Source organism: Lissotriton helveticus, chromosome 9 (assembly GCF_964261635.1).
Source record: "Lissotriton helveticus chromosome 9, aLisHel1.1, whole genome shotgun sequence".
Classification (NCBI taxonomy): domain Eukaryota; kingdom Metazoa; phylum Chordata; class Amphibia; order Caudata; family Salamandridae; genus Lissotriton; species Lissotriton helveticus.
This window is the reverse complement of record NC_136070.1, coordinates 246,126,052-246,270,230: the sequence shown is the minus strand read 5'-3', so window position 1 is coordinate 246,270,230 and position 144,179 is coordinate 246,126,052. Positions and strand designations below refer to the sequence as shown.

General features: G+C 45.2%; 1 protein-coding gene and 1 pseudogene across 1 annotated transcript; both read right to left on the bottom strand.

Annotated features, from left to right (window-relative positions):
- Positions 1 to 23,643: 23,643 nt before the first annotated feature.
- MAPK1IP1L (mitogen-activated protein kinase 1 interacting protein 1 like) lies at positions 23,644 to 141,707 on the bottom strand. The gene is made up of 5 exons (XM_078659838.1): positions 141,596 to 141,707; positions 125,639 to 125,666; positions 66,037 to 66,999; positions 58,859 to 58,979; positions 23,644 to 24,109 (listed from the first exon to the last, which is right to left on the bottom strand). The coding sequence occupies exons 2-4, from the start codon at positions 125,660 to 125,662 to the stop codon at positions 58,968 to 58,970; spliced, it is 999 nt and encodes a 332-aa protein (XP_078515964.1). The 5' UTR covers positions 125,663 to 125,666; positions 141,596 to 141,707; the 3' UTR covers positions 23,644 to 24,109; positions 58,859 to 58,967.
- LOC144782543 (uncharacterized) lies at positions 107,370 to 108,465 on the bottom strand (annotated as a pseudogene).
- Positions 141,708 to 144,179: the final 2,472 nt, after the last annotated feature.

The following is a 144,179-nucleotide window of genomic DNA, read 5'->3' as shown; positions in this document are numbered from 1 at the left end:
GTGGTTCGCCGCGCTTTTACAACACTGTCTTGCTGTGTGTGGACTGTTGCAGGTCAGCATGTGCTATGTGTGTCAATGTTCCCTCGCACTATATTGCCGGGTGGGATTCGAACCTGCGGTCAGCTGGCGATGTGTGTGCAGGCGCAGATACGCCGAGCTTGGCACTTCATGGAAGCTTGCCTGGCAGTTTAAGAAGTTTGGTGATATTTCTTGGGGTGAGTGGGCTGCGCACCACACCCCCCGCTCATGCTTATCGTGGGATAGGGTAAGGCGCTTGCAGGATGTGGGTGAAGTGCAGGCAGGCCGGTTAGTGTCAGCCACACTCGCTGAGAGGGACGGCGGCCCCTCCACAGCTCAGAGGCTGTCACTGGTAAGAGGTGTCAGTCACAGCACACGTGCCCTAAAAGGACACACTCTGCCAGCCGCGGATGGGCACGCCGAGTAGGGGGAGCCAGGGTACTGCAGCTCCACGGGGGTGTGTTTATCCATACATAGGGGATTGTGCATGAGCGTTAGAGAAAAGCCATGTCTGAAGAGAGCATTGCATGTATGCTGGAAGAAGTGTATGTACATGCTAGTGTGTGTGTACCCGTTTAGGTATATAACAATGTGTGCGTGCTTCCGTTTATTCGAGAATTGTGTGACATGCGAGCGTGTGTGTGTGTTTAAAACACTGTGCGTTGTTATGATCAGCTAAATGGGAGATTATTAGGGTTACTGAATTTCTATTAAGGTAGGCAGATTGTGTTATTTCAAAACGTTTTCCAAAGTATTGGGACATACTGAAATTCTTTGTTTTCTCTTCCTTTGCATTGAAACTTTGGGCAATTGAATCAGCATCTGTATGATGATCACAGAAATCGACTTTGCGTGTAGGGAACAACTTACTGATTCAGTTACTTTCAGGCCATGGATAAAGGTAAAGCAGAATCATGTTTTCTTTTCAGAAATATGGGTTCTCACAAATGCATTTTGGGTGCCCTAAATAGCACTGTGTGGATGTACAAAGCATCAAGGAAGAATTGTCCAAGTTGATGTTTCGGAATACCACTCAAATAGTGTATTTTATTTTTGTTTTAGTTTGGTCCACAGAGAGGCATAATTCATAAGTGCGTTTTCTTTTTTGATTTAATTGTTGTTCACATTGTACAGAATTCGAGTGAATGTAAATCATATTTGACCTTTTGGTGGTCGTCTTATCCTGTTTCTTATTTCAAATATGTCTGGTTAACAATAGTCCTAGTGTGTAAATAAGTATTACTAGCAGGACATATGGAGACTTCCCATGCTTTAGTCATTTTTAGGTTTCGCCTGGCGTTTACTGCGCAAGCAGTATCGCGCAGGCGAAAACTTTTGTAAACAAGTATGGAGCTTTCTCCCGCCTCTGTCTTCCATTGGATAGCTCCATAAATGGAGGCTAGCCATTGGAAGACAGATCTGCCCGTCATTGCCGGAGCTCCTGGGTGTGTGTGTGTGTGTGTGACTGTTCCAGGGTGTGTATGTGACTGCTCCAGAGTGTGTGTGTGTGTATGTGACTGCTCAAGTGTGTGTGTGACTGCTCCAGTGTGTGTGTGTGTGTGTGACTACTCCAGTGGGTGTGTGTATGTGACTGCTCTGGTTGTGTGTGTGTGTGGGGCTCTGGGTGTGTGTGTGTGGCTCTGGGTGTGGCTGGCACTGGGTGTGTGTGGCTGGCTCTGGGTGTGTGGGGCTGGCTATGGGTGTGTGTGTGGCTCTGGGTGTGTGTGGTAGTAATTGCTGTCTGCTGAGCTCGTCCGTAGGGCACAATAGTTCTCACCTTTGCGAGATATTAAGCTATTGGCAATGTAAATGACAATGCCATTTATTTATCTGTTTTCAAAACCAACACATAAGTACACATTTTGTCATTTACAATGCCAATAGCTCTAACTTCTCCAAAGGCGAAACCGTTGCATTGTAAATGCTTGTTTAGGTTTTGCCTGGCGAAAAGATGCGCTCTGCGCATCTTTTTCGCGCAGGCGAAAACCTGATGAGAACTGTAGTGTGGCTTTGGGTCGGCCCTCGTCATTCATTGGCTGGCTCCATAAATGGAGCCTAGCCATTGGACGAGGGGCCTGTCCGTCAATGCCGGACCAGATTCGGGGGCGTTCCCGAGATTCTTTGGCTTTTGCCGACGTCACGCGACGTCAGCCGAAAGCCGGGAACTCCCCCGAATCTGGTCCGGCATCGACGGCAAATTCCTGTGAACAACGACACATTAGAACTACAGGAGCAGACGCTGTGACGTCACTCTGTAGTCCTCAGTCATCTCACGAGAGCAGGCATTTCAATGGGTAAAGCGCCTCTATTTTGGAAATTCTAACATTGATCCCTGGTCGCTCTACTAAGCGTGGGCATAGGCGACGGCACCCGCCCTCATTGCAGCCGCCGTCATTTCGGAAGTGGTTGGCCGGCCGGCCGGCCAATCCTGGCGCGGCCGGCCGGAAGTCCCGCCCCCGCCCGGAGACGCATGGAGCCCCGGAGGAGAAGTGCTGGATGGTGCGGGGCTCCCGTGTGCTGAGGGAGCCCCGGGGGAAGAGACGGCAGGAGCGGAGCTGTGTTCCTTCAGCTGACGGATCCGGTGAGTTTGCAGAGAGGGGAAAGCCGAGCGGAATCCTGGCCCGCCCCCTCTCTGCAGATATGCTCTGACTCCCCGCCGCCTCAGGTACAATAAGCGCAGTGGCAGGACACGGAGGCGGCGCTGCTGCTTGGGCAGCTGAGGATCGGTAGCCCCTGCGCCTACCTCCAGTCCCGAGCACGTTTACTTGGCACAGGAGCGGAAGACGCAAAATACCCCCCCCCCCCCCAACAAACCTACCGAGCGGAATCCTGGCCCGCCCCCTCCGCCTCCTCTCTGCAGATATGCTCTGACTCCCCGCCGCCTCAGGTACAATAAGCGCAGTGGCAGGACACGGAGGCGGCGCTGCTGCTTGGGCAGCTGAGGATCGGTAGCCCCTGCGCCTACCTCCAGTCCCGAGCACGTTTACTTGGCACAGGAGCGGAAGACGCAAAATACCCCCCCCCCCACCCCCCCCAACAAACCTACCTACAGTTTCTATGGTGCACCCGCCTATCTGCTCGGGCCGTGAGGAGCCCGCAGCCGCCGCCCCTGTCTTCGGCGAGGCCCCGGAGAGGAGGAGTTTGAAGGTTGGTAGGGGGGCGGGGGCATGGATGTCTAACATTAGCGGCATTAAATACAGCTACTGAATTCAGGTTTTACTTGTTCAATTCCAGAGACCAGCACTGCCCCTTATCCCCGTTTCAGCTCAGCCTCTCATCTTGCCCATGTCGTTCACAAGAGTACCACCGAGCCCGGTGATAAAAAGCCCCGGTAGGATTGTAGGGCAGTGTGCTAATAGCAAGCTGTTACTACCAGGGCACCTGCCGGGAGGCTGGCATGTGCCCTCGTTTGTGCACACTTCCTGGCTTGCCTGTGACTCCCATTTCACAAGTGCTCACACGTCGATGCCCCGGCTGAGGACCGGAGGGCACTGGTTCCCGGTGTGTAATAAGGAGGAAGGGACTCACCTGTGCCAGGCCCGCTGCAGACCTCACCCCACGGCCGCTCCTTTCACCCTAATTATCCGGAGGTGAAATCAGGTGTCTGAGACCTCGCCGTGCACGCCCAGAAGAGACGGGCACCTCCGTCGTCAGAGAGACGAAGCAGGAAGTCCATGGGGCAGTAAGCGAGTGTGGAGCAATAACTGCTGCCCTGGACCGCTGCACACCCGTGCCAGCCGGGCCTGTTTACTCAGCGGCGCGCTGCATTCTGGGGCTTGTATTTTGCGTTTACCTTCCGAAGGATGAGCGTTACATCTCAGCACACAAAGTTAGGTGTTCTAAAGTGCTTAATGAACTTGAGTTAAGTGCAGAGTGAAAATCAGCCATTTACACGGGGCTTTCAGTGGGAGCGAAAAAAGGTGTGTGTGTGTGTGTGTGGAGAGGGTGGTCTCTAGAAGGTGCTGAACTCAGTGCTTCGCATTATGTGGCTATCTCAGCTGCTGGCATTGCCACGGTCCCCCATAAAGGCTTTTTAACCAGCTAAAACTTCTGGAGAGCGATGTGGACCACTCCAGTGTCGCACTGTATTTGAGAATGTGAAAACGTCTGTCTTTGGCTACTACATCCTGCCTTGGCTTTCTAGCAGGGTATGTGTATAAATGCCCAGTATTGACATTTGAAAGTATACTTCAGGGGTGCGTGTATGCATGTGCAGCAGGGTATGTGTGTGCTTTGAAATCTGGGTATCTTTGTCTTCAAGGTGAGTGTGTGTGTGTGTGTGTCAGCCTACTGGGAGTATGTACTTCTGTCTAAAGGGGATCTGTGTCTGTACTTGCGAACGTCTGTGCATGATAGAGTTTCTGCATTAGTGTGTCTGCACTGTGGTGTGCCTCTGTGGGGAGGGCTGTGTGGTACTGTGCAGGGGTGGGTGCATCTGTGTAGTGTGGTTGCCTCTGTGTAATTGGGTTGTCTGTATTTCCAGTGGTTAAGCAATAGGCGAAGACAAAATGTAAATACCCATTGGTAAAGAATTAGGAAGACAGCATGGAGAATTTCCAGGTTTGAGCTAATAAGACAGAATCAACAATATTTTGGCGTATAGACTGAGTAACAACTGGTGAAAGAGGTAATGAATGTCAGTGCTGGAAGCGAAATTAGTGCACACCCATAAGGCCTAGTACCACATTCAAAATAAAAGCCGTTTTTTTTATGGACTCTGCTTGTGCCTCCGTGTGCCCCTGTTGCGCCTCTGTGTGCCCCTGTTGCCTGCTTGTGCCTCTGTGTGCCCCTGTTGCCTGCTTGTGCCTCTGTGTGCCCCTGTTGCCTGCTTGTGCCTCTGTGTGCCCCTGTTGCCTGCTTGTGCCTCTGTGTGCCCCTGTTGCCTGCTTGTGCCTCCGTGTGCCCCTGTTGCCTGCTTGTGCCTCCGTGTGCCCCTGTTGCCTGCTTGTGCTGTGTGGGTGTGTGTGGAGGGCTCCGTGTGGCTGTGTGTGTGGGAAGCTTTGTGTGGCTGTGTGTGTAGGAAGCTTTGTGTGGCTTTGTGTGGCTGTGTGTGTGGGGGGCTCTGTGTGGCTATGTGTGTGGGGGGCTCTGTGTGGGTGTGTGTGTGGGGGGGGCTCTGTGTGTGTCATTTGCGGGAGATAAAGCTAGTGGCATTGTAAATGACAATGCCATTTATTTATGTTAAAAAAAACATTAATAAAAATAATGTCAAGAGCAATGCCAATAGCTCTAACTTTAACAAAGGCAAAACCATTGCATTGTAAATGCTTGTTAGGTTTTGCCTGGCGAAAAGATGCGCTCTGCGCATCTTTTTCGCGCAGGCGAAAACCTGATGAGAACTGTAGTGTGGCTTTGGGTCGGCCCTCGTCATTCATTGGCTGGCTCCATAAATGGAGCCTAGCCATTGGACGAGGGGCCTGTCCGTCAATGCCGGACCAGATTCGGGGGCGTTCCCGAGATTCTTTGGCTTTTGCCGACGTCACGCGACGTCAGCCGAAAGCCGGGAACGCCCCCGAATCTGGTCCGGCATTAGAAACACCGGAAGAAGATGTCCGGCCCGCCGCCTGGTTGTGGGCGGGACCGGGAGGACGTGGTTTCGCTTCCCCCTTCCTTGGGGAAGCCATTTCCTGCCTTGCCGGTCTCCCGTGTTGTGAGGGAGACCGGAGATGCTGCCCGAAGCGAGATCCGGCCCGAAGGAAGCAGCCGTGTGCCTCGCATTAGAAACACCGGAAGAAGATGTCCGGCCCGCCGCCTGGTTGTGGGCGGGGCCGGGAGGACGTGGTTTCGCTTCCCCCTTCCTTGGGGAAGCCATTTCCTGCCTTGCCGGTCTCCCGTGTTGTGAGGGAGACCGGAGATGCTGCCCGCAGCGAGATCCGGCCCGAAGGAAGCAGCCGTGTGCCTCCAGCCAGGGCCGCGCTGGGATTGGCCCAGCCGGCCGAGCCTCCGCTAGCTGGGTGTCCCTTTAACTGTTTGAGGTACCGTAAAGTTTCTGGTTGGGGGGTTGCCTTTATCGGTGTCAGTTGACCCTGGCAGAGGCATAACTCATTTGTAATAAACTATTCACCGGCACGCTTGTTTTTCAGTTTAGGAAAGACAAAAGGCTATGCGGACCTAGTGGCAGCAGGTGCTTTAACCCACGGAGCTATCTCCTGGCCTTAATCTCATCGAGGCCTAACCCTGAGACGAGCACGGGTCTCGGTACTGCGCCGCATCGCTATCAGAGGTGTCACCTGGGCAGGGCGCAGTGTGAGGCTGACACCTCGCACCACAGGCCTCTATCAGCCCAATAAGGACCTGAAAGGGATCAAAGGCAGACCCGCTTATCCCACACAGCTCCTTATCTGGCCGTCAGGGGCCGTGGTATCTAGGCGCAGATGAGCATTTTAAAACCGCATAATTTGTTGAATGATTTGATAAAGCGCTTAGCCTAGGTATACACAAACCCTGTCTGGCCAGTTGGCATACTCGGGCGTTGTCGCTTTTACACCATGGTCCACCATTTGGCTGCTTTCAGCGGAGTAACCCAAATCCAGACAGGCTGGTGTTTCTCAACAGCTGGGATGGCTGGGAAAGAGTCAGTCACACGCCATCTGCTCATCAGGCGCCCCCTAGCAGTCTGCTAGAAGCAACCCGACCTAGTCACAGCCCTGCCAGGCGTTTTCAAGGATGCGACCCTGATATGTGACTAACGAGTTCCCAGCCCCACTGGCCTTTTAGTGGCCGCCGGCGATCATGGCATGTAAAGGGCGGCTCTGGCCCAGCTCTACTCTCTCTCCGAAGCAGAGTGGATCAGTGTTTACAGCGCATCAATCGAATGAACACTAAGTAAGGCATCCTCAGACACCACAACATACAGCAGCATGGAAACATATGGCGCCTACAATTTCCCCTTCTTTCCCGTTTTTCTGTAGTGCTGCACACCTACGTTTCTTACTACTATTAGCTCTGGTGAATGTTGGCTCCGGGCTCTGTAGATTGCTTCGTGGTGACAGTTGTTAAATGCCAACGTGTGCCATTAAATGACAAATACCATACGTTTTAAATTGGCATTTTTTCATTATAATTGTGGGTATAGAGATGCCTAGATTTGGTTTATAGTGTGTGTGTGGGCGCGCGCGCTCGTGTGAGAGAGCAGGGTTCCGAGGGAATGGGGAAGTGTGAAAGGCTATATATTACATAATATAGTATATATTACATAAAAAGATGTGAAAGGGTATATATTACATACAAAGATGCGCTCAGGTGGAAGGGTGTGTGAGTGAGCTTGAATAAAATGAAAAAAAAGTGAGTTTGTGAGAAAGTGTGTAAGCGGGACAGAGGAAAGCGTGACAGTGAATGTAAAGGATGAAATGTGCGCGAGAGGAAGAAAGATTAAACCATGAGAGAAAACGCCCTGACAGCAAGAGAATCGGCAGCATCAGCGTGTATATGTGTGGGTCACCCTGGAGAAGAATAACATGCTAACCTAACTCTGAAGATGTTTTATATTATGTTCCGAAAATGTAATTTTTCTTTCTAATTCTGCCATTGGTTGAAATCGCAAATGCATTAAAATGAGGCTACCCCTGAAGATGATGCCAATAATTTTAATTGAGGACACTATTTATGCGGATTAAGAGGTTGGAAACCATTGCTTGTACGATAATAAAACAGTGTAATTCACATATAAATATATTTTACATGGTTGTCTGGCTGTAGAACAGAGTTCGAGTCTCGGCAGGGACGCTCAACAGCCTGTGATTCTGAGCAAATCACTTAATCTGCCTGTGCATAACAAAATTAGTGTGTACGTGTGTAAAGCAACTGGTGATTATTTTTTTATTTATTTATGCAATTTTATATAGCGCGGACTTTCGTAGGCAATGTTCTTCACTTAAGCTATAGTTCGTGTCACGCTTGCTACGTGACTGGGAACCTGGGCGGACAAACTGGGTTCTGGAGGAGTGGGTAGGAGGGTGGTCAGAGGGGCTGGTCACGTGAGAGTGGGTGGGAGGGTGGGCTGAGGGCTTGCCACAATCCGAAGGGCCAGGGACAACAAACATGTAGGCAAGGGAGTGGCATTGAGGAACATCTGGCAGCGCGGAGGGTTGAGGCCCAGCGACTCCCAAAACAGATAAGGTTCTTGCGGGTACGATCCGGTGAGGTAGGAAGAGGAAGAGCAGGAGGAGGCGAGGCGGAGGGGCTGGCACGGTGTCATGTCAGCAGTCGTCTCAGTCTCCTAACCTTGGAATTCCCTGGAAATGGCACGACTTTCTTGCCCGAAGAAGTGTGTGTGGGGGGGGGGGGCGGGGGGGGAGGTTCTTGTTTCTAAATAGAGGCCAAGGATTGAATGGTCTGGATATACTCATATTTGCCCCTCGTGCTCATAACTTGGAGGCAACTAGGGCAAACCCAGCGCGCAGGAAGAGTGCGTGTACCAAGACTGAATAAAAAAAAAAGGGTGGGGGTGTTCGTCTCTTTCCCCATCCCATAAACACCTCCAAAGCAGGATCCGCAGGACACTGGAAATGTCCGCCCCCATAGACCGTAAAGACTACGAACGTCTGTCGGGGACCTATGGGTGGTTCTTCTCGAGGCCCTGTGACTGTCTGCAAGAAGCCCCCTGTCTAATACTATTGTTAAATGATGTCCAGACGAGTTGTCAAACTTCAATGCTACTGGTGACACCGCCGGTTTGTGTGCGCCTACACGTCTGTGTGAGCTCCTGCCCGGTGACTGCTCGTGTATGACCATGTCCATGTGTGTTTGTTGTGACTGCTCTGACTATCTTCGTTGATGGGAACAGGAAGCGTAAGGGATTTATCCCCTCCCCCCCTAGATTTTGGAGTGGAGGGGACACGCGGTAGAAGTTTAGGTCGACAGAAAAACTGCGCACTTCCACTGTTGACATCCGCATGGGATGACTACCCTGCTGCTTTCGACCTGCTGACCGGCCTAAGGCTTCAGACAGGGTCGGATTTATTCTCTGGGGCCCGAGGACAAATTCCCGAGGTCAGATGTAGGTGTTGTTTGTCAGGTCTGGGGCAGGGTCCCCATTTAGCACATTGTCATTCTCCATAGAATGCGTCTCCTTCTATCCTGGGCCAAGGGCCCAGCATGGAGGACTCTGCCCTGCTTCTGTGTAGGAGTTCACATCCTCCTGGCAAAGGGAGGTGCTGGGGGCTATTGGAGTTCCTCTTTCATAAGGTGATGCATCTTTTTCATGCAACTCACCTCAAATACAGACATACATGGGAAAGCAAACCTGCTCCATACCTGTTTGACACTTAATGGAACTGCTTTGCTTTGTCAACAAATGCCCCGAGCAACGTGTTTGTGACAGTGAGTGCAGAGTGACAGTGAGTGCAAGAGTGACAGTGAGTGCGAGAGTGACAGTGAGTGCGAGAGTGACAGTGAGTGCGAGAGTGACAGTGAGTGCGAGAGTGACAGTGAGTGCGAGAGTGACAGTGAGTGCGAGAGTGACAGTGAGTGCGAGAGTGACAGTGAGTGCGAGAGTGACAGTGAGTGCGAGAGTGACAGTGAGTGCGAGAGTGACAGTGAGTGCGAGAGTGACAGTGAGTGCGAGAGTGACAGTGAGTGCGAGAGTGACAGTGAGTGCGAGAGCGACAGTGAGTGCGAGAGCGACAGTGAGTGCGAGAGCGACAGTGAGTGCGAGAGCGACAGTGTGTGCAGAGTGCGTGCAAGAGTGACAGTGTGTGCAAGAGTGAGTGAGTGCAATGACAGTGCAGAGTGAGTGCAGAGTGAGTGCAGAGTGAGTGTGAGTGCCTGTGAGTGCGAGAGCGACAGTGAGTGCAGAGTGAGTGCGAGAGCGACAGTGAGTGCAGAGTGAGTGCGAGAGCGACAGTGAGTGCAGAGTGAGTGCGAGAGCGACAGTGAGTGCAGAGTGAGTGCGAGAGCGACAGTGAGTGCAGAGTGAGTGCGAGAGCGACAGTGAGTGCAGAGTGAGTGCGAGAGTGAGAGTGCAGAGTGACAGTGAGTGCAGAGTGACAGTGAGTGCAGAGTGACAGTGAGTGCAGAGTGACAGTGAGTGCAGAGTGACAGTGAGTGCAGAGTGACTGCAGAGTGACAGTGAGTGCAGACTGACTGCAGAGTGACAGTGAGTGCAGACTGACTGCAGAGTGACAGTGACTGCAGAGTGACTGCAGAGTGACAGTGACTGCAGAGTGACAGTGACTGCAGTGTGTGAGTGTGCAGGGTGCACATTGTGTGAGTTTGCAGGGTGAGCAGTGTGTGAATGTGTAGGGGAAGTGTGTGAGTGTGCAGGAAACAAACACTCAAACTAAGTCCACCACACACTACTGCATATACTAGTGAATACAGTCATCTCTTTATACAGAAAAAATGAGTTATATTTAGAGGGGTCGGAGTGGGACACAGTGGGTGGATGGATGCATGATGGATGGATGTATGGGTGGATGCATGGATGGGTTGTTGGTTGGATGGGTTGGTGGATTGCATAAATTGTTGAGGGATTGGCTGTATATATGCATCTATCCATCCACCCATCCATCTATCCATACACCCATCCATACACCCATCCATGCATGCACCCATCCATGCATCCACCAACTCATCCATGCAAGCATTACAACAACAGCCCGCACCTCTCCGTCTCTCCTCGCCCCCCCTTCCCTGAGCCCGCAGCTCTCCTTCGTCTCTCCTCTCCCCCCTTCCCTGAGCCCGCAGCTCTCCTTCGTCTCTCCTCGCCCCCCCTTCCCTGAGCCCGCAGCTCTCCTTCGTCTCTCCTCGCCCCCCCTTCCCTGAGCCCGCAGCTCTCCTTCGTCTCTCCTCGCCCCCCCTTCCCTGAGCCCGCAGCTCTCCTTCGTCTCTCCTCGCCCCCCCTTCCCTGAGCCCGCAGCTCTCCTTCGTCTCTCCTCTCCCCCCTTCCCTGAGCCCGCAGCTCTCCTTCGTCTCTCCTCTCCTCTCCCCCCTTCCCTGAGCCCGCAGCTCTCCTTCGTCTCTCCTCGCCCCCCCTTCCCTGAGCCCGCAGCTCTCCTTCGTCTCTCCTCTCTCCCCTTCCCTGAGCCCACAGCTCTCCTTCGTCTCTCCTTGCCCCCCCCTTCCCTGAGCCCGCAGCTCTCCTTCGTCTCTCCTCTCCCCCCTTCCCTGTGCCCTGCCCTGCTATTGTAAATGACAATGCCATTTATTTATGTTAAAAAAAACATAAATAAAAAAAATGTCAAGAGCAATGCCAATAGCTCTAACTTTAACAAAGGCAAAACCATTGCATTGTAAATGCTTGTTCACTTACTGTCTCGACTCCAACTATTGGTTTCATTTCCAATAGAGATCACGCTTGCCACCCATACACTCGGTCTCGGATTTTGGCATAACTATAAACAAGGAAATGTATTCTTTTAAAAGATCTACATCTTCTGTTACAGGAGTGCTTGCCGTCTCTAGTACTGGGAGCTAGTATGGAAGAAAGTGGCTAAAGCAGGAGCATGAAGGTCAGTCTTGTGAAGGGACTTTCAGAACCAAGGATTTGCTTATCCTTGGAATAGTATACATTGTTGCCAACCTGCTAGACAATGACCATTAAGAAGGCTAATTTAATAGTTGGTACCAGACTTAAAAGCACTGTCCAGTGGAAAATCAGTTTTCTTTACTCAGTCGTGCATCGCTTACAGTCACCACCAACAAGCTTTCTAGAATTGTTGATGTCAGCTGGGGTTTTGAGATCTGCTCTGACATGATTCACTGGATTTCTCCTCTAGGAAACAGAGTGCCCTCCAATAAGAACTATAAAGCACAAAAAAAGAACAGGAAAGAAAAACTCTTGAGTGTCGAATCAAGGCTAAGGAATAATATTCAACCAGCTATCAGGGATGCTTCTTTTCTTTCTATACAGAGCACACGTGAATAACAATAAGGCTGTTTAAGCTCATTCCTTGTCCAAGTAGAAGAGGATTCCACCCTCTTTAGTGAACCTGAATTATCTCCCTCATTCCACCCCTGGTTGCCATACTGGGTTTGCTAAATAAATCCAACTGCATATGAACAGTGGCCCGTCACTTGGAAAGCATTACTCTTGTTTCACTTACACTCAGGGCCAGTTTTTGGGGGACAATGAAAATTCTTTGTTTCATGAGACACTTGCACCTCTTCCCTGTAAGATATCTTCCACTCCAATACATTCCCAATGAAGCATGCGATTACCATTATTCAATCAATTTTTATTCCCTATCCTAAGAAATACACCACCTTACTCAAGATTTCCTTGCATTGCATTTTGCTCCTGGCACCTGACATGGAACTCCCTTCTCCGACCTCCAATAGGGGTGTCCCACCTCCTGGGCTTCTTCAACACCTCGCTGACACACCACACCCTCAACTCAACACTGTGTCAACCACCCCATAATCTATGTCGAGTGCATAAAGATCACGTTAGGATGGCTCCCCATGCCCTCATGCATAATATCTGTGAAACAAATTGTCTTGTAAATTGCCATTTGCCACCTTCTCTTCCGGTAAAATATTTATTATCTGTTCAGCACAGAGTTTCTGTACTCTGCTGTACACAATACTATCCTAATATTAGCACACAGAGGGTTCCAATAAATACTTCTCTTACTGGAAGTTCATATCAGATGCACCACCTACCACCAGATGGAAACATTTCTTTCAGAAGTGTGAATCCACAGTGGCGCTCACAAAACCAATTGAGAACACCATCAAACCTAGTGGTCACAGCCATGGATCATGTCTAACGTTAACATATTTGCATTAGTTACTTAAATTTTGAAGACCGAAACAAGGATCCCCTACTACTTAGCTCGGCACACTCTTCCGTACCGAGCAAAGGGGAAGCTTCATAAGAAAATGAAATCAGGAATTAACACGGAAAAATGGAACAGCTCTAAGAATTTAAGGGGGTCGGGCAATACCTAAAATAACTCGGTTATGGGCAGCTTCTCGGACGAAGACATTTGTGATCAACACAACTTAAAGGTCGAGGCTTGAGAAGAACTTTATGGCAGACTGCTACATACATGGCTCGGTTAGACAAGGTGCGCACTGCCATATAGTACACAGATTAATTTTGTCTTCAGAGAATACAAGCAGCAGATAGTTCCAAGGCTTCAGTGTAAATATGTAACAGACCAACTCGGGTGAGGGCAGGCAGCACATAAGCTCCAACGTCAAATTATGGGTCAAGAACACACAATCTCAGAGAGGGATGGTGTAGCACACAGATTCTGGAGTCTCGAAATAATTAACAGACTCAATCGAGAAATCAATACCAGAGCACCCTTATAGGCATTATTCAGACAATAAAATAAGGTCAATTAAACAAACGAGCAAGGAGAATCTTCTAAATGTCTTTTGGGAGAGTAAAAAAAAACAAGCATTTGCAATGCATAAGGTCTCGCATTAGGAAAGTTTGAGCTATTGGTATTGTAAATGACACATTTTTTATATATGTGTTGGTTTTGAAAATAGCAAAAATAATAGCTTTGTCATTTACAATGCCAATAGTTCTAACTTGTGACACCTATAGCATTTGTAATGCAATATGTGTTGTATTCACGTGACTTAGATGTATTGATATTACAAATAACAATGGATTTTAATTTTTTTAATAATTAATACTTAAATAAAAGTTATTGTAATTTATAATGGCAATAGCTTAAACTTTTGTAAATAACTTTTGTGAAGAATATGTTCAGTGTATTTTATTGTGACGAAAATCCAAGAACAGAAGTGAAATACTAACCTCTTTTTGTGACATTTGTAATAAAGCTTGAAACATTGAGAGATCATATTTGACCCAGTTGTTGGTAAATGGTTGCACAGATTGATGCTGTGGTGGGGCTGAGAGATGTTGTGGTGGCGACTAGTGATGCTGTGGCATTCAATGATCCTGTGGTAGCGCATAGTGATGTTGTTGTGCCCCTTAGTGATGCTGTGGTGGTGCTGAGTGATGCTGTGGTGATGCGATAGATAGAGTGAGTGGGATAGATAGAGTGAGGGCGATAGATAGATAGAGGGAGGGCGATAGATAGAGGGCGATAGAGAGATTGAGTGAGCGAGATAGATAGATAGATAGATAGAGATAGGAGTGAGGGCGATAGATAGCTAGACAGATAGATAGAGTGATGGCGATCAGTATCTAAATAAATAGATAGAATGAGGGCGATAGAAAGATAGATAGAGTGAGGGCGATAGATAGCGTGAGGGCGATAGATAGATAGATAGAGTGAGGGCGATAGATAGAGTGAGGGTGATAGATAGAGTGAGGGCGATAGATAGAGTGAGGGCGATAGATAGAGTGAGGGCGATAGATAGAGTGAGGGCGATAGATAGATAGAGGGAGGGCGATAGATAGAGGGCGATAGAGAGATTGAGTGAGCGAGATAGATAGATAGATAGATAGATAGATAGATAGATAGGAGTGAGGGCGATAGATAGCTAGACAGATAGATAGAGTGATGGCGATCAGTATCTAAATAAATAGATAGAATGAGGGCGATAGATCGATAGAAAGATAGATAGAGTGAGGGCGATAGATAGATAGAGTGAGGGCGATAGATAGATAGAGTGAGGGCGATAGAGTGAGGGCGATAGATGGATAGATAGCGTGAGGGCGATAGATAGATAGATAGAGTGTTAGATAGATAGATTGATAGATAGATAGAGTGAGGGCGATAGATAGAGTGAGGGCGATAGATAGAGTGAGGGCGATAGATAGAGTGAGGGCGATAGATAGAGTGAGGGCGATAGATAGAGTGAGGGCGATAGATAGAGTGAGGGCGATAGATAGAGTGAGGGCGATAGATAGAGTGAGGGCGATAGATAGAGGGAGGGCGATAGATAGAGGGAGGGCGATAGATAGATAGAGGGAGGGCGATAGATAGAGGGCGATAGAGAGATTGAGTGAGCGAGATAGATAGATAGATAGAGATAGGAGTGAGGGCGATAGATAGCTAGACAGATAGATAGAGTGATGGCGATCAGTATCTAAATAAATAGATAGAATGAGGGCGATAGAAAGATAGATAGAGTGAGGGCGATAGATAGATAGCGTGAGGGCGATAGATAGATAGATAGAGTGATAGATAGATAGAGTGAGGGCGATAGATAGAGTGAGGGCGATAGATAGAGTGAGGGCGATAGATAGAGTGAGGGCGATAGATAGAGTGAGGGCGATAGATAGAGTGAGGGCGATAGATAGATAGAGGGAGGGCGATAGATAGAGGACGATAGAGAGATTGAGTGAGCGAGATAGATAGATAGATAGATAGATAGATAGATAGATAGATAGATAGGAGTGAGGGCGATAGATAGCTAGACAGATAGATAGAGTGATGGCGATCAGTATCTAAATAAATAGATAGAATGAGGGCGATAGATCGATAGAAAGATAGAGTGAGGGCGATAGATAGATAGAGTGAGGGCGATAGATAGATAGAGTGAGGGCGATAGATAGAGTGAGGGCGATAGATAGAGTGAGGGCGATAGATAGAGTGAGGGCGATAAGATAGAGTGAGGGCGATAGATAGATAGATAGAGTGAGGGCGATAGATAGAGTGAGGCCGATAGATAGAGTGAGGCCGATAGATAGATAGAGTGAGGGCGATAGATAGACAGATAGAGTGAGGGCGATAGATAGACAGATAGAGTGAGGGCGATCAGATAGATAGACTGAGGCCGATAGATAGAGTGAGGGCGATAGATAGAGTGAGGGCGATAGATAGAGTGAGGGCGATAGATAGAGTGAGGGCGATAGATAGAGTGAGGGCGATAGATCGATAGACAGATAGAGTGAGGGCGATAGATAGTTGTGTGTGTGGTTGTGTGTGGTTGTGGTTGTGTGTGTGGTTGTGGTTATGTGTGCGTGGTTGTGTGTGTGTGGTTGTGTGTGTGTGGTTGTGTGTGTAATGCATTGTTTTTCTATGTTATGTTATGCTATGTTTTGTTGTGTTTGGTATGTTATGTTTTGCTAGGCTATGATATGTTTTGTTTTGTTATGCTATGCTATGTTTTGTTATGTTATGCTATGTTTTGTTATGCTATGCAATGTATTGTTTTGCTATTCTATGCTTTGTTTTGTTATGCTATGCTATGCTTTTTTGCTATCCTATGCTTTGTTTTGTTATGCTATGCAATGCTTTGTTGTGTTTGTTATGCTATGCTTTGTTATGCTATGCTATGTTGTGTTGTGTTTTGCTATGCTTTGTTTTGCTATGCTATGTTTTGTTATGCTATGTTTTGTTATGCTATGTTTTGTTATGCTATGTTTTGTTATGCTATGCTTTGTTATGCTATGCTTTGTTTTGCTATGCTGTTTTGTTGTGTTTGATATGCTATGTTTTGCTATGCTATGTTTTGCTATGCTATGTTTTGCTATGCCATGTTTTGTTATGCCATGTTTTGTTATGCCATGTTTTGTTATGCCATGTTTTGTTATGCCATGTTTTGTTAGGCTATGTTTTGTTTTGCTATCCTATGCTTTGTTTTGTTATGCTATGCTCTGTTTAGTTTTGCTATCCTATGCTATGTTGTGTTTTGTTATGCTATGCTATGTTTTGTTATGCTATGTTTTGTTATGCTATACTATGTTTTGTTATGCTATGCTTTGTTATGCTATGCTATGTTTTGTTATGCTATGTTTTGTTATGCTATACTATGTTTTGTTATGCTATGCTTTCTTATGCTATGCTATGTTTTGCTATGCTATGTTTTGTTTTGCTATGCTATGTTTTGTTATGCTATGTTTTGTTATGCTATGCTTTGTTATGCTATGCTATGTTTTGCTATGCTATGTTTTGTTTTGCTATGCTATGTTTTGTTGTGTTTGATATGCTATGTTTTGCTATGCTATTATATGTTTTGCTATGCTATTATATGTTTTGCTATGCTATTATATGTTTTGCTATGCCATGTTTTGTTATGCCATGTTTTGTTATGCCATGTTTTGTTATGCCATGTTTTGTTATGCCATGTTTTGTTATGCCATGTTTTGTTATGCCATGTTTTGTTATGCCATGTTTTGTTATGCCATGTTTTGTTTTGCTATGTTTTGTGTTGCTATCCTATGCTTTGTTATGCTCTGTTTAGTTTTGCTATCCTATGCTATGTTGTGTTTTGTTATGCTATGCTATGTTGTGTTTTGTTATGCTATGCTATGTTGTGTTTTGTTATGCTATGCTATGTTGTGTTTTGTTATGCTATGCTATGTTGTGTTTTGTTATGCTATGCTATGTTTTGCTATGCTATGTTTTGTTGTGTTTTGTTATGCTATTTTTTGTTATGCTATTTTTTGTTATGCTATGTTTTGTTGTGCTTGGTTATGCTGTGCTTGGTTATGCTGTGCGCTTGGTTATGCTGTGCTTGGTTATGCTGTGCTTGGTTGTGCTGTGCTTGTGCTGTGCTTGGTTGTGCTGTGCTTGGTTGTGCTTGGCTGTGCTGTGCTTGGTTGTGCTGTGCTGTGTTTTGCTGTGCTGTGCTTTGCTGTGCTGTGTTTTGCTGTGCTGTGTTTTGCTGTGCTGTGTTTTGCTGTGTTTTGCTGTGCTGTGTTTTGCTGTGCTGTGTTTTGCTGTGCTGTGCTTTGCTGTGCTTTGCGGTGCTGTGTTTTGCTGTGCTTTGCTGTGTTTTGCGGTGCTGTGCTGTGTTTTGCTGTGCTGTTTTGCGGTGCTGTGCTGTGTTTTGCTGTGCTGTGCTGTGTTTTGCTGTGCTGTGTTTTGCTGTGCTGTGCTGTGTTTTGCTGTGCTGTGTTGTGCTGTGTTTTGCTGTGCTGTGTTTTGCTGTGCTGTGCTGTGTTTTGCTGTGCTGTGTTTTGCTGTGCTGTGTTTTGCTGTGCTGTGTTTTGCTGTGCTGTGTTTTGCTGTGCTGTGCTGTGTTTTGCTGTGCTGTGTTTTGCTGTGTTTTGCTGTGCTGTGTTTTGCTGTGCTGTGTTTTGCTGTGCTGTGCTTTGCGGTGCTGTGTTTTGCTGTGCTTTGCTGTGTTTTGCGGTGCTGTGCTGTGTTTTGCTGTGCTGTGTTTTGCGGTGCTGTGCTGTGTTTTGCTGTGCTGTGTTTTGCTGTGCTGTGCTGTGTTTTGCTGTGCTGTGTTTTGCTGTGCTGTGCTGTGTTTTGCTGTGCTGTGCTGTGTTTTGCTGTGCTGTGTTTTGCTGTGCTGTGTTTTGCTGTGCTGTGTTTTGCTGTGCTGTGCTTTGCTGTGCTGTGTTGTGTTGTGCTGTGCTGTGTTTTGCTGTGCTGTGTTTTGCTGTGCTGTGTTTTGCTGTGCTGTGCTTTGTTGTGCTGTGCTGTGTTTTGCTGTGCTGTGTTTTGCTGTGCTGTGCTGTGTTTTGCTGTGCTGTGCTGTGTTTTGCTGTGCTGTGCTGTGCTGTGTTTTGCTGTGCTGTGCTTTGCTGTGCTGTCCTGTGTTGTGCTGTGTTGTGTTTTGCTGTGCTGTGCTGTGTTTTGCTGTGCTGTGCTGTGTTTTGCTGTGTTGTGCTGTGCTGTGTTTTGCTGTGCTGTGTTTTGCTGTGCTGTGTTTTGCTGTGCTGTGTTTTGCTGTGTTTTGCTGTGCTGTGCTGTCCTGTGCTGTGTTTTGCTGTGTTGTGCTGTGCTGTGTTGTGCTGTGTTTTGCTATGCTATTATATGTTTTGCTATGCTATGTTTTGTTATGCCATGTTTTGTTATGCCATGTTTTGTTATGCCATGTTTTGTTATGCCATGTTTTGTTATGCCATGTTTTGTTATGCCATGTTTTGTTATGCCATGTTTTGTTATGCCATGTTTTGTTATGCCATGTTTTGTTATGCCATGTTTTGTTATGCCATGTTTTGTTATGCCATGTTTTGTTTTGCTATGTTTTGTGTTGCTATCCTATGCTTTGTTTTGTTATGCTATGCTCTGTTTAGTTTTGCTATCCTATGCTATGTTGTGTTTTGTTATGCTATGTTGTGTTTTGTTATGCTATGCTATGTTGTGTTTTGTTATGCTATGTTGTGTTTTGTTATGCTATGCTATGTTTTGTTATGCTATGCTATGCTATGTTTTGTTATGCTATGCTATGCTATGTTTTGTTGTGTTTTGTTATGCTATTTTTTGTTGTGCTTGGTTATGCTGTGCTTGGTTATGCTGTGCTTGGTTATGCTGTGCTTGGTTATGCTGTGCTTGGTTATGCTGTACTTGGTTGTGCTGTGCTTGTGCTGTGCTTGGTTGTGCTGTGCTTGGTTGTGCTGTGCTTGGCTGTGCTGTGCTTGGTTGTGCTGTGCTGTGTTTTGCTGTGCTGTGCTTTGCTGTGCTGTGTTTTGCTGTGCTGTGCTGTGTTTTGCTGTGCTGTGTTTTGCTGTGCTGTGCTGTGTTTTGCTGTGCTGTGTTTTGCTGTGCTGTGTTTTGCTGTGCTGTGTTTTGCTGTGCTGTGCTTTGCGGTGCTGTGTTTTGCTGTGTTTTGCGGTGCTGTGTTTTGCTGTGCTGTGTTTTGCTGTGCTGTGCTGTGCTGTGCTGTGCTGTGCTGTGTTTTGCTGTGCTGTGTTTTGCTGTGCTGTGTTTTGCTGTGCTGTGTTGTGCTGTGTTTTGTTGTGCTGTGCTGTGTTTTGCTGTGCTGTGCTGTGTTTTGCTGTGTTTTGCTGTACTGTGTTTTGCTGTGCTATGCTGTGTTTTGCTGTGTTGTGCTGTTTTGCTGTGTTGTGCTGTGCTGTGTTGTGCTGTGTTTTGCTGTGCTGTGCTTTGCTGTGTTTTGCTGTGCTGTCCTGTGTTGTGTTGTGCTGTGTTGTGTTGTGCTGTGCTGTGTTTTGCTGTGCTGTGCTGTGTTGTGTTGTGTTTTGCTGTGCTGTGTTGTGTTTTGCTGTGCTGTGTTGTGCTGTGCTGTGTTTTGCTGTGCTGTGTTTTGCTGTGCTGTGTTTTGCTGTGTTGTGTTTTGCTGTGCTGTGCTTTGCTGTGTTTTGCTGTGCTGTGCTGTCCTGTGCTTTGCTGTGCTGTGTTGTGTTTTGCTGTGTTGTGCTGTGCTGTTTTGCTGTGCTGTGTTGTGCTGTGTTGTGCTGTGCTGAGCTGTGTTTTGCTGTGCTGTGTTTTGCTGTGCTGTGTTGTGCTGTGTTTTGCTGTGCTGTGCTGTGTTTTGCTGTGCTGTGCTGTGTTTTGCTGTGTTTTGCTGTGCTGTGTTGTGCTGTGCTGTTTTGCTGTACTGTGCTGTGTTTTGCTGTGCTGTGTTGTGCTGTGTTTTGCTGTGTTTTGCTGTGCTGTGTTTTGCTGTGCTGTGTTTTGCTGTGCTGTGTTTTGCTGTGCTGTGTTGTGTTTTGCTGTGCTGTGTTTTGCTGTGTTTTGCTGTGCTGTGCTGTCCTGTGCTGTGTTGTGTTTTGCTGTGTTGTGCTGTTTTGCTGTGTTGTGCTGTGCTGTGTTGTGCTGTGTTTTGCTGTGCTGTGCTGCGTTTTGCTGTGCTGTGTTGTGCTGTGTTTTGCTGTGCTGTGTTGTGTTTTGCTGTGCTGGTAAGGGTATGTGAGGGTGTGTGTGAGGGGGTGTGAAGGTGAGGAGGTGTGTGAGGGTGAGGAGGTGTGTGAGGGGTGATGGGGTGAGGGCGAGTGTCTCCAATGAATGTCACTGCTTGGCCTTCTTTGAAAATGTTCAGTGCTGCAAATAGAGCATGCCGCCCTAATTATCACAGCATGAGGCCCCAAAGATATAATTATCACAGCATGCAGAGAGCCGCCCCACGCTGCTGGAGCACTCAACTGCACATTAATTATAGTTGAGTGCTCCAGCAGCCTGGGGCGCCTGTTGACATGCTGTGATAAGTGGGTCTCATGCTGTGATAATTGTTGCGGTGCCTGAGGAAGTGGAGACTCCTGCTGGGATAATTGGTCTTGTGGGCCTCAGGAAGTAGAGTTTCATGCTGGGATAATTGGTCTGGCGGGCTTGCAGCGCCTGACGTCCAACAAACGTGCACAAGCTGCTCAACCTTGAAGCGCGTTCACAGACCTGGGTCGGCTCGTGCCCAGGTCTGTATCGGGCTCGTTCACAGCTGTTACTCCCTTGACAGGGAGGAAGGTGACTATAGTCTCGCTGGCGGGAGCGCTTCGCGCTCCAACGCCAGCTCGACCTAAAAAAGTAGAACAAAGGCTTAGTAGCAATAGAGCCTGAGAGATATGGGTTAAAGGGAAACACGAAACAACCAAAAACCAAGAACAATGGCTTAGAGATCAAAATTCAGGATTTGTAGAGTACGTGCATGCTCTTCAGTCTTCTTGGGTGAGCCTTTCAAGTAGCATGGCACCGGCATGCAAGAAAGGCGGTGGGGGATAAGCAGAAGGGAAACCTCTGTACACAGACTCCTCTGCCTTGCAGAAGGCCTCGGACTCGCTCCACTAGGCATTTTCCACCACTGTTAAAGTTTAAGAAAAAAACCACAGCTGGTTAGATTTGGTGCTTCTGACTTGGAGTGTTGATCCCCAGTCCATACTATGTAGACCCCCCCCCCATAGGCCCAGAGCACCCGAAGGATTTTCCAACCTGCTCTAAAACAAATTGTTTCAATTCGTATTACATCTTCAATTTTACTGGTATACCCAGAGCTCCGAAAGTCCCTACATTTGATTGTATTGTAATTGCGTAGCGCTTACTACCCCATACGAGGCGTCAAATCGCTTTTCGGCGAGCGGCACGCTACGCCGGGACCCATAGAGGATTAGTGTTGAATTAGTATAGTGATACATGCAAGTACATTTCAAGTGGTGGATATGTTAGTTATTTGCAAGGATAGCAGAAGGACAGAAGAGGAAAAAAGGTTTGTATTTATATAGCGTTTCGTACCCCTGATGGGGTGTTGAAGCGCTTTTTTTTGGCGAGTAGCACGCTACTCCGGAAACCCATAAAGGATAAGTGGTGAATTAGTATGGTGAAATATAAAAATGATTTGAGTGGCGACACTTCACTTTAGGAAATCTCTTCCTCTTGAGTAAGATATCTGGGCTGAGACCAGGGATAATCAACTGTCCTCGAGTTGTACTATTTTCAGTTTAAGTGCTGCATGTAGAATACAGTTCCACTCCAGAATCACCATCACACTACTACACATATTTGATTCTGTGCTGCGGCTTCTAGCAAGGAGCTTATATATTAACCTGACCAGATGCTGCAAGTCTTCCACTTGTGGCTGTGAGCACTTTGCTCATCTCCCCTACTATGAACTCGATCTGTAGGTCCAATGGGATTCTGAGTGCTGGAAGGTAGACATCCTGCAGACAGTCAAAATCCTCCAACTTTTCCTTCAATTTCGAGACACTATCACAAGACCCCTAAAGGTGGACAACACTTGTGCTGTGACGGAATGGCTCCCCAAAACATGTACTCTCCTTTCTACTCCCTCTTGTATCCGTTCAACAAGCAAACTCTGCTGGTCAGCCCCTGTAGAGTGTCCTCACAACTGTCAGAATTTCCAATCATTTTTTCAGAGCATGTTCTTTCCAGGCTCACGAGGTACAGTTCCTCGGAGGCATCCTGCAGACTCCTAGTGACCACTTTTATGAGACTCTATATCCGTATGGTTTCAAAAGCACCCAGGAAGAAACTCAGGTGAAAGCGATCAGGATGCAATAACTTCGATTAAACTCCACTGCAAATGTTGGGGAGTACCCTGAAGAGGCCCCACGAAAGGGACCATGATCTGCAAGTGAGAAGCCCGCTGCTACTGACGACATCCCCAGTCACAGCTGTTCTCCACTACCACTATAGACTCGGTTATACCACTTCGAATTATGAGGCTCATCTCTCCTTTCTTTGTGCATAAAGTCTGCCAATGTAAACATAAAGAGGTACGCTGTTCCCCAAGGTGAAAGAAGGTGAATGAGCCGGATAATGAACGGAGGGCCCCAACAAGGGAAGAAAGGGAGGGGAATCCTCCCTTTCGGGACTAAAACCCTTACACACCCAGCAAGCTAGGTGTCATACTTCATCATCTGGGTTTTGTTCCTCGTCAAACTGGCGATGCAATGTCGCTCTACTTATTGGTCAACATGTTTCATGCTATGTGATCGTATAGATTCAGTGCAATTCATCAGAATCTAAACATTGGTCTCTGGGCATGTGCACTGGACCCCGTAAAATATAGCCCTGCTTGTCCCTCTATCGCTGCCACCACCACCACCCAAGTAGGAGCATAGCTCTGTACAACTGCTGCAGTGTAGAAGACCACTATTCTCGATTGCTCAAGAGTGACTCAACAGACACATGCACACATTTCAGTAGGGACCACACAACTTCTGTAGCATGTGTTACACTCAAGTGGTCTTTAGCTGTCCCTTAGGCCAATGATCGGGCCCTTTTCTGAAGGTCCGATCTGTCATAACCATAGTGGGCAGAAAGTGGTCACATCCTCCTTGAATTTAGTATGATTCACTAAATTATCACTTAGTCTAAGTTAGTGTGGCAGAGATCAGTCTTTAGAAAGCATGGTAATCACAATTTTTGACAGAATCTTTTGTAGTGGTAGGGAGCTGCATACTAAGAAGGCACCACTGAAGGTAGCTTGTATTCATTCAGCAACATAGTCTAGACTCAAACTAGGTATCTCTGATGGGTAAATTTGCTTGGAAGGAGATCCAATATCAGTGTGCTTATGGATGGGTGATCACATGATGGCAAAGGTATGACAGAGGACGGTTACAAAACAAAATATTTAAAAACATCCATAGGAGTCAAAAGCTTTCATGAAAATATTTAATTTCATTTTTTATTATACAAACGTCAACCTCAAAGTTTTTCAAATGTTAATATACTTTGTATTTAGAGCCTGCCACTACAGATGATTAAGTACAGCAAATAATACATTTATTGGTTTTAGTAATAAAAATAGTGTCAACAAGTCATAAAATTATATTTTATAACACGCGACTTTCTACACAATATATTACAAATGCATTATGCCAATCTCAAAGCAAGACCAACCATAATAGCTATTTTGGCAATTTGTGATGCAGTAGAAATACACGTCAGATGTCAAATGAAGCACTTTAGGGTCTAAAATTAGCAGAATGCTGCAGTGATAACTTGAAAAATATTCACATTTGGCATACTCCAATTGGTGGAAAACGTTTAGGGTATACAAAGAGCACCAAAAATGACTGCTACTGCTACAGTGAAGCGAATTCCAATTTCACAAAAAAGCAAATCTGAAAGAGAAAACAAATCTTTTAGTATTTAAGTTAAACAGAGCTGTGAAAAGATCAACCTAATTTCAATAATGTTTCTCTGTATTCATTTGGTAATGCGTCACTCAGAACAACATGTGGTATATGAACTCATACATGTAGTAATGTATAATAAAAAAACTGCCTCAAATTTGGACTCTGGGCGCTGAAATATGCACACTACCAAATCCGTAAGTTTTATTTTTTGGGTCATAATTTGTATTGAATTTGTTAGCAAAGAAAACAGGACAACTTTTGGCAGGCATGTCTCCTAAGGTAACTCCATCACATCGAGCTGCCAGATTTAAGTAATTTTTTAAAAGAATGCAAATTCTCCAATTATTATGCAGAGAGAATCTTGATTTCATTGAAGACAAACGGAGGCTACCATTATGCATGTACTTTAATTTGCTGCCCAAAGATGCAGCCCTTTAAAGAACATTAATACATCATAAACATATAGAAGGTTCTTGAACAAGTATAACGATCCAATGCCCAGGTCTGCCTTCCTCCTTAAACTGTGAACAAACAAGGATAAAGGGAATCCATCTCTGGTGCCAAGTAAATGAAGTTTTGAAAAACCATGTTATTGCATTTCCCAATCCTAGGTGGAATTATCGGTAATAAGAGAAAGATTATATAATAGGGCGAAAGGCAGTGCGTGATAAGCAGGTTATAAACTTACAGATCTAGCAAGCTTTACAAACTCAAAGAAACCGTTTTACCCCTTTTATCCTCATATTTTCGGTGAGGAGGGTGGGATAAGGTTAGCCTCCATTTGTCTTTAATTAAATTAAGAGGCTACCATTATGCAGGTTCAAAGCTGCTGAGAGCTACATTGCCAACATGCTCAATTGGTCTTAAGTAAAATTTGGCAAATGTGTTTACGTTAGACCAATCAGCTGTTCTAAGAATCTCTAAAAGAGATCCACCTGACCAGAAAACCTTACCAGACATTTCCCCTCTAAATGAGTGGCCCCAAATCTAGATAGATCTATACCAGCTAAACTCATTATGGTATGTATCCATCGAGCTAAAGTCGTTGAAAAAGGGATAGAAAACAGAGTCAAACAGTCTTGGTTCTCTTCCAAATGTCGAAATGTATGCTCTCAGAAAAAATCTGATAGATCGCTCAAAAACCTTTATATCTGAAACTCGTTTGAAAGAAACTAGGCAAAGTAAAGTTGCCAATTTTAACGAAATGTGTTTAAGACATAAGAATGTATTATCTTGCCAAGACATATAAACAAAAAGAGAGAAAGGGAAGTCGTTGCTTCCACTCTTATTCCCCAGGGAAATAACAAATAAACAATGAAAGAGTGAAGCTAGAAAAGCAGAAGAGCTTTTAAATGGAATCATTCATGTTTGTTAAAAGAGCCCTCACTCACCAACCTAGTTGGTAACATGTTTCATCTTTGGGCCCCACCAGAGAGGCAGAGTGCCATTCAAAGACTGAAACATGTAGACCTGACCTTCTAAACCTTGGATGCACTTGAGCAATTTACTCAATCACAGCATCCACCACCACTTTTTAACCTGGCCTTACTCTCCACCTAATTAACATTTTCTTGGGAAGCAGTAAGCCCATTTTAATCTCACCTTATGCACCAGCACTTGTCACACAAAAAACCCGCTCAGCTGTAATAAGGCGTCGTAGCACACCGGAGAGGCACTCCGCCACTCTGGTGGGGGCCCAATGATGAAGCATGTCACCAACTAGGTTGGTGAGTGAGGGCTCTTTTAACAAACATGAGTGATTCCATTTAAAAGCTCTTCTGCTTTTCTAGCTTCACTTTTACATTGTTTATTTGTTATCTTGCCAAGAAACAAAAACTATGAAAATTAGACTAACATCCCACAAGGAATCATAACGCGCTTTAGGGGGTCTTTTAAGTCTTTCATTACTCATATTATAAGAGAAATACCTATTGCTAAATTATTCACTAAAGCATGCCCGGATGAAATAGCGGATCTTTAACAATTAATGGTCCTATAAGAGAGACCAGAGTTAAAAAGGGTTGCTAAATAGTTTAGTATCTGTTGAACAGGGACCTCCCCGGCATACAAACTCCTCTCCAAACACAAACTAAACCATTTTTTCCACACACCATTATATCTTTACCTGGAGCCCAGGATTCATCAATAAATTCTTAGCTTCTGATGAAACATCTGAACATCTATTAGGTCCCCTGAAATACTCCAGATAAGAAGGTTCATTTTCCCCTCTAAAACCAAAGGGTGTTCTTCTCCCTCTGGGTCTTGAAGCAGGCCCAGGGATGCTGGAACTAGATGAGGGATGTCTACAGCCAGTTCCATCACTCCGGGGAACCACACCTGGGATTTCCCGAAGGGAGTCACAAGAATGATACTGCCAGACTCTACTCTCACCTTCCAGAGGACTCTCCGGATTAAGCAAAAGGGGGAAATGCATAGGCTATTTTCTTGCTCCCAAGGTTGAAGAAAAGTGTCTATTGCTGTAGCCCGGGAATCTGGCTTCCAGCTGAAATAGATTGGAACCTGAAAATGTAATCTGCTTGCAAAGAGATCTATCTGAATTGGGCCCCATAGGTCCTGAATCAGAGCAAATACTTCTGGATGTAACTTCCAATCGCTGTAATCCTTCAGAAATCTCGAGTTCCGGTGTGCTCTTACATTTTGAGTTCCTGGAATAAATTCCACTCTTGGGATATCCTTGTGTTTCCAGCAAAAATACCAAATGATACTGCTGTGAAGTTCTCTAGGTGGATTAGAGTGTTTGAGTTCTTTAGAAGGTTCTTAAAGCTCAAAAAGGATCATTTATATGAAGAGATTGTTCCTCCAGAGACCATCTTCCCCCTGTCTCTAATTCTCCAAGACGGGCTCCCCAGCCTGTGTTGCTTGCATCTGACTATTATAAAGTCTGGCACATTCCCTAAAATGGCCCTGCTGTTCCATGCACTGAGGTTATTTAGCCACCATGTCAGATCCTACCGTGCACCTGGTGAAATGGAAATAGAGTCTTTGTCCCATAGACCTTTCCTTAGACCCAAGGTCTTCAGTCTCTGTAAACCTCAGTAGTGTAGGGGACCGGGAGATTTGGCCTGGATGGCGGACAAAAGGAGTCCCAAAACCCTTGCAAGGTCCCCGATTAGTATTGAGTCCTTGGATAAGACTGACTTCATGTCTTTTGATATTTTTACCACTTTCTTGAGAGGTAAAATCAGGTGGGATATGACCAAGTCTACCTGAAAACCTAGGAAATCTATCTTTTGAGTGGGAGTCAGAACTGACTTCTCCATATTTATAAGGAAACCCAGGCTGTCCAGGAGATTCGTAGTTATAAGTAAATGATTATATACCTCTAGCTTGTCCTGTGACATGATGAGTAGGTCGTCTAGGTAAATGATTAACCTCACTCCCCTCTCTGAGAGATGAGTGACCACTGGACGAAGTACTTTCGTGAAACAGGGGGCCGAGGACAGCCCGAAAGGGAGGCAAAGGAATTGGTAAAGTATGCCCCTTCATCTGAAACGGAGATATTTTTGGCTGTCCTTGTTTATGGGAATCGTGAAGTAGGTGTCTGAGGTCTAGTTTTACTAGCCAATCTGCTGACTGTAGGATGTCTCTCAACAGGTGAATACCTTCCATTTTGAAATGCCTGCAAGTTAAAAATCTGTTCCGGTATTTCAGATTTAGGACTGTACGCCAACCCATGTCCTATTTCTGTACTAGAAATATTGTACATACAAAACCCTGTGTTGTGTCCTGTTTGCCTACTATTGCTAGAGCACCCTCAACATTTGAGTTACCTCTACGTCTATAAGAGACATCTTCTCTTCTTCTAAATGTCATTCCATCGGTTCCCTGACTTGATGGGGTGTTTAGCAAAAATCTATTTTGAAGCCGGTAACGGTTTCTAAAACCCCAGGTTTGAGAGTTATCAATTTCAAATTCTGGGTAAAGAGTTTTAGTCTGCCTCCCCCTCATCCCCACCACTTTTAGTAACGGTGAATAAGGGGTGTTCGCCTTGATAACCATGAGTGGAGGTTCTTGCTCTTCCTCCGGGGTTCCTTGGGGTCCTGCCCCATTGAGGATAAAAGTTGGAATTTTTTTGGAAGCCTCTCCCACAGTACTGTGGGTTTCTATATTCTTACTGATAGAATTGGGACCTGAAGGATCCACTGCTGGCAGGTGGTCCCCTTCTGTCAGCCCTTCCAAAAAGTGGATGTAAGGAAAAGACTACGCATGTTGTATTGTGCTTTGTTGAAGGCCGTTAAAGGTTGAAACGTATCTGCTCAAGGTTTTTTTTTATAAAGTTTACACCAAAAAGGAGGCCATTGGTATGATTAGTGTCTTCCTTGGAACCAAGACCTGCTAACTTGGGGTTAATTCTTATCAGGACAGCCTTCCGTCTCTCCATTATGAGGTTTGCATTGCCTAACATGCATAAGGCCCTTTGCGCCCCGCCTCTTAAGCCCTTCCATGCTCATGACGAGCCCAGCTCGTCATGAGTCACAGTGGAGCTGTGCTCATGACGAGCTGGGCTCATCATAACGGCTGCGGCCCGCCCACGGGCGATTGATTCACCGCCTGTGCGGGAGAATTAATCAGTGGGTGGGGTTGTGACGAGCCCAGCTCGTCATGAGCACAGCTCCACTGTGACTCATGACGAGCTGTGCTCGTCACAAGCACCGCGGCGCCGTGCTTCCCCCTGCCACCCCCGCACCATGGGGGAATTACCCCCGCAGCAAAGGGGTTAATAAGTCCATGTTTACAGGGATATTTTTAGCCCTGGCATCTTCGGTCATGTTCAGGATGCGTTTTAGGGGACCTAGGATATCCAGGAGCTTATCCTGAGACTGTTTGTCACCTCCCTACGCCTTTCCTAGGGTCTTTGCCATATTTAAAAAGGAAACTTAGGATCTAGAGATCCAAATTAGGTATAAAACACTCTTTGTGCTCTGTAGAGGGTCTTGGACACTCACTCCTAAGGAGGTTACGTGTGTCCTTGTCAAGGGGTTTTTGACCAATAGACTTAAAAAGTGGGAGACGTGCTAGCTGCCACCAGTCTGTGCTGTGTGGGTGCTGAGTAGTTGTGGGGTTAAACATCTCTTCCCCAAAGGGATCCTTCATTCCTGGGGAGGTAGAGGGTTTGTCAAAATCTTCATCCAGGTCTCATAGGAGATCGAATTTATCTTGTGGGTCAAAGATAAATTAGTCTACATCGTTATAGTTATCAGCTGATGAGGTAGTGTTTCAACATCTATTGTGCCATTAAGGTCACTCATTCTTTTTGTGCTGCCTTTCTCTGTGCCCCGTTAAGGTGGCCATTCTTTCTTGTGCTGCAGCTAGCACCTGAATCAATTGTAGCGCGAGGTCTACCAGTAATATAAGCTGGTTCAAAAGCTTTAGATAGGTGTTTGATTTTATGAGCAACTTTTCCCCCCTTTTTTTTTCCTTAGAAAGAGAGGTAGAGGGTAAATCCTCATCAGATAGTGAAAAATAATTGTCCTCAGAGGGAGATCCTCTCTTTTAGACAAAGTGGCATCTACTGCCTCTTTGAGGGAGGCTTGGAGTTCCTCCTGTAAATACTTTCTAATATTGTCCCCTAAAATGCCCGATTCTCCCTGGTTCTGAGAGTTATTTATCTCTTTAGGCTAATAAATAGTTTAGTAAAATTAAAATGGGGGCCAATAGGCCAGTAGATAGCTTTAAATATATGTTGTGGTAAAGAATCCTTGAACTGAAGCCTTGTCTAAAAACAGTTTATCTTTGGTAAATTGTTAAAAAGCGTACCGGAAACAGGCACTAGGGGGTCCCAGAGTGACAAAAATGCTTAAATCAACCTAAATATGGATCCGATCGTCTCCCTAGCAGTCCTTCTCCTGTGCAGCCGTTACAGTCTGTTTGGAGCTGTACCCATGGCTGTGCTTGAGGAGAAGGATACCAGCAGAGAGGAAGGACTTCCTCGTGGGAGGTCACAGCACTCTGCCTTGTGAGTCCCATTAGCTTGCTTGATCGCGCATTGCCATGGGGATCACGCGTTAACTTGTAAGTTGTTTTTTGATTAAAATTGGTAAATAGGAAATGAGGTGAGGCGTCTGAAGGTCGCGCCTCACCTCGGGAGTGTTTATTGTGATTTTATGTCAAACACCAATTCCGACACTATTGTTTTGAACATTATGAAGGCAATGATCCTTTGTGAAAATGCTTAAAAGGCAAAAGGAGGGTCAATAAGCCGACCGTACATTGGAAGGCTATGAAAAAAGGATATAAAAACAAACCTGTAATCCAAAGCGGTCGCATTAAGAGATACCAAAGCGTGAAGACATGATAACATTCTCAAAAAAGGCAATTTACATTAGAATCAATAAAGATTATTATAAAACCTAAAAATTAGTCACATTTTACACATTTATACTTATTATTATTATTATTATTATTATTGGGACATTTATAGAGCGCTGCGATTACGCACACCGGCGTGTCCACGCGCTGAAAGTGGGAGAGGCAAATAGCAGGGGACACAGAAAAATGAGCGGGCCGTTATTTAGTATAGAGAAATGTTTTTAGTTTCGCTCGGAACTTAGCCTCCTCTGGTTCCAGGCGCAAGTCCGCCGGCAGTTTATTCCAGTTAGTTGCCGCTAGGCATCTGAAGGACCTGCCCCCCATGCGGGCCTTCTTAATTCTTGGAATCCTTAGTAGGCCGCCCCCTGTGGATCTAAGCGCACGTGTTGGTTTGTACACTTCGATCAATTTAGTCAGAGGGTCGGGTGCCCTGCCATTCAAAATGCGATGACAGGTGCAGAGGGCTTTGTATTCCACTCTTCTCCTCACAGGGAGCCAGTGTAGCTGCTGGAGGGCCGCCTTAGAAGGCGCCCTTTTAGGCAGTCTAAGAATCAGACGCGCTGCCGCATTCTGCAGCACTTGCAGGCGAGCCATGCTTTTTTCTGGAGCCCCCAGGTACAGCAGGTTCCCATAGTCTGACCTAGCTGTCACCAGGGCATGGACCAGGGTTTGACGGGCTTCAATCGGGAGTAAGTCCAGGACTTTTCTCAGCTTCTTCAGAATCCCGAAACAGACTCCCACCACCCGATTAATCTGGGGGCCAAAAGTGAGACCAGCGTCAAACCACACCCCCAAATTGCGTGCCTCTTGGCAGGGGGTTGGGGTGGGTCCAAGACAGGAAGGCCACCATGCCGACGACCAGGCAGACTGGGCTCTCCCCACCACCAGCACCTCTGTCTTGTTGCCGTTCAGCTTCAAACAATTGATGGCCATCCATTCGGCAAGATCTTTCATGCACGAACGGAAGCCATCGGCAGCAAGACAGGGCGCATGCGATAGGGAGATCACCAGCTGCGTGTCGTCGGCGTAAGAGACCAGTTGGAGGCCATGGCTCTCCACTATCGAGGCAACAGGCGCGACATACATATTAAAGAGGGTTGGGCTCAATGACGAGCCCTGCGGCACGCCTTGGCCCAGAGGCACCAACCTTGAATAGCAGTCTCCCTGCCTGACTCGGAAACTTCTCCCATTGAGAAAGTCTTGGATCCATCTCAGCGCGGTGCCAGAGATGCCACCTCTGTTCAGACACTGTAGCAAGATGTTATGTGCTACAGTGTCGAACGCCGCGCTGAGGTCCAACAGGATCAGAGCCATAGTTTGGCCTGCATCCACGCCCTCTCTCAGATGTTCCGTAGCCATGAGAAGGGCGGACTCGGTTGAATGTCGTGGCCTAAAGCCAAACTGCGTCGCATGAAGCAGTCCCCTTTCTTCCACGTGCTTCATGATTTGGGTATTAACCACCTTTTCCGCCACTTTTGACAGAAAAGGCAGGAGGGAGATGGGCCTCAGATTTTCTAATACCTCGAAGCCTAAGTTGGGTTTCTTCCGGAGCGGGAGCACCACCGCCTGTTTCCACCCCTCCGACAGCTTTCCCGATCCGAAAGAGACGTCGAGGATATGCCTTATATAAGGCTCCAGGACTTCCAGGCTGTCTACCAAGCGTTTTGGCGACACCGGATCCCACGGGGACCCTGATGTAACAGAGCGGCACACCACTATTAATTCCTCAAGAGGAGGGGTGCAGAAGTATGTAATATGCCCTGCCGTCTCTGTGTCCCCCATTGCTATCTCCAGGTCAGACCCTGTCGACGGCTTAGGGAAAGTTGAGTAGATCTTCTCTACTTTAGCGGAGAAATATTCGGCAATCCGGTCACATGACTCTGTAGAGCAGCTCTCCGGCTCTGTAGGAGCATTTACCGAAGTCAGGGATTTATAGATGCCGAAAAGTTCCTTGGCGGAGTTTTCCGCCCCCTGAATTTGTCCAGCATAATAAGCTGCTTTAGATTTTTTTTATCAACCTATGGTGAAGGCGCCTTTTTTCCAGAAACAGATCCCTGGCCTTGTTGTCATAGGACACCCTCCAGACTTTTTCTGCCCGCCTACAGTCCGCCTTTGTTAATCTCAGCTCAGCACTGAACCATGGGGCGGAGCGATCTTTCCGAGCACATGTGGAAGTACGGCAGAGTGGGGCTGTCTGGTCAAGCGCCTCAGTGATACGCTGATTCAGGTTGGAGACCGCTGTTTCTATGTCCTCACCCCCAGGCTTACCATCCCTAGTTAAGGCTTGATTAAAATCCTCCACCGAGAATTTAGCCCACTTCCTCCTAAGATAGTTAGGGGGTACCTGACTGGCTTTGTTGGATTTTATGCTCTGTATGGAGAATGCCACCAGGAAGTGGTCGGTCCAGGGAATGGGCTCAACCCCTGACACCTTAAGAGCTATAAACGAAATAATACAATATCAGTTGTAGTCAAAACCACTAAGGAAGTAACAGAGTGGTATACATATCTTGTGAGCAGCTAACAAAAGAGGAATGCAACCCTGTGCATTGGATAGTTATACTTGTTCACAAACATTCTATATGTTTAGGATGTATTAATGTTCTTTAAAGGGCTGCATGTTTGGGCAACAAATAAAAGTAAATGTATAATGGTAGCCTCTGGTCTTGTAATGGAATTAAGTTTTCTCTTCAAGCGTAGGAATGAAGATTTGGAAGAGAACCTATAGATATTCATGTATACCCAGCCCTTAATGTTGCTCAGGATTCTAGATCACTAGATTAACTTTAAATGTCTCCTGAAAGCTTCCAACAGCATCATATTCCATCAGTAAACTTTTACTATGGCTAAGATAGCTACAAATATCGACCATGGCTTTTTATTGTGCTAGCATTATATTGTTACCTCAGACATTTTCATCTATTACCTCTGTGCACTTCCCTTCCAAAATAAAAACACAACCCTTTCTTGAGTTCAAACAAAGCTGTGTCAAGGTTTTTTTTCAACAGCTTACACCTAATGCTGCTTTTTGTTGTTGTATATTACGGTTTCCCTTTTTAAAAGCAATGATAAACAGTGTATAAAGGTGGTCTGAACAAAAACTATACAGTACAAATACTAAATCAATACTCATACTAACCAACTTTGTTAAAAACTCACATCTGCCCGTATGCATTCACTTACAAGAGAAAATTAAGTCACTCCCAACTAGCACTCTTGAACTCCAGTAGCCGCCTAGCCCCCATTTAGAACTGGAGAAAAGGATCACTTTTTCACAGAACAAAATACAATAAATATGTGGTAGCCAACATGAGCGTGCAGCCATGTCCAGACACTGCTTCCTTGGTTTAGTTTCAGGGCTTTTTATCAGTCTACATCAAAGGTGCAAGTAACATTTTACTTTGTACAATGGGCCAAATGTCACTGGCAGTTGTACAGAAAACATGGTAAGAAAATAAAAATGACATACCCCTTATCCTAATTTTACATAATGTCCCAGGTTGAAAAACTACTTTAAATGATGGAACGCTGGCATGCAAATTGTGATACCCACTACATCTTATACCAGGCTAACTTTCTGAATGTTTAAACACAAATGGTGGCTATGCTCACATGGATTGCACATCCAATTCTCAGCACTTTTGTTAGGGATGCCAGTCATACATAATGTATCTGCATGTAAGATCATGGTGTTACCATGGTACTTGAAGATACCCTGCCACCTAGGGTGTTTGTCTGCCTGGGAAAATGTCCTTCGCAAAATTTATACATGACAATATAGGTACCAGGGCACACTTGAAAAGTCCATTCAATAGAGAAAAGTAGTACTAGTATAAAGTTCATTCAAATCCTTGTCCTTTTTCTGAAGTTATTTATGCCATTCCCACAATGTTTGGTCTGTACAAGCAGGAACAGCCAATATCTGGTATACACAAGCAAAAGCAGCCAACACGCGTTTCATCCTTAGGACATTTTCAAGGCTTAGCGTCCAGTAGTAAGGATAGTATCCAAAGTAATCTGAAGACTGCGAAGGAGAGATCGTTAAAATCTTAGGAACCAGGAAAGAGTTGTTCCTGTAGGAGGAATGCTCCGAGGACTGTCAGGAGCGTAGTACGTCTCCAATACTACTTTTCTCTACTGGATGGATTTTTCAAGTGTGTCTGGTAACTATGTGAATGTTATAGAGTGTCTGTTTTTTCAAATAAATGACAAAGACTGTAGTATAAAGCTTAATTTTGTTGTCTGTGGAAAAGAACAGGGAATGAAGGAAAATGCGACCAGATAAGGCAGTCAACCTGAAAACATACATTGCTCATATAAAAGGGCTAGCAGCTGCCCTATACCATTACGTCTTAAACTTCACAGCATCAGTTCGTTTTTTTCCAAGTAGTGAAGAAAGAATCCCAGGAAACCTCCCTTACCCCAAAAAATAATAAAATCAGTTTTACACACATTACACATGGTTCTGGAAACCCCCTTTAGAGATAGGTCTATGCGTTTTTACTTCAGGTTTTCCAGCGTCCTCATGTGGATGTGACAAAATGACAGAAAGAGGAGCAGTTTCAACAAGGACTTTCCACCAAAACTTTATAAATAAATACAGGTTTTTTTCCTCTCCTGAGTGTTGGAGGATGTTTTATTTTTCCAAAATGATGCACCCTGAAAGAAACGAGTCAAGCAACGGATCTGTAATGCATAAACCTTTTCCATACTCAGTCTGCTTTGTCCCAGTTAAGTGGCCAACACAGCACATGGATCGCTGAAAGGACTGCCCATAGCTATGTAATCAATCCATTCATCTGCTCTAGCCACAGATACACCCCATAGGTCCCTCAGAGGCAACCCACTAAAATGTAAGGGCCTGATTACAAGTCCGGCAGCCCAATGGACCGCTGAACCCGTGGCGGTGGTCCGTCCCAGGACTGTCAGACTGGTCGTCCACCTGTCGTATTACCACTACGGCGGTGGGACAGAACCGTTGCTACCGCCGGGATCCTTGATCCGGTGGCGCAGCAGTCAGAGACCACAATATGCTGGCGGTGCTGCTGCTGCACAACCAAGCATATGAGTTTACTAACAGCCACAATTTTCATGGCGGTGAGCCTGCCATGAAAAAGGTGGCAGTGAGGAAACCGCTCTTGCCTCAAGCCCTAGGGATGAATGCGGGCAAGCCGGCGGGCGGGGGAGAATGGTGTTCCCTCTTGTGTGTATGCACCCCCGGTTTCCACACGGCATGGGCTTCACAGTCCATGCTTGCAGGAACAGGCTTTGGCAGTCCCTTGGCGCTGCATTTCTAAGTCTCACTTTATAAGCCTAAGGATGGCAGCGCCGCCAAAGCATCGCTTCGCAGGCGGTCTGGGAGCGGACGGTGGCAAGGAGGCCAGCTCCCAAACTGCCAAAGTCGTAATTAGGCCCCTAGTCCTTAAAAACATTGACAGATTGTGAAAGTCACAAGAGAGACAGTTCAAAAGCGTTCAAATCCTTGTATGGCTGATGCTTCTACATCGAGTGGAAATCATGATGTCGAGGTTGGGGGAGGGAGAGCAAGGCGCAAGAGCTCAACATCACTGAAAAATCTTAATTAAGATGTTTTAGGAGTTATACAGAGCATAAGGTTGAACCTAAGAGTGGAGCAGCAAGACGGTTCAACATGTTTAGCGTTTGCTGTTGAGACAAATGGTGTGCTTGTCCGGTCATAAGGTTTACATGCTGTCATTAATGGCATCTGTCACTATAGTGCATAAGGCCAGTGGTGTGGCAGTAGGTTTAATGCAAGATATAAGGCTTTCTATAAGTTTGTTTTAAATCAATTGGAGAAAAGTGCATGATCTAGGAGACAACTATAGTCAGTTGTGTACTCAAGAGTTGAACAAGTCTAGGACGATTCTTTGCTATCATACAGATCCTTAAGATCCTATCCTTTTTTCGGTGCTCTTTAGTTTCTAAGAAATGAAACATTCTTTAATTGATCCATATATGAACTACGGGATTCAAACAGAATGTGTTTACAAGTGCTCTGCAATGTGTGTGTTTTTTCGCACAATAAAAAAAAAAAAAAAACTTTCTTACTATATCAAGTTTTATACAAGTTTTCAAACTGAAGGACCCTTCGGTTGAAGAGAAGGTCTTTATACCATTATGCTATAAATGGTTAAGCATCTAAGACGCATTCCTTTGATCTAGAACATTTGGGCAAATTCAATCTCATTAAGGCAAAGATACTGATCATGTAGGTTTTCTAAATGGGGGCAACAATAAGCAATAATAAGCGATAACAAGGAGTTTGTTCTTGTAATTATCGGACAGGCCCCGGGGTGGGCAAGGGTGTACTGCTGCTTAACTAAATCGGCCCCCAGCACTGGAGATCAATATTGCAGAACAGATGTAAAACCAGCCCCCACCTTTCCACCCTCCCAGGGAAATGCCAGATGCCCACAACGGCCCAGTCTGGGCCTGGCAGGGGCTAGTGAATGGCCGAAGTACTTCTTTGAAATAGTGTATTAAGTACAAATTGAGACACTCTTGCTTGTTGATGTGAGAATACATTAACACAGTAGTGTTTCATAAATGTATGTGGGTTATTCCATGTTGCTGCTTTACAAATATCTTCTATAGGGATATTTCCTAGAAAAGCCATAGCGATTCCTCGTTTACATGTGGAATGAGCCAGTGGTGGTGCCTTAAGTACCCTTTTGGGTTTTTGATAACATGTTTGAATACATCTAACTATCCATCGAGCAATTCCTGCTTTGGATATAGGAGCCCCCTGATATGGTTTATTAAAAGCAACAAAAAGCTTCTGTGTTTTTCTAAAAGATTTTGTTCTATCGATGCAGAATAGGATAGCCCCTTTAACATCTAACGTATGTAGGGCTCGATCTGCTACTGTGTCTGGGTTAGGAAAGATCAATGGTAGCTCTACGGTCTGACTTGTATGAAAGGCTAAGTCCACTTCAGGCAGAAATGTTGGATTAGTCCGCAGAGCTAATTTTTAGGGGAATATTTTAAAGAAAGGTTTTTGGAGAGTAAGTGCCTGTAATTCACTTCTCCTTCTGAGAGAAGTGATTGCCACTAGAAAGGCAACTTTCCATGTTAGGGAGTTTGAGTTGACATGAATGAAGTGGTGCGAATGGTGGTCCCATAAGCCTGGTAAGGACAATGTTTAGGTTCCAGGCTGGGGCTGGTGGAGTGGCAGACGGTATAACTTGTTTTAGTCTTTCCACGAATGCTTTGATTACTGGTATTTTAAACATGGACATATATTGCTTATTTTGCATGTAGGCAGCTAGTGCTGCTAAGGGTAATCTATTTACAACAAGGGGTGGTGAGGGACAGAGTCTCTGAATTAAGCAGAATACTCTCACCCAGTCAAGAGATCAGGGCTAGATCCAACACCGTTTTTTAGCTCATTGCACCATCCCAGTTTCAGAACCTGGCTGTATGCAAATTAGTCTGTCCCTGGCCCAGTGCATCATGGGAACAGGGCAGACCAGACTACAAAAGCCAATTCTTACACTGGAGACTCTGTCCATCACCACCCCTTGTTGTAAATAATTTTGTCCACCCTAAGCGTGGAAGGGTATACTCAGATGTGAGTCCCTTGCTCATTGCACCATCAGGATTCAAGCAAGCCGGGCCGAAGACGGCTGAAATGCCAGAAACCGGTCCCCGGAAGCTTGTTTCCTTCCCAGTGTAAGAATTGGCTTTTGTAGTCTGGTCTGCCCTGTTCCCATGATGCACTGGGCCAGGGACAGACTAATTTGCATACAGCCAGGTTCTGAAACTGGGATGGTGCAATGAGCTAAAAAACGGTGTTGGATCTAGCCCTGATCTCTTGACTGGGTGAGAGTACTCTGCTTAATTCAGAGACTCTGTCCATCACCACCCCTTGTTGTAAATAGCTAAGGGTAATCTGACAGAAGGGTAAGCAAGCCCTGTTTGCTGCAGATGGAAGAGATAGCCTATAATGTCTTGTACTGTAGGTGCTAAGGACTGGATCTGCTTACTTGTACAGTAATATACAAACTGCTTATATTTTGCAGCACAACATGCTCTAGTTGTAGGCCTCCAAGCTTGGTTAAGACTATCCATGCGTTTTTTTTGTAATTATAAATGTCCAAACTCTAGAATTTCAGAAGCCACATCGCTAGATTTAGCTGCTTGGGATGCATTACTCTTCCTTGATCCTGAGTTAGTAGAGGTGGCCAATCAGGTAGTTTCTCATGTGGCAAAAAAGATAGTTGCAGTAGGGTTGTGAACCATGCCTTCCATGCCCATGTTAGGCGATTAGGATTAGTGTTGAAGATGTTTGTGTTAACTTCTGAACCATATATGGAATAAGTTGCAGAGCATAAAAGGCGTAGGCATATACTCGTGACCAATTCATCCATAGGGCATTGTCCCTGAATGGAGGGTGGTGGAACCTGGAGGCGAAGATATGGCATTTGGCGTTGAGGGGAGTAGCAAACAAGTCTATGCCGAGTGTTCCACATCTTTTGAAGTAAGAGTAGAGTACTGGTAAGTTGATCTCCCACTCGTGTACCTGCTGATGCATCCAGCTGAGCATATCTGCGAAGTCCTTGCCAACTTCAGGTCGTTATTCTGCTAGAAGTTTGATTTTGGGATAGATTGCCCAGTGCCAGATGCGCTCAGATAGGATGGATAGCTGTGAGGAATGAGCCCCCCCCGTTTTTAAATATAATGCATTGCAGTCATATTGTGTGTTTCTATTCATATTGCTTTTTGATGTAAGTGTTTGCGAAAAAAATTGAGGGCAAGCTGAATTGCGCGAAGCTCTAGATGAATGATGAGTAGATGTGTCTGAGCTATTGACCATAGACCGTGTATTGTAAGATCTTGCATATGTGCTCCCCATACCTGAAGGGATGCATCTGTGGTAATGTGGACTTGCAGAATTGGGGCTTAGAAGGACTGGCCTTGCAACAAGTTATCGCTGTTCCACCACTGCAGAGAGCGATGAGACACTGGCCCTACCAACACTAGATCTTGGAGATGCCATTCCACTTGACATCATTGAGACTGGACAGTGTGCTGAAGGGGACGCATATATTGATGAATGTGTGGTACTAAGGCTATGCAGGAAGACATGCCTAAAAACAGTACTCATTTTGCTGTGAGTTGAGCTTGTGGTTGAAAAAGAGGCAATGTTTTAATGAACCTTTGTACTCGCTTGACTGGGTTATGGTTTGGCTTGAATGGTTGGAATTGAGAGTTGCACATAGGAAAAGCTGAATTTGCAATGAATGCAAATGAGACATTTGTTCGTTTAGGGTAATCTCTAGTTCGTGCAAAAGGTTGGTAACCTGCTGAGTTTCTTGAAGACACTGTTGATAGCTTGAACTTTTGATAAGCCAATCATCTATATAGGGGAAAATATGTTTTCTTTCCCTTCTGAGATGAGCCGTCACTACTGCAAAGCATTTGATGAAAACCTTTGGAGCTGTAGTGATCCTGAAGGGTAGCACCTTGCACGGATAGTGTTGCCTGTTGAGTTGAAAATGTAGATACCAGAGTGTGCTGGATTAATGGGAATATGGAAGTATGCATTCTTGAGGTCGAATGCAGTCATGAAATCTTCTTGCAGTAGTAGAGGTATCACCTCTTGCAGTGTGACCATCTGAAAGTGTTCTGAGGAGATGTAACTGTTAAGTGGCCTGAGATCTAGGATACCCATTTTTGATTATGGATAATACCCACTGGTCTATGGTGCGGTCCTGCATACAAAGTGTGGAAAGAAATGTTCTAACCTTCACCCGAATGGTGTTATATGTGGTTGGGGAGGTGTAGGTGGTCACGGTTTTGGAGGGGTGGGAGTTTTGGTAGTGGTTGCGCAGTCTCTACATCTATAATCTGTTTTATAGGAAGATTCCCTGGTAAATGGACTCTTAAAGGATTCATGTTGTTTATGTGCAGTGCTAGATTCAGTGGAGGAACCCACAGCTGGCTGCACCCCAGTACTGACACTCACGAAAGGAATCATGGTGTTGATACATTTGTAGGGCCTCCACTGCTTTAGTAGTTTCAGTGTTTGTGTTTTTTTTTTTTACTTTTCAAGCATTTCATCCACCTGTGGCCCAAATATATTTTGTCCATCAAATTCTAAATCAAACAGGTGTTGCACATCCAGTTTGAAGCCAGAGACTCTGAGCCATGCATGAAGTCTGTTAAGGGCACTAATGTTAACCTCGCAGTTGCTTGTGTCTGAGGAGTCTAGGGCACATTGTATAGTGGCATTAGATGTGTACAACGTTGTTGGTACTAAGTGAGGAGTTGCATTAATGCCTGCATTTCATCCCATCTGGTACGATTTTATCTGAAGAGTAGTCCCATGGCATTTGCAATACGCATGTGGTTTGCTGCTTGTGCTGCAATATGTTTACCTGCGGCATCATATTTCCTACGGTCTATCTGTAGGAGGCGCATCCCCCGACATTTGCTCTTTTCTTTGCTGTGTGTACTACTAATGAATCTGGTGTGGTTTGGCCCTTTATATAATCAGGGTCCAATGGGCATGCTTTACATTTCTTTCCAATTCAAGGGGTGACTACCCTAGATTTAACTGGCTGCTTAAATATGTTGTGTGCGGAAAACAAAACACCTTTAAGCATAGGGAGCGACTGAGCGGTTCTATCTATTCAGCTTTAACCAGGAAATCATCCTCTTGTGGGATAGTGAGTAGGGTTACTTTGTGGTATGCAGCAGCTCTACAGATAAGATCACATTACGGTGTTTATCATCTGGCGGGGAGGATTTGGATGGATAGATGTTTGGATCGTTATCATAAATATCCCATGCGTCAGTAGCAGTATTGGGATTGTTAAGTAAGGGATATTTTATTCCTCAGGTTGATCATCACCAGTAGGTGACTGATTTGGTGAAAAAAAAGTGGCTGCTCAGAAGGCACATATTCCGGAGAGGGTGTCTGTACTGGCCTTAAAGGTAGAGTAGGTGAAGATGGAAAGAGGTGAAAGATGAGGAGGAGGAGAAAGAGGGAAACATGGGGCTTGTGCCTCTGTCTTTGCCCTTCTTCGGTTGATGGGTTGTTTCAGGCTTAGCAATGTCCTACTTAAATGTGTTCTTTCTTTTATGAAGCAGAAAGGAAACAGTTGGTGGTGGTTTGGTGCCTAGTTTCTCATTGCCCGGGTGTACAAAAAGTCTTTTGTCCCTTGTCTAGTTTGTCTTCCAAGTGCACAAGAATGTGCTGCAACTGTTTTGAGTCTGTGCTTCTTTTTGTTTTTAGGCGCAGATGTGGAAGACAGTTGCAGTCCTCTGCATATGTGCTTTCAGTGCAGTATCGATGCCAAGGTCTTTGGAAAAGAACCATGTTTCAGTTTCATGGCATTTTCAGATCCAATGTGCGCTGCTTCAGCTCAGTCATTGCCTGACTTCCATTGTGCCGATGTGGTATGTTTCGGTGCTTTATATTTTTGGACGCTAGTCGAAGACTTTCCAGATGGAGTGGATTTGTGCTTGTGCGCCTGTTGCTGGAGACCTCCATGGCGAGAGGACAGTGGAGCTCCGAACGCCGGTTTGGTAGGGGTTTACGTGGCTTTTGCGGAGGTACTTAATTGCCCCTGTGTGCGGAGTCGGAGCTGTCCCCACTTCTAATCAGCAGTATCCACACATGTGGTGGCCCTATCTGTGCTTTTGTGTCTTCTGTTTCTAGTTCAGCGACTGATCTCCACAGGTATCCGGTGTCTCTTCAGTGCAATACTGCATGGTTGTGTGGGTCCGACGACTCTCCCTTCGCTGCCGAAGCGTTTCCTTTCCCCAGAATGCCAAGCACGCCTCACAGGAAATCTCCTCATGTTCCGATGACAAAAATAGATTGCACACTTCGTGTTGGTCTTGCCGAGAGTACTTTGTGCTGCAATTTGGGGCAAAAGCTGAAGAATGCGTTTTCCATTCCTCAAGGACGTTGCCCAGTAGGATGAAGGCAAAGAAGTTTAGGAAGGCCGGGGGTGCCGTGAAATGACCAATAACGCCAGAGGATGTTTTTCAGATGGGAAATGTGTTGGAATATAGAGAAAAAACGATCGCCGCAAAGGCCTTAGTGAGGAAGTAACCTTCAGGCCCAGAGCTCCGATATTGATGTCCAAACTTGATGGCGGAAAAAACTATCTAACAAAGCAACATGAGCAATGCACACCGGAGGAGTCTATACCTAATGACTTGAAGACTTCTTCGAAGAAAAAGAACTTGTAATCGTGCGAGTCCAACACTAGATGGCAGGATATTGCTAAGCATATATATCTGTGGCCAACACATGCTACGAATAGTCTCATTATCTTCTCACTGAAACGGATTTCAACGGCATGCAGTAAGCCATCATGTGACCTTTTCATCCGTTACTTCACAGAGGGAATTCTCTAGTATCTAGATTCCTCTAGGTCATGGGTTTTCTGATATTTGCTTGTCTCCGATGTAGACAGAATTAACTTTCTATCCATATGGGTTCAGAAGGTTCCCTCTTAAGGTCTTTCAAAACAGTCTACCTTGAGCCTGTTGGGCCTCCAACAACACCCTAATCCACAGAAGGGGTCCGGTTGTTGACCCGGAGGTAAGCAACAGGGCAGACAGCCTGGTGGAAGTGTGGATGTCCCCTTTAGTCCAAAGATAATCAAGCAGAGGGGAAAAATGTATTGCTAATCAACATGACTGAACTGTGGGTTTTTGCACTTTGAGAAGAGGGTGGTTTGACCCATGATGGCCACCCGTAGTCTTGCTTGATTGCAGCTTTTGTTGTTAACCTCACAAGACATTAGGGTGGTTATCTTGGGATCAGGCAACATCTATCTGTAAAATTGACAAGAGAAGGGTCAGGCTCACACTCGAGTCTCAACAAACCCATTAAAATTCATTATTTCATGTGAAGCACTAAAACATGTTCTGTGCTTAGAATCCATGTGTGACAGAGGATGGAATTTGGCAAATGCACTACGATTCCTGATTGTTTTCAGGTGAAAAATAGTCTGTGCCAGCTGCTGCTGCTAAACTTCACTAGAATCACTCCCTTGGTGGGAGAAAAATGAATCCCACAGCACGAGGTGAGAGATGGTTATTCCTCAGAGGATCCCTGTATCCCTATTTCGTTAGAAGAGTAGTGACAAAAGCTCTTTTAAAAGTGCTGTCGATCCAGATCTAAAAACTGTGAAACCAGTCACTTACTTAAATGGTCCCGACACAAACTATTGGATGCTAGGTATCCTCATCGTACTGAACAGAGATTCGTGGGAGCCCATATATCACTACTTATTCTACATCAGTAGGATCCTTGTTTGTGTGGTGCCTGATTGTGCTACAGAATAATGTAGACACTGACAAACCAAACAGAAAAAAACAAGCATTAGCATAGCCAATAGGTCTCGTGTCTGGGACCTTATAAGTGTTTAGCAACGCAACAGTTGATGTTGTTGCACCAGGGATATTGTGCTGCATAACTAAATACTTATAAGGTCCCAAATGCGAGACCTATTGGCCATGCCAATGCTTGTTCCTCTTGGCTTTTATATGGACACTGGATTTGTTTGCACAATTTATTGTAAAGCTAAAGCTGGTGCGTATGACTAGCTCGCACACAAAGTGTAAATAACCCGAGTGTATTTCACACGTTGATTTATTTCGAATTTATTGAAGACTAAGAAAAAAGCTGACGCTCATCTATCAAGCACTGGCGTTGCCAATAGGTCTCGCAGTAGGAAAGTTGGAGCTATTACAATTGCAAATAACAATGCCTTTTATTTTTGTTTTCATTTTAAAAACAAAGGGCTTTGTCATTTACAAAACCAATAGCTCCAACTTTCCTACTGCGAGACCTATTGTGCACTGCACAGTGTGGGTGAAAGTGGCACTGCGTGTGTGGGAGTGGCACTGCGTGTGTGGGAGTGGCACTGCGTGTGTGGGAGTGGCGTTGCGTCGATGAGTGGCGTTGCGTCGATGAGTGGCGTTGCGTCGATGAGTGGCGTTGCGTCGATGAGTGGCGTTGCGTCGATGAGTGGCGTTGCGTCGATGAGTGGCGTTGCGTCGATGAGTGGCGTTGCGTCGATGAGTGGCGTTGCGTCGATGAGTGGCGTTGCGTCGATGAGTGGCGTTGCGTCGATGAGTGGCGTTGCGTCGATGAGTGGCGTTGCGTCGATGAGTGGCGTTGCGTCGATGAGTGGCGTTGCGTCGATGAGTGGCGTTGCGTCGATGAGTGGGGTTGCGTGGATGAGTGGGGTTGCGTGGATGAGTGGGGTTGCGTGGATGAGTGGGGTTGCGTGGATGAGTGGGGTTGCGTGGATGAGTGGGGTTGTTTGGGTGAGTGGCGTTGCGTGGGTGAGTGTGGTGTTGCGTGGATGATAGCGGGCTTGCGTGTGTGTGAGTGGCGTTGCGTGTCTGTAAGTGTTGCTGTGTGGGTGAAAGTGGCACAGAGCCTTTGATGTGGCCACTTACTGATTAGCATTATTAAAATCTGCATGAAAATGTATTTTATTATTACTATTTATTCTTTGCCAAGCACTCATCACTGATCTGGGCAGCAGTCAAAGTGCATAAATAAAAGTAAGTGAACTCTGATCCTGGGGGATTTTGGTAGATGTTTACGTACAGACATACACAATACAACGCACATACCTTAAATGGAAAATATAAATGCAACTTACCTTTATCTGTCGGGGGAAAAAAATTGGGTAGGAAAACTAGTTTGGTTAATGCAATCACTTTAGGCCCCTGCATGCTACAAGCGGGGACGCATTTTTAGTTTGAAGAATGTGATAAGCTGAAGGAGGAGGGGGTGCGAGGGATGAGGGAACACGGCCTGGGGGAAGCTGGCTGGGGAGGGGGGAGGAGAAATGCAAGGAAGTTAGGGGAGGAGAAGCCGAGAAGCCGCAGAGCGCACGCTGGGCGAAGCCCTTTGATGTGCTGTGCGGCAAATGGAGGGAGGCTGATGCGCGTTCATGTTTGAACACGTGGTTCACATGAACTGCATGAAAACGCCAGCAAAAAGCTGGTGGTTTCATGAGCATTTTGAGCACTTGATTCTCGTTCCTCAATGCGCTTGCGCGCATTTAAGGTCACGAGACCTAAAAACGTACTTGGCCTCTGGCTGCGACATCTGGTGGCAAGAGGGAAGCATTGGTGCTTACGGATGATTGGGACTGCCGCAGCCTCTCATTGGCTGACCTGGTTATGGGTCTGCCAAGAATAGGAGGCAGCAGTTCCTACCTCATCACAAAGTGGGATGGGGTCAGTGACACTGCTGATCACGCTCCACTCTGTGACGAGGGTCACTGATAGGCACTCTGCCCTGGGCCCTTCAGGGCTTAAAAATGAAGCACCCAGGTCCGAGGCTATCTGTGATGCTCTCCTTGGCATGGCAAAAACTTTGCCATGCCAAGGAGGTCATACCCCCAGGGCTTTGACATCTTCAGACCAGCAAAGTTCAGTGTCTGTCAGGCTGACCTTTGCTGAGCCGGACAGACACTTCATGTTTGGAAAAAGGGGGTGAGCGGGTCCCCTCTGCCCTTAACCACAGGCTGCCACTGGGAGAGAAAAAAGTATCCCAAAAAGAAAAAGATGAAGAGCAAAAAGTGTCCAACTGAGATAAAGAATAATTGCGCCTCAGAGAGAGAGTGTAAGTGATATCTCCAAGGATGAAGAGAACGAGTGCCACAGAGTGAGAGAAAATTACACCACACAGGGGGAAATACCCCAAAGGGAAAGTAGAACAATCATTCAAGAGAGAGAGAGCGAGACAAAGAATGTGTCTCAAGTGAGGGGGGGGGGGCAAAGAGGGCGAGCTGAAGATAGATACAAGCGTGGAAAAAGGGAGAGAAAGAGCTCCTGGCAGAGTCAGCTCCTGCAATACATTTGACTGCATACAAACAGAAAGTGAGACTGGCACACTGTCCATGCAGCGATCGCACATGCATCCTTTGCATTGAAGTGTCCACAACCCAGCCACCAGACAAGTTATGGGTCAGCCATCTCCCTTGCTGCATGCAGGGACATTCCTGAAATACCCTCACCCACACCGTTACAGAGAACCAACAAAAACACAAGAGACCTTGAGCATTGCAACACACATTATCAACTGACTGAGTACTTTACCAAGCTGGCAACACAGCCCAGATGTTGGAGATGGAGGACATCTTTGGCAAAACATCCCCGAGAATCCATAAACAAAAAGGAGGAGGGGAATTAGGGACTTTACCTCTGGTACATAAAAACTAGCAAGTCATTTATTACCAATAAGTGCCATTCATCATTCAAAATATCAATAGTGCTACACTAACTAAAAGACCTACTTCAGTGCACCTACTAAACAAAAGAGACATCACATCGTAGAGTCAAAGAGCTTCCACTACCAAGGAAGGGGAAACATTTTCACTATTAGATACCTTAATGCGAGTTACAGACAGTCAAATCAAGCCCACTGAGGGAGACAGAGACATCCTGGAGTACAACACTCATCATAAAAGTACAGCTAATAACAACACCTAATTGGTAAGAAAACATATTACAACACTTTTAACTAAACCTATGCAAATCGGTGAAAGTTAAAATCCTTTATACGAGGTCAAGGGCACTCACCAGGTCAATTCAAATACAGCTTCTCAATCATCAAGATATGATTTTGAAATTAGAGTATTTTTGTCCATAACACTGTGGGTTACGAGTAAAATATTTTTTGGGCAAGTACAAAACATGTTGCCATGGAAAGTGGGTGCATTCTTAAGAGGGTTCATTTGTTTTAAGTCTGAAACAATCATGGTGTATTCATGTAAAATCAGGCAAACTTGTACCAAATCACTACTGAGGTCACAGATTGCGATCTAGCCTTGTGCATCTCATGCTCCCTATTGTTTTTCTGTTGGGAGCATTTGCCCAGTTAAAGGGAGCAACAGGCCCCGACATGATTATCTGGTAGGCTGGTCTTCCAACTAGGTAGCAGCGTGACAGATTATGCAATCAACAACATACAGTATCAACAAACATTCTTAAGGAGTTCACTATCAGCCAACAGGCACACTTGTGACCACACCGAATCATGAAAAGGAAGCAATAGAAGGGAACAAACACAGAACAAAGAAGTAGCACCCACATCCATTCAACGAGGAAAAACAGAGAACAGATGAATCAAAAGACAGCATTCCTACTATAAATATAATTTCCAGCTCAGAGGGGATAAAATGGGCCGAATCCATCAATATCCTAAGGGATGCCCAGCACTGGCTAGTGCATAACCACAAGGAGAAAAGCACACAAAAAAAAGCTGTCAAAGCGGTTGAAAAGAAGATGAAGACACAGTTATGATGTGGAGCTCTTCTTTAATGTTCCCAGTAGATCTCTGTCTCGGCAGCAACTGCCGTCTTCACATCAAAACATTCTATGCCAACGAATCCTAAGAAATGCCACACGTGCTAACACTCGCGTGCTTCAGAATATAAGTAAACATCTTAACAGCGGTTTACTCAGAACCGGGGAAGCTTCTAACCTAAAACACAGAACAAAGTAAACAGGCTTTAAGAGATGAGAACCAAGACTCTTAATTTCTTCAAGGCACCGTCCATAAAAACTGTTTTTTCTTGGTTAAGTCCCTGAAATTTGGATCTACAAATTAAGGTGGTAAAGGAGGCATCAGCTACAGAGCACCATGCAACTGGGGAAATACCTCAAGGACCTAACCGGATGACTAAGGCAGTGAGCTACAGTGACAGCGAACACTCAGATCCGCCAACACTGGCTAAGCAACATAAATGAATGGTCACTGCTTGTGTGCGAGTGGTTTAAGGAAAGTAAACTCTTGCAGGTCTTTTCTGATGGCCACTTGTGAAAGTGTGAGCCGAAGATCGGGTAGGAAAAAAATTGTGGGTGCAGAAAAGGAGAAAGATTACTACAGCACCAGCCTCTTCTTGAAATAGGTTCTGACTAAAGACCAAGCTTGTTCCTAAGTCCTAGGCTACTAAATAGGGAGCTAGTGACGCTCAAGTGGAACAGGATGATGTGACTGAACAGATGAGCGCCCAAGATTAATCTGGTAAAAGCCATCAGCATGGCTGTCAAGGGATGAAACCGCAAATTATTAGGACTATTTAAGGGGGCCACTTGGTGTTCTCTGTAAAGAACTGGAGTCGATAAAACTATCCTTAGACCTGGGCCCATTATGTAGCTTTGGCATTTTTCAAGCAGCAACAATCAGTAATGGATTACTTTTACTATCGGTCTCTTGAAGCTCGAGGTGGAGCCTGCACTCCAGGGTGATAAATTCACCGTGGCAGGCTATTACATGTGTAAATCTCTACTCACGCAAGTGCTTCCAAGCCTCTTCTGAGAAGTAAGCGTGGAAACGATATCTGTTTTCTAGGGGTATAGTAGAAGTTTTTATTAACCCTTTCAGCAGCATTTGCCTTTTGGCAGTGTAAAACTGGAGGAGGAGTACAGGATACACAGGGGTATGGAGACAAATGGGAGGAATACAGGTGGGTAAGAAAAACCAGGTGCTGTTAAAAAGGACAGAAACAAAGGGAATAGGAAATGTTGAAAGATGGGAAAACAAGCGCAAATATACGAAGCTCACGATTTCTTCGTTTCATTCGTCCCTCTCTGGCGTTGCACGAAGACCTGCTATTGTGAAATTGTGTGTTTCAACCACATTTGCACGCCCAAAATTGGAGGGATTAGCACAAACAGCGTAGGTGGCATTGGTTGAGCTGCTATTGTGCTGCTGATACTTTATCAGTGGATGTGAACTCTTGTTTCTTAGCCAGCCTGTGCTGTACTCTGTTTGGTATTTACACATGGCGTTCTAAGCAACAGTGCAGATATTTGCACTTGTTTCACGTCCTGAGTCATTGGACCAATATCGGTGAGAGGAATTTCATGTGTAGGTGGGGGGCCTAAAGGCTGACGTTCCAAGATTAACTCAGTACACGGCACACTGCTATCTACCACTGCCATCTCCTTGGAGGACTAGGGGCTGGGGGTTTTGCATGCGATCTGCAGTGTTTGAGCTATGTATAAAAACAGGATTATCTTTGAACAATCAATCAACGTCACCACTGTTACCCAAATTTTTAAACTCGATTAATCTACACATTGTACAGTAAGCGATCTTTTGAGACGTTCTGTTATCCTATGTAGTATTGTAACAGAATAATTCAGTGCACAAACATTTGGAATATTTTGACAGGCTTTCGGGGTTACCTACAATCAGGCGCGCAACTTGCTTTGCCTACCGGATGGCTGAGAAACCAAAAGGGGCCAAGTCAGCAGGTGGTAAGGAAGTCAAGGGCCCCAGAGATCATAAGGCAGCCTGCTGACAAACCTCATCACACATGCCTGCAGGTAAGTGGGCTCTGGTGTGGCGGCCTCTGCATGTGCTGGGGGTTCACTTTTAAATGATGGCGAGACTTGCAGTCCTTGATAGCTGCCATATATATGGAGGGAGAGGCGCCTTCCTACTGTACAGATCTTGCCATACGGTTGAGTATGGTGGAATAAGATATCCAGGTTTCCTAGAATTAAGGGCTAGTGAGCACAGGGGGCAACAGAGCCGTAAATGACTCTACAAGGCCTGTGTCAGGGGTGGATGTAGAGTATCCTTAACACCGTGCCTTGGGATCCAGAACAGTTCTTAGAATCTGTAGTCAACAGAGTGGAACATCACAGTGAAGCCTCGGGTTATAAGGAGATTAGGTTCTCCATTGCAAAGATACCCAAGGTGCCATTCACAGTTCTACCTAGACAGTGGTTCATTTAGACAAGAAACAAAAGGTGTTTGTCAGCAAATAGAGCTCAATGCAGAAGGCCTCAATGGGCTTGGTGTCACATTATGGATAAGGGACATTCTCATCTGAGCAAAGAGGTATTGATCAGAATGGCTCATGCAAGATCTGTGCTTTGGACTGCACATCCGTGGTAGCTCTGTGGCTTCAGGCATGTAATTTTGGTTAATCAAATATAGTTTAGGTTCTTTTCATCATGCTAAAGTTGATTGGAAAGTCAGAAAAATGGCCTACAGTGATTTATTCCGATGTGCAGATACTCATGATGCAAAACAAATGACCTTTCCATTTCCTGGGGGCCAGTGGATTCAATGATCTATAAAGTCAAACATTAAGTTGCACTAACAGGTGGCAAGGAGACAAATGATCTTTGTTTTATTGTCTATCTCTTGAAGAAAAGGAGAGCAAGGAGTTAGACAGCGGAATATATGTGTTTAGGGTCTTTAAGCCAGATTTTCAGATGCTTGTGTTGTCGTTTTTTATTAGGTATCCCCTGCAACAGCTCATGCGCTCTCACCTGCGAAAGCTAGTGAATACATGTGGCTGGCAGCCTACCCATTGCTCAACAGTTGTTGGCTTAATCTTCACTCTTACTTGTTGCCGAAAGAAGAGTAAGTGAAGCCAGCACATACAGACCAATTGTCTGTATGTGCTCGCTCAACTTACTCTTTTTTCGGATGGAGCATGGACCAAGTACGGATTGCTGTCCTGCTGATCGCGCTGTGACTGAGGTACTACTTTTGTTTTTTTCTTCTTTCCGGTCGTCCTTTTCTCTTGCTATTTGTAGCTTTGTTTTACTATACCAGACACACACTTCAAAGATGCCATTTTCTCCTTTGTATTGGATGTTCATGGTGACAACATCTGTAAATTGCGATTATTGTGGCTACAGATGTTACCTACTTCCAAATGTATTTTAACTAATACATGGGCACAAATGCTTTCTTTATGTGACAGCATTTTTTGCTGAGTGTAATTTTTTCTCTTTTTTCATGTATGGGGAGATGAACTGATTTGCTCAGAATCGCAGGGGTGCTGTGCTGAGACCTAACAACCATTGGAAAACCCAATGGTCTCATTCTTGAGACTATGGGCTCTGTCATTGCCTTATTCGTGCTGTACAACATGGGACTTGCCAGCTCTGGCAATGATTTGTAGCCATGCTGTATAGAAGTTTGGACAAAAATAATTACAAAAAGGAATAGGAAGCATCCAAGGCTAATGCACCTAAGTAAATAAATGATTACAAAAAGGTGCATGAGCCCTGAATGCGTCATTCCGCTTTTAAAAATTAGTTCTAGCCACACTGCATAGCATCTGCGCTGCTCTACAGTATGGCTACTGAACATTGCCAATAGCTCTCAAGGGAGAGACCTATTGGCTTTGACAGTGCTTGTTTTTTCAGAGATTACAGTGAAAGAACTAGTATGTTTATGCATCCAACCACAAAATGGGTCTCCATAATTTACTCAATGGAGTTTGGAAATGATGAAGCCAACTGATCAAGTCAATGGCGTTGGAGTGGCACAAAAATGAAATTAATATTTAGGTTTGTTTTTGTGCTGGAGTGTTCAAAACTCTGTTTTTCTTAAGTGTCCAAGACTGGACGTAAAAAATGTGCATGTATCAGTAAGTGGGGCTACATGTGAGGATGCAAGATGGTATACAGTCTTTATCCTGCATGACATTGCCATGCATGCCTTTACCACGAAGGTAAGTACCACGCAGGTATCTCTTTATTTCATGTCACTTAAGTGTTAAGAGATGGATAAGGGTTTTAAAAGGCAGTTTAAGGGACTGGTAAGGGTGCGGGGTGGCATGGGTTTTGATGATTATTTTGTGTTCAGGGGTGGGCATGGGGTACCAAAGGGTTTTCATGGTTCAGGGATGAATAATGGTATGGTTATGAAAGGGTTTTAGGGATCAAGGATGGGTACGGAGTAGTAAGGGTTTAAAGTTTTTTTTTTAGGGTTCAGGGATAAATAAGGATACGGTTAGGAAGGGTTGTTTTAAGGTTCAGGGATGGGTACAGAGTAGTTAGAGGTTTTTAGGATTCTGAGATCTGCACGTGTACAGTATAGTAAGGTAATTTAGGGCTCATGGATAGGTGAAGCTATGGAGTAGAAAGGGGTTTAGGTGTTGGATAGTAAAGGTAATTTAGGGCTCAAGATAGGCAAGTGTACTGGGCCGTCAGAGTTCGAACACTATTTTAAGGTTTAGCAATGGGTTCGCAACAAGGTTTGGGGCAGTACAGGTTTTTTTTTTTTTTTAGGGTACAGGAAAGAATAAAGGATGTTAAATACAATTTCAAGGTTTAGGGATGGGTTAAGCATTAGGGATAGTGAGGGTTTCAGGTAAAACTGTGTGTGTACGTACACACACACACACACACACACACACACACACACACACACACACACACACACACTTTTCTAGTTAGGACCTAGTTTCCATAGGATAAGCGTTTTCAATTTGCCTATAACTTTAGTGCTGTTTAATGAATCTTCGCGAAATGTTCCCCCATAAGTGTACACACACACACACACACACACTTTTCTAGTTAGGACCTAGTTTCCATAGGATAAGCGTTTTCAATTTGCCTATAACTTTAGTGCTGTTTAATGAATCTTCGCGAAATGTTCCCCCATAAGTGTACACACACACACACACACACACACACACACACACACACACACACACACACACACACACACACACACACACACACACACACACACACACACACACACACACACACACACACACACACACACACACACACACACACACACACACACACACACACACACACACACACACACACACACACACACACACACACACACACACACACACACTTTTCTAGTTAGGACCTAGTTTCCATAGGATAAGCGTTTTCAATTTGCCTATAACTTTAGTGCTGTTTAATGAATCTTCGCGAAATGTTCCCCCATAAGTGTGCAGGTAAGCCTTATTGGGCATGGGGAGTTTCAGGGTGATCCGTCAAGCGGAGGTAGAGAAAAGATTAAAAAAAAACGGAGGGGGCGGGGAGAAGGGGGTGACTTTGTGCAATTTAAAAAGTAAGTTAGTTTCCCATATTAATTTCCATATAGAATTTAGACATGGCTACAGCCTAAACCGCTGGATGGAATTACACCAAATTTAGCAGAAAGATAGCTCTAGGTCCATAAGGCCCCCTTTTTGTTATTTGGTGTAAATCCGTTCATTAGTTTGGGAGATATTGAAGAAAATCCAAATGTGTACATCTAGGGACGCAGATGCTCTGCGAATCCTCCCGAGACAGTGCTGAGATCGGATTGGCTGTCTACACTTCAACCAGGCTGGCCACTAACACTTTAACCAAGAAGTGTTGGCACCCATTTTGGGACTCAGCAGAGTCCTAAAAAAAGTGAAAAAATAAACAAAAAGGTGGCCGCGTAGGAATACCCTGACTCCCTAGCCTTGGTGCTGGGGTGTCCCAGAAACCCCACCAAAAGAAAAAAGCATTTTTTAAAATTATTATTTTTGCTGCACAATCGTAAATGTTCACAAATTTGTGGTAAAAAAAAAAAAAAAATAGTGCGATCTCCCCGCTTGTTTTTATTTAAGCCCACAGGTGGGCCAGGTCCCGAGGGGGGGCATACTTTACAATAGGGAGGTGGGACACACGCAGCACCCCTTCCTGCTGCTCTTAAGAGCCCTGGGGACCCCCACCTGTCCGGGGCTTTATTAACATATTGGAGGCCCAGTAGGACCCAGGGGACCACCACCTCTTTAGGGCCAAAAATATAAGCGAAAGGGGAATGAGGGGCCCCCGCGCTGGCCGTATTCATCCCAAGGGACCATTACCTCCCTGGGGCAGGCCCTTCAAACAGAAAGGAACTATTAATGGCCCTGGGGACAGATAACACCCCAGAGCCGGCTTCCTATGGCCCAGGACATAGCTTTTTGCTCTCGCTTGGCAGGAGCTATGAGAGCTCCCACCAAGCGACAGCAAACAGTAAGTTCGCTCCCAACTGGCGCAAGCAGAAAAACTGCTCCCACTAGCTGGGAGCAGACCTTTCATCTGTTTTTCCAGGGAAACAGATGAAAGGATTGTTATAGGAAGTTGCATGTTTATCATTTAATTACGTGTGGGAGCAATGCCAGGGATCTCGTGGGCATTAAGGCTCCCGCGGTTCCCAACATTCCACCTTGGGTGTTCTGGGTGGGCTCCTGATTACCCAGCAAGAAGAGTCTGCTGATGAACAGCTTACCAAAAGGGCCTCCAGTGCGTTCCAGTCAATTTTGGGCTGCATTGTTGATACCAAAGAAAATGAGGTTATCTCCAACAAAAAAAGAAGCACTTGCGTCACGCAGTTGAGAGGAAGCACCCTTGTTTGGTGGAGATTCACCTCTTTGTAGTCTCAGTCTCTTCTCTATAGGAGGATTCATGTTATCACTGATTTCTGGATGAAGAGAGCTCCTTCTTGCTGCTGAGCTTTCTAGTATTAGATGAACTATTAGAATTACAATCAACTTGAGCTCGAGAGCAATCCTCACAGTCCCCGCTGTGCTGCCTTGTTTACATGTGAATAAACACAGCAAAAAGTTGCCCCGCCACCTACATTTGAATTCACATTTATGGAAAGTTGAACACGCTAGCTGTCGGTATCAACTGGGTATTTTTATTTATCCCAACATATTTCAAAAGGTTAAACGAAGTTTGTCAAAAATAGGACATCGTAAACAAACAGAGACATATTTACATTGGAGATTTCAACCGAAGTCGTTATATTTTCCTGTACACAAATGTATTACAAACTACACGGCATAGTCAAACATGGAATGAAAAACAATCTGAAACAAACAGAAAAATTGAACATGTACAACATTAAATGATAAACTAAATTCTTATGAATAGAAGAAAAAAGTGAAGCAAGTGAAAGTTTAAAAGGAAAGGGGAAAATTAGAAAAGGAGCAACATGAATTTGTGAATCTTTTACAACCAGCCTGTGCTGGTGTGAAGAAATGAATCGTGAATAATCCTCTCTAATTGGCCGACGCGTTTCGAATCCAGGTAGCTATTTCCCGGAATCTCATCAGGGCACAATTAGTCTGTCTGTGGGGGATAAAAGAAGGGGAGACTAATTTTAATCTTTGTGACCAAAGACTATGCTCCCTGGTATGTGGCACTCAGAAAATGAACCTACTATTGTAGAATGAAAACGAATTCAAAGGAAATTGCACATGAAGTCTGTGAGTGCAGGCTTGGAGTACTCGATGAGCAGACTGTGAGTGCAGGCTAGGGGTACTCGAAGAGCAGTCCAGGGCGGGGGCCACCTAGAAAACGAATGACCAATATAACATTGCCATCATGTATCTGCACAATTGTGTGGTCATGAACAAATGAATGAGGAAGGCATACCGTCCGTGATTGCTTTACGTGAAGCTGGCAGCTGCCGCTGTGTGGAAGTTAGTTTCCTTTATGGGCTTCAGTTGAATTATGGCCGGAGACGCTGTATGAAAAAAAGGGGGGAAATTACGTCAGGGAGCTGTGTCTGATGATAACCATTGAGAGCTCAAGAGTTGTTACGAGGAAACGTACCTTAATATTACAGAGTCGGTGCGTGAAAAGTCTTGTGTTTTCTTTTTTTCTTTAATCGGCGTGTGATTCAAAAACATGTTCGGCATCCGCTGTTGGCAAGCGGAACAAATTAATTAGAGCGTCATACCGGGGGCCTGGCTGAAGCAAGGAAGGGTTTACAAGCGCACCGCTTACCTCCGTCCACCCCAGTCCATGTCTCCGGCGTTCTGCAGTAGTCCAAAGATGGACGCTTGCTCATCGAGTACTCCAAGCCTGCACTCACAGACTTCATGTGCAATTTCCTTTGAATTCGTTTTCATTCTACAATGGTAGGTTCATTTTCTGAGTGCCACATACCAGGGAGCATAGACTTTTGTCACAAAGATTAAAATTAGTCTCCCCTTCTTTTATCCCCCACAGACAGACTAATTGTGCCCTGATGAGATTCCGGGAAATAACTACCTGGATTCGAAACGCGTCGGCCAATTAGAGATGATTATTCACGATTCATTTCTTCACACCAGCACAGGCTGGTTGTAAAAGATTCACAAATTCATGTTGCTCCTTTTCTAATTTTCCCCTTTCCTTTTAAACTTTCACTTGCTTCACTTTTTTCTTCTATTCATAAGAATTTAGTTTATCATTTAATGTTGTACATGTTCAATTTTTCGGTTTGTTTCAGATTGTTTTTCATTCCATGTTTGACTATGCCGTGTAGTTTGTAATACATTTGTGTACAGGAAAATATAACGACTTCGGTTGAAATCTCCAATGTAAATATGTCTTTGTTTGTTTACGATGTCCTGTTTTTGACAAACTTCGTTTAACCTTTTGAAATATGTTGGGATAAATAAAAATACCCAGTTGATACCGACAGCTAGCGTGTTCAACTTTCCATAAATGTGAATTCAAATGTAGGTGGCGGGGCAACTTTTTGCTGTGTTTATTCAAATTAAGGCCCAGCCTCCCCACCTGTCCCTTTGGGTCTGGCTCCTCTTGTGTTTCTCAAGCCTTGTTTACATGTGCCAACCTTTACAAAACGACTATTATTGATGTACAAAAATGCTACATATACGGGGCATTCTTTTTGTTTAATTAAAAAAAGGAGATTAAACGAGTGACTGTATTTATCCCCTGGTATACACACCTTTGTGCCTCCTGCATTTAGAGTCTGGCATGTGCTTTTGAAACTACTGGCAGTGCACACTCTTCCAAGAGGAATAAGATGACAGCCTAACAGAGCTCATCAGAGGCCTCGCTCTCTTTTCCACCACTCTGCAAACGTGCCTCCTGGCCCACTTCTCACTGGAGGATAAAGTCCCCTTGAATGCTGAGGGTCCTTGGGGGGCCAGGAAACCTTTTTGTTACCACCAGTAAGCCCCACACAGTGGGACTGCTGAGAGCTCGGAGGACCGCCTCCTTTCGCTATCACTCTGCAAATGCAACTCCTGGTGGTAGATGAAGTACACCTGGATGCCAAGGGTCCTTGAGGGCCAAGAAACCCTCATGTTACCACCAGTAAGTCCCACACAACAGGACTGCTAAGTACTCAGAGGCTCTGCCCCCTTTTAGCTCAGCTAACTATAACTTACGCCCTTGCAATGCACTGCTTATGACCTCACATATTACATCACTCATGACATGGTCAGTGACATCACTAATGGCTTCTCAAAATACATCACTCATTACATCATCCATAGAACCACTCACACACCCTAACCCCTCATACCCACTCACAACCATACAATCACAAACATACTCATTCACAGACTCATACACCTACCGACACACAGGCACTTGCTCACTCATACAGCCACTCACTCGCCCATACAGCTACTCACTCACCCATACATTCACTCTTTCACAAAACCACTTTTAAACCTATTTACACATGGAAACAAGCACTAACATGCCAAGTCATTCACTTATACAGTCGCTCACACAGGCACTGACTGAATACAGATATTCACACGCTCCCTCACATACCCATACACTCACTCAGTCACTTTACCCATACACCAATTTAGACGGCCACTCATTCACCCATAGAGCTTCTCACACAGCCACCCAATCACCGATCCAGCCCCTCACAAAACCAATCACCCACCTATACAGCCACTCACCCACCCATTCACCGATACAACCACTCACTCACCCCACAGCTTCTCACACAGCCATTTACACACCCAGTCACGCACCCATACAGCCACTCACACTGATAGTCACACAGCCACGCAGATTACATATGTTAGAAACAGTTTCACTCATTAGCAGTACAAAAAGAATAGTAATCTAACTTATGCAGTAGCTTAGTATAGATCTTTAAGTCTGAGAAATGTTTTTGAAACGCACTCACTGGTTGATGTCATGAGTGATGTAATTTGAGATTTCAGTGAAGTCACTGACCATGTCATGAGTGATGTAATATGTGAGGTCATAAGCAGCGCATTGTGGGGGCGAATGTTATGGTTAGCTCTGGTAACTATAACTGCTGAATTTCAATGGTTTTGTACGAGTAAAATCTGAGCCCAACTATAGCGTACCTGTAACCTTTCTTTTTTGTGTGAATTTCTACGTTTTTAAAATTCTATTTCCTAACTACAATGTCCCAGTCACCTTTTTTTGTGGAATATATATGTGTGTGTGTACGTATGTAAGTGTATATATACAATTTGTTTAAATTTACAATTGCATGGTAAAGCCCTATGTGGTATTACAATATGATGTAAAGGTCAACGTGCTGTAATGCCCGCAGGGTAAAGGTATGTGCGATATTGACGGATATTCGTGAAAGATGTTTGACAGAGCACATGTGAGAGTAGGGTTAAGAGATAGCATACATGCACACACTATCCCAGCAGCATACAACATTTAAGTCTGCAGAGGGGGTCTCGTGACCGAGCATAGTTATGTTAAATACTGTGAGAACAAGTGGACTACAGTAATTAAGGGACAGTGAAGCCTGCCACAAAAGTTGCCATATCTCTTAATTGTCATTCAGAGGACTCAAAACTACCACATTTGGATTGTTAATCTGCAACAAAGAATTCTTACCTCACATATTTCAGGAGATGAGCTATTAAGATTGCCTTTTGACCCCGAAGATGATAAAAAAATAAAAAAAATTACCAGCAGTGGATATAAGTGGAAGGCTCTCAAGAATTTAACGGTATTGCTGAAATACAAAAAGAATATCAGTATCACTTTTCAGGAAGAACATACTACAAACAATAATGCACTGCCACATCTAAACAAACTTTGAATGCGAGAAATAGTAGGTAAATAGAGGCACTATCGGACTTTGACCAATCCAGCGTGAAACATCTTATCTGCATCGGATTCCTGGGTGCAGGTGGTTTGTGTCAGTACACAATGAGCACTACGGCTGCTCTGAGCATTCTGGGTGATGGGAAGAACCAATGAGCCAAGGCAGATACCTCCTCATACTCGTTCCCCTGCATTTCAGGGCTAGAATGTAGAGGCACCGCCTGAGAGGAGTGGAAAAGCCGTATTGTTTCATATGGTTATAACCTAGTGTTATGCTGAGCAATGCCTAGAGAATCTTGATTATTAGGTTCTATATAAATGTAGTTCGCCTCATGATCCAAAATCAAACCATGTGTCTGCAAGTAATCGTGATTTTGGGTGGGGGGGGGGGATAATATATGTATATATTATTTATATAGGCATGCGTGTATGCAAGATGTATAACAAGTAAATAATCTGTTCAAGTACAGCCATTAACGTGTAAATAGCTTCAAAGTGCAGCTAACAATGGGAACAGATGGAAATCTGAATTTTTAGGTATTATATACTTTATTAATAAATCATGGATTGTTGGACAGCATAACTCACACGATCCCCCACTTTGCTGAAGGGATGTGAAAAAGGTCTACCTACCAAGAAAAAAACATAACCTTATCTTTACCAATGCCTCTTCTCTCAGGAGTACAAACAAAGATTGAGATTGTTGTATGATGCTCTGTGAGCTGTGAGTGGCCAGGTCTGTGCCATATAATATCTGTATAACCAGCGGCAGCTGGATAAAAGTGGTAAGAAGTTTACAATGTCTCCCTCTCTCTTCCCACAGCTCCCAGTGCCCATTAACAACTATGTATAACACCAGCAGCAAACTACTTTCGAATTAAACAGGATTGAGGGAAGACAGGGCAAGCGCCTGTCTCACTCTATGCCCTGCCAAGTTCATTAGATCCGGCTTTTAACAAAACAGTCATGGGCAGAGGTGGCTTCCCCCTCCTTCCTACAACCACTGCATGAAACACAACATAGTACCTAGTAAAGGGAAGGCGAAGCTTCATCTTCATTCACTGAGCAGACTGTCTACCTCTTTCAGTCCTCTTGTAATTTAGTGCAGTCGACTTCTGATAGCGGAAGGCCTTTACCAGTGTTTATATTTCAGTGCTACTCCATTGATTTCAATAGAGCTCATAAGAACACAGTGCGTAGATTTGCAACAAAATTTAATTTTTTCCCCAATAAAGATCAGAACAAAGGAAGACAATGTTGTACTGCCATCATAATAGCCACATTAGACATGGCAAAAATATACATATAAAAATACATATTTTAAATCTAAAACGAATGCATGAGGTAATGTAATCACCTCAAAACTGAACAGACCAACATAACACAGGTTAATGGGGTAGGTTTGTGTGAATTTGCTTATTTCGCTCTTCAGTGGCTGGCTGCTTTTTGGTGACCCGCACAGAGCTGGGGCGCTGGGTGTTGGACCTGTGGATGCGCCCACGCGACATTCCGACATCGATCCTGGAAGACTTAGAACATTACAAGATAGCCTCTGGAGGGGTCGGTGGTTCCCTCCCGCCCCATCTTCGCAGCTGTGTGGCTGTGGGGCTCTGTGCTCTGGTCAGCTTCCCTCGCAAGGCAACACTCAGGACCCTTATCGAACGTAGGACGGGGATCCCTTGGGAGCTGCTACTGGCCCTTAACATCACCCCATACAACGTTTGCCCAGGCACTTTGATCCACAGTGCAGGGTGCTTCTGTGATGGGCGCCACCAATAGGGACATCATGGCCTTCTAAGGAGATAAAAAGACGACCACCCCCACACGCCCGGGACGGTGTTAAGTCAAGACCACACCTAGATCACGAGCACAACTCAGTAATAGGGGTTGAGGTGCGACTTCTGGCCTGCGAACATTCTCCACTCACATTCTATGCCTCAGTTTGCAGAGATGGTCTCAGCCCGAGCACGAAGGGAAAAGTCCCTTAAGGAACTATTGCTCAAGCAACCTGGAGCCTCGGAATCATCTCAAGGAGCATCTAAGGATCAGGGGCACACAGACTCAACTGACGAGGCAGATAGCCCGGCCTCGAAGGCCTTCATGCTGGAGCTGTTCTCTGCCATCAAGGAAGACATCTTAGAGTTGAAAGGGCAGCTCGCGTCCGACCACAAGGAGGTGCGCCGAGATGTCGACGAGGTTGGTGAAAGAGTGGCTGCACTGGAGGAGCACGAACTGGCGAGAGAGGATGATCTGCACCAACTTCAGCAGGAGGTCCTTCGTCTACGGGACCAAAATCTGGACCTCCAGGACCACGCGGAGGATCTTGAAAACTGGTCACAGAGAAATAACATCCGCATCCACACGGTGCCCTGGAAGGCAGAAGGCGATGACCTGCGAGATTATTTCCTGTCCCTCTTCCAGCAAATCTTGGGTGAAAATTGCCCACAAAAGATACAGATGAACCGCGTTCACTGAGTGGGCCTCCCCAGGGGCAGAAAAGCCCCTCCGCCCGATGTGTTGGTTTGTGTGCATAACTTTCAGCTTAAGGAGTAGATCTTACATATGGCTAGAGCGGTCCAACCGATTCAGTTTTCAGGGCACAAACCGGCCCTCTTCCAGGACCTGGCAGTGTCGACTCTAAGCGAGGAAATTCTGAGTCGTCACATCCTATCTCCGGGACAAAGGGATACTGTATTCTTGGGGCCACCCATTCCGCATCATCTTTAGGCACCAAGGGAAGCTGAGGCAGATGAGTTCCCCCGCCGATACTATGGATCTCCTAGGAATTGATGCTAATGTGAACCCGGCGACAAAGGACAGCCCCTTAAAACACCACAGGAAGAAACGTCCCTGGTGGCAGACGGTTGGCAAACCGTCAGCCTCCACAAAACCAGGCCCGGAAGAGATGGCAAAAGAGCGTAATGCGGTGCTCTCCACCCTTTCACAGACCCAAGATCGCCCTGCACCCCGTGAACCACCTCCACTTACATTGAGGAGATGGCAGTAACCGTTGAGGAGCAGGAGGGGCCCCAGGAGTGGCCCGCCCTTTGACTCCCTGGAATCCACTTTGTGGCTCATAGGCCGCCTGGTATTTTGTTCGAAGACATTTCATCAATGTCCCGTTTCCCTCCGCCGATATTTTCCACCAGACAAACTTTGGTCTCTTGCCCTTTTTATACTGTCCCACGCCTTTGACACGTAGCGCTTTGTCTGAATATGGGTCAACTCATGGTTCTGGTTCTATTCTGGGTCTGTACCCTCTTGGGTTGTAAAGATTCTGTTGTGTTCTTGTTGGGGTTTCTTTTCTTTGAGGAGCCTCTATATCTTGTAATGCGACCACTGCCCCCTGTATGTGCCCTCGCATGCTCCAGCCCGCCTCTTGTGAAGCGCTCCCAGAGTTCCGTAAACATGCTTCCCACCGCCGCCTATGCCTAGAGGCCTCAAAATCGTTAGCCTGAATGACAGAGGCCTGAATCACCCTGCGAAGCGCACTGCGATCCTATCATTTACTGGCTAAAGACACTCCCTGCATGCAATCCAGATGCTTTCCGCACCTATTTTGGTCCTTTGGGGTGGAAAAAAAGAACCGTGTGGCTATTTTGCTAGGGGCTAAATTTGAGGGTAAGGTCTTACCTACCTTCTACGACTCCAAGGGGGGTTTTTGCTCTTAGGATCCAATGGGGCTCCACTATTTTAACTCTATTTAACATACACATTCGCAATACACAGCAAGAGGCCTTCCTTCCGCAGGAATCTCATGGAGGGACTAGCCTCCCGCGACACCACCTTAGTGGTAGGTAGGGACTTCAATCTAGTGATAGACAACGAGTGGAACTGATCAGGGCAACGCTACACACAGGTAGGGGCTCTCTCTTACGAGGGAAAGCGCTGGCTGGCTGAGAACAGCCTCCATGATATCTGGCGCCTTCGACATGCGAGACTACACCTACTACTCGGCAGCAAACAAAACTTATGCAAGATTAGACATGCTCCTGGTTTTTAACGCACTCCTCCCTAGGGTACAAGACGCCTCAATTGCTCGGCGCTCCCTGCCGAATGATGCACATGTTTCCCTCTCCCTGCACCCTGAGGGGATTTGGTATGCCCCTGCTAGATGGCGGTTACGCGTGGGTCTTCTACACTCCACTGTTGTGGTGAAGGAGGTGCGTGCCAAGATTACAGACCACCTACAATTTAACGACAACGGAGCGACCTCCTGGCAATGGTATGGGACGCACTCAAAGCGGTCATACGTGGGGAGTTCATGGCCATCTCATCAGCTGAGGCACGCAGGTGGAAAGAGGTTCGCTTACCTCTTGAACAGGAGTTGGCAGAATTGGAAGCAATACACAAGCATACCGGGCCCCTCCGGTTCGGCGCGAGATGGAAAAGAAACAAACCCCCCCATAAACCTCTCGATCTTGATACGGCCGAATATGCCCTAATCCGCCTATGGCAAAAGTTCTATTTGGAAGGTGACATATGCAAGAAGGTGCTAGCACAAAAGCTGCGTGCCAGGGCGGTTGCAGGATTCATCCCTTTCCTCAGAAGCTCTACCGGAGAGGAACTCCATTTGGATTCCCAGATTGTTCAAGAATTTCGATGTCTCTATCACTCCCTCTATAGCCCCGACCATCAGGCCGTTCCCGAGACTCGGGATTACCTAACGACTAGCCCAGTGGTTTCCAATGTGTGCGCCGCGGCACCCCAGTGCGCCATCAACACTTGTCAGGGGCGCCGCGCCAAGCACACAGTTTAGGAACCACTGACTGAGACAATAAGTGTAATTACCGGGGGTGAAGGTCAGGATGCTGCACACAAGAATTTGGAAACCGTGGAGGTTTATTCTTTCAGTTTAAACACAGGAGTTCAGGAGGCCAGAAAGAGGCCGGAAAGGGGCAAGCGCTGCAGCACCTTAATTAGAAGTTCAGGCAGAGCCTTTCTGGGGAGGAGGATGGGGCCTGAGTGGGTCACACAAGGTCTGCAGGTAGGTAGACGGGGGTGCCGGGATTTAGATCAGTGAGCCTGGAATGAGACTCGTAGGTGCCCTTAAAATGGAGGAAATAAAATGTCCTGCGTGCTAAAAGGAAATATTTGCAGACAGCCGCTTTTACACACAACAGCCACTTGAAAAAAATAATTCTCAGCGCCTGGAAGCCATCTCTGGTGCAGCAGCACTGCATGCAAAAGCAGGCTGATGAAAACTTGTGGTCACAAACAGCGTTATCCAATTTACAAATAGTATAGAAAAATCTCAGTAGGTTTATGTTCCTGCTAAGAGCTGTGCAAAGCCTTTGACTAATGTACTTTGCTTTAATAATTTTCTATTTTGCAAATTTTAAACACAGTGGGGCTGTGCAAGGACATGGATTGCCTTTCAATCTTCCATCAAGTCCTGGGCACTTAGACACACCCAGCACCTCCCTCCCATGTGCGCCACAGATTGTTTTGAACCAAACCAAACATTTTATTTCCTCCATTTTAAGGTCACCTACGAGTCTCATTCCAGGCTCACTGATCTAAATCCCGGCACCCCCGTCTACCTACCTGCAGACCTTGTGTGACCCACTCAGGCCCCATCCTCCTCCCCAGAAAGGCTCCGCCTGAACTGCTAATTAAGGTGCTGCAGCGCTTGCCCCTTTCCGGCCTCTTTCTGGCCTTCTGAACTCCTGTGTTTAAACTGAAAGAATAACAGGAATGAAGGTGTGGGGGACAGAGCGCCTGAGGCAGCGAGGACTGTCTTCAGCAACAGTGTCTGGAGCACATTAATGGAAAAAAGGAAATGAGACAACCATCAAAGTGGGCATCTTCTCGGCGATGGGAATGGGAGAAACAGGACTGAGGACCACAAACGTTCACTGTTGAACATGTCAAGAACTGGGGCAACGTCAAGACTTCTGATCCGATGGCAGAGAAAAACAATCTAACAATGGAATCGGTGCTCATGAACATTCAAAACTAAAGGAGAAGTCCTAGATACCTCCTGACTCGAAAGACTTCTTCGTAGAAAAACAAGTTCCAACGGTCAGAGCCCGAAACTAAATGATAGGAGTATGCACAGCAAGTGCATCTATAGCGCCACATGCGATGAACATTTATTTTTGTACAGTACCGGTCATCCATTTGCTACTGTGGTTTGACTGGCTTTTCCCACAGATTGGCATCAGCACACAGCATGTAGTGGATTTGAACTACTCAGAAAAGTAATTCCCATCCATAATACACCATGTTCACACCAGCGATAGGACATTAAACCCCAAACCTAACCCTGTATAACTTGATCCAGGGGTCTTAGGCCATTCCCAATTCAGTCTTTTAAAAAATATATGTATATTTTTAATATGTTGCCCAGTAGCTGCAAAATACTACCACACCTCTCATAAATATTTACATGCTCCAATACACTATATTTATTTTGACTTTGTTTCTATATGGATGCCTGCCATGTTGGAACAGTACAGTAAAATGGACACCAGTGAACATGGCCATCTTGGGATAACAAACAAGATGGCAGTTGCGCACACATGCATGCATATGTGTCACACCAGATGAGTACACATGTGGGTTTACACTACAAACAAAAACCTGTTTTGGTCAGCCCACAAATTTGAACGAAAAGGATACAGCACACTAATATTATCTAGACCTTTCACAGCAATGAAATGAGAAACTGGACAACAGAGTATCAAAACGTGTGTTTTTGAACTGAATAAAAATAGATGTTTTGTGAATATATCCGGCACAAAGATAGAATGTAAACAAAATGTGTTGTGGTACAACTGAAAAATGTGTCTTCTTTAGAAGCTAAATAGTGTGCCTTGCAATATCTGAGCTGTTTTTGTAATGCAGGAATCTAAGAAAATGGTTTGCTATCGGTCACAATTTGGCAAAGTAGGTTTGCTATCTTTCACAATTTAGCAAATCATGGGAATAGTTTAACAAAATAGGAAAATTGTCATACTTACATGTTGAGATGGGCCTGATGGAGCATACTGCCCTGGTGCTGGATATGACCCCGGAGGAGCAGAAAACTGGCCTGGTGGTGGAGGACCCCATGTCCCAGGTGGAACGGAACCCCATGGTACTGCAGGTGCAACTCCAGCTGGCTGAGAGTATGGCCCTGCGGTTGAATAAGGCAGGTTTGGTGCTGGATACTGCCCTCCCATTGTTGATCCGTACGGCCCAGATGGCATGGAGCCCCATGGCCCGAGAGGTGAAGGGGCAGCTGGATCTGTTTGGCCAAATGGCCTAGGAGGTACAGGAAATGGAGCATTCGGTGTAGGATATGGCACAGTAGGGGCAGAAGAAGGCCCAGATTGACCAGGATATGAACTAGGGGGCCCAGGAGGGGCAGGATTCGGATGGAATCCTGGTGCACTTGCAGGGGCTGATGGGTAAGGTCCCACAGGTGCAGAAGGATAAGGACCAGCAGGAGCAGAGGGATACTGTCCACCAGGTCCTGGTGGGTACTGTCCGCCAGGCCCAGACGGATACTGTCCAGCAGGAGCAGTTGGGTACTGCCCAGCAGGAGCAGTCGGGTACTGCCCAGCAGGAGCAGTCGGGTACTGCCCAGCAGGGCCAGAGGGTTGCTGTCCAGCAGGTCCAGGTGGATATTGTCCAGGAGGGTGCTGCCCAGCAGGTCCAGGAGGGTATTGCCCAGCCGGTCCAGGAGGGTGCTGTCCAGCCGGTCCAGGAGGGTGCTGTCCAGCCGGTCCAGGAGGGTACGGTGCAGCAGGATAAGGGCCAGTTGGGGTTGGTCCATATGGTGCATTTGAAGATGGTGCAGTAGGTGCAGGCACTTGTGTCCCAGAAGACGGGGGAGCAGTTGGTGTATTTCCCCAAGCATTAGAACTTGGCCATCCCTGGGAATCATTTCTTGGGTTGTTTACGTTTGTGTGCTTAGTAGAATCTGGTAAAGCATCTGCCAACTAAGATAAAACAAAAACAATAGTTTAACTGATAACTGCTTAAAAGAATCAGTATTTTAAAAATGTGCACTTGTTACAGGAATGCTACCACTCTACTTCCTTCTATAGTAAAAAGACTGCATTCCAATACACTAAACAGAAATCCAGTGAAAAGAGGCAATGACTATGAAAGAGCAACAGTGTAAAAAAGAAAGTCTCCACTTACCTTGGATGATAGACGAGGAAACACCAGCCTCAACTAGAGTCAATTACAACATGACCAAAAGAACATTGAAATGGCACAAGGAATTCTATTTTAAAGTCGCAGTCCATACACATTTTCTGCACTCCTTTTATACCTCACACAATTCATGGGTTCACAGTTTGTTTGTGCCAGATTCACAAAAAAAGGAAAAATAAACACTGAGGTTTTCAACCTTGCAGGGATATAGACTACTACTTTTTTGAATTCATTAAAATGTACTAGGATTAAGTCTGGTAACCACATCCTTCATAGCCACATCAATTCGAAAGATGTTCCCTTCTATTTCTTCTTTTGAGAAGAGTTAACTAAAAGCAAACTGCTAATATTTTCCAGATAAGGAAGTCGGAGGAGTTTATGAACATCCATTTGTTGGCATTCACAAAATCACATGACATTCCAACCCTGCAAAATGCACCCTCTATTCTTGCTCATAGTTTTAAGCAAACACAAATCAGTTTAATAGTGTAAAATCATATTGGGTGAATTGAAAAAGTACACTTACTCACAGATAAAAGCAAGTGCAAGTCTGACCTATATGCGCAAATACTTTTCAGATTCAGAACGTTTTAAAAATGCTGCAAGTTATTCGCTTCCATATGACAGACACTTCTCAAGTAGTATTCTAAAGAACCCTCCTGCCCAACAGGGTACAGTCTTGTTTTAAGTTACAAGTTGCCCTTTATGCAGTACGTAAAACACTCACATCAGTCAGTCAATTGTCTTTATTTCAGTAGCAAATTCAATGAACAGGTTGGAACTTAAAGCAAATTTTTTTTTTAAAAACCCACACAAATTAATTCAACGGGCAAAAAAAAAAACACAACTGCAGTTTTAAACACTTCATACATTCAGAGGTTAGCACTGATGGAATTACCATGCAGTTTAAAAGTAGGGTCTCCATTCATTCATATTGCAGAGGCTTTGTCATATAAAATGTTACAACTAATTTGTCCGATTTCTAAAATGGCTTTCTGCGGTATTATAGTTAAGATCCTGTAGGGAATAATCTTAAATTCCTCTTCTGGTACGCAGGTCACTAAATGCAAAATTTGGGGACCCCCTCTATGAAACCAATGTGGTCAGGGAAAAGAGGAGAAGAAACATACAACAGTATCAAAAGTTTCCCTCATAGACCATATTATTTACATCCAATAATAACTTCGCATAATTTCCAATTCAATTCAATAAGTACACCTCTAGACACTAAGGTTTTATTTCAAAATATATTTTTAATTTTCAAATTTTGTCATTATAAATATTTTTAATTTTTTCTCTCTTTTATTAAATTAAGTCAATTTCTCAAATAACAAAGTGAAGGCTTTAGTCCTACACTACATATGTTCATGGATACATATATTTCTTATACTTCATGCTATTTATAAAAAACACATAAAAAACACATATTGTTGTCTCCCCCTGGATCACTTCACTCATTCACACTTATATCAACTCCCATACTACTCCTTTCACTCTCAAAACATCAATACAAACTATATCACCACTTGGTACTCAAGGAGTCTCAATAAAAATGTATGAGACCCAGCACTAGAATGGTCTACGCGCGTTTCGGTGGGTTAATTGATGTACGACACTCGTAGTCCGTCACCCCGTATCGCCTCTTTGGAGGCGATACGGGGTGACGGACTACGAGGGTCGGACATTCGAAAATACAAAAGGCATTGGAATAATACTACTGGACCATCAAGAGTCACTTGTGCAAATACCCAACTGACAGATGTGATCTATCGGAATTTACAAGGACACAATTCCCAAGGACGATACAATCACTGAGCACTAGTAATATTTGCACAGGAAAGCGGATTATGGATATCTTACGGACCTGATGTCTTTTGGGCAAGAATTTTTAACAAGATCCCCCGAACTCTAAAACGGACAATTCTGGTCATTAGAAAAAATCTACACCATTGGGATGTTGGAATTTTAAATCTCACATGTCCCCTTGAATCCACAAGAGATATATCATACAAGGTCCTGAAGAAGGTGGTTGTCGTACATCAATTAACCCACCGAAACGCGCGTAGACCATTCTAGTGCTGGGTCTCATACATTTTTATTGAGACTCCTTGAGTACCAAGTGGTGATATAGTTTGTATTGATGTTTTGAGAGTGAAAGGAGTAGTATGAGAGTTGATATAAGTGTGAATGAGTGAAGTGATCCAGGGGGAGACAACAATATGTGTTTTTTATGTGTTTTTTATAAATAGCATGAAGTATAAGAAATATATGTATTCATGAACATATGTAGTGTAGGACTAAAGCCTTCACTTTGGTATTTGAGAAATTGACTTAATTTAATAAAACAGAGAAAAAATAAAAAATATTTATAATGACAAAATTTGAAAATTAAAAATATATTTTGAAATAAAACCTTAGTGTCTAGAGGTGTACTTATTGAATTGAATTGGAAATTATGCGAAGTTATTATTGGATGTAAATAATATGGTCTATGAGGGAAACTTTTGATACTGACGCAGGTCACTAAAGCCAAAAAATGTAGGAGTTCCATTCATGCTGAATAATCACTGTAGCTGGAAAAAATATTCCTACTGTTGTGGACCGGGTCTATAACCTGCTTTTCACTAGGTCCTTAATCCATCTCCCTCAAGTCTGTGACGCTAACACCTGCAAGATTTTACTAAATAATTTAAATTTTTTCTTTAAAATATTCTCATGAGGACACTCGCACCGGATGGGACAGCGGGAGTGGGGGGGGGTACCAAGGGACTACATTACATGGGAAAGCTGTTAAAGCTTAACACTACTCACCATATGATCGAATTGTGATTCCGATGTTTTGGTTTTATCTGTTTCGTTGTTGTCTTCGTGAGAGGAAAAAACCCAAAAACCTATATATTCTTTGATTTAAATTGCATAACGCTGTACCTTTCATTGTGGCATAGCCATCTTTATCCTCCAATGCCAATTGTGACTACGCGACAAGTTGCATGCTACATACTGCCTATTGAACTGTTATAGCGGCCAGCCCGTTGGGTTGTAGGCATTCCGCTGTGTAACTTGGACGGTACAATAAAGGTTTTTGAAAAAAAAAAAAAAAAAAAAAAAATATTCTCATGAGATGATGTTTGCAGTCCCCAATCTCTATAGAACATCACCGTGGTGAACTTGGCTTCTTTTCGTGCTCTTTCCCATTTGTGTTATTTATACTTAATAAAGTGCTTTTTCAGCAACGGTTTCTTGGCGCTGAAACATACATGAGAATATGAGTTAAGAAAGTAGGAAACTGAGCTATATCAGCAGTGATATGCTAGTCTAAATAACCTAGGCTTTAAGTTTTTCCTAAAGAGCCGGAGCGCAAAGACAACAGCAGCACCCAGACTATTGCCCACAACTGTAGCCACTACTCTACATCAACCATAGCAATTACCACAATGGTTGGAGCAACACAGAACCCACAATAGCTTCAACAACGCAGTGACTACAGCACCATCAAGAAGCCATAATACATTCCATAACTCCTGCAATCACAGCAGCAATAACAGTTGTGAACACAGCAGGGACCACCTCAGCAATGACAGCTTCCACCACAGTAGTGACACCAATAGTAATGCGTAAAAGTAATCCATGACAGCAGGAACTTCAGCAGCCACAACAGCAACCACCAATGAAGCAACCACATCAGCAACCACATCTGTTTTTTTTGTCCTCATTCGCCAGTACCCATAGTGTGCAGACCGTCTGTACATTCTCCTTTTCAATAGGCTAGGATGACATGGGCTCTTCCCTTGGATTCTCTCGGTACCATCAGCCAGAAGAGGTGTATTTTCAGACAGAAAAGCCACTTCCCATCGATAGAGGGAGATTAGGTATCACTCCGGATTGATCTCTTGGCTTTGAAAATAGCAATTTGTTTACTTTTGGTTGTTGTATGCAGTCGCGTGATGATATATGCATATAGCTATTGCCGTTCGTATGACCTTGCGGCGCTGGAGAAACAGAAAATGGGAAATGGGTTTTGAGGGAGGGGAGACGAGTAATATGCTGGCTAGAAAAAAAAAAGCTTCCTGGAAAAAGCAAACACTCGGGAATGCAAGATTAAGTAAAGCATCCAAAATATAAGCAGGAACAACATAGTTTCATTAACGCTTTTACACCTAATATTCAGAAATAATGGAGTGTTTTTGTCTGACAAGTTAAGAACATGCCACAGGACGGAAAGTAACCTGTTTCAATGCCCATTGCTTATAGCCTTACAAAATGGAAGCAGTATGGTTTAAAAATACCACATTCCTGAACACAGAGCCACAGTACACATTGATTAAACTAAAATAATGAAAACCATTGATAATAAGGATCACATTAAACGTTTTCTACTTTATGCATCAACCAAGTATTGCAGTACCTCCAGGAATAGTGTACTTCCCCACTGGGAAAAACAATGTTGTTCAAAGAAAGAGGAGAAAACGAAAGTATCGCTTCACTGGTAAACTGTAAAGTGGCACTAATATGTGTGGTTGTGAATAAAACCAATCTGGCCATTGTGCGGGAACACCCTCTACGCTGGAACCACAGCCAAACTCCAGAAAAGACTCCAGCGCATACAGAACGCCTCGGCACGACTCATCCTGGACATCCCACGCCACAGCCACATCTCTCCCCATCTGAGAGACCTGCACTGGCTCCCCGTCAGCAAGAGGATCACGTTCAGACTCCTCACCCACGCACACAAAGCTCTCCATGACATGGGCCCCAAATACCTCAACAACCGCCTCACATTCTACGCACCCACCCGCCAGCTCCGCTCCGCCAGCCTCGCCCTCGCCCTGTCCCACGCATTCGCAGAACCACCACCGGAGGAAGATCCTTCTCCTACCTGGCGGCCAAACCATGGAACTCCCTCCCCACACACCTACGGCAGACCCAGGACCATCTGTCCTTCAGGAAACTGCTCAAGACCTGGCTCTTCGAGCAGTAGCGGCTCCCCCCTCCCTCCCAGCGCCTTGAGACCCTTACGGGTGAGTAGTGCGCTTTACAAATTCGTTTGATTGATTGATTGATTGATCTAAAAAGACCCTACGGACCTTCTCGATGCCCCATTACCCATGGGCATATCCAGATTGGTCCAAGGAGTGTCCAATAGGCATAATCATTGGACAAAAAAAAAAAATCTCCACTGCAACAAGTCCCAGTATGCGATCATCTTCCTGCTACATACTCTGGCCATTTCCATTTTAGATGTTTCATACAAAGAAGTCAACCAATCCGAGTGTTTGGAAAGGACAGGGTCTACCCAATGTTTGCAGATTGGTCTTCTTACCAGTAAGATCGAATAATAAAAGGAATCTAGCTGGTCCTCGTACCTGGGTATTTAAGCCAAAAATGATTAGCTTTAAGTCAATTTGAATTGTTACTCCCAGGCTACTCTCCAATGTTTCCTGTACATCTTCCCAGAACGCCTCGATGAATGGATAGTCTAAACATGTGGAGGTCCGAGGCCTCTACCAACCCGCATTATTTACAGCTGATTGGAGAGCCTTAGACAATTCTTGATAACCAGAGGGGAGATAGGTATGCACGATGAGCCGTTAATAAGTGATTCCTCCTCAACCATGCTGGTTTCCCAAAGTTAAAGAGGACTTTGAAAGATTCCTGCCATTGATGGTCACACTGTTCATTAAGCAACAATCCACTCCACAGCTCATCAGCCAACTTGAATTCCCCGTCCACCTCCTCTTCTATAGCCCAGTACCAATAGGAGACCTCCTTTTTACCTACTGGCCTTCCCACCAGCTGTTGCTCCACGCTGGTTCCCTCACCAATGCATTTCTCCTTTCTGAACTGGGACTGTCCCCAACTATGTAACTGGATATATTTAAATCTTGAGAGGCCACTACTTACTCTCCTTTTTAGATCCTCCCATGAGATAAATGTTCCATTGCTGACTAAGTATCCCCATACTTTAAATCCAGCGTCTCTAAGTGGGATCGCCAGCATTTCACTAAGGCATTCTGGGGAGCCTGCGGAGTCCCAAAGTGGTGTCAATTTAGAGAAGTAACTGAGACCTGTCACCTTCCTTAGCGTTACCCATATTCTGGCAAAACTCTGCAGGACCTTAAGTTTAATTTTTTTAAAGAATTTTTTTATCTCCAAATTTAAACATACCCCCTTCAGCTGGTAGCCCGCCCCTTTCAACATAGCTCCACTCCCTTTATAACTTGGCGTTTTCAACAACATACGAGAATGAGTGAGTTGAAATGCCCAAGCATAATACTGTAGATCAGGTAACACCAACCCTCCTTTCTCTCTCCTCCGCCTTAGTTTCTTCCATGCTATTCTGGTAGATCTATATACCCAGATATATATATATATAGATAGATATATATATATATATATATATATATACACACATACACACACACACACACACACACACACACACACACACCGAAACAATACCCTTTCAGGCATAGAGTGACACATAAATTATGCAAAAAAGAAGCAGAGAACTTTGGTTAGTTTTCAAGTTTAGGTGGAAAGCAGCTCCTGTAAAGAGCACCCTCAACACTAGCAACACTCTAAATCTGCTCACCTCAAATGTTTGCCTTTCTATCAATGTCTTTAAGCATAGGATTAGCGCACTTCGATCCACACCAAAATAGAAAGGGACAAAGTCTTTTGCCATTTCTACAGCAAAGTTGTTAAGGGGTTGCTTTTGTTCATTTTAGGATGGCATTGTTCTAGTTCTATGCTTAAAAACTTTGCTATAGAAATAGCTGGGTGATTTTGTTAAAAAGAAGGGGGTAGGATGAGAAAGGGTGTTTGGGAGTTTATAGTAGTCAGAAAGGTATGGGATGAGCTAGAGAAGAAGGATGGGACAAAGGGTGATGAGCTAGAGAAGAAGGATGGGACAAAGGGTGAAGGAGTAGATTTTCTTTTTTACAAAAACTGAAATGAAATTTTAAATACGTATGCACATGAGACACTGTAAAGGTTTGGTGGCTAAAAGAAACCATATACAGACCATACCACTGCTCACCCGTAAACCCTAAAGTTACCCGTACCTCCCTCTACCACTACTCACCCGTACACCCTAAAATTACCCTTACCTCCCTTTATCTCTACCCACACCTAAACTATCGGTTTTATTGTATTTTTTCTTTTTACATTTCCGTGTATATCCATTTTTTTTTGCTCATTTTATCTATATCCATCCATATTTATTTTGTGTTTAGAGTAAAAAACAAAAAACAATATTAACCCCGTCCGTGCTCCCGTCGGCCGTTGCGAGCACTACCTCTAAACATATGGTAATTAATGAAGGATACACTATTCCTAGAAAGGCCAAATAGTGATCACAACACCCTTAAACTGGACTGACAGGCCATATAGGCCTTGGAGCAGAGATTCTCAAACCTTCACTCATGGGGGATCATGGAGGATCAGTCTCTATCCAACAACAAAAAGGCCTTAAAGTGGGAGTTTGGCGAAGCAAATCCGGATATATTGAGACAGGTCTACACAAGAGTAAGCAATTTGCTGGGTAAAATGGAGCACCTGCTAGATCAAAAGGGATCCCCGAATTTTATTGTTACGCAACATGAGGACCTATTTAACGGGTTATGGACCCAATTTCAGAGGGTACCTGAGAAAGTGGTGAAAAGCCATTAAAACAACACATCCTTGGTATGATAAGTGCAAAGAAGCAAAATCTTCCCTCCTAAAAAAAATAAAATCACAAGACTATGGTGCCATCCCAGGGGCTAGGGATTACTATAAGAATGTGTTAGAACAAGCTGAGAAACAAACTCAGCAGCAAAAACAGGTGATACAAAGACGTTCTGGGGTATCATCGTGCACGGAAGTCGGTCCTTGGTATCTACAGTAGTCTTCAATGTTCACCCACATGGATGGGTCGAGCATTTTGGAAAACTCTACCCATCCATGTGGGTCGAGTTTTCCAAAATGTATGTGAAATCATATTATATATGATTTAACATACATTCCTTGAATCGTCGGATCGCACGCCCTATTCCTCATTTGTAATTGGGACCACATCATTTCTGATTGCTTTTCATGCCCCTGCAAGGTCACGCTCCCTATTCCTTATTTATAATTGGGACAACATCATCTCCGATTGCTTTTCATGCCTTTACAAGACACAATTTGAATATTTAGGAACGGACGCTAGCGGGGAGACATTATTTGATTGCTCTTCACAGGACATTGAGCATCTCACCGCCCTTTATCTTATTTTATACTGGGGCGCTTTTGCTTCTGACCTATGGAATTTGGTTTACCTTGTGGTTACTGACCATTTATCTTGAAGCGACCTGAACCGTTCAGGATATTACTGACCGTCTTTAGCCTTGAAAAAGTGAGTACCAACTTGTACAGACGAATCACGTGTTGGCTGCACCGTATGCTTGAATTTGGACAAAGAAAACCACACGTACAAATACTTCGACTTGGTTATCTTGTCCTGATACAATTGAAAATGTGTTTATACAATACTTGCACTATATAGGCTAATTGTATTTAATAATCTTGAGACTGACAAGATCTCTTAACTGTTAAAACTGGGTTGTGCTGCTCGGACCTTCCTATTTTGATAAATGTGTCGGCAGGTCGCACTGATCTGCTCTAGTCATTTTGGGTAGTGAGTGGCATTGGTCCTTATAGCACCCCTGCTGGATTTACACCAACTTTGATTTTAATGTGCCCTGAACACATGGTTTTTGTACATTTATTTACGTTTTGATGTGCGGTTATTCCCTTTAGGGAACACCACTACCAAATTGCCTTCAATATTTTGGAAAACTGTTTGTAAACTTTGAAGGGGTTGAGGCGGGTGGAGGAGATACCATAGAAGAAAGAATGAGGTAGGGAAGCTAGAGCTACTTGAGATCTCCCAAGAAGATTCTTTTAAAGCCATGAAGTCAAATCATCTCTAGGAAAGCCCTAGACCCAGATTGCACCTCCGCTGACCTATACGCTTCTGAGCCAGATATCTGGGTGCCCAACACAGCAACTCGATCATGGAAGTGATGGTTTTTCGCATAGACTTTTCGTCCCAAATGAGCTGGAAGGGAGCTTTGGTCTATCGGCCGCCTGGCCCTCTAAATGGTTTACCGCTTCAACTCACTGAATTAATCGCTCCGTATGTGATCACGAGCAGCAACTTTTTGCTGCTGGGCGATTTCAACATACACAGTGAGTGTGATTCCAATGTGGATAGAGGGTCGCTCCTGACAGAGTTAGCCACTCCCAATGTCTCTTGCAAATTCCCTCAGTCTCTACCATGTTCTGACCATGCAACAATTGAATTTTGCATTCAGGCCCCTAGGAAGAGAACCAACACTATCCATGCCTCCCCTTATCTATGTAGACAGTGGAAGAGAGTTACCCCAGAGGGCGTTAAAACCTCTTTTGTAGAGCCCCGGATATTGGAATCAGATACAATCGAAGAGGCGCTTGCCAAGTACAACCTTGCAGTCTCGTGCTATTGATCAGTTAGCCCCTCTGGCATTTTTCCCTAGCACTCCTAAGCGTCCCCAGAATGCCTGGTACTCCCCCCTACTTCATGCACAGAAACAAATTTGCAGGAAGCATGAAAAACGGTACCGTCTGAGGAAGATAGAGATCGACTTTATACAGCTCTGGCCGATTACCATGGGAAAATTAGGGCAGCATGTAAAGTCCATATAGCCTTACATTTAGATGAGGCCCAAAACGACCCTAAGGTGATATACCGTGTATTACAATCCTTCACCAACCCCAAAGCATGTGAGAATCCAGGGGCCCCCACCCAAACATTGTGCAATGACATTGGCACTTTTTTCACACAAAAAATTGAGATCATCTATGATAAAATAGTTCAATCACCTCTATGCCCCCTGAAGTGCCTGTGCAGATAGCCACCCAAATGTTCGGAAGTTTCCCCCTGGTCACGCAGGCAGAGGTAGAGATACTGATCCGCAAAGTACAATCAGGATCACCTCTGGATAATCTACGGGCAAAAATTAGAGCTTCCCTTGCCTGTCACCTGTCCCCCCTCCATTGCATGTTTTCTCAATCTCTCCATGCAAGAGGGTTTGGTCCCTTTGGAATGGAAAGCAGCACAGGTTATGCCTATCCGGAAGAACACCAAGGCACCGCTAACCGAGTTCTCTAATCTTCGTCCTATCTCCCTCCTGCCTTTCCTGGGCAAGCTATTGGAGAAGCATATAAACACTCATCTCTCCAACCATGTCGAACAGACGGGTAGTCTTGATCCATCTCAATCACTTATCAGGTTTTCAACCTAAATACAGCACAGAATTAGCCCTACTAGCGGTCACCGACAACTGGACGACCCTAGATAGAGGCCATTCTACGATTCTGGTGCTGTTGGATCTATCCGCCGCGTTTGACACGGTTTCCCACAAAATACTGCTCAGGAGATTGGAGGAGATCGGACTTAGAGACTCGGCCCTTCAGTGGCTGACGGGTTTTTTATCCTCTCGCTCACAGGCGGTTAACCTTGGTCCCTATTGCCCTGGTCTAACAGAGATGTCCAAGGGAGCACCACAGGGCTCCTGTTTAAGCCCAATTCTGTTTAACATCTATGTGGCTCCCTTGGCCAATCTGTTAATCTGGGTTTACCCCGATCTCCTATGCTGGCGATACCCAGCTGCTTTTCTCATTCGCAAAGTTCACTCCATCAGTGCAGGCCACCTTCTCTTTGGGAATGAGATGCATCTCACAATGGAGGCGGAGTAACTTTCTTCAGTGCAATGTGGGAAAGACGGAGATCATGTTTTTTGGCGAAGCCCAACTGTTGTGGACCCCTGACTGGTGGCCCACTGACCTAGGTACCCCGCCCGTTCCAAAAACCTGTGTTAAAAATCTAGGTGTTCGCCTTGAGCAGGCCCTCACTATGAAGGAGCATTCCGCACAGACAGCAGGTTCCTGCTTCCAATGTTTTGGGTCTGCTGCGGCGCATTCTCCCCCTGCTCCCTGATTCGACCAGGAAGACGCTTACCCAGGCACTTATTTTAAGTCGCCTGGATTATTGTAATGGCCTAGTGATGTCTGCCAATGAGGCTGCACTCGACAGGCTACAGGTTGTCCAGAACACAGCAGCACGCCTGATCCTGAACGCTCCTCCCAGGACCGCCTCCCGACCGCTGCTTTATCAGCTCCATTGGCTCCCGTTACGGGGGCGAATACAGTTCAAGGTTTGCTGTACTATACACAAGGCCTTGTCTAAATCTGGCCCTAGTTACCTTGCGGATAAATCTATCCCTTATACACCACAGCAGTCTCTCCGCTCAGGATCCAAATCCCTTCTTGTGGTGCCTGGTATCAATAGGGCCAGACAGGGTGGGAAGTCCCTATCCTATTTAGGCCCTCGATATTGGAACAAACTCCCTTTACAATGAATACAGTGCATGGAACATCCCCACTTCAGGAAACAGCTTAAGACCTTCCTTTTTTGTTTCTGATTTTCAGAAAACAGTTCTTTTAATCACACGCTGCCCGTCTCCAGTGCAGAGATACCCCTTCGGGGGGCGCTTTATAAATAAATAAAATAAAGAAATACACACTCCAGGGAAACACTAAATGTAGGAATAATAATAACATGGAAGCAAGCAGAGATCGGCCCCAATAGATAAGAAAGGGCGGCCAGATGATCCTGCTAACTTTAGACCCATCAGCCTCATAGATGGGCTTTAAAAGATCTTTTGCTACCAGATTTTAGAGCAACTGACAAAGTGGGCCTAAAAAAATGCATTTCCTTAGAGCTACAGGAAGGATTTAGACCAAAGACAAGTACATTAGATCAGCTATTAAGGCTCTGTGCGATTTTCAGAAAACAGTTCTTTTATCACACGCTGCCCGTCTCCAGTGCAGAGATAACCCTTCGGGGGGGGGGGGCGCTTTATAAATAAATAAAAGAAATACACTCTCCAGGGCAACACTAGATGTAGGAATAACAACAATAACATGGAAGCAAGCAGAGATCGGCCCCAATACATAAGAAAGGGCGGCCAGATGACCCTGCTAACTTTAGACCCATCAGCCCCATAAAAGGGCTTTAAAAGATCTTTTGCCACCAGATTTTAGAGCAACTGACAAAGTGGGCCTCAAAAAAATGCATTTCCTTAGAGCTACAGGAAGGATTTAGACCAAAGACAAGTACATTAGATCAGCTATTAAGGCTCTGTGCGATTTATTGGAAAAGAGTACTGATGGGGAAAGGCCACCTCTTTCTAGTATTCGTAGACCTTAGAGCAGCCTTCGACTTGATTTCCCAGAAACGTTTGTGGAAGGTTTCAGATAACATCGGAGTACCTGAAAGCATTTTTGACACCGTGGTAGACTCCACATGGGTAACCTTGAACATGTTCAGTTTGGAAAGAATGGGGAACAAACTGACACTTTTGGGGAAAAAAAACAGGGAGTGAAGCATGGTTGCATCCTGGCCCCTACCGTCTTCTCTTTTTTCATTAATGGGTCAGCGCAGGCACTTGACTTTTCAAATAATTATGCTCCTGAGATAGGCTTAGTTAAGGCACCCACTCAACCGTTTGCCAAGGATATATCTAAAGCTTCCTATTTTTCGTTTTTACAGATAGACAGAAAATTTATTTTTTGGGACATATTTATCTTTATATGTGGATAAAAAGGGAAATAGGTGCTTCGAATTATTCTGAATACACTTTGCCATGACTACCAGGCCAATAACTGTGTGGATTGATAGGCGAGTTAAAAAGAAAGACATTTTAGTAAAGAGGCTTAAACTGCAGTAGCTGTGCACAAGGCTAATAATGAAATGTGAATATTGTCATATAAGTGCATTGATTTATCTTCTGCGGGTGTTCATATCACTGAAACCTGGCAGGCATTCAAGCATGACTGCATATTTATTGGTTAAATAAATGTGAAAATATACCAGTTTCATCTTTACTTTTTACATAAGATCCATAGTAAATAAGGATAAATACAGATAAAGTGGACAAAAATTAAATATGGATAAATGGTGGCTAGGGCACTTATTCTGGCCCGTTTAGATTATGCTAATGTGCTTTTTATTGGCATTCCGGGCTACCTAATGAACAAACTCCAACTGATTCAAAACGTGGGGGCCAGACTCTTATTTAACATCTCTAAGAGAACAAGCATAAGGACACGCCTTCGTGACCTCCACTGGCTGCCTGTGGCCAGAGAGTGCAGTTTAAGGCCCTTACCTTAGCACACAGAGCCCTGCATGACTCGGGACCCTCTTATATTAGGAAACGTGTGGCCTTTTATACTCCTCAACGCTCTTTGCGCTCTGCCTCTCACCGTTTGATGGCCACCTCCCGCTTCCGGCGCTCCAGATTGGGGGGGCAGTCACTCTCGGTTAAGGTAGCCGTGCTCTGGAACAGTCTTCCTTACGCTACACGCAGGATCTAGGTGCCTTTAAGAGACTTCTCAAAACCCACTTTTTTAATCAAGCTTTCTTTTAATTTTCCACTTTCACACGTCTGAGTCTGTTTCGCGCCAGGATACTCCTGAGTAGTTGTGCGCGTTATAAGTCTCTTATAACATATCATAACATAACAAATACAGACGGAAATGACAAAAAAATAAATACCCTAAAACTGGGAGCCCTAGTTGCATCTAAAACCCCTGCAGGCCTCCCGGACATTCTAAACACTTTCTTGCACTTTTGATCAGATCGTGGCCTGTAACTTAATATAGAAAAACAAAATACATCTCCCAAAATCCATATATGTCAATTCTGGCAAACATTTTCGTGGTAATGAGCCACTTGACAAGTACCTACTTGGGGCTATATTTGTCACATAATTTTAGCTGGAAGCATGCAGTGAGTAGGAGTGCGCTTATGCTGACCCAAGAGACAGGAGCGATCCTTAAAATGGCAAAAACAAAACATAAAAATTGGCTACCAGCTCTTGAGGTTCACAGGGTCAAAGCTAAAAACTCAGTATTATAAGGAACCGAATTTTGGGGCCATGTGGATAAAGGAGATGACATACGAAGAAAACAAATTTCTATGGAGTCGGACTAATCTTCCCACAAATAGCCCTTTGTTGCCTTTAGCGCAAGATATGGGATTATTTCTCATCTCCTTGTATGTTAAAATGAGACCTCTGTTACATTGGCATAGGCTTTGGTCCATCCGAGAGCTGGAACCCTACAAACAATCTATCAAAGAACTATTAGGCCAGAGGGACCATTTAAGAATTCCATTGGCTAGCGAATACAAAGAATAAGCTTTACCATCTTGGTCTGGATTCCCTTTGGGCCAACCCGGAAGAAGCCATTAAGCTACCTAGACAACAGATAAAAGATAAGTGCAGAGAATTTCTCTGGGGAGAAAAGATGAAGAACTGCAGGCCAGGAAATATCACAGAAATTCTTAGATCATAAGAATTTTCCAAGGTATGAAACATCTCTTGAAGCTATACAAGGCTCTCAAGCCGGACAACTTTATCTGAAATCAAATAGGGCACACATCTGATGTTTGGGTGTACCTCAAGGTGGAGCGATGGGAATAGCTCCAATTACGTGTGTGTGCTCCGCATGCTCCCAATCATCTGAATACATTTCTCATTTCATAATTTTTTTGCCCAGCCTATACGGCCCCTTGCAAAAGATGGATAAATCCAGTGTGCCATCTCCTGGAGGTGAGAAGATGTGAGATTGCACTTCGAATTTCGAAATCTGACACAAAGAAGGTGACTGTGGTTAGCATGGCTACATTTCTGCAGGTTACATGGCTAAGCCGTAATAAATGTTTGGTGGCCGCTTAACTGTAAGGATAAGGATTTAGGCCCAGATGCATGAAGCTAAAAACCGCTCGCAAAGGGGCAGATTCTCAGAATCTGCCCCTTTACGACCGGTATTTTTGCATTTGAGATGCATCATCCCAAATGCAAAAATCGCAAATTAAGTATTCGCTAAATTGCGATTACTTGCATTTAAGGAATCTCAAATTGAGATTCCTTAAATGCAATGCATTAAAGTTTAAAAAAATAGCGATTTCGCTAATAGGGCTTGCAAATTACCATTAAGTTGAACTTCATGGTAATTTGCAAAAACGTTGAAAAAAGCACTAAAGTGCATTTTTTAAAGTTTCATGTTGCGCGCACACATGCCCTAAGGGCATGTGTGTGCACAACATATGTGCACAGATCAATTTCAGGGGTGCAACAGGGTGTCCTTTGGACACCGCTGCACCCTTGAAATCGCATTCTCATTTTGCGATTCGCTAATTGAGATTCGCAAATTGAGAATGTCTTCCCATTCATTCCTATGGGCCTCTAGGCCCATAGGAATGAATGGGGAGGTATTCCTTAATTGCGACTCGCAATTTGCGAGTCGCAATTAAGGAATTTTAAGAAATCGCTATTTTTAAAGTGATTTCTTCTTGCATAGCATTTTGCTATTCCTTATTAGCGATTCCTTATTTTTTGCTAATAAGGAATCGCAAAATGGATGCTTGATGCATCTGGGGTTAGTTCTTAATTCTAAATAAACGTCATGTAGTCTCATATTGTAAGGCCAAATTGCTAGCCCTTAAATATGAATTCAGTATTTACGGCTTTAGGATATTAGCCTCTGGATATTAGTGGTCCTTACGCGGAAGGAGTAAATAACTTAATAGGAGACGCAAGTCCCGGATGTAAAATTTCATTTTTATATCATAAATAAAGTAGAGCTAAAAGTTAACTTTTCTTTCAAGTTTTAAAATACTTGGGCGCATGAACGGAATGGCCGCCGAGAGGTGAGGCTCCCGTCGACCGGCGACATTATCCTTCACTTATCCTACCAACTACCGCACATGTATATCTAGAAGCGGCCGCCCGGAGGTGTCCGGATACCGGAAGAGTGCCGAGATTTGCCGAGGACAGCTGCGGCATCCAAAAAGCAGAGGGGCACTTCTGTGAGCGGACTGCTGACTGCATTAGCCTGGAACGACGGTGCGAGGAGCCAGACTACGCAACTCCCCGGACTGACACGAGGCATGTGGGCCGGACCTGTGCTGCGGTAAGGAGCTGTATGCCGCGACTGTTGTGAGCCTGAAGCCCGCTGATGAGCAACGTGGCCCCTGACTGATGACCGCCTGCAGTTAATCGGAGCTCCGTAGATGAGCTACTGACCGGGAGGGAAGCGGGCTGATAAAAGTTTAAGAGCGGCTGAGACGGAGGGTGAGCAGCCATCTTGAGGTACTGCAAGGATTACATCGGCAGCTGTATGCATCAGGCTGCGCTAGCTCTGCCTGGAGAACTGTAATACCGGGAAATAATGGGGGCAGATTCCTTGCTGCCGTGAGCACCTTGAGAGACAGCACAGAAGAGCGAACAGTGGATTTCCGTATTATCATAAGTGTAGGAAGTGCTGGCCCGCCATTTTGTCCTGCTGGGACCGAAGAGAGGGTACATTGAGTTTGCTTGAACACCCTGCATGCTCCTAACTGAATCGCTGTGAAGGTGTAGTGCATAAAGCGCGGAGCAGCGCTGCTGGCGAGTGTGCCATATTGAAAGCTGACTACGTGACGGCACGCAGGAGTGATGGAGGACTGCAGGGAAGGAATTGTGGGGAGATACCTCAGCATACAAGCGCATTGAACAGTATTGATGTGCTGTGCGAGTCTATAGGCGCAACGCGCTGGGCACTAATTGGGCACTGGCAGACAGTGATAATAGTGGTGCCATAGACTGTGCTTATTAGCAAGAGAAGTATTGCACGGTAGAGTGTTTCCTGGATTGCGACTTCTGCACATCCGTAGAACTACATACGAGTACTGAAATGGGGCGACTGGATACGCGGCAACCCAAAATATCCTTTGAGAATAAAAAGCCCCCAAGCAATAACAAACAGAGGACAATGCTGTGACGGATGCCTCCCAACAGGGCGCTACAAATGCAGCAAACGAGGACCTTAAATCTCTCCTCATGGAAGTCCGTCAAGGATTCGCCACTATGGCGGATAAGATAGACACAGTGACGACAAGGATGAACGCAATAGTGCGCACCATAGAAGGGCATGAGACAAGGCTCAAAGAAGCAGAGCAACGCGTCTGAGGTTGAGAATACCACAGATAAACTAAAAAAGGCATTGGCGCAGATGGATAGGCTCCTTAAAATAATAGCGGACAAGAATGAGGACATCGAAGCTCGTAGTCGCAGGAATAACGTCAGAATCCTTGGGATTCCGGAGAGTACTAGTACGGGGCGTATGGAGGTCTATATCGAAAAGATGCTAGGGGAGGTGGTTGGTACCGACCTCTTATCCTCCCAATTCGTAGTAGAACAAGCCCACAGGTCGTTAGGACAGCGTCCCCCTCCAGGCGGGCCTCCCAGGCCTATAATTGAGCATCTCCTGAATTACCGGGACAGATGTAGCACTAAGAGTTGCCCGTGAAAAACAACAACTAACTTATGATGGCCTGACATTTACGATGTACCCGGATTTTACGACTAAGGTACAGGAAGCGCGACGGAAATTTGTGGGGGTGAAGCAGAAACTTCGGAAGGCGCAGATAGACTATGCTCTGCTTTATCCTGCTCGCCTACGGATTACCCACCAGGGGAAGCAGCATTTCTTTGTTAATCCGCAACAAGTGGAGGAGTATTTAAAGCAGCATAAGAAACGGAATCGAGTGAGGCATGACCAAGAGGACTCGCAAGGATCGATGTCCCCGGAGGGTGAATGATGGAGATATTGGAAAGAGGCTTGAACTCACACAAACTGGTGCAGGTGATAACATGAATGGTGCTCAAAAGATTTACCTGATGTAGGTGTTGATGCTGCAGTTGGTTATCCTCTGAATGACTTACATGGTTGATGGTAGGTTGGAGAAGTGGACTGCTGGTCACCCTCGATCTAGACCCTACGGGACACATGTGGACAGCAGATAGAAGGGTCTGGAGTGAGGGGTTAATGTGCCACCTAGTTATGCCACCCACTAGGGAATACCCCATTTTGATTCTATTTTTTTTTTGTATGAATGTAACCAGAGAATGGGGAAGCGAGATGTATAAGATTCTTTTCTCTTACACAGAGTTGCTTATGAGGCAAATGTCTTGTTCTTGGTTAGCATTTAAGGGGAGGGAGGGCTACACAAATCTGGCATGATTGGGATGTTTCAGTGGGAGAGGGGTGGGAGGGGATTTGAAGTTGAAAGCATAGAAGACATGGTTTGGAATCTTACACTTGTACCGCAAAGATCCATATTACAGGTACAAGGGAGCATGTTGGAAGGTTATGGATACATTTGAGATATGATGGGCGAGGGATTTGGCAGGGGAGATGATTTAGCCTTACGGATAATGTCCTGGAATATAAGGGGGATGAATGATGCCTGGAAAAGTAGACCAGTCCTGGCTTACCTGGATCGGCAGCAAGTGCAGATAGCACTCTTACAAGAGACACACATCCATCCGCACTCACGTAATACATTTGCGACCAGATGGGCGGGTTTGAGCTTTTTCCTTCATTTTCATCATATGCCCGGGGAACAGCTATACTAATTAAAACACGCGTCCCCTTTGCGCCTGCTGGTACATTGTCAGATCCCCAAGGCAGATATGTAATTGTGTGGGGGAGATTGGGAAGAGACTCTGTAACAATTGCTAATTGTTATGCACCTAACATGGATACACCCGACTTCTTTACAACACTGTGGGGTAAGATCTTAGATATAGGATCCACACATATTTTATGGGAGGGGAGATTTTAACGTGGCCCTGGAACCAGCGCAGGACCGGTCAGGAACCAAGGCACAATATAATGCCAAAGCATGTGCAACGGTGGGAAGGTGGGCTTCTGGATGGCTGGAGATACTTACACCCCACACGCAGAAAAGGGACGCATTTCACATCGTATACAGGGGCGTGGGCGAGACTGGATTACTTTCTCTTATCTAGAGGACTAATTACAGGGATACGGGATGTCAGGCATCTCTCAAGGACATATTCTGATCACTGCCCGATCAAACTTACGCTTGAAATTCCTGGATACTGTAGCCCCAGGCCTACGTGGCGACTCCAACCAACAGCGCTATTAGATCTAGTATTCAGAACAGAACTAGGAAGAAGAAATTCGGGATTTCTTCCAACGTAATAAAGGGTCAGTGGATAGTGTAGCGCTCATATGGGATGCCTTTAAAGTCACCATGCGAGGACACTATTTCCAAAAGTCATGGGGTGCTGAAAGATATACAACGCACCATAGCGCAGATAGAGCAGGATTTGAGGGGGCTAGAGGAGAGACTGCAGAGGGGAGACACAGGGAAGATTCAAGAAGAATTTCGCTCCAAGATATCGGACTATGAAGAGGAAGCTGCAAGGGAAGCCCGATTTAAAGGGAAATATTGGACGGCGCGTCGGTATGGGGAACGCCCGGGAAAGGTTTTAGCCAAGATCACGAGCACTCCGCAGTTTCGCACGAGTGTCTTGGAAACAGAGACCTCGGAAGGAGGACTGTCAGGATACGGCGGCCATCTTAGAGACCTTTGTATTACATTATCAAACTTTGTACACTACTCGGCGAACTGGGGAGGTGAATTTGGAGGAGTTCTTGGGAGATGTAGCCTTATGCTGGCTGAGTGATGTCCACAGAAAGTTCCTCAGTGCTCCTTTTGAACTAGACGAAATTCGGGATGATATAATGTCACTACAAAATGGCAAGGCGAGCGGACTTGGTTTGCCAGTATAATTTTATAAATGTTACATAGATATTCTTGCACCTGTTTTACGGGAGGTGTTTGAAGAGTCATTGGCTGATGGGATCCTGCCCACTACGATGCGAGAGGTTGTTATCACATCCTTGCTCAAGCCCAGCAAACCTCTGCAACACTGCGATTTATAATCGACCATTATCGCTTATTAATTGCGATACTAAAATCCTGGCGAAGGTACTGGAAACGCGGTTAACGTTACTCATGAAGGTCATTATTCTCCCATATCAGTCTGGATTTGTTCCCGGAAGGGCCACGTCACATATCCTACGCACCATTTTTTCATTGATACGAACGGTGGCTCCGGAGTTTGAACTAGCGGCGGTTTTCCTAGATACCTCTAAGGCATTTGACTCCGTGGAGTGGAGCTATCTATTCAAAGTCCTCCAAAGGATGGGATTCCCGGAACTCTTCATATCCTGGGTGCGGTTGTTATACACACAGCCCTCGGCCTAAGTGTTACTAAATGGGCATTTGTCTGGAGCCATCCCCATTACGAGGGGCACCCGACAAGGCTGCCAGTTATCTCCGTTACTTTTTGCCATTGTTGTAAAGCCCCTAGCGGCTAGACTGAGGCAACACCATCGGGAAAGAGCGTTTCGGTGTTTTCAGCGACAAGTACTGATATCGTTGTACGCTGATGACATCACTTTGTATATAAGAGACCCCCGGCAGAATCTTAATCCCATGCTGAGGGAATTTTTAGTGTTTGGCCAGCTATCGGGAATTAATATAAATTGGAGTAAGTCGCAACTCTTCCCCCTCACACAAGCGGTGACGCAGTTTTCCCTGGATTTCCCCCTCGAATGGTGCGATTCGGAACTTAAATATTTGGGTATACAGATGTCGAGAGAAAGGGAAGAAACGCTCCGCCTGAATTATGGCACGGCGATCATGAGGTTGACTGATAATGAATCGCGATGGATATCCCTGCCGATATCTTTGGCTGGGCGAGCGTCCCTAATAAAGATGGTGGTACTACCCCAATTCTTATATCTTTTTCTTAATATTCCTCATTATCCGGGGGCATTTTTCTTCAAATCGCTTTGCATGGAATTAATCAGATTGGTTTGGGGAGGCAAGCGATCGTATCTATCTAGGGCGGTGTTGACGCAACCATACTCACAGGGGTGGGGGGGCTTTGATATCCCCGATTTTGAGGCCTATTATCTCCGCGCACAGGCGCACTATGCCTACCACTGGATGGTTCTCACACCCTTTATGCCACAGCTGGCGGTTGAAGACTGGCTGGCACACCCCATCCCGCTGGCCGGCCTCATACATGGATCTGCGAACAGCCTGGACCCACCCTTCACGACTGTGGTTTGTACAGTAGACGCTTGGAGGCGCATGGCCCACATGCTAAAATGTCAGATGCTATACTCCCCACGACTCCCGCTTGCATACCATCCTCAAATGGTATTATTTCAGGAAAAGGGATTCTGGGCTTTTTGTAAGCGGATGCGGGTAACCACATGGGGGGGACTTATACGATAATGGTCAATTTCGCTCCATGGAACACTTCTTTAACGGCACACGTCACACGCCACTAGATGTTTTTCTCTATATACGATTGAGGCAGGGAATGAGGGCAGAACCCTTTGCCCCACTGCATTACCTTCTTTGCTCCTCAGATGGGAAGCATTTGGTGTCGGGTGTCTATAGAAGTATCCGAGCACAGCGACAGGGGTCAGTGAGCTTTGCTCGTAACCACTTAGGTTTCGATATTGAGCGATATATTACAGATGATCAGTGGCAATTCTGTTGTGACCTTACGGGCTCGATATCTGCTAGTTGTAGATTCAAAGTCATTCATTACCGCTTTCTGCAACGCTCTACTGTACCCCAGTAAAAAAGTTAAAATATAACTTATCTGATAACGACAGATGCGAGAGATGTGGTGCACCTGGAGCGGGGTTCATGCAATTAGCATGGGAGTGCCCAGGGGTGTATGAATATTGGTCACAGGTGCATGACGCCATAGCAAGCATGTTGGGCATTGCTTTAGAAAAATACCCCCTGATCCTGCTTCTGGGGTATACAGTGCATATCCCTAATGGCCATAGGAAACTACTGGATGTGTTATTGCTACTAGCAAAATGCAGAGTAGCTTCCCGTTGGGGGAGGGGGAAGAGCCCCTAAATTCAAGGATTGGCTACATACTGTCAGGAGCAGGCCTCAATTCACGCTGAACTGATGCCACTAGCCTCTAGGCCTAAGGATATACGGGGGCCGGTAAAAGGCTATCTACTGAGCGTTAGTGCAGAAGACGCTGCACAGGGACCGATGTCAGATGACTGATGTGATGTGCATTGTGCTGCCTGCCTCTGCCCTACAATCGTACTTTTGGCCCATAGGTATCACAGTTATTATTGTTGTAATTGGAACATGTGGGTGTATATTTATATTGTCTGTAACACGAATGAAACGGGTTTAGATTACATGCACCTGTATTTGGGGGTGTAATTAAACATGATCATGTCGTAGCTAAATGTTCCACAGCATCTCCCATTTAACCTGCAACGCAAAGATCGGAAGATGCTTCCTGTACCATGTATGAAATTTGGAAATGTACTATAGTAGATTGATATTCATGTCACACAGCTATATCGCTATATATGTCACGATGCATGTCTCTTTATACTGCTAAAGTTTTGTTAAACTTGAAAACTTATAAAGGTTAAAAAAAGTTTTAAAATACTTTTAGCCTCTTTTTATATACATTTAGAATTCCTGCTTATTTGGGAAATATTCGTGAACTGTAAACTAGATATTTTAAATGATGTCTTTTCATTATGTAAGTTTTATGGATTTATTTTATCCAAAATAAACTTTGATGATGACGATTATGAAAACTACATTGGGCAACGTTGCGAGCCTCGTTGCTGTGCGATGCAAGATAGAGAGATCCAAGACCCGTGCTATAATAGCCTAAGTAAAACTATTATATACATAAATGACAACTTGTTGCAATGCGGTTTCGGCAAATAACAAATGAATACACATGCAAGAGGTCAGAAATGGGTCACAGGAAATTGCCTCACAAGTTTCAGGCCAAGAAAATGTCAAGAAGTTCAAAGCGACACCTTCTTAGACAAATAAATGTACTTTGTGGTCAGTAGGAAAGTCACACAAGGTCGTGTGCACGAATAAAAATAACGCAGGAGCAGCAGGAATGGAAATGAACATAAAGAGGGCAAGTGGTAATGACGCTATTAGCAAGACGGATGCAAAAGAACCAGGCCATGCAAACAGGTCAATGGTGGATGAAATAGTCAATTACCATCTCCTGCAATGTTACCTTCTTAGGCCCCTGTTTGGACCACGAAGCAAGAAACCGCTGCACGAGCACTTCAACATACAGGCACAGAGGGGTTTTTGCCTGGGAGTCTGAACTACCCCCAATAGTGATGCATTAGGAAAATGTTTCAGAGCTCCACAAGCACACTGCGCGTTTTTATTTTTTTAACAACACTTTTTATTAGTCTGCACAAATATAAATGCAACCGGGTTCTGTTGCATACATCAATGAGGCAACACTGCGCGGTTTTGAAGTAACATGCTCCAAAGCGAACTCTGTTGCTGCTTTCCTTCTCCGTGTGGAATGACCCTCGGTCCAATGTGAAAGGGTCCACAGCCCACTGCTTGGAGTAAAAGTCTCTGACTAGGCTTCGTGCAGGGAGAGGGTCCGTCCCCTTAAAAGGGAGAGCCAAGGCCTGTGCGCAGACCAAAAGAGCAGCAAAGGCCCTAGCAGACATGTATAGTATCTATGTAGCCTGTTCTGTCTGAGAGGATGATGGAATGCGCGCGCATATCCCCGGCTCCACCCCACCCCCTACCCGAATAGTTCACCAAGACGTTGGCATCTGCACCCTCCCCGTTGCCGAATGGAAAGCGCGGCGGAATGCTGTGCGTTCGACAAACAAAAGGAGGTATGGTATACACACCTGAAGACCGCGCCTGGACGGCTGGAATGTGGAAGAAGGAGTCTTGTGAGCGTCATGAACTTTGCACAGGGAGGTTACCTGTACACGCATCCCTGGCTTGGAGTTAACGAACATGATCACACGTAAAACTAACAAACGCTTCGATCGGACACAGCCATTGAAGGGCCTGTTCATTACAGAGTCAGTCACTGGTGGCAGAACAACAATGCAGTCCGCGAGCCCCGGGGCAATACAGTAGATTTAGATCTTTTAATCCATCATTCTTGTCCAAATTTACAGGCACCGGAAGAGCGACTGCTACAATCTGACGCAAGCCCCAGCAAGGAGATTAAAAAGGCAGAGAGAGGGACCTTCTAGGATCGAACCTGACAGGATGCAGGGCTGGTGTAGCTCGGACCCAGGTGCCACTGAGAAGATCTCATTATTTTGAGGTCAGTAATAGCTTCCCAGGCTTCAGGTAAGTCTAAGGCAATGTAAAGTGAAGTGCACTTCTGCAGGTAAGTTACACAAACACCTCAAGGTAGTCTTCTTGAAGTCGTCCAGCCTTTCAGAGGTGAATAATCACCGTCCCACATGACGCGTTCGGTCGTTTTCCACGACCATGATCACATCACTTTTAGAGGCGTGCACTGAGGACACTTGATCTAAAGCGGTTATTGCGTCACAGTATTAGAAATGCAAACATCCCGTAGTCGATTATATGAAGGAACAGTCGCTGGTCATCCTTTTGATTAAGAAGGCGTTTGACTCCCCAGATCATTTATTTTCGATGATGCAAGAACGGTGAAGCTGTTCAGGAATGCAGAGCCCAGAGGAATAGTAAAACATGGTTGGTATTACTAAGTCAAAATGCACAGTGTCCGCTCTGAAAGATGAGGTTTCACTATCCAAGGAATGCAGGCTTTCGGATTAACTCCTTTCTGTTAGTGTTTTGTTGATTGGAGGGTAGGAGTCCTGGGTTATTTTTGAGAATGTAGGACTAGGGAGGCCTTTTGCTCTTTGGACTTCAGATACATTTTGGAAAGAACTTTATTCACTGGCAGTTAAATCTGGAACTATGGTGGGGCATGGACTAGTATGGTAACATTCTCTGTCTGGAAATGCCACTATGTCTCGTGGCTGGGCACAGTATGAATCCGAGAATCCACCCACATTAAAAGCATGCATGGCCACTGCGCCGCGGCCAGGGCGACTGACACTGGAATCTGGGGACCACGGTTCGATCCCCGGCTCCGGCGGCAGGTTAGCCCAGCACCATGTGACTCTGGGCAATAGCTCGCTTAATCTTCCCGACGGCCCCCAGCGCCTAGAGACCCTTACGGGTGATTGTGCGCTTTACAAATGTGGACTTTACTTTTACTTTACTATGTCTCGTGGCTGGGCACAGTATGAATCCGAGAATCCACCCACATTAAAAGCATGCATGGCCACTGCTATGTACTTCCAGTTTCATCCAATCCATGCATTATCAACTTCCTGTCAGAGACGCACACTGTCGAAAAGCACTTACAGTACTTACAAGCAAAAGTCTATAATGCAAGACAAATAAACATTGGCAAAGCCAATAAGTCTTGTCCTTGTTGCAGAAAGAAAAAGAAAAACACCACTTTTGCAACCGATCTGAGTCCATGGCATGCTGTTTATGTACAAGGAGAACAGCACATATATATATATATATATATATATATATATATATATATATATATATATATATATACACACATATTTATATTGAGGGGAACACACCCCTCAACAAAAGAGAAATACGTTGAAGCATTAAGAAATTACGCTAGCCGATTAGAAGTATGAAAAAGGCTGGTAAAAGCCACATTCTGAAAGAAGGCAACAGGTAAAGGGAACCTTATGATCAAGAATACCAGGGGAACTGGGCCTACAACAGGCCAAGGTGAATAAATGCCAACTAATGGAAGGCAGAGACTGTCAGAATGGTGAAGACTATCACACAAAGCACGAGCCAGTGAAAATGTAAAACGCAGTCCTGTAGGGAATATATATTCATTAGAGGAAAAGAAGTTCCACAAAAAGCAGGCTCCATCAAAATTGAAGGAAAGAGAAGGGCATCACTCGTAAGCCCTAATTGAAAGGAAAAGCAAGAGCCAGTACAGAGTCTGGTGCATATGTAAAATGCAGGGTGTCCAAAGAACTGACAACTGCAGTAAAAAGAAGCGAAAATCCACAAAGTTGGAAAAATCATCTAATGAAGAAAGGAACTCCAAAAGTGACAAAGGTGGTAATAACAGATTCCTGAGGACAAGGCTATACAACACCATATAGCACAACTGAGCAGAACAGTCTGTGAAAAACCAACAAGTCTTACAGGAAAGGAAGCCCAGAGGCAGAACCATGAGACAGAAAAAAGTAGTAAGACCAAGAATCCATATGCAGATGGATAGAAGCAATTAACCTACAGAAGGAGCATGGCGAGAGAAGAGAAAAGTAAACACCTTGATGCCATGCAAATTTGAGGCAGCAAGGATAAATAAGTCACATATATTCAACAAAAGTGCTCAGGATCGGACAGAAAGAGTCAGAACAAGGACGTGAAGCCGGTCATAAAAAGAGAGAGAGAGAGAGAGAGAGAGAGAGAGAGAGAGAGAGAGAGAGAGAGATAGAGGATATGATACTCTCATGCACCACACAAATAAAGAATGTGGACTGGACCACAAATGAAGGAGATCAGCAGGACGAACTTGAGCACCATAACGTATAAAAAGTGTACTCTGCCAAAGAAAGGCAAGAAAGGTTGCCAAAAGAAAATAGGGACAGAAGAGTAAAAGATGCCTCAATAGAAAACACTGGTCAAGCCCAGAACATGGATTGCCAAGTAGAGACCATACCAGTCATTCCACTGCTCCAGTGGAAACCCCCTCAACAGACAGGGTACTCCCTGAGAGAATCAGGAGAGGTTAATGATGCACCAGCAGTGGCATCTCAAACTGTACGCAACCTTACCCAAAGGAAAAACAAGCCACAGGATCCCTTAAGGGACAGTAATTTAGTAAAAAGAATGACAATATGCCTACTCAAGTGCCCCTACGAGCAGGTAACACAGATAATTGATCTCATTCGAGAAAGAAATACCACAGAAAAAAAGATCTCTTGGGCGAGAAGCCCTTCAGCAGAGATAACAGAAAAACCTATTTAATAGGTTGTAGACCCACATAGGGTCACAAAGAAAGACAACTTGTTGTCGACAGTGCAAGTACAAAGAAGAATAAGACCTGCAGAAGCAGGAAGACCACTCCAGGTGAAGTACTATACAGAGCATACCCACAAAGGGGCACTCCAGTAGGCCTAATAGAACGCAAATGTCAGTCAGTGACAACATAGAATAACACGCTGAATGTGAACAAACAATGAAAGTTGAGAGGAGAGAAACGAAGCTAAGGGTCTGCACTACCCAGACTGTCTAGTCTTTGACACAAAGCAGTGTCAGCATGGCCGACAAATAAAAGGAGGACATTAAAAGGCATGTCAATTAAAGTGGCATGGACTGCCTCCGAAAACTCAGTTGTACGAAGCCAAGCCCGCAGGCACAACCCCACAGAAAAAGCCATAGCATGGCCAGCAGAATTGGTTGTGTCCATCCCACACCGAATGATCAATGTAGTAGCCTGCTGCAAATACAAAATAAACTGGGCCAGATAGTTCTGGTTAGCATCCGTGAGCGATGGCAACAGCTGTGCCAACGAATCCCATAAGGCATGAGGAAAACTTCGGAGGACACGATGTGATAATGGAACTTAAAGCAGCACTGGTGGAAGAAAAAATATACTTTCCCCAAGAGTCCTGTCTCCGGAAATCTCTGTCAAGCGGAGTATGAGGAAGACAATCCAAATCATGAGAAGCTGTAGTGGTGGCAAGGGCCGTGTGGGAGCTCCTGTCATGCTCCACGGCTTAATCCGCTTTTGGGCAGTAGGCAGCTCCGCTCTCTGCTGTGGCTCACTCCCCGGTTGTGATTCGATGCTGCGGAGAGTTTGCAGAGAGCCTGCAATCCTAACTGGCAGGGTCATAAGGCATTTCTAGGATGAGTTTGCTTGCAGACGCCCAAGGAAGGCGCATCTAAAAGATCCCAGTTGGCAGTCTGTGCTCATACCGGGTCACCACCTCCTGACTCCAGATGCGAAGTCGTTGATCCGGGCAGTGGTTAGCGATTTCCCCTCCCTTCCCCCCCGCTCCATTCATGTTGAGCAGTTAGAGGTGACCCTTGGGATTAGGATTTACTGCCTATTCGTGGGGGGGACTGTTGGAGTGGCATACTACTACAAATAAATACATAAATAAATACATCTGAAGCAGGAGTGTTGGGGTAGGCTGGTGCTGCATTAATCTAGCAGATTCAGGTACATGTAGCTCAAGATAATCAAGTCAACTAAGACCCCATGGAACTTTAGGCAGTAAAGAAGGTGCCGATTAAGCTGCCTAAGGGGGCACTCTAGGTGTCTCCTTGGGTGGAGTAGTAGCAGGTGGAGTAGTAGCAGGTGGAGCTTGTGGAAGCAGTCTGTGTAGCACAAATGTGGCTTGCGGCATCTACTGGCGTAATCCTCACACCAAACCACTATATTACATCTTAGAGGGAAATTTCCTAAGAGCAATCACTACAGAGAGCAGCAATGAAACTTGTTTCATGGGATACGTGAGATACGTCAATGAAACCACGTGCAACAAAGAGCACTAAAGCCATTGAAATTCGGGGCTCACTCGCTCAGGGTTTGGGGATGGGTGATCTCCCTCCTGCAGCGATCTATGATCACAGAAGAGCTGTCTCAATCTATTTCCATGCCTTTAAACTCCTCCAACAAATCAATTCTTAGCCCTGACGGCAGAGAAGACTGCCAGGCGTCAAAGGATTCACAAATTATAAGCCTGTCCACTGATGTGACCTATATACCTTGCAATAAGCAGGAGAAAACAGTGAATCCAGGGGCGAATGAGAGGACCAATGTTAATGCTATGAGAGCGGCCAAAACATCACATCTTTTGTTCTGCAGGCTATGGCAAAGCTCGCACCTCAATTTAATGAAAGATTTCTACGAGCGGACGTAATCCCAAATCGCGCTTCATGCTCTCAAGAAGGGCTATCATCGTTACCAGCAATGCATCAGCCGACTTAATTGGAAAAAAGTTCAAATCTAGTCCGGATTGAACTATGTGAGATAATCTATCCCAGGAAGATGCTTGAAAAAAAGATAGTGCAAAGTTGAGTCAAATCTCCGACTCCCTGCTGCAACATACCTCATGGATGACCCAAGTGGAGCAGAGGGTTGTTGCTCTGGAGGATCCAAACAACAATCAAATCGAAATTAATATTAAAGTCCAAACTGAGCTACAGGAGCTGCAACTCAAGATTGATGATGCTGAGAATAGATCCAGACGGGCAAATCTAAGATTTGTTGGAATTCCAGAGGATCGTGAGGCAGACAAACTGTCACTTCACAAGTCTTTGATCTGATACTTAAGCATTTTTTCACTGAGAAAGAATCAGAAGGGCTGGACTTAACCATTACCTGTGCCCATCGGGTACCTACTGCCCGCCCCACTAATGCCAAATATCCTAGAACGATCCTCGTAAATTTTGGGGACTTTCATGTAAAAGAGCAAATCCTATCATGCGCTATAAGGCAGAAATCATTTACCACATCCGACAACTTTTCATTCTGAATATTTTCGGACATGTCTATTGTAGCGTCACGTCGGCGTAAAGAGTTTTTTGGCCTTATTGGTAATATGAAGCGCCATGGGGCCCAGAGGGCATTGTGCGGCATTCAAAACTCAAGGTTCTCCATCAGGGGCACGTACAGATTTTCCACTCTGTCGACTTGGCCAGAAAAGTCTTGTATTCGATTAAACAAAATCCAACAACCGCTGGTCAAGAAACGGTAGCCACTAAAAAATTCAAGCATGAATGTATAAACTTTTCAGGGATCAACAGAGTGTGAGTGGCTGCGTGTAGGTGTACATTGCATTTGAACTAAAGTAGCTGTATGAAAATGGCTCTATCAGCATTTTATGCATTAGTTATAAATGCAACATTGATAAAGGGGCAGTTAGTGACCATCCAGGGTGTACCCTTTCTGGCGGAGGGTTCAGACTGCCATGTCAAAGCACTCAGGGGGAGAGGGGGAGGAGGATCAATCCAGAAGGGGGCCTAGGATGGGTGGGGCCTTGGGAGCAGGTGGCATAAGTAGATGTAGCGATGGGGGGCACAAGAGGTGAGTGGGTGAAAACACAGTTAGAACGTGCTTTGTAGGATCTTCTTATCAGGTTGGCAAGTTTGCCACCCACAAGATTTTGTATATGTAAAACTCAAAAAATGAGAGCTACAACCCACTAGATGCTAGGGGTTATTGTTATCTATCGCGCAATGGAATTCCTTTCTTATGTGCTATGATGGGGTACAATGTCATTAAAATAGCATCATGCAACATCAATGGTGCTAGCAATTAGGTTAAATTAAATTCCATTATAGAATGGCTTGGGGACGGTCAGCACATAGTGAAGTCGGACACATCCTTGAGAACTAATGCGTGGCCTCTTTTGGACCTCGTACAATTGCAAACCTTATTGGCTACTATTAAGTCCGGTTCCCTGCTTGACCCCCTCCCACCATCAAAACTCCGATTACTTGAGGAGGCAGCCCTCAGGGTACTGTTTGAGCTCTTTAATCCCTCCTTGGTCACAGGTGTGGTACTTCAGAACTGGAAGCATGCCTTGATACTCCCTCTGCTCAAGAAGGACATTGACCATCAGTGCTGGTCTAACTTCAGGCCAATTTAGCTTCTCTCGTTTTCCCCCCCAAAACTTTGGAAAAACATGTTCATACGCACCTCTCCTCCTTTGTGGCCACTTCCAATGTGCTGCACCCATACCAGTCTGGGTTTAGGGCAGGTTTCAGCAACAAATCCGCCCTACTCGGAGTCACAGAATTTTTGAGGCAAGAACTCGATTCTGGTGGGACAGTCGCCCTTATCCTCTTACATTGAAGTGCAGTCTTCAATACGATCTCACAGTCCATTCTCTTGGATAGACTGGAGGCTTTAGGCATTGCCGGCACTGCTTTGAAGTTTTTATCCTCCTTTCTGAAGGATTGAACTTTTCAGGTCTTTTCAGCTAACAACACTGCCACTACAACACTGACCTCGGGGGTTCCGCTGGGGTTCATTTTAAGCCCTTTGTTTAACATCTATCTGCACCCCTTGATGGATGTGATTGAAGAATCGCGTCTCACTGTGTTCTCGTACGTGGATGATTCTCAGATTATTTTTTCACTATCGATGCTCAAAACAAAGATCCTTCCCCTCTCAGGCAAGGCTTGGCTAATGTCGCATCCTGGATGAACAGAACGCCCTCAAACTCAATGGCGATCAAACCGAAGTCCTGATCCTGGGAAACAACCTTTGCCTGTACCGGTGGATAAAGTCAATAATCTCGGTTTCATTATCGCTAAAAAATCTCTCCTTGACACCAAAGGTCTCCAGGCTTACAGCCTCCTGTTTTTCCATTCTGAAATGGCTTAAGAAAATATTCTGGCTGATCCCTCTAAGTTCACAGAGAACAGAGCTGCAAGCTCTGGTAACATCCAGATTGGATTATGGGAATGTATCTGGGTGCTGACAAAGCTTTGATCGGTCGCTTGCAGATCATCAAAAATGCGGCAGCCCGCCTTCTCTTTCGGCTGCTGAGATTTTCTTCCGTCTCTCCCTTGCTTCCGAGACTGTATTGGCTGAGGGTTGACAAACAGATTAAATCCAAGGCCTTGGGTTATATGTTTCGTACTAGACGCAGTCTTGCTCCTTCTTATATCCAAGCACTGGTGCCTCCGAATGTCCCCACCGGGCGCTGAGATCAGCCAACTTTGCACGGTTTTCTGTGCCCAGGTTTCTCGGAGCTCGTCTTAAGGGGCACTCCTTTTCTGTGCTGGGCCCTAAACTCTGGAATTCTCTGCTGATTGCTCTCAGATCCAGTAACTCACTGCTCCAGTTCTGTAAGAACTTAAAAACTATACTCTTTAGCACCTCTAATTAAACCCCGCCTTCTTAGATATTCCTCTTTTTGTGCTGCGCTACTGTCCCCCTATAGCGCGGGGTAACCCTTTGTGGTAGTTGCACGCTTTACAAGCTTCTTAAATAACAATAAATAAATGGCTTCTGGCAGCTCAAGTTCAATGTATTCTCTTCCAGGAGACGCATCTTAATGCCCAATGCAAGTCGCCCAAAATGCCGAAAGGTATCCCTCAAGCATTTTATGCCTCCGCTGGAACAGCTATTAAGGGATGTCGATTCTAATAGCGCAGACATTCAAAGGACAAACCTTAGAGGTTTTTAGAGATGCTAAGGCCAGATGGATTATTCTCAAAATGGTATTAGGAACTCCATGTATTTATTTAGCAAGCTTTTATGGCCTTATTGAAGATGATTATAGCAGCATTACGTGAGCTGTATGGAGCATTGCGGGACTGCTCGGTCTGGTTCCTGATAGGGGGAGATTTCAACATTCTTCAGGACATTAGATTGGACTCATCCCAAATCCATAAGGCATATAACAAACCAGAGGCATCAAGGTTTCTAGCTAAAATGACCAAAGATCTACCTTTAGTTGATCCATGGTGACTGGATAATCCTCACTCCCAGGAGTTCACCCGTTTCTCTAAAAGATATAATACGGCCTCCGGATTGACTTCGTTCTGGTCTCCTTTCAATGGACCAGGAAGAATTCAGGTGTATGGTCCAATCCCTTTTCTGACCACTCAGTCCCATTTATTGAATTGAACACTAAATTTGAGCAACCAGAAGGGCCAAGGTGATCTCTTGATAAATCTTTAACAACCAATAAAGGTTGGGTGGCAGCCATGAATTCGAATTTGACAGAATTCTTAAAGAGGAATATTGGGTTAGTTCCCTCTTTTGCTGTTTGGGAAGCCTGCAAGCCCTTCATACGTGGAGAGGCCATTGCCTTCAAAGCTCAAGTACTAAAGCTGAAAAGGGAAAAAGAGCGAGATCTGTAGGTAAAGTTCAACCACGCCACTCGGGTCCATCTTGGGGGCGGGGGGATGTGTAAAATTCTGGTGCAAAAATGAAGCAAAGCTAGACAAGCCCTGAAAGAACATTATTTTGGCCAGACAATTTTCAATCAGAACGCAAGCTTTCAGCAACTATATGAAGAAAGTGAGCAGGCTGGATGACTTCTTGCATGTTTGGTGAAAAGGAGACAAAAACAACTCCACAATCAGTCTATGATGGAGACAGTGGCTACATGCTATATCAATCAGCTGAGACTGAGAAAGGCTTTCTAACCCATTATATGAACCTCTATATATCCCCATCAGTCACCAGGTCAGAGGTAATAAATACATTCTTGGATGACATTGATATACCAGTTCTCAGTTAAGAACAGCTGCAGGGGGCAGCTGTTCCCACTACTATTAAAGAGATATTAGAAGCGATTAAGAACTCCTCTAATGCGAAAACCTGGGGGAACAATGGCCTACCAGCAGAGATATATAAAATCTTTGGCCCGCAGCAGACTCCTTTCCTGGTCACTCTTTAATGAGATTTTAGAAAGTTGTGAAATTCCTTTCAGTTTCTCAGAGGCGGTAATCATTCGCTTTTTAAAAAAAAAAAAAAAAAAAAGGCAAACCCCTGGATCACCCTGGCTCATATCACCCATTAGCCTGCTAAGGAGGGATTACAAAATCTTGGCCAGAATAATTGCCTCAGAATAACACCTTTGGCACAAGAAATAGTCAATATCGATCAATGTGGATTTCAACCTGGAAGGACTATCTCGGCAAACACCAACTTTCTACTCCAAGCCATAGATTTCTTTCCTAATAATAACATCAAGAAGTTTATCATTATGATAGATGCTGAAAAAAGCATTTGATGTAGTGCATTGGGAGATTCTTATTTATTTATTTTATTTATTTAGAGTTTTATTTTTTCCATCAAGAAGTGTGTTTGGGCAATTTATATACTCAAGCGCAAGCTAGGGTCATGATTAACTCTCACTCGAAAAGGAGAATCTCAATTAGTCTGGGCACTCGCCAAGGCTGTCCGATCTCTTAGATTCTTTTTAGAATATTCATCAAACGCTAGCCTTACCTCGTTGTCAAGATTCTAAAATTGAACCCCCAGTTCACGGTGCTCCCAAACTTAAAATTATTTGCGGATGACTTGATCCTGTATGTAAATGCTGAGGAATATAACATCCAGATAAATTTTGATAGAATTCAAGCCTTTTCCGAACTGGGGTAATCTAGAATAAACCAGTCAAAATCAGAAATCTTGCTGTTCAATGCCTCCATCTCCGTGATATCTAGTGAAATGCAACATCAGGAGCAAGCCGTGTGTCCTATCAGATACTAGGGTATTTTTATCTCACACTACTTTTCTGATCTTTATCAACTTAACTATCTACCTACAATGGCAAAAGCTCAGACATTACAATCGCAATGGCAGTTATATCCACTTACTATCAGTGGGAGAATAGCTCCAATTGAAATGATGATTTTACCTCTTTATTTATATCTTCTCTTAAGTTATTATAAAAGTCCCCCGGAAATTCTATTTTCAAAAAAATTGACCAAATGTAGCATTTCATTTGGTAAGGTAAAAAAACCCTCGTATCAAGCTAGAAACCTTACAAATACCAATTAAAGAAGGTAGTCTAGCAACCCCACATTTCAAGAAATATTTTCAAGCATCTGGTATAGATTGGTGTGCAAGGGCAGCAATCTCTTAAAATCCCATGAAGCATTTCTATCATGCACCGGTGCCAATTCAGAGTCTATCGGCACCGCTGGTGTAAACCTCGAAGGGCTGTGCACCGGCATCTATGTGTATAAGGGCCTAAATGCAGCCGAGGGTGAACCCGCCGACGTGGGCACAGTCAAAGCCCCAGTCACCTCCTTCTGGCCCGAAGGCATGCCAGGGGAAGGTGAAAACGCAAAGATGGCATGGAGAGCACAATAGTCTCATCTGGTTTACAGTAACCCGACTCCATGGAAAGGCAGGGAGGCGTGGGAGAGTCTTTTGCACAGGATTCTCAACTTGAGAACATAAGGGGCCGTGGAAAACCACGCCACGAGACAACAAAGCCAGGGAATGCCTCAACTTTACTGTTTATGACCCTACTTATTGCGGGATGTCAACGGCGAGAGACGTCTATAGGAATGGGTTCTTGAAGGGGCCGCTGATTGGGAAGGAGACCGAGATCGGCAAGATTCAGAGGATTTTGACAACCAAGCTGACAGGAACATCATCCGTCGAGCACAAGACCCACAAGGTTTAAAACCAGAAGGCATAGAAAAAAGCCACACTGTACCAGACAAAAAAACATCGTAGTAGGCCAAAAAACGGCCAGAGGAACAGCTTCTCTGCATCCGCGTCGTAGCGCAGAAAAGAAGAAACCGACAGCATGCCGGGGAAGGGCTTATATGGACTCAGCTGACGCCACACGGTGGACGACATCACCATGGAGTTGCACGACACCCTCAACCGGCGTGTAGAGGTTCTGCTGGAAACATTTCCAGATCCAGTCTGGTGCTTGGGGAAAATTCTAAAGTAAGGAATTCACAGCTAGATGTATCTATCAGATAATTTATTTCAGCCATGTCGTACAGCAGTGCAATTACTGTGCAGCATGGCTGAAAGTTAGCTGCATCATAGTGCATTTTTTTTCTATCGCTGACCACAAGAGGCAGTGATCCATTTTCTTAGTACAGAATTCTCTGCTATCACAAAAACATTATAAATTATCTTACGTCTGAGCTGAAGCTGAAGTTTACCTTGTTAGCCCCAAATAGAGACCGCACCGAAAAGACCATGCAGAGCAGGGAACACAGCGCCATTTGCATCTTAGGAGCATCTTGAAACCAGTTGGCGTGACTTTTGGGCGCTTTTTTTCCATGGCAGGAGAGGGCAAGCAATGAAATGGGAACTGGTGAGGGGGTGGACAGGGCAAGAAAACAGCGGGGAGGGGCAGTTCAGACAAACAACAACACTTTGCAGGGCAAGCAGCAATGCAAGAGAGGAAGTGGGTGCAGGTAACAGGAAAAAAAGTACCTCTGAAAGTGGTGAGCAGTGGAATGGGCAAAGGAAGCAGTACTCAGGCCATGCTCCAGGGTAGGGACAAACAGAAAGAGGAAGTGAAGCTAGCAACGTCTGAGCTGAAGCTGAGGTTTACCTTGTTAGCCCCAAATAGAGACCGCACCGAAAAGACCATGCAGAGCAGGGAACACAGCGCCATTTGCATCTTAGGAGCATCTTGAAACCAGTTGGCGTGACTTTTGGGCGCTTTTTTTCCATGGCAGGAGAGGGCAAGCAATGAAATGGGAACTGGTGAGGGGGTGGACAGGGCAAGAAAACAGCGGGGAGGGGCAGTTCAGACAAACAACAACACTTTGCAGGGCAAACAGCAATGCAAGAGAGGAAGTGGGTGCAGGTAACAGGAAAAAAAGTACCTCTGAAAGTGGTGAGCAGTGGAATGGGCAAAGGAAGCAGTACTCAGGCCATGCTCCAGGGTAGGGACAAACAGAAAGAGGAAGTGAAGCTAGCACTCACTGACCAAAGAGAAGCAAGGAAAAGAGAGTGACAAAGCTTAACAGTGGTAAGCAAAGGCAGGCCCCAAGTCCTGCATAAAATGTTTCAGAAGCAACAGCGCATGCTTTGGTGTCAGATGAGGTCTAAAGTATGAGGTGCGGTGGGGGAGAGGGGAGGCAAACTCTCAAAGAGGCAACAGTGTCAAACATATTGAAGGACATTAGCCATCCAAGTGTCCCCAAAACATTTAGGGGAGTGAGGGTGAATAAAGGAAAGTGTTTAAGGAAGGGGTGGGGATGTGTCCTGTCTGAGGGGGAAACTTCTGAGGTGAAGGTGGGTTCAGGGGTGAATATAAGGGAAGTAAAGGTTGGTAGAGGTAAAGGTGAAAGAGAAACCTTTAGAAATTACCACGTTTAAGGAAGAATAAAACATCCTCTAAATTATATAAGGGGCAACCACAACTAAATAAAAGTGACAGCTGCAAATGTTCATCAGAAACGCACATTGGCAAGTCTTAAACTAAAGGAGTTTGTTTACAGCTTCATGATCAATAAAAGCAACAGAGGCCAAAATGTAGGTTTCGGAAGTTCGTCACATGCCACAAAGTTTTGTTATTTCTAATGGTTTGCGTTGCATTCAGCTCTTGGAAACACAAGGAAGTGTGAGCTTCAAGTTGTCTTGCAAGCAAAACCCCAAAACAAGTATCACAATCCGAGCACAAGCAGCGCAGAAGAACACTAATCAAGAAATCAATCATTACTTGGTCCATGCTCTAGGGAAGATAAACACAGGGAGACTAAGTGAGACAGATACAGGCTCACCAGTGAAAGAAAGAACATGGTGACAATGAAGCCAACCTTTGGCAAGTAATGGGCTTACTAAAAGTGTCTTTTTAGACTTATTTTTTTCAGAAACAATTGAACTTCGCAAGAGACAACATTCGTCCTTACTCAGGCTAGACCTAAAAACCAGTGTCAAAAAACAAAATATGCAAGATGCAATGTACCCATGAAGTCTGACTGGAAGCAAACGTATCCTCAGCAATGAGTTTCTTGACTGCCCCGAGCAAAGCTCAGAATACCCCTTCATTTTTCAATAGTCACGTCATAAGTTGTTTACCTTCAACATCTTCTGTTCCATCGATACTTGATCTTTCTACGAATTCCTTATCTTGAAACTAATTATCCCTAGGCATAAGGCCGGGCTACAGTAGTTCACTAACCAGGCACTAGGTAGAGCGCAAGGAGCATTATTCACAAAGTCATCAACGTCACTGATGAGAATGACACTACTCCATGAATGCAACACCTGGGAAAAATCACAGTACTAACAGCAAAGAATTTGAGAACAACATTACTGGCGAACACAGCAATCTTCAGAAGAGGGGAGGAAGATGAGGAATCTTGAGGAACATGAGGAATCTTTGAGAAGATTAACAGAAAGGTTGTCACAGACTGTATGCCCTTATATGTTCATCATGTCCTAAGTACAACATTATAATGTACAGGAGAAGGATCTGAAGACTGAACCACACCAAGATCTATGCAAGAACTTAAGGAGACTACTTCTAAATCATACTTTTCTCTTCACAACAATTTTCAACCATGGTTAGACAAAGAGTGAACAGAGAAACAGTGGCCCATCTGGCGGTGGCCAAAAATTGAAACTTCACAAGAGGCAGACATATCTGCTTTAACGTGTCAAGTGATTTACAATTCTTCATATGTAACTTTTCTTGTCCGTTCCCAATTTGGTACACAAAACAGGCCATCCAGATGTTTTGCTTGCTCAATGTTTTCGTCTTCTTTCTTCCAGAAAAGTACTTACATTTTTTTTGTGTGGATTGAGCAAAACAATACAAAAAGTTTAGTGCTTTTCTATTTATTTAGAGTTTTATAGAGCGCGAACCAAACCCGTAAGGGTATCAGAGCGCTTTACAGGAAAGGCAAGTAGTGTACAAGGGAACTTAGAGGGGGAGGGTACATAAGGAATAACATATAATGGAAACAGTTAAGATAAAAAAGGTAGATACATATTGCAAGAGACAGGCGGTATCAGATCCAGGGTGGGATGCAGAGAGGTGCCAGATGGGTGTCATCCGGACACCTGGAGAGCCTCAGTGAGTTAGCACAAAGTCACTAAGGAGATTGTGATGAAGTGTTGGGAGAGAAATTTACCCATAAGGAAAGCTTTGGCCTCCATTTTGAAGCGTGCCTGGGACGGAATTGTACAGCTGGCAGCAGTAGAGGGTTCCAAATTCTTGGTGTGGCCCCTGAGAAGGCCCAATTATAGGTTTTTTTCCGCATGAGTGCAGGTTGGAGCAAGAGGTCTCTGGCGGAATGGGATTTACTGGTTCCTCCGGATACTACAAGTTTTTGGGCGAGGAATGCCGGTGAGTTAGAGTATAGTGCCTTGTGAGTGATGCACGCCAGCTTGAAGTTGGATTCTGGCTTCGAAAGGAAGCCAGTTGAGAGCTTTAAGGTGAGGTGATATGTGGTCAAATTTCTTTGAGCCGGTTAAGAGTCTGGCGGCAGTACTGAGGCAGACTTTTAAAGGTGCCAGGGAGGTCTTGGGAAGACCTGCGAGGGTAGAGCATCCATATTCCAGTCTGGAGATGACTAAAGCCTGGATTGCCATTTTCAGGTCAGAAGTGTCGAGGAAAGGTTTAAGGTTTCGTAGGTAGCTCAGGTGATATCTGGCTGTTTTGGCTATCAAGTTAATGTGGCCATCAAGTTAATGTGGCTACGCATGTTCAATCAGCAGACTAGGGTAATTCCAAGGGATTTAGCAGAGTCCACTATGGTTGGCGGGCAGTTGAGCACTGAGATCGCCTTGATCGATTCCTGGATGTCAGGGTTGGTTTTAGGTGGGGAGATTAGAAGGTATTCCGTTTGTTTAGCGTTAAGATTGAGCTGGTTAGAGGTGAGCCAATGGACAGTCCGCTTCAAGGCCTCATTCAGGGAAAGAATGTCCTTGGGTGAAGAGATTTTTATGTAGATCTGGGTGTCGTCAGCATACATGGGGTAGGAGATAGTGGCGGTGCGTAATACTTCTGAAAGCAGTTCAAGGTAGAGATTGAAGAGGGTGGGGACAGAGTTGATCCTTGGGGGGGACTCAAACCATGATCGGGGAGGGAGCGGATAGGTTGCTGTTGATTAGCAATCTCTGAGAGCGATTCTGGTGGAAGGACCTGAACCATTCAAGAACAGGGCAATCCAGTCCCATCCTGATTTTGAGGTGTTCAAGAAGTTTTTCATGGTTGACCGTATCGAAAGCAGAGGAAAGGTCTAGGAGGATTAGGAGGCCAGTTTTACCTTGGTCAAGCGCTAGGAGAGCATCATCCACAATGTGGAGGAGGGTGGTTTCAGTGCTGTGACCAGGTCTGAACCCGGATTGGAAGTCGCCCAGTAGGTGGAAGTTGGTGATGTGTTGGCTCAGCTGCTGTTGGATACATTTCTCCAGCAAGAAGTGGGATATTGGATATAGGTCTGTAGTTGTCAGGGGAAGCAGGATCCAGCATAGTTTTTAGGTCTAAGCACGACCTGCATTCAATGCGAAGCATTGATTGCGGTCGCTTCGACAACTAATGTTGTCCGTATTTGGGAATGTGGACACGACTCAGACGCGCGCTTTTGCACTCTCAGTTTTGACCGCGGGAGCGCGCGTCTGAGCCGCGCTTGCGCAGACGAACTCCGGCGCACACACACCGACACAGCCAGCCCCCACCCCTCTGCATGCACGCACACACACACACACAGACACAGACATGCACGCATACACACGCCGCCACTGCCCCCCCCCCCCACGTTGGATGTCTTGTTTTCTTATTATAGGCACGTTCTGATGTCAGAATGCACCTATAATAAGAAAAGAAAATACACTGAAGGGAGATTAAGTGCTCCCACATACTAACAAAACAAACACTCACATGGCATCCTGGTGAGCACATTCTTGGGGCCCCGGTGTCCCTTCCTGGGGGGCTGGGGCTTCGTGTCCTCGCAGACAATCAGGTTCTTGAGGCGCTGGACTCGCTCAGGATCCGGAGGAGGTTTCTTGCCTTTGCGCGGCTTGACAGTCCCTGTTGCCCGGGCCCTGGGTACCCCACCCCGGCGCTGAAAACTTTCGTATTCGGCCAAGTTGTTGAAGGCACGTACCTCGGGAAAAGGCAACGGCACCTTTGGGGAGTAAAGCACCAAGAGTGGATCAAAACGATCTGAACTCACATCCAGTTGCGGTCCTGGGGGGCTGTCCCCTCTCTCTCCAGCTGGGCCAGCACCGGGTGTTCGATCGCCCTCCCCATGGAAATGTTCGGGGGGTCCATAGGCAGACTTACTCTATGCCCTACCCCGGGGGCCCGGCTTCCCTCCCCAGGCATGGGATCAGAGGATGCCCGCCTACTTTCGGGGGCCCAGCTCCCATCCCTGGGGACTCTGGCTCCCTCTCTAAAGAGGGAATCAGTGGGGGTCCCAGCATAGCCTCCTGCCTTGGAGAGGGGTTCGCCGGTGGTCTCTGCACGCCCTCCAACAGGGGCCCTCCATCCTTCCCTGAAGGGTGGGTCGCCGAGGGCCCCAGCGCGGCCTGCCCCCGGGACACAGCCACTGACCCGGGATAAGGGCTCATTACGAGCCCGGGTCCGACCGACCTCCCTGAATGAACCGACCGGGTGCCGGGCCGCAGGCCGGCTCTCCCCCGGGCCTCTGTCCCCTGCCCTGGGGTGGGGTGGGGATCGCTCGAGTCCCTGGTGCGGCCCTCCTCTGGCCCCCTGCGGGGACGGGGTCACTCGACTCCCTCCCTCCCTCGGGCGCTGCCTTTCCTGGGACTCCTGCCCCTGTCTCCTTTCTTCGAGAAGGGGTCACTCGAGTCCCTAACTCCTGCGCGGCCTTCCCGCGGGCTCCTGCCCGCCTCCCTAGACGAGGGGCCACTGGAGTCCCGCACCCTGGCCCGGGTGCGCCCCTCCGCTGGGTCCTGGCTCCGTGCAGCCCGGCGCCGCGCTCTCTCCTCCATGCACAGGGCACAGGGCACAGGGCACAGGGCACAGGGCACAGGGCACAGGGCACAGGGCACAGGGCAGCTGCAGGGGCCAGGATGCCCGCGCGAAAAGAAACCGAAAACAAACTAGAGGGAGGAGAGACAAGCAGGGGGTGTGACTATACGGGATCCCAGCACGCCGTGCTCTGAGATCGTGCAGCCAAGAACAGTGCGAACATCTCTTACGTCCTCATCTCCCAATGACGGCTCTATAAGTGCTTCCTTTCACCCACGCAGTGCGTAGGGAGCTTCACCAGAACATACAGATTAGAAATCCATGGAATCGCAGGGTACAGAGTTTATGTCGCAGTGACTCTGCAAAGCAGCGTTGCTCATTTATATTACAGGTTACAGCAAAGTGAGCAGGTTGTGGCTCTGGGCTTAAAATGGGAAACAGTTCTTCGAGATCCGATAAAATGCCTGGGGGTGATGATGCCGCATAAAAAGGCAGTGGAATACGAGTGAGTCAACTCACACAGTTATGCTTAAAAAAAAAAAAAACTCTGCCAAAAAGAAATCGCATCAAGGACAGATGTGACAGTAAATCTATACTGGGTTAGTTTATCATAAACAAGCTGCATTTTAAAATATCTCACACGGTTAATGCACCTGCTGAAGGTGCCCATCATTTTTCAATGGATAATAACAGTAACATAACTTTGGTGTTTAATACACTTGCTGAAAAGATCTATATTTCAGAGCTGCTCAAAGCTCCAGCTTAATGAAAACCGTAAACTGCGTTTCTATCTCTCACATCCAGTGGCAGCCACCACATACAACAAGCATTTGCAATGCACTAGGTCTCGCATTAACGTGAACTTAAGCTATTGACATTGTAAATGACAATGCCTTTTATTTATGTTTTAAAACCAAAACATAAATAAAAGGCATTGTCATTTACAATCCCAATAGCTTAAACTCGCGTAAATGCGAGACCTATTGCATTGCAAATGCTTGTTTTAGGATGGGGATGACTTGGCAGGCTTAGAGAGAGTCCGGTATCGATCCTTGAAGGAGGGAGGCATTGATAATTGCAGTCCAAGAAAGGATGATAGCCTGAGAGGCAGCGGCTAAGCAGTTTAAGGGGAGAAGGTCATTGAAGTGGTTGCTCGGGTTAAGGGAGGATAGAATTTGAGACTGAGTGTTTGTCATAGCCTTTGAAGTTGTACCAATGCGCTTGGTTTTTGGGTGATGCCTGAGGGGACAACACAGAGAGCGGGGGCAGAGTCGGAGGGGTTTGGGAGAGAGTGGCAGATCCGAGTTCATTTCCTAGGGCAATGATCTTGTCAGAGAAGAATGAAGAAAATTCCTCGCAAGATGTCAAAAATTTAGGGGTTTCTTTAGAGGTTTTTGCCAGTTTGTTAGATTGGTGTTGGACCAATTTGAATAGTTTTCTATATTTTAAATTGGGCAAACATTTCTTTGCTTTAAGAGATGATACTAATGAGGAAAAAAGCAGGCAGCAAATAGTCTTGGAAAAAGTTAAATACAACCTTTTGGGTAAACAAAAACAAAAAAATAAATAAAAAGAAAGTAAACCCCTCAAGCCAGATTTGGCTGATAATGCTTGAATTGCATTACTCTTCTGGGTAATATAGTCACCACCTTTAAAGTCACAAGGTTTAGCGAAAATGAATGAAGATGTGGCATCTAGTGGGAAAATAATGCTATTGTAGCAAAATAGAGAGCTCAGAATGCAAACAAGTCCCAATTTAAGATAGTGAAACTGGGAAGCAGACCTTGTGGAGGAGCTATAATATAAAGAAACAACCAGGGCACAGTCTTAATAAAGTGTCCTGTAACAAGAGCCAAACCTGTACAGTTATTGAGCCATCTGGGATTCAAGATGGCCGAGGAGTTATCAGTGCCCCTGCTGCTCGTCGTGGGAAAACAGACTGCCAATGCTGGTGACTATGTCAGGTGGCACAGTGTGCTGGTCAGGGCACTGCCTTTGGGGAATAGCTTTGATGGTAACATCCAAGACGCTCCACAATCTTTCCATAGGGCCTGCTTACAAGTCTGCACTGAAACGCAGCACACAATGGCAGTGATGCTCTCTTGGTGCCCACTAAATTAAGGAGTATAGTTCAGAAGAAGGGGATGGAGGAGGGGTTTGGAGTGTGCCCGTGCCAAACTTATTAAATCTTTTGGGGTGATCAACATCTTCTAGGCAGAAGACACACAGAGATATACTTGACGTTCGACTCAAAGTCAACTGACATAGGTTCCACCGTTCAGTCATGCCTAGTAAATGCTTTTATCCGGCTAAAAGAGACATTAAGAGTGCAATATGGATAAAAACGAGATTCTTCTCTTCAGGCCTGTGAAAGAGCAGTGGGTGACTAATGGTTGGCAGAAGAAGTTTCTGCCTCCTCCTGCTTCAGTAGTCAGAAATTATGCAGTCAGAATTGACAAGATTGTTTTTCCACTCCCAGGAACGCTCAGTAGCTGGGGTTTGCTTTAGTGAATTGCGTTCAATAAAACAATATTTAGATCTACTTCCTTTGTGTGTTCATTAACAGCTGTCCACACATTAATTACTGCCGGGCTGGACAAGATGTGATGGGCATTCCTTTTCTGGTTTGGCTTGTAGAGAATGGACTTTGCTGCCTTTTGCTTTGAAGAGCATCTCTCAAGAAATCCCTTTTAGGAAGGTCCTCAAGGTCCTCAAGGTGTATCTGCTCTAGCCTAATGTGGTCTACGCAACTGTGACCTAGACTGGATTTAGCCCTGGGGCACACTGTCTGGAGTAGCCAACCAATATAAAGTCAGTCAGTCAGTTGGACCTTCTCTAGGAAGCATAGGAGGCAGTTTTCCTTTGAACAATGTTGTTGTACTGATCTTTCTCTGACCTATCTGCTTTCCCTCGCCCCACTGGGTTTTAGTAAACCAGAGATTGCTCTTGTATTTTACTTAGCCACAGAACTGTTCATTTATAATTTATCTTGCAGTGGTCAGTCTATTTTGCTGAACGGGACATAAGGGCTAAAGGGGTTTTAAGATGTTCTGTGGTAGGTGATTCTTTTCTTTTGATGTTTGATAATAAATAGATTTAAAACTAAACTTGAGTATGTTAATGTGCTAATCATACTTGCACTGCACCAATATTCAAACACACAACATAAGGAGGAATGTCGTAAGAAATAGGATTATTATTTAGGATGGGTGACAACTCACCTTAAGGAATAATCAAAACTCTTGTCATGGTGGACCCTCAAAGTCATTAATTTAAAATGTGCTCAATAGCGGGATAGCTATAGGAGAGAAAGCAGGCTTCACTTTGGGAAATGTGTAAAGCTAAACCACTAATAAAGTCAAAATGCAAAACAATAAAAATCCCAATCCAAAGTAGAAAAATAGAGTCAAATTTAGTGAATAAAATGAGCAAAAGAAGAAAAATCCGAAAAAGGGATCTGGAAATATGAATTTTCAAAGCTCTAAGTAGAAACAGTGTCAAGGAACGCTAGCTGCAAATGATCGTGAGTGGTCACTGTAGACCGGGACCTAGGAGCGATTTCAGGCTGACCGCAATGGAGCACAGGTGAGATAGACCAACCAGGTTTGTCCTATAAAAAAAGATTTTACCTTCTGACTTAGTCTTTTAAATCCCAATGTACCACAGAAGTACACTTCTAAACGTCCCCCGACCTCAGGTGAGGTGCTTAGAGACTCACATGGTGTCAGACGGAGGATCACAGTATGGTCCAATCCAGGTCTATTTGCCACTGGTCAACTAGGTACTTTCAGAAAAAAGCCTCTTGCTGCTTGTTGTCTCCCTGTAGCAACATAGTTCCCCAGCCAACTGGCTCTTGGGAGTCCATCTCTTTGTCCTGGTTACAAGAGGGAGCAGGTGCAGTTCTTCAGGGCTCCTTTCAAGTCACAGATAGCAGGGCCAGTCCTTTTAGTCTTCCGCAGAGCCAGAAAAGATTTTGAAGAGTGCCTGGGGGTGGCACATTTCTGCCTGGAACTAGCAAGTGGGTGGGCATGACTCCTGGCTCCTCCCTAACCAGTGGGGCAGTAGTTTATGGGGGTAACCCTACCCACCTTTGCAGTGGTTCAGATTTGCCTTACTGCAAACAGGCCCAAAATGTCATGTGTCAAGTCATCTGAGCTAGCATAAGTCTTTGTGGGCTACGAGGCTGGGGTGAGAGTACGGAGTGTACTATGATGATCCTAGTGTCCTCCCACAACCTATACAAAATTCCAGGTTTAAGCAGTCACTGTGCCCACAACAAATGCAGAGATAGAAGTCTGGCGAGACAAAAGCACAGTTCTTCAGACAGTTGATATCCAAGAATTGTTGTGGCATCCTGTTCTCTCCCTTTCAAGTGAGCCCCAAGTGTAACATGTGGCTCACCTGACCTGTAAAGCAGGAATTGACCATGTGGTGTCACATGATGTCCACAACTACCAGTCTGAATATTTCGTGGAGTTCAGAGGAATCAGCTCTGCCCACTCGGTTCAACTGGCTGTTTGCTCCGGTGAGGTAGGTATCTCACCTATTTAAGGTTGAGCACAGGATGACAGCTGGCAAAGGTGTATGCTAATTAGGCTTCTGACAGGTCAAAGGTAACTTTTTAAAAAGTTACTTTTCCTTATTATTTATTAAAAACACAACTACCAATGAATTGGATTTTTAATGACTAATAAAATGATTGATTTAATTATTTTTTCTAGCTGGTCTCATCTCAGAGATACAGCATTAGTGTTTTAATCTGTGGTCGAGTTTGACATAGCAAGATCTGCCAGACTGAAAATAACCTTGTGGGCCTTGTCATGGTAGGGACATTGGGGGCATGCATTTTCTACCTGATGTACTTCTAAATACCATGCACCCTCACTTCTTATCTAAATGCTTACAAATTGGTACCTTTAATAATATTTTGAATGAAAGTTTGCCAGTCAAAAAAAGAGTTATTTTTAAACATGTCAGACTGAACATTTTACATTACAGCAGTCAGACTACAATGGTAGTCCTGAAGTTATGTTTTCGTTTGTCACACAGCTAATGGCACACTGAGTGCTGCAGTCCACAGTAACAGTTATCTTTTCGTACAATGGGTGTATTTATGCATCAAACTTTGGCCTTATAAAAAAGCTCACTACGCCAATCGGGGATTGGATGATTTCTCCAGGTTTTAGTGGTCAGATCATATATAATGAGCAGGGGACAGCAGTATGGAGTCTAATAACTTGTAAAAAAAATAGGAACCAGAAAAAGGAACAAAATCAAGAGTGACTAGGCAGAAAAGGCAGATGTCCTACGAATGTATCCACGTTGCAGATATTGACGAGAAATTTTATTTATACGAAATAACGGTACACGTACATAGAGAGCTATTTGGGTGAAACAGTGAAATCATCCATGGTTGCGAAGGGCAGATGAGGGTTGAAACCATAAAATGCATGTCAACTGGGTCAGATTCTAAAATACTAAGAAAAATAAAATGACAAACGTTTCTGTCCATAGTACTTCTACTCGCTACAGCTAGGACAAGAAGGCATGGAAACGTACCCACCGTGGAGTCCTTGCTGAGAGATTACTTCATGCGTAGGCAGGGTAACAGAGGTTATGATTCAGAGAAGTTATAGGAATGCTGGGAAAGCTAGTTAAGAAGGTGCACTAGAAATGCTCAGAGTACAGAAACAGCTCTATTTTAGATCAGTTAAAAGTAAACGAATAAACAGCCTGAAGGGCTATATGTAGGAGTCTCTCTCCAACAGACCACAACTCTCCATTTCTAACTGGATGAATTATGTGCTGCTTGTGAACGTACAAAAGCTCGTTTCGTATGAAAATCCAATACATTTGTTCAAAAATGTGTTCCAGACAACCGTACAGGAGAAGGAAGACAATAAGTTCCAAGGTGAGACAAAAGTGTGCTCTACTTGGAGGAATGATCTCATTTGCTTCTGCAGTTTGGTGAACATACCAAAAAGCAAGTCAATCTCACTGTTGGGCAAACAGCAAGAGGACCCTACTGGAACAGCCCTTAGAGTGGGGCCAGACACTCTTGTGGTCTAGTCTAGGCTACCTTAGCCCAGTCATTTCCATCTACTGAGGAGCACGCTTTCTGAAATCCAATGCCCTTTGCCATACCACAAGTCACTGTGGTACAAGAACACATTTGGTCTAATAATGTTTCAATTGCAGCAATAAGTTCTCAAGTCACAAAATTGAACCTTGCATTTATTAGCAATTAGGGAAAGTCAATTTGCGTTAATCCATTTTTGGATATCCACAACATGTTCAAGTAAACCAATATTATTCTTTATGTTGGCTGTGATGGTAAAGAACCATCGGGTATTCCGAAATAAGTATGAATCCTCCCTTCACAGTGTTCCAGAAAGTCATAGTGAAGATTCATGTTAATGTTCAAGATAGTAAATAACTGACAAGATTTTGCTATGCAATCAGTATCGCATTTGTGAAAGTTAGAGCTTTTGATATTGTAAATGATCATGTTTTCTACGTATGTTTGTTTGCAGTGGAGTGGATGTATGTTGCTTGTAGTGATATGTTGTTTTTATTGGAATTGTTAGTTGTGGAATTGTGTGGGGTGAAACTGTGGGATTTAAGGTATTTGTGTTTTGACATTATGTAGTATTGTGAATAGATATTGGTGAGAATTGTCAAGAATATATTGAAAGTAATACGGAGAGGGATAGGTAGTTTGTGTATAAAGTGGTGAGTGAACACTGGAGAGAATAGTAGAGAAAGTGTGTGTGAAAGAAGGGTAGGAAATGTTGAAGACTTATAAAGAGGCAGTGTTTGTGTAAATAGAAGACACAGAAAGCAGAGTCTGGCAGTGTGTGCTAGAGGTGCTCATTTTTAGAAAATTATTGGTTATGAAACTGTGCCGAAAGAGGTGAAAGAGAAAGAGAAAGAGAAAAAATGGAAACGTTAATTAGAGGGTGGTAGTGGTGAGAAATGGATTTGAATTTAGCTTTAGTATTTATAGGAAGGTAGCAAGGGTCAGTAGTTATTTTGGAGATGGAATTTGATGGCGTGGTGTGAGGGGATAGTGGAATTGGGGTAGTGGGCGTGTGAGGTATATGAGAGGTATTTTGTTTTTATTGTAATTGCTAGTTGTGTACTGGATTTGTGTGGTGTTTAATGCATTTGTGTTTTGGAATTATGTGGTATATAGATTAGATAGTGCTGAGAACTGTACTGAATATTTTGAAAGTAATTTTGAAACGGTAAGAGTGTTTGTGTGAGTTGTTAGAGAGTAGTAGAGACTGTGTGTGTGACACAGAGAATGAAGGGGAGAGAAGTTTGTATACGGATTAAATGGTGTTTGTGAAGATAAAATATACCAAAAGAAAAGGAGGGTATGTGTGTTTGAGGTTTACTGTTCTTGAAAAGGTGTTGTAATGTACCTTCACTTCCTCACTACAAGCCCAGCAGAAGACGAACCAAGATGCTGCCATTTTAAAAGCTGAGCAATGATTTGAAAAAAGCAAAAAAACTGCAACAGCCATTGGTAAGGTGTAACCTGGAATAGAGCCTAAGGAAAGATGTGTTCAAGTATTAAGCCCTTAAGGCCACATTATCAAAGGACCCCAAAAGCTAGGCCTTTATTCTATTTTAAGTGTACACACCGAGAGAGTGGTGTCATCAGCCACACAGCTCATCGTATAAAGTGTCACACCCACAGAGAATTTACTAATTGAAGAACAGACATGCCTGGTGTGAAATGAACACAGACAAGATAGCAACCATATGCAGAATCTTCGAACCCCAAACCACACCTAAGGGCTTCCTCAACAGCCACCACTGTAACGGACACGAACCACACACTGACCACCTGGAACATCCTCTCCACTCAGAGCACCACCTCCACCATGAAACCCATCCACTCGCGAGCTCCCACAGACCCATGCCCACACCACATTTTCAACCTTGGAAACCATAGTATTGGCCAGGAAATCACAATCCTACTCAAAAGTCTGAAGATGCTATAAACTCCTCTCCTGGGCACAATGGCAAAAAGTTTTGAAAAACACCTTTATTTATTCAGTTTCAAGTCCTCAACGACAGCCATCAGCGCAGCTCTTACAACAATGGTCACAGTACATAGCGAGCACCCATGAAGGGATATTCCATGTGTTAACAATAACAATAATAGATACGCAGGAGGCACTTGCCAAGTGACATGACAGTGAAACATCCATAGTGCACATCCATTCACAGCCTAATGCAAAGGGCAAAAGGACCTCTAACTTTCCATGTGGGTGCTCTCCCCACTTAAAGGCAGATCTCCAGGGGCTGCAAATCTTTACCCCAGGGCCACCTAGGCATCTAGCTCGTCCAAAAGCTTCGTCTCCCGTCTACTGTGCTTCATAAGGAGTTTCTCCACCAAACACCAGTCTGCCACATTCCTATTCCAGTGTTGCTTCGATGGGGCACGCTGCCCTATCCATAGGATAGCCACCCACCGCCAGGCCAACAGCGCCAGCTGTTAATACTTAGGTCATCTTACGGCGCCTGGGCCTACAAATGTTCCCCAATAAACAGAACTACAGAGTAAGGGTTCCCCACAAAGATTGGTATGTGTGAGCTTGACAACCACCCAAACCCAAATGGCCTTCATCTGTGGGTAACCCCAGGAAATATGCAGGAATCTGCCACCAAAACACACAGCGTGAACACGCAGATGACAACCAGCACAAAGCTAGCGGCGTCACATAGGTGGGATGGAGGAAATTAAATTGGATCAGTTTGAAGTGAGCAACACAGGCCCAGTCTGCATCTGACAGGGGAGCGCCTAGATCATCCTCCCATGCCAGTGGGAGCATTCAGTCTGACCAGCGACATCTGCCACCATAGTTTATACAGCGGAGACACCAAAGGTCATCCCGACACACAGGTCAATGAGGGCCCCAACATGCCAAAGGCTCAATCACCATGGCAAATAAGAGAGGAGGCAGTGGGCAGCCTCCTGAGGCCCCCTACCCAATTCCCTACTGTTTGATCGAAACCGCCCCATCCGGACCCTAACACTGGGGCCTGTATAAAGTAACTGGACCCAAGTCCAAAACTGCTGCTCCAACCTAATGACCTGTAGGACCTTGAGCAGGTACCCCAATCCACACGGTTGAAAGCCTTTTCCAAGTTAATTAAGACCATCAACATTTCCTCGCCTGTTCATGAAGCACATGTGTCAGTCACTCAGATTCATCCATGTACTACAATTAGGGATAAACCTGCACTGGTCCTCATGCACTAGGTCCCTCATCACCGGGTTAAGGCAGTTGGACAAGAGTTTACACAAAACTTTAAGGTCCGTGTTTTTCATGGTAAGCAACCTGTATACTCTTTCTTGTTAGCTTCCAGGACAACCTTGAGAAGCCCCTGTGTCAGGGCAGCAGAGAACTCCTGGTACAACTACGCCAGGAACCTGTCACCCCAGGAGCCTTAGACTTCCGACTTGGAGCATCCGGAAGCACCATGCACAATTCACCCAAAGCACGGTCCGAGTTCAACTTATCAGCCATCACCGCATCGACTCCTTGGAAGCTCTAAGCAGCCAAGGAAAGCCCAAATCCGGTCAGTTGTAATAGGAGGATTTCCCTGGTGCACCCCCTCCATGGTGCATTGAAAAGTGGTCACAATGTCCGCCCTAAGGTCACTGTCGAACCCTCTGCTGTGAACAAATCGGATAATGGAGGTAATGGCTGCCTCCGTGTGCATAATCCAGGCAAGAAACCTGCCAAACGTATCGTCCTCTTGATGTAATCTCTGACTATGCTGCTTCAGTGCATACTTGTCCAATCTGTCCCATGTATTCGCTATGTATTCATCTCTTCTCTGAGTTTGGACTAGACAACTCCTGCTCGAGCATACTGGCCAGACTAGTCAAAATTCTTCTCTCAGCGCTGGGACGCCTACGGGTAACCATGCGCTCTACAAATCCTATTCCCTTCCATTCCATTCCACTAGTCTTTGCCGTATGAAGTTCGCAGCCCGCATATCAGCCCCAGACACTGTCCCCACAACACTGCCTTCATAGCCTCCACTCGGTGATCCTACAAGCGATTATGCCCTAGTTAGGCTCCATGTATTCGGTCAACGCCCGATACATCGCCTCCTTACCCACCATATCAGACAGGACCTACACCGGGCATCTCCACGCTGGTCTCTGTGCCGCAGCCCCCACCCACTTCAGCATACAATAAACAGGGTAGATATCAGACCCCAACCTAGCTAAATACGATACAGTCACCTGCTCAGCGAGGGGGACACCAACCACAGACACCCTATCCAATCTACTGTGTGTGTTGTAAGGGCGTGCACATGCCTTCAGGGACCGGTGAAGTAAACACCAAGCATCAGCTAGCCTATGCATCACCACACTCAGGGCAATTACATGCAGGGTTTTGCGCCCGCCCGGGGTGGCAATCTATCAGGGTTCCCGGTCAATCACAATTCAAGTCACCTAACCACTACAGGGGCGCATCAGCATCGTGACTGACCAAGTCCTTTATAGGGGAGGGCGAAGCTCGCAGAGTTCTACTTACAGCTTTCTAAAAACACAGTGAAATTCTGCTTACTTCCGCGTGCGGCGGAAAGCATATGTATTGCCGCCCGGTCCTAATCATATGTTGTTTGGATGATCCTTGCCCGGGAGTGGACACTAGGACACACTAAAACACTGGGGATGTCAAATTAGGTAACAATGCTGACTCCGAACCACTAATATAACAAACTCCTCGAGTTTTAAAGGGAAGGGAAAACGATACTGATCCTATTATTGCCGGAAGCTCTTTTTATACATCTTTTCAAGGTGATAGGATGTAGTATGATTTGGGCAGTGTATGAATTCATACACAAGTATCTCCAAAATGCAGAAAAGAAAAAGATGTCCTTGATCAAAGCAGTTAATGTCAGTCTCGGAAGAATGCTGTAAATAAGGGAAGCTTATCAGGATGCGAACAGCTACTTTCCCCCCCCCCCAGAAGTCTTTCAAGTCACAGAACCATAAACATGGTGTCACCTGCACACTATGATTAATGGAAGTGTGTGTGGGGGGGTGGGGACGAGAACCCAGACTTACTCAGAGTGTCGCCTTCTCTTTCATTTTGGGGTTGAACCCTGCAGACACAATGCTTGAGGACTTTGCTGGCCAAGGCAGGCTGTGCTGAGCAGCCCATTGCGTAGTACCCTGCAGACGGGGGTGTTGATGGTAGGCGGTGACAGCCCACACGGGCATGGGCTGCACCGGAGAGGAAGAGGCCTGCAGGTGCGAGGTGCCCGGCTGTAGGCCCTCAGTTACATCTCCGCATGGTAATGGGGATGCAGAAGGATGGCACTGGCTTGGCTTTTTGGCGCGGTCCAGTGCTGGGTACACAGTGGCCCCGGAGCAGTAGGCACACCGGAGGCTGAAGAAGGAATAAAATCAGGCCCGGCCACCGTGGTGTACAAGGACACCAGGAACGAGGCAGAAGCAGGATAACGAGCGCTGTACTCTCCACACTTTCTCCTCCGCTCAGCGCTACCTCCATGTTCTCCTCTAGTGTTATACTTCCTCTCCACTAGGACCATTCTCTCCGAACTCGGAGTAAACTCTCAGTGCTCGGCCAGCCGCCCAGCACTAGCCAGCTGCACGATCCAGCTTTGCTGATTGGCCTCCAGTCCACTCGTGACTGTCACCTGATTAAGTCACATGAGATGAAGTGAGCTGGGCCTGTCCTAAGTAGGCTGGATCTGGGTAGGACCATTAAGAGCACACCCCTGAGCCGGCGCTGCGATTGTCCTGAGGAATGGATATCTGAGAGTACAGAGTGAGCACTGCATGCACTTATCGATTCAGTTGAGTGCGCCAGGGATGGTGTACTCTGCTCCACCAGCGGCTGGAGGAGTTTTTTTTTGCCAAACATTGAGCTCCAAGTGGAGCGCCAAAACTCCACCAGTGGACCGGAGTTCACTGCCTAGCCCTAGTCCTGTAACCTGTAAAAGAAGTGCAGCTCATCCATATTTGGAGCAAAGGTATTGAGCAGGGACACGGCCTTCCCATCAAGCACACCCTGTAGTAGAACATACCTGTGCTCGACATCAGCCTCTGCATAGGCAAGAGAGAACGGTATACCCAATGTCACCCAAACCAACACACCCCTAGCATATGCAGAGAAGGAGGCATGGAAGACCGGTCCCCGCCACTTTTTAGCCACCCTCTCTGCATCTGCATCATCCAAGTGCGTCTCCTGTAGACAAGCTATGCTGATTTCAGGAGAGCACCCTGTGCTGCTTAGTATAGGACCCCAGTCCGCAGATATTCCATGTGCAAAGACTGTATTCATCCCCTATGCCTCAGGACCCCCTATGCCACCCCACAAGCTGCGGCAACTCATTTTACACATCAGGTCCACAAAAGAGAATGCCCCCTCCCCTGGACAAACAAAGTGCAACAAAAGGCCTACACTTGCCCACCCAGTTTGAGTGCCAGGTCCAACAGGGATAGAACCTCATACACACGACTCTCCTCCTGACCACATACATCAGCAAAAGCACCCTATTCTCCAGGAGGGGTGATTTGGAATGGGACTTAGGCACCGCCATGCCTCAGTCATTATAATGTCAACCCATTTCGGAGTAGGAACCCTTCCACCATACACACAAAGAAGATCACATAAAGCAAACGTCAGGCATCCAGCATGTGTCCCGATCTCTCCCAGAGGGCAGCAAACAATACACAAGCAGCAGAAGCCCCATAGCAAACACTCCCCCTGCCCACCTGCAAGTATCACTGAAGAGCTAAATATAAGCTCAACAGTAGGACTAGATCTGAATCAAGTCAGTTAGCATTGTGTCTGACACAGTCTACTGCGACCCAGGGGATGCCAAGCAAGGCGATGAGAGAACGGATTGCTCCTCCCCTGCAACAGTGGAGCATCACACCCCTAACAACTGCATGGTGCTGTCTTTCTGGATGGCGACTCAAGGCAAATCCGATGAGCCAGCATCCAGTAGCCCCTCCGGGACCAGCTATGCCAAGAACCAGGGCCAGCTTCCGAACCAGATCGCCAATGCCCCACCAGCTGGAGGAACGTTATTTTTTCCCACATCTCTAGCCAGTCCTAGACCACCGCCGGCTGTTCAAAGAAATGTGCTGTTCCTTGCAAAAGAACCTTCAGTTCTGAGGGATTAAAGAACATGCACTTCACCAGGACCGCAGCATGGCTCCTCCCAGCTCTCTGCTCCTGTCAGCCAGCAATCAAACAACAGGCTCCAAGGCCAGGCCCCTCAAGTCTGCAGGCATTTCATTGGGTCCAATGAGTCACTGCCATCACAGCAGTCACAGCTACTGTTCTCCGGTCGCTGAGCCAGGTCCAGTAGGAGCACACACAGCCAAAACTAGCCCTTAGCCACACCACTGCCCTCCTGCATTTCCACCCAAATGTGGTCCCCTGGGCGTCCTGCTACCCAACAGCCGTACCAGAGGTAACCACCTTCTGCCAACGTCAGCCAGTCCACACCTCCGGGCACCGAAGATCATTACACGCTCTAAGGAATCCTCTTGCGTTCCAGGCAAGCCCATTCCAGGCATCTCTCGAATGAGTACCCCCCACCCCGGGGAAAGCAGCAGGCAGCCCACAATCCAATTCAAAACTGGCCAAAAGCCTACACTTTCAGGCCCTCGCTCTCATCCGGGGCATTGTTACCACTTCCCTAGAACACTAGCCTACAGGACCACCCACCGGTGATGCTCCCAGCAGGCCTTCGCGGGCCACTGCTCACCCTGCTAATAGGCCTCCACCACTCCGGTTGTGATGCAGCTCAGTCCGCTTTTCCCAAGGTACAAGCAGGCCTCTTTCACTGGGCCAACACACAGCGCCTCGCTCACCTCGCAGTGACAGACTCTGCAGCATTACCATTAAAGAACCACTAGCCAACCAGGCCTCAACTGTATGTCTGCCCCAGCATCGCTCCTTGTGCTGGCAGCTCCAGGCTCCTGTCCGTATAACCAACGGCTCACAGGCGGGGGCCCAAAGCACGTATGCAACAGTCCGTTGCCAAATAAAGCAGGTGGATGGTAGGATGAAGTAGGATTTAAGCGGTCAGGCCAAGAGCCAGCACAAAGATGTTCTGTTGGCTATCTTGTCAAGCCACGCCCCCCTCAATCACATTACTACATCATTTTACTCCTGCATTACTCCTTGAATTAATTCTTTATAGCTGCATGCTTGATAAGCAGGGTTTCTTTCCGCATAAGATGAATGCATAAATGAACCTTGCTGACTGAGCACCTTTTCCTAGGAATAGAAATAGGTCTTCAGTGTTTTTTTCCCAACAAAGATGGGACAGTACTTGAAGAATGCTGTTGTCTAGTCCTAGATTTGAAGTCATATGCCATGCCCAAATATTGAATCTGTGAGTACTTGTACAACTTTATCTAGTGAAGAGTAAAGAAACAATTGAGATACAGAAAAAAGCCCATAAGCTTCAGGTTACAGACTTAAAAGTTATAGGTTTTTGAAACTCAAATGCCACGTAAGAATCACATGACTGAACAGCAATTTGGAAACGGAGACAGGTATGGGCTCATTCATGAAGGTTTGACTCTAAAGGAATGGCGCAATGAACTGCCTGAAGTACATCCATAGGTACTTTAAATTCTTTAGAACGTACTCAATTTCCCCATAGGTTCTGAAGAAGACTTCGACAATTTGAGAGGACATGAAGTAAGGAATAAATAAAGGGTTAAAGCACATTCCTCCTTGATCATGCTCACTACCCAATAGTGTAAAAGACAAGTATAAACTGCAAAATTACAACAGTGTTCCTCTTACAAGGATGAATGACCAAGGATCACAAGCCATTTGTTAATCTGCAGCTGCTGCCATCAGACAATATGAAGAGGATAACGTCCGCGGTGTTCAGTGGATGGAGCCCTAAAAACTTGTCAAGATTTTCCTAGTTCCCTAAGACTAATAGAGTCATAAGAGAAACTAAACTGATTAGTACGAGACTGAGGCAGGAATTCCAGGGAGATTATTTACAATGACAGTTTTAGCCCATTGGCTCTTTAGACAAAACTGAAGAAGTCCTTTATCAGGACTTCATCAGGGTTGGTTTGTTCTTCAGTTCCTAATGTATCCCAGTGTAGGAAAATGTAAGCAAGCAGATGTCCAACCAAGGTTCCAGGTAGTATGTAGAGTAGTAAAGTACCCTCTTATTCAATCTCACTCGTCCGTGTCTGTGCTGCGAATCACAAGCAAACTGAAACATTAAGAACTGAAGAACAACCCAATCCTGATGAAGTCCTCATGGACGAAACGTGTTAGGCTGGGCTGATGTGCAAATGTAAAAAACTTTAATAAAGATGATTTGAAACTCAAGGGCAAGACTTCAGAGGAATGTTATTGGATGTGATTTGTTGATTTAGTATCACATGGAATGTCTCCTAATGCTCTGAAATAAGCTATATTGATCATTGTATGCTTTTCTTCATTTGTCATTGTTGATTTTGGACTGTTCGTGACTTCGAAGCAGTGGGGTCACGAGTATAGAGAAAACAGATAATGACTACAATCATACACTAGTACGACATCCAATGGCCTACACTGCTAGTGCTTAATATTTGTTGATGGTCCTGGATCTCCCTAGAAAAACCCACTTCACCTCCACCTCAGGGAACTCCACTCGCTCCCTGTACAGAATATATGCCAGTTCGAGCTCCTGACCCATGCATACAAGGCCCTACACACAGTGGATCTGCCTACTTGAACCACTGCCTGAACTTCCATCAGCCCACCACACAACTCAGCTCTGTGTCTCTTTCTCCAACTCTCACCTCATGCATTCGAATTAGCAGCATCCCAAGTAGCACATACAGAGGTCGTTCCTTCGCCTATCTATCAGTGAAGACATGGAACAAGCTACCCTTTCATTTATGGACCTCCCCATCTCTTCCAGAGTTCCGAACGTCCCTGAAGACTTGGCTATTCATCTAATCAACTGGACATTACCAGTATCTAGATACCCTCACGGGTGACCAGTAGCACGCTACAAATCTACAGATTAAATGACTGATCAACTGAAGAATTGGATTCACAAGTATCTTAGCGCCTCAGTTCATCAAAAGTGGTTGACTAAAGTTGCCTTCCAAGAAATGATGGTTTGATTAGGAGTAAATGAACACATGCACGAACGAATTAATGTATTTTGCTTTGCAGCATCAGAACAGACAAAAGTTTACCAACAGTCAAACATGAATATATGACGTTACCACGATATCAAATACAACGCATGGCTTTACCACGCGAATTTTACATCGCTAGAGTCTTTACCACGCAGAATAATAGAACGCAGCATTTTAACACGCATAAATACGTTAGTATTCATCCAGCGTCGATTATGCCCAAAAAAACAATTAAATAAACATAATGAAACTGATATGCAAAAAAAATACTCCTTCAGTAGTGACATTGTTTGTCTTTTTTCACTTTCACTGACCCTCAAGCAAGATGGCCGAATATTTCTTCAAAGAATATCATTTGTTAATTAGTAATACACGTTTTATTTACACATTCTCTTATCTATTTTAATTGTTTTTTAATATAGATTCATTAATGATTTTTGTTGTTTGTTTGGGGGGGGGGGGGGGGAGACCCCCCCCCCGCCCCGCTTTTTTAAAATTATTATTTGATTTTTTTTTGGGGGTGGGGGAGACCCCCCAGCCCCCCTTTTTTATTTTTTTCCATTTACACCCATCCCTTTACTACTTATAACGTATTTAATTAATGCGTGAAAACACCTATCAAAATAAAAAAAGGACTTTTCTTTTTAGTACGCGCAGAACGTAGGATTGTTGACCGGAACGTTTCTTTCGTGGTAAAGACGATCGTTGAAGGCATACGCGTGGGAAAGACGTTTACGTGGTAAGTGCCTCGTTGTAAACGTTACGCGTAGTGATGCCTTCGTTGTAAATGATGTTTCCCGTCAAACATTACCTGGAAGAAGACATCTTTGCAGTCTTTCACTTTGACCATTAAGCACCTCATGAAGTATATGTAGTAACAGTGTGCAACATAGGAATTATTAGTTCTAAAACATATCCAAAGCCCAAACACTTCATAATAATCACAATAGAGGGTTTATTGGAAGCAAACATTTAGTAAATATTTTTTGTAAAAACGTACTTACCGAAAACTCATCAGCTCCTGACATCTTACTGAAAAACAGAATTGAAAAAAACATATTTGAAAACTTTGAGGGGGGTTGGGGGGGGACATGCAAAATTTCATAATAAATGTCCTATTCAATCGCCCCAGCACTGTTCTTCCTTTTGATATTAAAAAAATGATAGGCAGGAAGCGAACAGTTAAGTGGGCTTTACATATCAAAAGGTGAGACGTCCAGTAACAGGGCTCCTGCTTTATGTTCCTATTTAGCATATGTTATCCTTATATAAAATGTTTCATTTAATCGCAAATATGTTCTTCAAATAAAACCCAGAATTACAGTAATAATGATTCAGCAGCGTTTTCCACATAGTTAGAAATTGACCACACTCATCACAATCCATCATCTGCTCTGCTACACGTAGGATTTGAAGATAAAAAATATTCTAGTAGAAACAAATCAAAAGTTATTAACACTAAACAGGAACCACACATGGTGTCGCACAGTGGGAGACCATTTGCATAGGTTGATTAGTCACATTACAATGCTGACTGCAATACATAGGTGTTAATCTGGTGGCACCGAGGTGAAACTTTGATACATACTGTATCAACTTTTCTTACAATGACAATATAGTGAAATTACACTGCTGCAGAAGGTGCCACACTGTGTTGAACAATTTGCCTTTTCTTGACGCATACGCAAAAGGTCCTGACACGCCCCTACACTCGAATTGAAAAATTCATAACAGGATATTTGCATGCGTGCGGGTTAATGGGATGATTTACCCCCCCCCCCCTCTTCCCAGTACCAAGAGGTGCCCGTCAGGGATTCCCCGTCATCTATACTATTTGCCATAGCTATGATGTACCTTGCAGCTCGATTGAGTCAGCATCAATTGCATCGGACCTGGCATTGAATGCTTACATAATTCTAGTATCTATAAATGTAGATGAGGTCACCCTGTACATGAGTGACCTTCAAAATAACTTAGACCCATTGATTAGAGAATTCACAAGGTACGGGATACATCAGATATCTATCAACTGGGCCAAGTCAATCCTATTCTCATCGACAGCTGTAATGTCGGAGTTCACATAGGAGTTTCCACTGCAGTGGGCGAGGAAGCCAGTAAGATATTTAGGGATTTGGCTCAGTAGGGACCTAGATGATCTGTTGAAGGTTAATTATGGAAGCTTAATGACATGGCAAGATGAGCATGTGGAGAGCTGGCAGAAGCTTCTGCTATCCTTAACTGGGCAGCTACCCATTGCTAAGATGGTGATCCTCCCCAAATTTCTTTATCTTTTCATTAACCTGCCACTTCTCCAACTGCTAGATTTCTGCAGTCAGCTGCGTTTGCGCCTGGTATCCCTCATGTGGGAATATGGACAGCCTTGAGACCTGTGGCGACCTAAGTTGAGGTACAATTTTTAATCAGGTGATTGGGGAAATACTGGGTGGGATGTAGTTTGTTGCTCCCTGCAGATTTCAGAACTTTCTATGACAGAAATATGAAATAAAGGTGAGTTGTTTGCCGAAGTTTGAGGTTTGGTGCAAGGGCTTCTGAGTAAAAAGACCTGGTGAGAGCCACGCAAGTCACCCCACCCTGGATACCGCTACTTGTCTAGATATCAGAAATTTGCATGTTTTCTAGGTTTCCCTGTATGCCAACTGAGCGAAGGCCCAAAATCCACAGCTACCCACATTGCAAAAAACAAAACAAAAAAAAAGGTGGTCAATTTGCAGTGGAAAAATGTAATGTGACATGTTGAGTTTTGGGCCCTTTCCTTTCGCAGTCAATAGACCTACACACACACACACAAGTATACAAAAAGTGAAGGATGGAAGGCAAAAAAAAAAAAAAAAAGGGTACGTTGTCAGTGCAAAAATGTGGTGGGTCCATGTTGTGTTTTGGGCAGTTTCCTGTTGCTCGCACTAGGCCTACCCACACAAGTGAGGAGCCATTTTCATCTGGAGACTTGGGGGAATGCAAGGTCCACGCAGATTCCAGAACTTTCCATCACAGAAATAGGAGACAAATGTGTGTTTTTAGCCAAAGTTTGAGGTTTGTAATAGCTTACGGGTAGGAAACCTAGTGAGTCACACAAGTCACCCCACCCTGAATTTCCTCAGGTTTTCTGGTTTTAAAAAATGTACAGGTTTGCTAGGTTTACCTAGCAGCCGGCTGAACTATGGCCAAAACTCCACAGCGACCGACTTTGCAAAAAAACGAACAAAAAAATAAAAAGTCTGTTTTCAGTGGAAAAAATGTGATGTATCCATGTTGGGTTTTGGGCCGTTTCCCGTCTCAGTCACTGGCCTAGCCACACAAGTGAGGTACCACTTTTAGTGGTAGATATGTGGGAAACATAGGATAGTTGAACATTTGTTATTACCAATTGGATTTTGCTGCATTTGTACCTTCCAAATGTAAGCCACTGTGCAAGAAAGAAGATATTCTGAAACATGCTCTCTGAATCACATACTAGTATGGGTACACACAAATTCAGAGATGCACAAAAATCACTACTCCTAAACTCCATATACAATTTTCAGTCTACATATTTCACCTTATAAATTGGTCTATACTAGGTACACAATGAAAAACCAGTGTACAGTGCAGCTCAGCTGTTGGCTCTGGGTTAACTCGGGTTCCTGGAGAACCTACAAACCCTATATACCCAGAAAACAGAAGGGTCTAGCAGACGTAATGGTATACTGCTTTTGTAAATTGGCCATCGTGACAAAGAGTTACAAATGAAAAGATCACAAATGGCTGTTTCATCCAATTAATTTTTAATATTTCTTTATTTCAACAGTTAGTCTCTCTAGGAAAACCTTGAGAGATCTACACATATAACCCCTTGCTGAATTAAGAATGTTATCTACTTTCCTGGATCACCCATGGGTTTCATACCGGTTCCCACCACAAACTCAAAGTAGATTAAAAGAACAAAGAAATAGTAAATAGGGGCAACTGTTCGTAAAAAAAAAAATGCAGAATTGTGGCAAAAAAAATTATATACAGGTTTTTTTCGTTTCAGCTCTGCAAGTTCCTGAAATCATGGAAGGTGGTGATTTTAGCACTAAAAAACACTTTTTTGCAGAGCACTTTTTTTCAAACTTTTCCCCCAAAACTCAAAATTTAGATACATTTTGCCTTTTTCTACGTTCCCCTCAGTGAAATCTATAAACCCTGGGTAACGTTAGAACCCCAAGGATGTTTGGAAAAAAGTACAAAAAATGGGGAAGTCAGGATTGATTTCAGGATTTCTGGCTTTAGGTTACGAGTATCTCACATTTTACATCACAAGTTAATGCTTTGTCTTGAATTCTTAACACATGAGGTTAGACTAGAGCATGGGAGGCACACACAAGTAATGTGAAGACTGTTTGGTGTCCACACCATGTACATGCTTCACTTTCCCCTACACCTTACACCACTTGACCCTCACTTTCCCCTACACCTTACACCACTTGACCCTCACAATTCGGTTCTCAGGCATGTGGTAGACCATACATTTTGGCCACTGGGGAAAAGTTTGTGAATTTCCATGTGCTATCCCACTCTCTAAGCAATCAGCTGCATAGCACCAGCCGCACCACCAGTTCTACAACTCTGTTCTGTGACTCCTCACACGGACTATCTCTACAGTGAATCCACTCACTGCCAACCTATCGGCATTAACTCATTGCTCCCCCCCCTCCCATGTCACGCTTTGTGTAGAACTCATCATAGTGTCAGTACTTCCCAGTCTCTTGATTTCTGCCTCTGCCAAGCTTAAGCAGTTTAGTTGATGGTGCTCATAATATTCTTCTACAGCCTGTTCTCCCGTAGTTTCCATCTCATTGCAAGCCTATAATTTTTCCTGTTGCGGCCCTAAAAGGTCTCTTATCAGGTCCAAGCAGATACAACAGTTTTCCTGCTCATCTCATCGCAAACTTTCCGTCTCTCCTTTGAGCTCTACCACATTTATCCCCCCTATTAGTGCAACTCGTCCATTCCCATTCGTTCTGTCTTCTACCACTGGCCCTTGAGTCTATCCTATCATTTGTCTTACGCTTATGGATGACTCTACCACAACTACTCCAAATGTCACATTACTGCCACATCCACGCAGAGACAGCTCTTGGTGGAACCTTACTTGAAGGTACCATTGCCTCCACAGTACACCATGCAACTATCCCACTACATTCACGACCCATATAAAGTTCTGGCTACAACAATTTTCCCATACAATTCCAGTCACCACCTCCTGTCCTCCTTCGCTAGCTCTTCATAAAACATGACACTCCCACCGACCTTATTTGTCATTCCTACTGTACAACTTCACCAATGTCCCCTTAAAGGCCACACAACTCTTCCCTATTACCATTTCCTTTAAAATCCATTTATCTCTCGTGCCATCCTTTGAACTTCCATACCTATCCATCCATTTCTGAACGCATGCAATCCTGCAGTCACTAGCATGCACTTCGACCCCATCCTTAACACCTTGGCCGCGGCGGTAATTTCGCTGCGGCGCTGGGAGGGGAGGGGGGGGGAGGGGGCGCAGGGGAAGGGAGGGGGCGCAGGGGAAGGGAGGGGGGCGCAGGGGGCGAGGGGCGTGCGGAACCCCCATGCTCGTGACGGAACCACTCCGCCATGGGCGCGCTGTGCTCATGACGGAGTGGTTCCGTCACGGCCCCGCCCACTCATTAAAACCACCGCGCAGGCGCGGAATTGATGCCGCGTAGGCGGGGCGGCCGCGCCGTGACGGAACCACTCCGTCACTAGCACAGCGTGACCGTGGCTCGTGACTGAGTGGTTCCGTCACGAGCACGGGAGGGGTTAACTGCAAGGTCATACATCTCGCCCTTAGTTTGCAGGCGGTACAAGTGTGCTAATTCAATTTTGTATTCCTTACACCAAACTTGAAGACTAAGTACCTTACCTTTAAAAAAAATACCAGTGCTAAAGATATGTGTTTGCAAGCTTCTTTTGTGGATCAACTAATCCAAGCATAAAGTTGGTGGATTAAACGCTTAAAAATCCAGCCTTGTGTAATCTTGCTGAAAATTAACTTTATTTGATGCATTTATGAAAAAATTAACTCCAAAAATGTTTGCTATACGTGCCCAACAACCTACATATTTACCGTTTGTCTATTTACTATATTGTTTATACATTCAAGAATTTTATTTATTTAATTGTAGAGAAGAAAAAAAAACTATATTAATCTTTGCCGCTAAGTACACCAGTGGTATGGCTACCATGGGATTGTTTCATTTGTACACGTTTTTGCCATCCATGACAACTGTATCAACAAAACAAGACTGGCGACTTGCCGACTGGTTTGCGGCCCCACACATCAGCCTGTCCATATATCCCTGAATTGACCTAGACTGACCGTATGTGTGTGAATGTTTTAGGAAATACCCGGAGTGACCCCATGCACTCAGTTGGTCCCCAGAGGCTCGACGTTTTGGTCCCCTCTGGGTAAAAATAAAAGGATTCAAAATACTTTCCTGGAATGTTAATGGGATGGGGGACAGAATAGAAAGGGGGATAGTCTTCCAATATTTGAAAAGACACACCGGATTTGGTTCTCCTACAAGTGTCGCGTATTCAGGGAACTCAGTATGGACCACTCAACCGATGGGGCTAGAAATTAATTGCGCATTCCGGATACACTGGGGCTCCAGAGTAGTGGGTATATTAAAGAGCACCTGCTTTCCCTTTAGGAACCCAAGTGTTACACATGATCCACAGGGAAGACTAGTTGGGGTTACGGGTGGTTGGGAGGGACACACCTTCAATATAATATCACTATATATTCCCCCCAGACAGCAATCCCTGTTTCTGCCAGAAGCTCTTATTTTGAGTCTCCCAGAGGGGGTAGTGGTGATCAGGGGTGACAGTAATGCGGCCCGGTCCCTGACGTTTGACCATCACCCGCTGCGGCCGCAAGTACAGTATCAAGTGACTTTGTGTCTGCCATGGGTTTACAAGACATTTGGAGGGGTCTCAACCCCAATTCACTACAATATACAACTCTCTCGGGGAGAATGGTAATATGTCACTTATTGATTTCTTTGCACTGGCCCAACAGGCGCCCAATTTCCAAGATGCATATAATCTGGCCTGTGGGATATCAGATCATTCTCCAATTTGTGTTCACCATGAAATGGCAGAACCTAACCGATACAGCTGGGCAGGACTAATCCTGGAACATTCAAATTCCAGCTATCGGATGTAAAACACAAGAAGCAAGAGATCAATATATAGCTGAAAACACTGACACAGTGGACTCTGCCTGCGTCCTCTGGAAGGCTTACAAAGCAGTGATCAGGGGTCAGGGCATCACTTTAACAGTGGGTGGAAAAAAAGAAAAAAAAAAAAAAAAAAAAGCATAAACGTACACAATAAGACGAGATAGAACGAGACATCCAGGCTCTAGATGCTCTCTTAATCAGTAATGTGTCAGGGTGAAACACCAGCTGGCGTTAAAAAAGGCTGAGTTTAAGGCAATAGCCGAAGACACAGCAAAAGCCAGATATCGGGCGATGCAACAAAACCTTTACGAGGTGGGAAATAGAGCAGGAAAACTGCTGGCATGGTTAGATAAAAAGTCTGAAGCCTCTAGATGGGTGCAAGAAGTGCAGAAAGGACATGGAACCACCGTCCAGGGAGGGAGTCAAGTGAAATTGCTGATGCCTTCGCTATGAGCACATCTATGCGTCAGACTCCGACACCACAATCGCTGCTCCCGGGAGTTACTGGTTATGCTCCGATTGCCACGTCTTGAGTCAGAGGAAAGATCAATTCTCAAATTTCATATTTCACTATACTAATTCACCACTAATTATTTATGGGTCCCAGTGAAGCGTGCTACTCGCCAAAAAAGCGCTTCAACACCTCATCAGAGGTAAGCAAGCATTATATAAATGCAAACATTTTTCCTTCTTCTATCCCGCCACTACCTTTCTCTATCCAACTGAATAACACAACCACCACTCAAACTACTTTCATATTTCATTATATTAATTTTCAACACAAATCCGTTATGGGTTCCGGAGTAGCGTTCTACTCGCCAATAAAGCGCTTAAACACCACATCAGGGTTACAAGTGCTATATAAATGCAAACCTTTTCCCTTTTCTACCCCTCCCAACCCTTCTCAATCCAAATAACTGACTAACATATCGACCACTCAAACTGCTTTCATATTTCACTATACTAATTCACCACTAATCCTTATGGGTTCCAGAGTAGCATGCTACTCACCAAAAAAAGCGCTTCAAACCCCATCATGGGTAGCAAGCGCTATATAAATACAAACCTCTTTCCCTCTTCAATCCTGCCGCTACCCTGCTCTATCCGAATAACTGAATAACATATCCACCACTCAAATTACTTCATTTTTTTTTGTTTGAATATTTTTTATTGTTACAAAATGCAGACATCAAGGAGGGAGGAGCATTGTGGGGTTCGTGGGGAAGTCGCTGGCGACTGAGTGATCAACGTCAGTTGGGCGTCTAAGTAATGCCCATTTGCTGACACGATTGGTGATGTGCGGACAGGGCGGCGTCCCAATCCTGTGCTATAGGGTACATGCGGAGCCCCGCCGTTTCTTCTCTATGCAGCGCCACACTCTCCGCCCCGGCCCAGTTATTAAAGGAATTACGTCAGTCTACTGCTCGGGGGGAGCATTATTCTTCCAGCGCTTGGTAATGAGGCGCTTCGCTGTTATCAGCCCCAGGTCCCAGAATCGCTCCTGTACTTTCGTTTGTTTAGTTCGCCGAAATAGTCCCAGAAGACAGGCTTCCCATGTGTGTGGCAGGGAGCCCCCCGTCGCTGCCGACAAGGAGGTCGATACCGCTACCCAGTAGCTACAGAGGGGAGGGCACCCCCAGAGGACATGCAACAGATTGCCATCCAATAGTCCACAACGGGGGCATGCCGAGGTGGTAAGGCCGAAATAGCGATTTAGCTTATCCGGAGTCAGATATGCCCGGTGCACTATATAATATTGGATTAATCTAAACCGTGAGTTTCGCGGAACATTGCCCGCCCCAGCTAGTATCATACCACTCAAATTACTTCATATTTCACGATACTAATTTTCATCACTAATCCTTTATGGGTTCCGGAGTAGCGTGCTACTCGCCAAAAAAGGGCTTCAACACCCATCAGGGGTAACAAGCGATATATGAATGCAAACCTTTTTTCCCCCTTCTATACCTCCACTATACTTCTCACTCCAAATAACTGACTAATATCCACCACTCAAATTACTTTCATATTTCACCATACTAATTCACCACTAATCCTTTATTGGTTTCCGGAGTAGCGTGCTACTGCCCAAAAAAATAAGAGCTGCGTTTCAACACACCATCAGGGGTAACAAGCGCTATATAAATACAAACCTTTTTTCCTCTTCTATCCTTCCGCATCCTAATAACCGACTAACCTATCCACCACTTTAATTACTTTCATATTTCATTATACTAATTCAACACTAATCCTTTATGGGTCCCGGAGTAGAGTGCTACTCACCAGAAAAACGCTTTGACGCCTCGTCAGGGGTAGTAAGCGCTATATAAATGCAATTACAATACATGTAACTTTTCACTAGAGAGGAGAGTCACACCCAGAGAAGCTCAAGCAGCATCTATAACAACTCCATATTATTTTACTACTACAAAAAGAGTTCTGTTTTTGCTGCATTACTCTACTCTATGTACTCATTTTCAAAGAATCTATCCAATCAAACGTTCCCAGGGTAGGGAGGTGACTCTAGGGCCAGACATAAATTAAGCATTCGCAAAGTCAATAGCTTTGGATTTTGCTTAGTGGAAAATGCCCTTGTGTTCATTAACTCACAGAACAAATATATCATGTTAAATGGCTTTTCACACTTCCCTCTGACACACCAAAGAGAGCAGAACGACCTAAGATGTCATCAGCATACATCCCCACGTCGCACATCAAGTCTAAGTGTTATTCATAATTATTGGGTACCCGCCCCACCCTACTGTAAGTGGTCAAATGCCTTGCTTCCCTCTTATTGCTAGTTGTAACAATCATGGTCTTCTGTGATACTATACAATGCTACCCAATTAAAGTAATGCAGTACTGGCACATTATTAGAAATGAGCAGTTGGAATAAATGTGCAGTAACACAATTACCGTACACTTGGATTTTTGAGGCACTCTAAATGATAGTCATATATGAGGAGCTTGCTGTTCAGAAATAAGAATGTCTGTCTGGTTGACTTCCATGGTATAGGATTGTATTATTCGAGGCATGACTACCTTCCATGTTCCCATGTTGATTAAATCTAACAACTGTTATTTATACTATATACACAACAAAAGAAAAATTGGGTAGTAAAAGTGTGACTGTGTCGCATCATTTGTTGACACAAATGTGTTACACAGTACATAAACACTGAAAAGGGCACATGCTAATGTTCAATTTGAGGTACAATTGCACGGTAAAATACAGATTATGAATATTTAAACTATGTTTTATTCAGTTTCCATTATGGCTCAGCTTAAACTAAAAGACTAAGGGAATTAAAGCACACACGTTAAACACAAATAACGCAGCTTACAACTATGCCCGTACGCAGTTCACATATACAGGATCTCCTTGAAGGGGTGTGGAAATGCCAAACAGAAACATTACATTGTAAAAATATATATATATATATATATATATATATAAAAAAATTAAAACTAGGGCTTTAATTGAGGCAGTACATGTCAGCGGGTTTGTGCCCGTTTCCATTGTATTGGTTTTACTCACTATTGTAATCCCTAAAAACATTTGCTTTTCCCAGGATGTTGTGTTTATCTCGTTTTTTTCATGCAACATATTTCTCCTGTATAGTGCATATTCTGAAAGAGTTGCCTCTAGATATCTGTGTCAGTTAAGGTTCTGGGTAGGCGTTTATAGCTGCTATGACAGAGTGCTCTGGGGTTAAGGCCAAAGGCAGTGCAAGTTTCTCACAGTGCCTGTCAATGGGTTCTGAAAGGTTTTGAAATACATGCCCATTCAAACCCTGGCCGCTCTGCAGAATGCAGAGAGCAATGGTGAGATGTGCCAATTGTAAATGTTCCATGTTAAAGCATGTTAAGGAGGTACACATCAGTTGAAGTACTGCAAGGGTGAAAGTAAAAGACAATGCAGTGCTTTCAGGTGAGTGGGTGAGTTTTATGTGGGGGTGGTGAGGGGCAGGAAATGTAAGGGCGTATGTGCAGAGAGTGAAAAGAGGGTGCGGAAGGCGAAAGATTGAGGTTTGAGCTATGTAGATGGAGGGATTTAGAAAGATATTAGGAGAAAAGGGGCATGTGTCTAACCGAGAGGGAGCGCAGGAGAAAGTGGCGTGACGAGGATAATAGGTGTTTGAGAAACACTCCGAAAGCGAGTACCCCTTCCAAAGACTTTAGTAACGTTGAATTATCAGGTTCAGAATTTAAATATTCCCCACTCTAATAATTCACAACAAAATTATTACACAGACCACCTCTTGGAACTAATTCCTAGTTGTGCTTCATCACTTTTTCACACACACCCCCCACTTCATTTTTACCCCACTTAAACCTTTATTACCTGCCATTAAGGCATCCAGGTGACCATTCTTCTTGTAGTACAACCTAAAGAAACTGCAGTTATTATTTAAGGCGATCCTCTTATGTAAACTAAGACCCCATGTCTTCTACACTCCAATCTCCTTGTTTGGGCGTGATCCAATGGCCTGGATTTACCTATGCTCGACAGTCTCACTTACTACAGCCTCACTGGACTTAAAAGTGGCTCGAATCCGGGTCTTACGTGCTCTAGTAACATGTTAAGATTTGGTCAGAGTTCTCAAATCATACTGGAGATGTCCAATTTTGGAAATGGGCCCCTCTACTACATGCAGAGCTTGATGCGGAATTCCGCGACTCATACTTGGTCGTGGATAGCTAACAAGAACTGGGGTACACAACCCTCTAAATGAGGGTTGCAACTCGGCCGGTTGGTGCTGGTAAAGTAACTACCGGCCGAGTTACAACCCTTACAACCACCAGTAAATTCAAATCTGGTGCCGGTAATGCTTGCATCCTGGCATTACACTGGACATTTATTTTTTTCCTCCACTGTGATGGTCTTCACTCAAATCACCTGGCAGCACTGTCCGTTTGCAGTGTTCATCCAATGGTAGTGGGATCTAGATTTCACATAAGCAAGCAACAACAGCTTATGGTCGCCATGCAGTTCTGCGGACCTCAGATGCCCAAATATTCACTTTCTAGCAGATAGTTGTAACTTTTTTTTTTTTTAAGATGTAAAAATAGAGAGGGACAGATATATCCATCTAGTGGCTGAATGGGGAAAAATCCATGATTTTCTATTTTCACATTGTACCAGCTTCCTCTCTTGACCAAATTGTGTGATCCTAGGCAAATATTTCTTTTCACCGTGCTTCCTTTTTTTAGGTCTCGGCTAGAAACGCGCTGAAAGCGCGTTCTCGCCAGAGAACTATAGTCGGCGTCTCAGGCGTCTGAGAACGACGAAGGGAGACAAGATCTGGCCGCGCGCAGCGTTTCCCCATAGGATAACGTTGTGCGCGCGGCCAGGTCTGGTCTCCACAGCATGGCATGGCAGACCGGATTGTGACGCGCGCCTCTCTGGAATGCAGGGGGAGTCTGCAGAGAGGCGCGCGGCGCTGATTAACAGGCTGACGTCAGAGACTGAGAGTGCAGCAAAGGCAGAGGGCTGGAGCCGGCAGGCTGTCCGCGAACAGTTTTTGCCGAGTTGCTGGTTACCAGTCTCGGTGCTCCAATTGACTTAGAGGGGCGCGCGGCGCTGTTCTACAACATACAGCCGAGGTGATCTTTTTTTGTTACCGGGACGCTCTTTAAAGCTCTTTCACCATGGGTCCGCTCCGCTAACAGACAGTTTTTGCCAAGTTGCCCGTTATCAGTCTCGGCGCTCCAATGGACTTCCCCGCACACTAACGACTGCAGCTGGTACAGCACGATACTCCTCGGCTCTGCGGGTCCGCTCCACTCCTCGCGTTGACAACTGCAGCTGGGATAGCACCCTACTCTGTGTCAACGTCCTCCGCAGGTAAACGCCGGTAAACGCCTCCTATCTCCGTCCTCCGTCCTCAGCTCCACGGTCCGCTCCGTTCCCCACAGTTTTTTGTCCGGCTGGACACACGGTTTTCTCCCGATATTGTTCTGCTTTACAGTCAGCGTATCCCGTTCTCTTGTCCCAGGGGTCTCTAAGCTCACCACACCCCGTGCTCACTCTACAATATCACTTTCTTTTGCACTGTTGCCCCCGAGCTCAATGCATCCACACCTAGTGGCTGTGATTTTCTTGGTGATGGAGTGTTAAGTTTGTATTGGTGTTGAGCAGTTTTCAAGTCTTGCGCTGTGTACTAGCAGGCAGCGCCTTCCTGTGTCTAACTTACTAGTATTTTGCACGTCTTTTTACAGTCCCATGTCTTGAATAGTAAAGCGCCTCCTAGTGACAAACATGCATGAGTATGAAAGCACTACCTTGTTCTTTACAAAATGGTGCCAATGGTAAGCGGTGATTTCAGGGTCAACACTGAAGATAATTTTCAGACCAGAACAGGGATTCTAGGAATAAATAAGGAACATATTTTATTACACGAAGCGCATGCGTCTAGACTGGTCTTCTGCTGTGCGGAACCTGTACATGTTTTTACTATCCATTTTCACTAGATGGCAAAAAGGGCAGTATTACTAAAATGGCATTCGTTCCTATTGTTACTGCTGTTAGGCTGGCAACGCTGCGATGACTTGGGCAGGTGGGCGCCATATGCAAATACGACATCACTCGTCTACAGAAACAGGCTTGCAGGAACACATTCCTGAAAAGGTTGACGCTTTTCTTTGAGGTATCCACTGCACGCAGACGCGTAAATGTGTTTACCAGTGGGTCCATTCTTTGAGTCAGTAGAACCGTGAAGCGTCTGTTGGCAGGCGAGCAGCTTAAGGCCGCTGCCCCCAGAGAGTCATTTAGCCGTGAGAAAAGAAGTCTGCCTGCCAGCATTTTACGGACCTCAATTCACGTTAATATGAGGTATGGCCTAAGTGGTTTCACACATTAGTTGAGAGCCAGCAGTGTCATCACGTCATGACGCTTTGTTGCCCCTACCCCATTGGTTCTTCATCATCACCCCCTTGCTTACTGGGAAAGGGCTATGGGAAAGGCATGGAATTAAAGTAACAGGAAATAAACAACATTCTTACGAGCACTGCTTACTTTCTGTTCCTGCAGCTTGTGTGCAGTACTCGCTCGGAGGCCAGAGGTTGCAGGGCACAGACCGGGTACTAAAAGGCTAGGCAGGCATCCCTCAGTGACGCCACTGGCTGCCACCGTCATCCGAGCATCTTAAATAAACACTGCTGTTAGGCTGGCAACGCTGCGATGACTTGGGCCGGTGGGCGCCATATGCAAATACGACATCACTCGTCTACAGAAACAGGCTTGCACGAACACATTCCTGAAAAGGTTGACGCTTTTCTTTGAGGTATCCACCGCACGCAGACGCGTAAATGTGTTTACCAGTGGGTGCATTCTTTGAGTCAGTAGAACCGTGAAGGGTCTGTTGGCAGGCGAGCAGCTTAAGGCCGCTGCCCCCAGAGAGTCATTTAGCCGTGAGAAAAGAAGTCGGCCTGCCAGCATTTGAATGCTCTTATTCCACAGCTCGACTCCACCACACACAGCCACAGCCCCCTCATCTGGAACGGCGTTAACTTTTCATCCCCCCCCGATCCCCCACCCTCCTTCCACCCCCCCTCATGCCAGCATGGGAGTGGCCTTCGTAGTGTGTTGGGGTATACCAGCGTGGGGCACTATACACTTCTTGAGAACTGTGTTCTGCTGTACAGCGCATAGACGCACGTAGTGCCCCACCACAGGTACCAACAACCAGGAAAACAATAGGTGTCGCATTATTAAAGTTTGAGGTATAGGCATTGCTAAATAATGCCACACCAATAGCTTTTGTTGCAGTTGGTGTTGCAATATTTAGCAATGCCAATAGCTCAAACTTAATTAACCCGAGACCTATTGCATTGCAAATGCTTGTTCCTTATTGCATTTGGGAGCACGTTGAAACACACGGTGGTTAGGGCAGGCTTCTTCAACCAGTAGCTCGTTAGCTACTGGTAGATCATCAACTACCAGTATTTTATTTATTGAATACGTTTTTATAAAGCGTGGACTTTACCCGAAGGTGTCAGAGCACTGTACAATAGAACCAGTTACGTTACATGAGAGAACTGTTGCAGAAATAGATGAATAAGAAAAAATAGCATGCCATAGAGTCGAAGCAACGCAGGCAAAAGGCACACAATCTCAAGCACAGCATGAACAGACTGTACAAGCAAAAGTAAGAATAAATAGGACACATTTTATAATGACTAAAGAACTTCCTGGCGAACAATAGCAGGCCATAGAATCAAAACAACGCAGGCAAAAGGAACACAATTTCAAACGCAACAAGCACAGGATGTACAAACAAAAATATAAATATATGTAACAAATTTACAATGACTAAAGAACTTCCTGGCGGGGTCTGAGAAGGAGGGAATTCGTTCTGAAAGTGTCTTTGGAATAAATTAGAAGCTTTTAATCTAGTTAATATATGAAGGACGAAAACGTGTGCATTTTCAGAACTCAGAAGCAGATGTAGGGAGAAAAATGGCTGTATTTACAAAACATTTTTAAAGCTGATATTGAAGTAATAAATTATGCAGCCGTGGAGAAAGTTTTACTTCTAATACTTTCTTGGTGACTGGGACATTGCAGATATGGCTATTTTACATTACCTATGATGCACTAAGGGGACCACTGCTGGTAATCTTGCATATAGTGGACACTATATGTGGTCCTGATTACAACACTAAAATTATTGATAGCTTGGGATGATTTTCACTGAATCGAATGAGCTTTTAATACAGAAAAGGTTGGAGACTCCTGGTTTAGGGTGTGTGCTTTACAAACACCTCTCTTGTGTTTGATTTAAATGCACCAGATGGCGTTCATGTAATTATCCTGGCCACAGAAAGGTAGGGTGCAAATGACAGCTGATGTGCCTCTTAATTCACTAATGGTATTGTTGTCATGGCAGGGGGTCGGGGCATGAATACTTTTCAATTTAGGTTTAGAAACTGTCAGTTGTAATTCGTCACTCAAAGCAGTGATAATCTGATATGCCAAGTAGAAACGTGTTAAAGAAATACACTTTCTTTAAACTATTTTTCAAAGGGGTTTGTTGCACAGTTTACATGGCAAACACTTTCAGGTATTAGAACGTGCATGGGCTTTTTCTTAGCAGACATTCTGCTCGGCTCGCCATATTAATTTGTTGGCTCGTCCACCAACCTCTGCTGGGGAAAGAGAGTTGGCAACAGTTATTCGGAAGTTTATATGGACAGGACAGTACCAGGCCACCTGCGCTTTCCCTCTTATTTAAGATTATATGGGATTACGGTTTCCAAATCTACCGAGTAGAAAAAGACATTAACTCAAAACGTTAATGCAGCTCGCTGTCACCCGTCAATTTATCGCAATTTAGAGTCTCCATTAAAGACGAAACACGTTAGTTACATACATACAGCAGTAACACAGATGATAGATACGTGAAGCACCACAAGCCTCCTGCGCCACACGTGAGCAAGCATTTGTTGAAATGAAAATGTGACAATCCTGGTGCACACTGTACAGGGACCTGTATCAAATGTGTCTTTTGATATATTAAGTGCGTGTCAGTACACTACAGCCTAAAAGATCTATGCGCGGGCCAACTGTAAATAAAATACATTCGTTTACGTTTGACATTAGGGACCCTCTAAATTAGCAGATTTTTGTTTTAGACAAAGGTGGTAACCCAAACCGACTTCAGTCAGACACTAACACTGCCAACCCTCGCGGCGGAGAAGCTCAGGGACCCACTGTACCTGAGAAAACGGAGATGAGAGCTGCACGAGCACCGAAGCCAGAACAGAAACTGACAGCGTCCTTTAACTCGGCAGCCCGAGCGCTCGAGGAAGCGGAAGTACTGCTCAGGTCAAAGGACGCAGGCAGCGCCCTGTTGAAGTATTCCGGTTTGCCTCTAGCTCTGACGCACGCAGCAACAGATTCGCGCCTACGAGCCGTCTCTGCCCGACGAGCACACGAGGGGACCGCTGGCCATTATAGTGACTTTCTGCGCATCGTGCCAGTTGTGGGCTTTGTGTCTTACGAAAACGGTATTCCGGTATTTTTTGCCCTGAGCCTCGCCTTCAGTGTAGCACGTTCTCCAACTCAAAATTACTACTGTTCAACCTTTCCTAAAAAATACTTGGGGAATTTATAACTTTCCCCAAAATCTTTCTGGACCATAGATAGAATATTAAATACGCCTCCTGAAATATTTGAAGGAAAGTTGATCCTTCCCCAAATATTCTAGACTGGTGTTATAATAGTAAATTTGACCTCCCAGTGTCCACTACTTCCACTGCTGCCTTGAGGGTGCAGTTCAGGTCAAGAAACGAACAAGCTACAACAAGCATCTCCAATGCAATAGGTCTCGCATTTATGCGAGTTTGAGCTATTGGCATTGTAAATTACATGCCTTTTATTTATAGTTTTGTTTTGTTTTTACAAATAAAAGGCATTGTCATTAACAATGCCAGTACTCTCACAAATGCAAACCCTATTGCATTCCTAAAGTATGTGGGGGTGGGGGGGCGGTTGCAAACAAGGTAGCAAAAGGAACACAGATGGGGAGGGTGTGGGGAGGCAAAACTAAGGGTGCAGGTGTGGGGAAGCAAAAATGGTGTAATGGGGGAAGGGACATAGGGTAGCAAATGATAGAGCAATGTGGCTGGCTGGGGGAAAAAGAAAATGAGCAAGAACAACGATAAGCTGGGGGTGAAAGCACACCCTTTACAGGTAATCTGAGCCGAGGAGCAAAGCGCAGGAAGCTGCCACTTTGGAACTGGAGTACTGCTCAGTAAAATGCTCCAATACCTTCCGGTCGGGTTCGCGCTTGCGTTTACGAGATAGTGTTTCCAAAGAGACATTTGCAGCCAAAAAGTTTATTTCTTTTTTAAGATCCATTTCACAGAGGAACAAATTAAGAAAAGAGGGTAAGAACCCTTTGTTGAAGTCATGGTTTTTAGCAAGTGAGTGGAGTAGCAAACCTAAAGCATATTCATGTTCGTTCAGAAAATAAGCACACCAGAGCTAGCACAATTTACAACATGCACCTTTGACCTCCCTAAAGGCATTGCTGAGTTACTCCCTTCTGTCTCCCATGGTCCCTGAAGAGCTCCCCGTTTGCTGTGAGTTAAATAAACACACCGGTGGTCACAACTGTGCAGCAGAGACCCTCCTGCAGTAAGAGAAACTCATTAAAACAAGCATTGAAAATGCAATAGGTCTCGCAATAGAAGAGTTTGACATTTTTCGTTTTGCATATGGATGAGTGGCGTTGCGTGGATGAGTGGCGTTGCGTGGATGAGTGGCGTTGCGTGGGTGAGTGGCGTTGCGTGGGTGAGTGGCGTTGCGTGGGTGAGCGGCGTTGCGTGGATGAGCGGCGTTGCGTGGCTGAGCGGCGTTGCGTGGCTGAGTGGCGTTGCGTGGGTGAGTGGCGTTGCGTGGGTGAGTGGCGTTGCGTGGGTGAGTGGCGTTGCGTGGGTGAGTGGCGTTGCGTGGGTGAGTGGCGTTGCGTGGGTGAGTGGCGTTGCGTGGGTGTGTGGCGTTGCGTGTGTGTGTGGCGTTGCGTGTGTGTGTGGCGTTGCGTGTGTGTGTGGCGTTGCGTGTGTGTGTGGCGTTGCGTGGGTGAGTGGCGTTGCGTGGGTGAGTGGCGTTGCGTGGGTGAGTGGCGTTGCGTGGGTGAGTGGCGTTGCGTGGGTGAGTGGCGTTGCGTGTGTGAGTGGCGTTGCGTGTGTGAGTGGCGTTGCGTGTGTGAGTGGCGTTGCGTGTGTGAGTGGCGTGGCGTTGCGTGTGTGAGTGGCGTTGCGTGTGTGAGTGGCGTTGCGTGTGTGAGTGGCGTTGCGTGTGTGTGTGGCGTTGCGTGTGTGTGTGGCGTTGAGTGTGTGTGTGGCGTTGCGTGTGTGTGTGGCGTTGCGTGGGTGAGTGGCGTTGCGTGGCTGAGTGGCGTTGCGTGGGTGAGTGGCGTTGCGTGGGTGAGTGGCGTTGCGTGGGTGAGTGGCGTTGCGTGGGTGAGTGGCGTTGCGTGGGTGAGTGGCGTTGCGTGGGTGAGTGGCGTTGCGTGGTTGAGTGGCGTTGCGTGTGTGAGTGGCGTTGCATGTGTGAGTGGCGTTGCATGTGTGAGTGGCGTTGCATGTGTGAGTGGCGTTGCATGTGTGTGTGGCGTTGCGTGTGTGTGTGGCGTTGCGTGTGTGAGTGGCGTTGCGTGTGTGTGTGGCGTTGCGTGTGTGAGTGGCGTTGCGTGTGTGAGTGGCGTTGCGTGTGTGAGTGGCGTTGCGTGTGTGAGTGGCGTTGCGTGGCTGAGTGGCGTTGCGTGGCTGAGTGGCGTTGCGTGGCTGAGTGGCG

Bases quoted from the DNA above. Each gene is read 5' to 3' on its own strand.
- MAPK1IP1L (XM_078659838.1), bottom strand. From the start codon at position 125,662: ATGTCAGGAGCTGATGAGTTTTCG. The intron at 67,000-125,638 runs GTAAGTACGTTT...GTTTTATCTTAG, and splicing joins CAGGAGCTGATGAGTTTTCG to TTGGCAGATGCTTTACCAGA.